The sequence below is a fragment of the Neovison vison genome, chromosome 2 (assembly GCF_020171115.1).
Source record: "Neovison vison isolate M4711 chromosome 2, ASM_NN_V1, whole genome shotgun sequence".
NCBI lineage: Eukaryota > Metazoa > Chordata > Mammalia > Carnivora > Mustelidae > Neogale > Neogale vison.
The window spans coordinates 184,918,270-185,059,486 of NC_058092.1; the positions used below are offsets into that span (position 1 = coordinate 184,918,270).

At 50.5% G+C, this 141,217-nt stretch overlaps 2 protein-coding genes across 4 annotated transcripts; one reads left to right on the forward strand and one right to left on the reverse strand.

Annotated features, from left to right (window-relative positions):
- Positions 1-4,686: 4,686 nt before the first annotated feature.
- SGPL1 (sphingosine-1-phosphate lyase 1) lies at positions 4,687-59,108 on the forward strand. Of its 3 annotated transcripts, none has more exons than XM_044239705.1 (15): positions 4,687-4,704; positions 7,139-7,200; positions 27,537-27,702; positions 33,405-33,472; positions 36,502-36,649; positions 39,189-39,265; positions 40,658-40,786; positions 48,398-48,486; positions 50,070-50,175; positions 51,583-51,681; positions 52,224-52,373; positions 53,592-53,830; positions 54,935-55,081; positions 56,016-56,136; positions 56,620-59,108. In XM_044239705.1, exons 2-15 carry the CDS (start codon positions 7,174-7,176, stop codon positions 56,758-56,760), a joined length of 1,707 nt encoding a protein of 568 aa, XP_044095640.1. In that variant the 5' UTR covers positions 4,687-4,704; positions 7,139-7,173; the 3' UTR covers positions 56,761-59,108. The 3 variants fall into 3 exon arrangements, with proteins under 3 accessions (XP_044095640.1, XP_044095639.1, XP_044095641.1); XM_044239704.1 differs by lacking the exon at positions 4,687-4,704 and adding an exon at positions 6,306-6,371; XM_044239706.1 differs by lacking the exon at positions 4,687-4,704 and adding an exon at positions 6,551-6,557.
- A 2,165-nt stretch (positions 59,109-61,273) lies between these two features.
- On the reverse strand, positions 61,274-65,451 carry PCBD1 (pterin-4 alpha-carbinolamine dehydratase 1). The gene is made up of 4 exons (XM_044239707.1): positions 65,340-65,451; positions 62,652-62,783; positions 62,357-62,437; positions 61,274-61,809 (listed from the first exon to the last, which is right to left on the reverse strand). The coding sequence occupies exons 1-4, from the start codon at positions 65,340-65,342 to the stop codon at positions 61,711-61,713; spliced, it is 315 nt and encodes a 104-aa protein (XP_044095642.1). The 5' UTR covers positions 65,343-65,451; the 3' UTR covers positions 61,274-61,710.
- Positions 65,452-141,217: the final 75,766 nt, after the last annotated feature.

Genomic DNA, 141,217 nt, shown 5'->3' on the forward strand with positions numbered 1-141,217 from the left:
AGGTGAGGAAATTGAGACCCAGAGAGGGTCAATGGTTCACCCAAGGCAACACAGTACGTGAATCCCAAAGCCGGCATAAGAACCCACAGTTTTCACTACAGTTCCTGAGTCTGGGTTTCTGGAGCTGGAATGTTAAGAATTCTTGGTTTTGTCTCCACTAGCTGTGGGACCAAGGCATAGAAACTGATGAGAATGGATAGAATTTAGTAGCTCTTACCTGGGTGTGCCCAAAATACAGGTGTCTGGGGCCCATTCCTCATCCACTGGGTCTGCAGGAAAGCCCTGACATGCGGATTTTGAAAGGGTTCTTGGAGATTCTGAAACGCCATGATACCTGGGAAGTCTGGGCCTGGCCAATGCTCAAGTCCCTTCCAGCTTGACAGATACTCAGCTGCAGATACTAAAGTGAGGCTCATGCTCAAGTACATTTCTGTTATCAATCCATGGTGACAGGTCTCAGTGGGATGGCTCCGAGCCCAAGGAGGCAACCTGAAAATTTAAAAATTGTGGTTGTCACGTGATGAGGTTGGTTCCCTGGCATTCGGTGATCTTGCCCTGCAGACTGTGAGGACAGCTCCTCACAGTAAAGAATTGCCCCCGAGTCCTGCATATCTTTTTTTTTTTTTTTTAAATTAGTTAATTAATTTATTTGACAAAGAGAGAAAGAGATCACAAGTAGGCAAGGATGCAGGCAGAGAGAGGGGGAAGCAGGCTCCCTGCTGAGCAGAGAGCCCAATGCAGGGGTTCGATCCCAGGACCCTGGGATCATGACCTGAGCTGAAGGCAGAGGCTTAACCCACTGAGCTACCCAGGCACCCCCTGCACACCTTTTTAATAACATCTTATCAGAATACTCATATAGGTAAAAAACCAGATCATAGTCACATGAGCCAAAAATTTGACTTTCTTAAAAAAAAAAAAGACATTTATTTTAGAGGGGGGAAGGGGGAACAGAGAGAGGGGAGGGGTGGGGCAGAGGGAGAGACAGTCTGAGGCAGACTCCACAGAGAGCATGGAGCCTGCTGTGCGGGGCTGGATCTCACGACGCTGAGATCCCGACCTGAGCCGAATCCAAGAGTCGGATGCTTAACCAACCATGCCACCCAGGTGTCCCCTGATTTGACTTTCATGCAAAAAGTGCATTTCTTTAAAAACATGGTTTTACCATATGCACTGTCTGGAGGGCAATTACCACATGGAGAGTTGCATGTAAGTTGCCTCATCTTGTTTGAAACTTGGCAACTCTTAATCTAACAACCTTTCAGAAAAATCACATCACCTAGGACGACTCGGCTTATACAGCCAATGAGTCACCAGATGATACCTCCATACTGGTCTGCAGCTGTAGCTTTCCAGTTCGTAACGATTGTACATCATTATAGCAAGATCCAAATTTAGCCTCTTTTCAAATGTCAATTATAAAGGACAAAGGGACAACCATATTCAAATAATTATTGTTTTCTCTTAAAAACATAGTCCACCCAGAGGTGCCTGGGTGGCTCAGTGGGTTAAAGCCTCTGCCTTCAGCTCAGGTCATGATCCCAGGGTCCTGGGATCGAGCCCTGCATCAGGCTCTCTGCTGAGCAGGGAGCCTGCTTCCCCCCCTCTCTCTGCCTGCCTCTCTGTTTATAATAGATTTTGTAACTCACATAAATGGGGTGTTGGGTCTGGTTGGTCTGAAATGTACCGATCGATAAACAAAACCTGTAGGAAGACCATAGAGAGATCTGAGGCTCTAGGACAAGCTTTGAAAAGGCCTTGGGTTCCCTCTGCAGCCAAAGTCAGGTTAGAAAGACTGACCGACTGTCAGGATCAGGTCCTGATCGGGAATGAAGCCAGTCCTGGAAGTCTGGTCAAGGTCAGGGGGCGGGGCTTGGTTTAGCCAGTCCCAGAGTGCAGCCTAGAATCCTACCTGAACTCCTAGACACGCGTGGAGTGGATCTGACTAATGCTCTGGAGGGTTCCTGGCTCATGGCTGGGTACACGCGTCTGTCTCCCGAGGTGTTGCCACCGCCCTCGAGTAGAGACTATTAACCTTTGTTCTACAACTGGGGAAGCCCAGGCTCAGACCATAAGTCCCACTTGTTTGAGGCCAATGCAGCGATCAGGGAGAGGCCAATGTGCCTGCCTTCAAAGCAGTTCTGTCACCACAGGCCCCAGCTGGTTTCCTTCTGCCCAAGGAAGGGTATATTTATTTGGCTTCTGATAAGCAGTCACTCGGGGTGTGAGGCTTTGCTAAAAGTGATCCCACAGCCCAGACAGCAATGGGTGGCTTCCTCAGGAAAAGCCGGCTTCCTTGGGAAATGATTTGTTTCTTGGGGGTTTTGGCCATTCTGACTTTTGGCTGAACTGGTACCTGGGACATGGAGCTCAGTGACCCAGTGGAACCTTCCTGTCTATCCCAGGATGGCACACTCTGGGCACCTGCTCCCCATGTCAGTTGCCCCCACTGTGTCTGGCCGGCCCTTAGCTTACCTTCTCAAGGCCGGTCTTGTGTCATCCAACCTGCTGCTGGTGGCTGGTTTCCTGCCTCTCCATGGGGAGGGCATTTCAGGCTCCATGATCAGAGGTCCTGCATGGGGGCTTTCCTGCAGGCCATTCCTTTCCAGGAGGGGTTCAGAAGCTGCAAGAACATCTGCCCATAGCTCTATCTTGAGGTGAGCTTCCACAGAAGGCCCCCAGTTGGGTGGGGAGGTGTCAGGGAAAAGAATGGAGGTGTGGGTAGTATGTTCCTGCTTTTTAGAGTGGGGCGTGTGTGCTCTTGGATGGGGGGAGGGGTGTCACTAACTTGGCCATGGAGAGCTGCCATTTTAAGCAGAGCCCTATTTGCTGGCATGAATTGTTTTAAAAGAAGCCATGTAGGCGGGGCCGGGGCACCTTGGCGGCTCAGTGGGTTAAGCCTCTGCCTTCGGCTCAGGTCATGGTCCCAGGGTCCTGGGATGGAGCCACGCATCCGGCTGTCTGCTCAGCAGGGACCCTGCTTCTTCCTCTCTTTCTCTGCCTCTCTTCCTGCTTGTGATCTCTGTCTGTTAAATAAAAATAAAATCTTTTAAAAAAATAAAAAAAAAATAAAAAAGACGATGCTGCCATGTAGGGTAAAAAAAACAAAAACAACCCAGACTATATTTCTTCTCATTGTGGCCCCTGCCACCCCAAGCCCTCCATCATCAGCACAAATTCCAGTCCCTTGCTGGTTCCCCATGGGTATTTCCAATTGCTCCCAGTATTTTTGTTATCCGGGAAGGCACCATGATGCCACCAAAGGCCAGCTTGGGAGCATTAGTTCCCCTTGCCCCCCAAATATTCATTGATCTCCCTACACCATCCCAAACAAACACTGTACTTTCTCTGCAAGCAGGGTATCTAGGAAGTGCCTGTCAGACTTTAGGGTGCCTATTACCTGGGTGGGCATGTTGAAATGTAGATTCGGATTCATCATCTGGAGTGGGGCTCCAAGAACCTGCATTTCTAGCAAGTGTCCCAGTGATGTCAGTGATGCTCCTGGGGAAACCACACTCTGGGTTCGGAAGCTCCAGGAACCCTACCTCTGCCTCCCACCAACCAGCTCAACCCGTCTTTCTGAAGCCCCCACTGTGAGAGAGTATGGTGGGGGGAGAGGGGAAGGAGATTTGCTTGTGTCCTCTCCTTAGCCACTGCTTCTTGCTTTGTCATATCCCTTTTCCCTCTTCCCTCTGCACTGCATTATAATTCTCTCTTTTCTATCTCCTTTGTTCTCCTCTCTCTAGCTTTCTCCCAAGGGCCCACCGATATAGCTAGGACACATAAGACCAAGAGGCTGTGGGGATTTTGTTCTGTTTTAGTATAATGTGATTCCCCCGTGAAGGCTGAAATTATCTCCCTTAATCCCCATGCGGCTTTTATCCCTGGCCACTGTCTACTTGATGCTTCTAGTGTAATCCCTGATGTTATCCTGTGGTTAGGGGGAGAGGGAGCGTGGGGCAGAGGAGCCGGGGGCCTTGAGTGTCTGTCTGTCTCTGTCTCTGAATTTGTCTCTGTCTCTCTGTCTCTCTCTCTCTCTCACACACACACACACACACATACACACACAACCTCTGGGCTCTGCCAGCAACAGCCAAGAGTCATGTTCCTTTCTGGGCATTGGTTTCCTCACGCATATGCAATGGGGTTGAGCTGGCCAAGAGTGGAAGTCTCCTCTATCCCAAATCTTTGAATTTAATAAATCAACCAGCATATTTTAGGCTCTGCCTCCAAAATCTAAAGCCTTAACTTTCTATCCAAAAACTCTATCCCCTTCTTCTGTGTGTCTTCGGCGTGATCATTCACCTTCTCTGGGCCTTGGTGTCCTGATCTGCAAATTGGGAGGTAATGAGAGTCAGCTGATCTGGGCAAGTTAGGACCTAAAGAGAGTCCTGGTTGTAAAGGTACCTAGTTTAGTTCTTGGCAAATTTAGTTTCTTAGTCAGCTCGGGCTGTCACAATAAAATATAAGATAAAGGTGTTGCCAGGTTTGGGTTTTGGTGAGGCTCCTCTTTCTTGCAAAGGGCCACCTCATTACGCGTGCTCACATGACTTCCTTTTTGTGCCTGACTGGAGAGAGAGCGCCACAGAGGGCTACGGCCTCTTCCTTTTCTCATACAGACACTAATCCTATTATGGGAGCTCTGCTCTTAGGATCTCATCAAAACCCAATGACTTTCCAGAGACCCCACCACCACATTGAGGGGTAAGGCTTCAACAGATGAATTCTGGGTGGGGGGGGAGGGAGGGGCCGGAAGGGGTGGAGACAAACTTTTAGTCCACCACAATAAGGATTAGTCAATAGCGTTGAATTGGTTAGTTCATCCAGGAAGAATGACAGGATGGCCAGCTACATTTTAAGGAACTGCGAAATTGTACTGCAGAAGTGTAGGGAGGGACCAGAGATGGACCCTGGTCCGTGAGTCAGCTGGCATAGAGATTTTAGATGAAAGGATGGGAGGTAGCAGCTAAGAAGGAGATGAGGGAGAGCAGATCCTAGGGTGGAAGAAGAAATAAAGAAGAGGGGTAGAAGTGGGAAGTGGGGAGTGGGAAGATCACGCCTGGAATCTCACAGTGACTCTTGATGATTTGACATTGGCTGAAGGGCCCAGAACATTTCCTGGCCCTTCCACACTGAGAATGGATGTCTGCTGGGAGATAGCAGCAAGGGGGTAAGGGTTTGGGAGCATCAGTGACTGATTCAGGAGCTTTCAATACCAGAGATGTCTGGGATTTCCGATGGGGTGGGGCTGACGGTGAGGAAGCTGAGACCTGCTTGACCCTTTCAGAGTTTTCACCACTCTGGCGGCCAGGCTGGGAAGTGACAGCCCCTCAGGGTGTGCAGAGGAGGACAGCCATTCTAACAAGGGATTCCATCCCGAGAGCCCTGGTTGAGGGGTACCAGGGGCAGCAATGACACTCTGGGTTAGTGTCCTGACAACATTTACAAGGGGTTGGAATTGGGTACCCTCTTTCGTGTCATTTTTGTTAAGATTTCAAGATTCCATCTAGGTGTCATTTTAAAATCTGTTGAAAAAAAATACCGCATGCTGATCACTGGTCAGTTACCTGAGACTACCCTATCTTTGCTCCTGCTGAGTTAGTGTCCTAGGCAAGTCATGAAAAACATATTTGAGATTGAGCTATTTCATTGGGAAATGAAGGCTGACGTTTGTGGTCCCGGTGGGCACTTTCACTTCAGTATTAGACGCTTCCTGACATTGCTCATGAAAATAAAGTAATATTGGTAACGTTTTTTGCCCAGTACCTGGTCTCTGTTCTTCATGTTTGTAGGGGGAGGGGAGAAGGGGGAGGATAATTCCCCATCCCTTTTAGGAGTTTTCATGTAGCTTTTCTTCAGGCATTATTGACCTCAAAGAAATCTGGAAAGAAAAGGTGCAAACCTCTGAGACACCTATTAAAATCCCAAAAGTCTTTCTAGGGACCCATTTTGAGTGGTTGCTTTGGGTTAGTTGGTGCAGTGCTCGGCAAGCTGACTCTCTCAAGGGCTCCAAGTGACCAAATGTGACCAGTGAGTTGGTTTTTACAAAAGGTGGCCTGAAGGAGAAGCTGGTGATGGTCTGTCGCCAGGTTCCTCGTCCCTCTGGGTCCATCGAGATGCTGGTCCCTGTCTGGCCAGCAGGCGGCGCGCACGCGCCGTCAGGCCGGGAGGAGCGGCGGGCCTCGCCCCCCCACCCCCAGTCTCTAGGCCGGAACGTGCGCGCGCCCGATGCCAGGGTCGCGCACGCCGGGACTGGGGAGCCATTTCCGGGCGGGGAGGGGCGGGTCCGCCGGCGGTCGGCCCTCCAATCTCGGCGGCGGCGGTGGCTGCAGGGGGAGCCCGCGCTCTGCTGCCGGCTAGTCGGTCGCGTGGTGAGGAGGAGCAGGGCTGGCGAGAGGGAGAGGCTGAGGGAAGGAGCGGGGCGGCGGACTCGGGGCAGGGGAGTGCAGGGGGCCGCTGCGGCTCCGGAAAAGGGAGGGTCGGGCTGGCGCGGACGGCTCCAGGGTGGGCAGGGCAGGGGCGTGAAGAGGAAGAAGGAGGGCCCGGCGGACCGAGGGGTGCGGGCTGAGTGTGGGCGTGCCGAGCCCCTAGTTCTGAGGGAGCTGGGAGTGGGGGTGGGCCCGAGAGGGAGCCCCTGTCCCGCGGAGGTGGGAGCGGACGGGGGCCGCCGGGATCTGCAGATCCTTCCTTAGAGAGGAAGGGCTCCGGGCTGGGAGCGATGGAGTCGGCGGCGAGGCCAGCGGGGCTCGGGAGGCTGGACGCTGGGCTGGGCTGAGCTGAGCCGAGCTGCCGGCGGCGTCCGACCCTCCTCCCTGCTGCGCTGGTGGGCTGGGCTCCCGGGCCCCCGGGGCCGGGTCGGGGGCGGGCTGGGCGTTTCCCCGGGTGTCTACCTGGGGGGCGCGCTGGGTGGGAGGCTGGGTCTGGATTCGTTCGGTCAGCTGTGGGAGGGAAGCACAGTGCCAGGAGGGTTGTGATTCGCTGGCTTGGGTGCGGAGGGGGTGGAGTGTCCTAGCTGCGAGTGAAATCGGAGCTCTCAAAGGAGGGAGAGAACCATTTCTTGACCGCTCCTGCGGCTCTCGGCGGGCCGAGGCGACAGTTTAAAGCTCGAGAAGTAAACAAACCTGGTTCCCTTTTGCAGAGGGGAGGCGCCGAGAGGAGGGCTGGGGGAGGAAGATGCCGAGTACGGACCTTCTGATGTTGGTGAGTCTTTCCCAAACATCCTCCTTGTTATAAGGCACTTGTCCCTTAAGCTTTATTTTTAGTAGAAAGGATCTGAGTGTGTGGATCTCGCTCCTGGTGCTTGCTTTTGGTAGCTGAGCGTTTCTGCTCCCCTTTTAGTTCGGGTGTGCTGGTTGGGATGGATAAATGCTGATTTACATATACGAAAACGCTTGTATTTAATGAATACGAAGAATCTTTTACAGAATTCTTGTGGTTGATTTTAATCTCTCCCTTTCTCCCAGAACGGTTTTAAAACTTGTATTCAGTTTTGCCTGCATCTGCCCTGTACTCGTTGATAAGCGTTTGTCTCTCAGACTAGACTTAAGATTCCTCAGAAAACAGATAATCATGTCTTACATGTTTAAAGATGGATAAACAGCTGTCATAGCCCTCTGTCTATAGTAAGTGCTTAACACATGTTTGTCGAGTTAAACTAATTTGAATTTAAGTTTTTCTGTTGGGCTGAGGAATATTCCCTGCTTTGGTAGAGTCTGTTTTTTTCCTCTAGAGATTTCTGTGCCTATTTCTCCCCACCCCACCCCCAGCCCTCCCCAGCAGGGAGAATAGCATTGCAAAATGAGTGTTTCCCAAAATGAGCTTTTATTCTTGGGACATTTATGAGTCCATAGAGGGACTTTTTTGGGGGTATTGTGGGGAGCCCGTGGCTTTTTAATAGCTATCTCGAAAAACAGCATTTTGTTTTTAATAAGCTACTTCTCTGAGTCTGATGTGTCTTTGTGCAAAAACACTGATTTCAGAACAATTCATCTCCCTCTCTTTATCTCACTTTCCCAGAGAGCTGGTAGCTGTCACTGGGAAATGGGAAAAAAAAACTAGTAGTGAGTTTTTTTTGTTTTTGTTTTTTAAATACCCAGTGCTGACTTTCTGTAGTGGCAAAACCTGTAAGGTCTGTGGGAGGAATAAAGAAGGAAATCAAGTGCTGATTAGTGCTGGTTTGAGGCAGAGACCAAGGATGGTTTTAGAGACCGAGGTAAATACTTGGCTTATTCAAAGATCCTGATAAAGAGTTCACTTAAAGTAGCTTTTTGCTTCAAATTTCATGGATTGCCAGTAGATAATCCTTATTTATTATGCAATTTTAAATTCTTATTGCAGGAGCCATGTATTAGAAAAATTGGAAGCTATATATAAGCAAAAGGAAGCAACCCCCCCAATGATTACACTATTCAGAAATAAACACCTTTGAGGGTTAATGTAGAATGATTTGTAACGATTCGCAGTTTGTTTTTGCCCTTACAGACAGATCAGTATGTTGATAGAAATTAAGATTTCCTTGTGTAAGTAGGCTACACCTTCATGGCCAGAGATGAGCTTGTGACTTCTTGGGCCCGTGTGCTCTCTTGAAAGGTGTGGCCAGTCAGGGCTTTTTTATTCAGGATGTTAACTTGGGCATCCGTTTTGTTTTGAAGCATTTCTCTGGCCACCACCATTAGTTTTCATTTCCTCATTTGATAAGCTAGAGTATTAGGGGTGTTCATTTGCTTATTGGTATAAGGAATACATTCACATGGACAGTGACTGGCTCTCGAGAATCCTAACTCTCTGAGGATACTGTACATGTTCCTTGAGGTGCTTTCTCTGGGAAAGCTGTCATTCCTTCTTTGCCTGTGCTGTGTTTTTGAGGCCAAATGGTAAAGCACCAGTGGCCAGGGCCGGGTTCTTGATGAGGGCAGTAAACGGTCATTATCTGCATTCTTTAGCTACTTTGTGTGAAGTGGAAGATGTTCTGGGCCCTCTAACGGGGAAGAAAGGACCTCAGGTAATTAAAAAAAAAAAAAAAAATAGCCTCCATGCCAGGCAGTGTGTTGTAGAGCCGCAGAAGTAGAAGCAATCTTGGAGGCCGTGTGATGCAACTTCTCACTTAGATTGTATATGAATCCTTTTTAGAGCATATCTGATGAATGGATAGCCCGTCATCCATCCTTTCTGCTGGCGGAATAAGATGGGCATAAGCTGGTTCACAATCCAGGGTGGACCCAGGAATAACAACATACAGCTGGTAGCTAACATTTATTGAACATGTCTTACATATTAGGTGCGGAAACAGATACTCTCCATGTTCATTGAATTTTCACAAAAACCCTTTGAAAAAATATGCCGGAATCCCCCTCTTGTAGGTGAAAAACCAGGCTCAGGGAGGGTACTGCTGCCGTGAGCTGGTAGAGCCTCATTTGAACTCCAGCTAGTCTGACGTCAAATCCTTCTTTCCGCTTTTTTTTTTTTTTTTTAAAGATTTTATTTATTTATTTGATAGAAGACACAGCAAGAGAGGGAACACAAGCAGGGGGAGCGGGAGAGGGATAAGCTGGCTTCCCGCTGAGCAGGGAGCTCGATGTGGGGCTCAATCCCAGGACCCTGGGATCATGACCTGAGCCAAAGGCAGACACCTAACCACTGAGCCACCCAGGCGCCCCCCTTTTCTGCTTTGTGATGCTGCCTTGGACCACACTGTGCATAGCGACAGAGGTTGCTGAGCTCTTTGAGTGACGGGACAGGGGTTCGTGTGGGGCAGGGGGGGCAGCATAGCTCTGTCCCCTGAGGGGGGCACTTTGGAAACCCATGTGGGGGTGCTTTTGTTTTCTAGTATGGTCCTGTCTGAAAATACATGCTACGTGAGACAGATCTTCTGATTTATTTTCTCCTACCTTGGCAGTTAGGGCATTATGCCGAGATTTTTAAAAGTTATGTTCGCACAGGTAGTCTTTGAATTCCGTTTCAGAACCATAAAAGGGGCATACGAAATATTTGTTCTAATAAGAGGGCGGCAAATTTGATAGTGTTGGAAACTGCTTATGTGGACAGTATCCTGTGGCACGAAAGCGTGAAGATGAACCAGAGTCCAGAGTTGATAAGCCTTATCCTACTCCATACTGCAGGGCTACAGCCAACCGTCTCCCGTGCCTTCCTGCCCTACACTTTGCCCTCGTTTGATAAGGATGGTTTGCCTGAGTTTTTCCATTTGCTCACTTATGTCATGAACTGTAGTACTTTCCATCTGTGTCTCGAAGAGAATGAAAGGGGTGAGGGTATTCATCTGAGACCCACGATGCTTTCAGAAGGATTTCAAATCCAGATTTTTTTTTTTTTTTTTTTAGCAGTTTCTCTCCACTTTGCCCACATTCTTTTCACCCATGTTCTCCTCCTCCCTGGTGCTAGGGTATGGTGTCACTTTGTAAGCTGTCAAATACTTAGAGCTTTTAAGAAAAGAGTAAGTCTGCTCCTTTGGGTGGCTTTTCTCTTTTCTCCTCTGGTGACTCATTCACGCCATGGCAGTGCTGGGTGGAGGTGGAGTGCTCGTTTATCTGGGGCCAAGGTTCTCAGCTGTGATTTTGCTCCCCAGGAACATTCGGCAATGTCTGGAGGCACTTTTGGTTGTCCTACTGAGTGCTAGAGGTCAGAATGCAACTACAGGCCCTATTGTGCATACAGCACTCCACCACCAAGAACTATGCGGCCTAAAATGTCGGTAACGCTTAGGTTGAGAAACCCTGGTCCAAGGTTCCTTAACACAGGTAATAGCGTCTGTGTAGCTCTGGCATTCATGTGGGTGAAAGATGGGTCCTTTTCTTAGAGTTCGGTGGGTCTGTTCTGGTGCTCCTTCGGGTTATTTTGTCCATGGACCAAGTCCTGCTTTGGAATGTCTGTATTGGACTGTATACAGCACAGTCTTCTGTAATACAGTAAAATCTTGAGAAATGCTTTCCTTCACAACATCTCTGAAGCATTCTTGATTTGGAAACAGTAAGCCTTTCTTGGTTTTGGTTTTTGGGTTCAAAATGGAGTCTTTCCAGATCTCAAAGCTTTTATCTTTTGAGCCTTGAATCTCTCTTAGGCATGCTTTCTTTCTGAATGTCAGGTCGGATTTGAGCCATAAGCCAAAAGATCGACTTTGAATCTGGTATCTTGTTTGTAGGATTGTCTAGGGAAAAAAGGGAAAATTCATTAGGGCTGGTAGGACCTTTAAAATTTTGGTGACCATTTGAACGGCCTTTGTAAGATGGCACCATGTTTGGCCTTGTCCAGTCTTACTGGTAAAGCAAAACTACAATAACAAGTTCGATAATTCCTCCAGCCATGGGTCTAAAGGAAGGAGGGGTGATAAATAATAGATAAATGCCAAATCCCAGTATTTGGCTTGGCTTTGCAGTCTGTGTGTCAGGAATTTTTAGTGTTGTTTGCTTTCTTAATTAGGCTCTTCCCAAACATACAATTTGTACACATTGGTGGCAAACGTGGGAATCATTTTGGGATTAAGAATTTTCCATAGGGAATTGATTTAGAGTGACTCAGTCCGTATGTGGAAATGTATAGAGCACAACTACTGAGAGGAAAACCATGCTGGGGTAAGAAGAAACAGGCACCTGGGAAGATGGAATGGTGCAGGCTGAAGAGGGGGTTGGATATATCTGCAGTCTCCTGGCACCCTCCGGTAGTGTGATTGAGGAGAAGAAAGGACTGTTTACAAAGCTGGGCAGAGTTAAGGAGACCCGTAGAGGTTGGTGAAACGCCTCAGGGTTAAGAGTCATCATCATTCTTAGGCCTGAGTGGGCAAAGAGAGAGTAGCTTCTGGAACCTTGAAAGTTTAGCTGGAGGAGAGGGTAACCTGTAGGAATGCTGCCACTGCCAACTGGTACCGTAGCAGGAAGGGAATCGGGGAGTACATACCTCACACCCTTCCTTTTCCCACCCTCTGATCTCACGATGGAGCCTTTCCTCAGCCAAACCCAGCTGGAAACGAGAGGATAAGGAAAGGAGCCTGGGAGGTTTAATTCATAGAGGGCGGTCCTGTGAGGCACAGGGGGGTGGAGAAGGTTGGCTAGAGGATCTGGAGGAGCCAGGGGAGGATAGCCAGCATGTTCAAGTTGAGGTCAAGTTCATTCTGAGAGGCACAAGCGAGAAGACAGCTTGTTAGCAGAGTCTTGAAGAAAGGATAGAACACAGAATGTTACAGAAAAGGAATGTTCTCACTGATGAGAAGGATAGATTCAGAGGCAAAATCTTGCCACAGCTTTGGCAAGGCGGGAGCTGCTTTTTTCCAGGAGTAGCCTTAGAATCTTAATTGCCTGAAGGGCATTGAGAAATCCTGCAGTCCAGCTTCCCTTGCTGTGTGGAAATCCTTTCCATGGTGCCCTGCCAGGGGTGCGTGAAGAGTGCTTTCTCATGGAGTTCTTTCCATTGTTGTACAGCTTTAATTGTAGAAAGCGTTCCTTTTGTCCAGATCACTGACATATCCGGGAGGGTTAGGTTTGGCTGCCTATAAAAGAAAAACTGAAGTAATAGAGATTTTTAAAGGTAAAAATGAATTTCTCTAAAGTAAGAGAAAGCCAGAGTAGACACTTCTTGGCTGCTTTGGCTGTTCCTAGGTCTTTGAGGAGGTTCTACCAAACACAGTGTGTCCCCTTCTGGTCCAGGATAGCTGCCCTGAGCTTGAGCTGTTACATTCATGTTTTATTTGGTAGGAACAGCAAAGGCAAGGAGAAGGGCTTGCCCTCCTTTTTAATTAAAAATGTTTTCATATGAAATTTGTTATACATATAGAGAGCTATATAAAGCACTTATCTGTATTTTAAAGGATCAGGGTAAAACAGTCATACAGCTATCCCCAGGTTAAGAAATAAAGAGTATTTACTCCCAGTCCCATGTGCCTCACCCTGATTATATCTCCTTTCCTCCCCTCTAGGGATAACTATCCTGATTTTTGTAATAATTAATCTCTTGCTGTGTTACCAAAAAAAAAGTCACCTCTTACATATATGTCCCTAAGTTTAGTTTTGCTCATTTTTTAACTTGCTGTAAATCTGTGTATATGTATCTTTTGGTGATTTCCTTATGTTGCTCAGTATTTGTGAGACTCATCTATGTTGTTACATGTAGTTATTGGAGTTTCCAGTTCATTCATTTTCATTGTTGCCCAGGGCCTCACTGTATGACTACCACAGTTTATCCAGTGCATAATGGTGGGTACTTAGGTGGTTTCCAGTTTGGGGCTCTTTTGAACATTACCGTAGTGAACTTCCTTGTATATGACAAAGTTTTTCTGGGATTTCCTCCTGGTAATAGAATGGCTGCATTGTACCTTCACTTGATAACGCCAAACTTTGCAGAAGTGGATGCAGTTTATACTCCTAGCAACAGTGTATGAGAGTTTTTGTTTCTGTGCAGTTTGACAGACTTGGTACTTAAAAGCTTTTTATACTGTTTGGCATTCTGGGAGGGTAAAATCTAATTGATTCCCATATGCATTTCCCTGATTCCTCCTGAGGGTAAGTGTCCTTCTCTTTGTATATGGAGTGTTTTGTGGGGTGCCTCTTCCCATCTTAAACACTTTCTCAATTATTTATTTCTCCTTGTAGTTGTAGTAGATTTTGTTGTATGTATTTTGAGATTTTGTTACTAGGTGCATGCGGATTTAAAATGATCACATCTTACCTAGTAAATTGTGCTTTTAACCTAACAGTGCGTTTTGACTTGATATAATACAGCTGCATGAGCTTTTTGTTCTGAAATGGGGAAACTGTAAATGCTTGATGAAATCGAATGAGTGTCTTGCCGGTTGTATAGGCAAGAACTGCAGAACAGTCTTTATCCTGGTTCGTTTTTCTGGCATACTGCTGTTTATATGGCCTGTTATCACTGACTGTGGATAAATCACTTTTGAATTTAAGAAAAAAAAAAGGTAGTTTTCTTTTTTGAGAAGGAACTTGCATACAGTAGAGGCAGGAATCTTAATTATACAGCTCAGTAACATTTGCATGTGGTTACCCTGTGCTCACTGCCCAGATACTAAGAATGTCCAGCCTCCCAGCAAGTTCTTCCTTCCCTCCCATTTGGACCCACCCAGGGTTATCCTTCTCACTTCGGCTTTGTTTTGCTGATTTTTGAACCTCATAAATGGAGACATACAGTATGTTTTATTTCCAGTGTCCTTTTTGCCGAATCTGCGAGATGCAGCCGTGCTCTTATGTAGCAATAGTTTTAAAAATCAGAGCTGTGTGGTTTTACACGTATAAAATGCCGCAGTTTAAAAAAAAATGCCGCAGTTTATTCCTTCTATAGTTGGTGAACATTTGTGTTTCTAGTTGTTGGCTGTTTTCAGTGACACTGCTACATTCTTGAATATGTCTTTGGGTAAACATAGCATTGCCAGGTCATGAGGCCTGCTGCCAGATGGGTTTCCCAAGTGGTTGTACCAATTTATACTCCCACAGGATTTTCTTAATGTGTAACTTGTGCTTTTAGCTTTTGGGCAGCGAATCTTAGATTTCTGTTACCTGCACATTAGATGTAGGAAGACAGCATTGAGAACTCTGTCCTGAAGTAGGGTAGGCACTTTTAAAGTGTGAAATGTCCTTCCTTTTCTGTAATTTCCCCGGAGAGTAAAAGCCTACTGTGTTCTTATTTATCTCGTCTCTAACTATTAATAAACATTTGATGGAAGGAGAGCAACCCGGGTTCTCTGTTGAGAAGCAGCTGTTGTAATATATTTACACTTTGTGCTCCATCCTGGGGAGACTTTTTTTTTTTTTTTTTTTCTGGAGGCTTTTCTGAAAGCATTTAAATGTATTCCTTTGAAATGCATTTTGGCAGAGAGGACTGATGTATTCTCTTTTAAAACCACCGTGAGTTCTAGTCTTACTGGTGCTGAAACAATTGAGGCAAATAGAAAATTCTGTTTTCATACTCTAGTAGGAAGGACTCTAGAGACCAAAAACAAGAATGCCTCCAGGGACCTGCTCCCTGTCTAGCCGCATTGCAGCCAGGGTGGATGAGGGCCTAGGAGTAAGCTACCCACCCCTTTTTGATAAACTTGTGATTTCAAGTGCTTTCCCAAGAGTCATAGCAGTAGTAATCAAACAGCAATCTATCCCCATGCCTGAAATCAGGCTTGTGATCTGTAAACAGGAGTAGGTAACCAATATAATCCTGTTTTGTAGGTGAGAGGGCGCTTGCAACCTTCTGATTGAGTTAGATAGTTGGAGGCTGAGAGTGGACTTACCTCTGTCTTATTAAACATCGGCATCTGTAAGATAGTACTTAAGCTAGTACGACGTAGGCAGGGGAAGCAAACCACTTAGAGCCTCTCCCAGCTCTGCCTGTGGGACTTCGCTTGGGACATGGCAGAGCTCACTTTGCCTTGCTGCTCACTGAGCAGGAAAGGAAAACGTTTATCATCAGAGATTCAGGTTCATCAAATATTTAGTAAGTGTTCATTATCTGCAGTCAGTCTCTTAGCCCCTGACTGCACTGAACAGTCACAGCCACCCTGTGAGTAGCTACATGAGGTGTCTGTCTTGTGAACTTTTTGTTGAATGACAACAATGGCATCTGTTTTTGCAGATCAGCAAAATCCAGCTGCATAGAGGCTCAGTCATATGCCAGAGGTCGCACAGAGCTCACATTAGTAGAGTAGAAGCCTCTGCTCACTAGTGCAGACTTTCCAGGGCACCGCAGCTGTCTGTAGGACACGATTAACAGACGTTCAGTGAGTCTCCAGGTGTGGTGATGAGTGTCGGCTCAGAACAGCACCCAGAACCGGCTGTCCTTTCTTCATATCCTTGGTAGTGGCTGGAGCATTGGTTTATGAGCTGCCAGGGGAGAAAGTGGTTTTGTTTGTTTGTTTGTTTGTTTTTTTATTTCATTCTTTTAGCAGTTAGTAGTTCTGTTTATGGACTCTTAAAAAATACATACCTTTAGGCAATAATGACCTGCTTTGTCTAGTTTATACATAATTGCTCTACAGATTTCTGAGTTATCTTCAGATACTCAGGATTGCTTTCATTTGGAGTCCAAAGCTTTGCTCTCTGTTTCTGGAACTGCAGAGTTTCTGCTGTTTTTGGCCCATACCACAACTTTTTTTTTTTTTTTTTTTGCTTTGTTTTGTTTTTTAAAGAAAGCCTGTGAATCTTAGGTGGTTGGTCTTAGCTGAGAGAACAGTGGTGAGAGTATATGGAACTTCTGGGTCATAATGCCTTTTTTTGTTTCTTTTTTTAAAGCACCCAGTTCATTGCTTTTCACTGTGTTCACAAAGTTGTGCAACTATTACCACAATTTCAGAACATTTTCAGAGGAGACCCCTTACCTCTGCAGTCACTTTCTTATGTCCTCCTAGTCCCCCAGCCCTAGGTGACCCCCAAACTGCTTTTTGTCTGTAGAATTTCTTATTCAGAACACTTTATATAAATGGAATCCTGTAGTGTCTGGTCTTTTGTGATTAGTTTTGTTCACTTAGCATGATGTTTTGAAGGTTTATCCATATTGTGTAGCTTAGATCAGAATTTCATTCCATTTTGTTATAATCATAAGGCTTTTCCCAATTTTCAGTAATGGATAATAGTTCTCACCTCCAGGCAACATAGGGGAGTTGGGTTTACTCTATGTATAATAGGATACTTTGTCATATAAAAGCTATTGCTGTGATTCATTTTGAAGAGGGGTTTATTATAGATCCCAATGAATGGCCTTCAGGATGTTCTGAACACTTTGTAATTAATTACAGGTTTCATGTTTCCAGATATTTTTTGGTGGGGGGTGTTTGGGGACCTATGGGTTTTAGCCTTTGTTGAAAGATAATTTTCAAAAAAAGGTAAAATCATGACACTGATACAAATATAAAACAAACACACATTAAAATTTTTATTTTGCTTATAATGAGGAAACCTGGAAGATGTTATAATTGTTTCAAGGAAAGGTCTAAAGAACAAACACATTTATAGGTCACGGATATTAAAATGAATATGTAAACAGCACCCAAACTGGTTTCTTCCCTAGTGAAGAGGGAAGTCACGTGAACCATTACCAGACCTGGCAGATTTTACATGTTTATAGATAAAGAATAGTTTAAATTGCTGTAATTACATACAACTTAAAGGGTTGTACAATAACTTCCTTACAGTCAAAATCAGGTAACCTAAGGGAGGTCCTAGATAATGTATAATTTTCCATTGGAAGCACACATCTTCTTCTGCACTTTCAACAGGTTATCAGAAAGGTCAGAAACTTTTCCCAGTGTTACTATTAAACTTGGTCCTTTATTCACTTTTTAAAAAGTAGCTCCTTTGTGACTAGGTTTTGAAAGCAGATTTTCCAGTGGGTGTTTATATTCCCTGATGGCTGGTTAGAGACCCAGGGACAGGTCTTTGATTTGTGCTTTTGAATAAGGTTACACGTTAGGAATCTCCAGAGAAGGAGCCTCTGTGGCTTAACTTAGGTTAAGCTTCCCAGCACAGATTCAGTGTTTCTTGTCTCTCATAGCAGCATGACGGTGGAAATGGAGATTTCTGAACTATAATATGGAAAGGGTAGGCATCTGAGCTCAGTGACAAAGGTAGAAATCCTATCAGTAAATAAGGATGGTAAGGGAGAGGCCATGTGACTCCTTCCCCAGCTGGGATATTTGTAGGGAAGTCAAGACTTCCCCTTAATGTGTGAAGAATACGGGATTATTTCTGCTGCTCCTTATTTGTAATCCAAGGAGTTCCCATTAATTGACCAGAGGATAGTGAACTCCTTTTGTACTTTGAAAGCTAGCTTATATGTATGTGCACAGTCATTCAGCTACTACCGTAAAAGGCTCTGGGAGTTCATAGCTGTCAAGTTTGAACAGACCTCCCCCCACTGCCACCATCTTCCCTCCTTGGTTTGGGTGAGAATGTATTCAGCAAGGCTCTTACCTCAGCATCCCTCAGCCTGTGCCCCAGCTTACTGAACTTGGTTTCCTGCATGTTAGCTTTCTCCTGGTTGAAGCTTGCAGGGTGCCTTTCCTGATGCATCACAGAAGAGAAGGGCTCCAAGTCTTCAGTGACAGAATTTGCATCAGTCTTCACTCAGTGTCTTTACCCCCAACACAAGTAAATAAATGCAGAATTTACACACTCGTTTGGCAGCGTTTAGGGCTGTCATCAGCATTTATGAGCTCAGAAGCTTTGGTCTTCCATGAGTACACTTCTAGCGCTGCACGTCTGTCCCCTTTCTGAGGCCAGGATTATGTCTCAGTGATGGTCAGGGGCATGTCTGAATTATCCAGTGCTAAGTGAAGAGCAGTTAGACGTGGTAAGTGTTATGGAGCAGTATAGCTGTACCTCTGACTCTTGAGGCGTGGCTGGCAGGGCAAACGTGGACCGTTAAGCTCGTTGCGATGACCTCCACACATGTGGTAGAATTTTGGAAGAAGTATATGGTTTGTTCTTTACCACCTAAGAAATGATGATTCAGTCCCTTCAAAAAGTTCTGTAATGCAGTCAGATGACTGTTTGGTTTTTGTTGCTCAGTTCTTACTTCTTTAATGACCCAAGGGAGTTTTTCCTTTGGGCTTGTGATCTGGTTTTGCTGATAAACTTTAATGCCTTTTAAGGTTCCAAAAACAATAGTGTTTTCTTACCTGTTTACTTTGCACTTTGAAGTTCTGTGGAATATGATATGAAAGGGAACCAGATTTAATTTGCTTTGTTTTCTGTGTTTTTAGGGCAGAAGTGTATAAGAATGACTACATTAACTCTTTGGTGTCTTCTGTGTCTTAGCTCTACTCCTTGACCTGAGTCCCAGGCTTTAAATACCCTCTGATCTTGAGACATTAAGGCAGTGGGTGAACTCGGTAAGACAGGTCTTCTTTTCCTCAGCAGCCCATTCCTGCTTTAAAGCTCGGATTTCTGGCTCTTCGGGAAAAATTATAGAGTGGTGAGGTGTGTAGTTGTATCGGGTATAAAGAAAGTGGAGGGAAAAAGAAAACCAGTGCTTTTTGTCTGCAGCGTTGCAGGGTGGGAGATTTTGATTCCCATTAGTATTTGGCTTAAGGATAAAAGCAAGGAGCAGTGTGTGGTCTTGTGCACGATGTGGCCGGGCCCTCACTGACACTTCCAGGAACACTTGGCGATGTTAAACAGTCATCTGAAAGACGGATAGCCACAAAGTGTGGCGACTGAGTCTCAGTCATTTTTCTTTTACCACAGCAGGGGATGGGGAAGTCATGTGAGCTTCGGCCTCAGTGTGTTCATCTCAGAGGGGTGGAGAAGGGCCCTGTGCTAGTCTTGAAACTCCCTGCTGCCTCCGGCGGCCAATGACGTGAGGTGCGTTGTGAGTTCATCTGAATGGTGCTGGTGTGTGCTGGCTGGTTACAGATACCTGCCCTTGTCCTCCTCGGGTTTGAGCCCCTGCCACCAGGAGAGGCGTGGGAGAGGCGAGACAGGATCTTCCTAGGACCGTACAGAGCAGTCCTAGTGGATGCAGTATTACAATGATTTCACTTTAGTTGAACCAATAGATCTCGTGTTTCCGCCTTGTTGAAGGTGTTACAGGAGATATAAAAATTATGCCTTCTCTGTTGTTTGTATTCTTATCAGCACTTGGTGCCATAGAGAGGTCAGGTCTGGAAACAGTTAATTGGTTGTTCTCCCCCACTAGGGCTGACAGCTCTGACTCTGGGACGCGTTAACTCACAGTGCAATAGGCAAATGCCGCTTGGCGCTGATTGACTCTTGAGAAATAACCCGAGCTGAGGCACACAGAAATGCAGAGCAGTCACCGTGCTGGGATGGGGAGGTGAAGCTTTTGTAGCAAAGCAGCTTTCCCAGAATCCCAGTTTCAGAGTGACCCTGCAGTGATATTGATAGGAATCACTGTTCTGAATTTTCCCTCCTGCAAGTGACAGACTTACACTCGAACCCGGGTCTTCATCATGGCCAGCAGCCCTCATTTGGACGAGCAAGCATTTGGAGGGGCCCAAGCTGTGACGGGAACCGAAGAAAACTAGGGAAACTAGTTCGTGGGCACTTTAGCTTTGACCCAAAAAACCTTCGCAGACTTTGTGCTGGGTAATAATCAACTGAGCAAAATTGCTACATTTTCTTTGGCGAAGAATCCATGTCTCTGTCAGAAATTATTAGTAGAGTCAATCATTCTGACAGTGGGAATGTTTTTCTCTGATGTTTAGCCTGATTTTCTTTGATGTGGGAGGATCAGGAAGCAGAACATACGTTGGAATAACTTGCTGGTTCCTCTGCTTAGCCTCACAGCGTTTTGGTTTCCTTGAGTTCTCTTCTTTCAGGTCCGATTCCTCCAGTTAATGTTTAGTTACATATGGTGTCATGGAGCCCTGGGTGAGGGTTCAGGGCGTCTCGGAAATCAACTCTAAGTGTGTGAAGTCCTGTGTTTTAGTCCTCACTTTGCTCCTTATTACTTGCTATAGAGCAAACTTACCTATCTTGATTTCACTTTTTGCCACCTATGAAGTGAAACCGTTCATTCTTTTTTTTCTCAAATCATTTATTCTTATTTATTTATTTATTAGAGAGTGAGAGAGTACAAGAGCGTACAAGTTGTGGGGGGGCTGAGGGAGAAGCAGATTTCCAGCTGAGCAGGGAGCCTAATGGGGGGCTCGATCACAGGACCCTGGGATCATGACCCATGCCGAAGACAGATGCCTAACTGACTGAGCCACCCTGGCACCTGTGAAACAGTCATTCTTTTTTTTTTTTTTTTTAAAGACTTTATTTCTTTATTTGAGAGAGAGAGTATGAGAAGGGAGAGGGTCAGAGGGAAAAGCAGACTTCCTGCCAAGCAGGGAGCCCGATGTAGGACTCGATCCCGGGACTCCAGGATCACGACCTCAGCCGAAGGCAGTCGCTTAACCAACTGAGCTACCCGGGTGCCCTGAAATATTCATTCTTAATCTGAGAACCTCATGAGGCTATAAAGTACACATAAAGTAATGTGAAACCTGGTTAAAAATTTAAGTTATATAAACATCACTGGGTATTCTTTACAAATGAGTTAATGCTTTTAAGTGCTTCACCTTTTCCTGTGCGTGTTATCATGGCCCCTGGGGCCTTCCCCATCTTCATTCTAGTCCCTCTGTGATCAGGGGGGTCATCTAGTCTTGGAGTTTTGGAGGGAAGAGAAAGTTACAAGTGAAAACAAACTGGTGATCTCTGATCCCTATAAGATAACGCTGTGGGGATAGTAGGTGCTCAGACAGTAACTGTCCTGTGGCGGAAAACGTGGAGAGCAGTAGGCATATGTGTAGCGCAGGCAGCGTAGCCCTGAGAACTGCTCGTAAAGTGTGGGAGGCAGCGCAGAGAGCCGCCTGAGCTGAGATGCCCAAGCTCTTGAACAAAGCCAGTACAGATGGCTCGCCCTGCAAGACGATGGAGAGAGGATTGTTGTTATTTGTATTAGCTCCGAGGAAGGAAGCGCCGTCTGCCAGATGGATTTTCTCTTTCAGTCCTATCCATTCTTAGAGTGTTTCTTCTAGTATGCATTGGTCAAAATCGCTGGGGAAGAAATATCACTGCATAATTGGCTGTTGGCCAAGTGCAGTTCTAGTTCTCAAAGAGGGTTTTTTGGGGGAAGGGTGTGGGTAGTGCCACTGAGGGAAGTTTGCCTGTGGAGTCTTCTCTCCTGGAGGGATGTGGGAACTGAAAGAGTTAGCGGTCGCTGGGAGTAGCTGTGGGCTGGGACCAGTAGGGGAGGAACCTGTGATGGAAGGATTCAGCATCTCTTCGACTGACCGTTAGTTCATGACGTCATAATGCTGGACTCACAGACATGTGAAGAGAATAAATCTTAAGAGCAAAAACCACTGAGAATGTGGAGAGTGTAACATACCTCCAGTTAACTCCCACTTCTGCGTTACACAAGTGTATTCTCTGTTCAGAGAAGCCAGGAGTAGACTCACAGTAAGGCCCTGCTTTTAAACCTGAAGGCTGTGATCCATTCAGAGGGATGCAGAATCAAGTTAGTGGTTTGAACATTTAAAAAGAGAAAGAAGAGAAAAAAATGTACCTGCAGCACAAGTAACAGGTGTTAAGTTTTATTTTGGAAACCTTTGTTTTGGTTTCCTACTGTTCTGTTGCTGTGTGCTAGGTGGTTGTAAAATACACTTTGCAGGTCTGGAATGGAAAAGTGTGGATCTAGTGGTACCTGGGAAGCTCAGTCAGCTAAGCCTCTGCTTTTAGCTCAGGATGGAGCCCCGCATCGGACTCCCTGCTCAGCAGGGAGTCTGCTCTCCCTCTCCCTCTGCCCCTCCCCCTGCTCGTGCCCCCCCCATAAATAAATAAAATCTTAAAAAAAAAAAAAAAGGAAAAGTATGAAGTCCTGTGGTCTAAAAATTAACATGCAGGGGCACCTGGGTGGCTCAGTCGATTAAGCATCTTGATTTTGGCTCTAGTCATGATCTCAGGATCATGGGATCGAGGCCCACGTTGGGCTCCAAGCTTGGCGTGGAGCCTGCTCGAGAGTCTCTCTCTCTCTCCCCCTCTGCCCCTTCCCATCTCCTCCTTTCTCAAAAAAATAAAAATAAAAAAAATAAAAAGGCACATGTCCCAAATTTACAGAATTTGTAGACTTTCACTATTGTGTTATTCTTATATGAAAGTGTCTTGCTCCTTTGAAGTGATTCGGGGGTTGGAGGAGTGCAGTACGATTGGGACTAAGAGGGCCACTAAGTTCCCATAAATCCTAGCTGCCGCCTTTTGTCTGATAATGATTAGGATTATTGAGTACTATTTTGGTGGTTTGTAGGCATCAGCTAAAACTTAATCATTAGATGGGAAATTGGAAAGAATTAAGAAGAGAAGGGCAGTTAGTTTATTCATCTTTGACAGTAGCTCCTTAAAGTAGTTACTTTTTTGAATCTTTATATTTTCTCTTTCTATTTTAATATTGTATTTTAAAAAAGATTTACGGTATTCTTTGTCATCATTTTAAATATGCTAGTGAGCAAAGTTTTATTTTGGTTTTCTCCAGGGGAATACATTCCCAATCTGATAACAAACTGCAGAGGAAGGAATGCTTTCATTGTAGAAATTTTACCAAAATTGCTCTGTTCAGGGTTGGAGGTACATGCCCACATGTACCCCCCCGCGCACACAGATGCACATCTACACAGACACAATTTCTTTCTTGTGTGACTGTTATCCTATGTCCCTTCCTCTAGGTGAAGGGCGGAGGCACATATTGGTGAAATACTTACTTGGAGGGCACGACAAGCCAGTGGCCTTCACAGATGTCCACTTGTGGTTCTTGTATTTCCAGAGACAAATGTGTGGATTAGGTTGAAATAAAAGCCCAAATATTGACTATTAACACATATGCAGGTGTATATTGACCCCCAAAAATGTATTTCTGTAAACAGGAAGACATGGTGGGAAATAGTAATTGTAATGATACTATGTTCTTGTGCTATTTCTAAGTGTGTTTATATCTGTAGTCATGACCTACTTCTGCCATTTTAGTTTGTTCTGAACTGTACATATATCCAGGGTAGGTTCTGCCATAAACACAACTTGTGAGAAGGAAGTTCTTGGGATGGCACTGGATGGTAACGTGTTAAGTGACCTTCTGCTTATGGACACTTAGAATGAAGAACAGGAAAGAACCCTGATCCCTGAGCCGGCAGCCCGGGCTTGGACACAGCCTCTGTGGCTAGGCTTAGCATGGCTGTCTCACCGCGGGGCCTCTGTTTGTGCACTGCAAATGTGGCCTTGATCTCTAGGGTTCCCTTCAGCATTGGGATTGTATGCTTCTCTAGGGCTGCCGTGTTGCATCAGGCCCCGGCCTGGGGCTTGTGCCACATGCAAGGCCCCAAGGAGCTGCCTCATCCTTTTTTCCAAGGAGATGGTGTGCATTAGCCCCAGAGCTCTATAAAGCCATGAGCTCTTAGTGCCAGGAGGTGTTTATTCACTGGGGATGGAACCTAGGTTGTTTGTGGTAACCAGAAGGACCTTGGGCTGAGGCTAGGACTTGATTTCTGTGACCATCTAGTTGTCTACCAGACAGCTTACTAGGACCTTTCCAAGGCCAGCAGCATTCTGTCTTTGGAGAAGGAGAATATAGAAACATCTCTTTCTAAGGAGATATATTTAAGGACTTGGAATTTAAGGACTCCCATTATCCTCTTAGAGCAATTACCAAGAAAATACGTTCTCACTGAAATGTAATTTTATAATTGTTAGAAAGGAATCCGTTCATATCTTAATAGGCTTTGTAAAACTTAACACAGATTACATTTGCTGATTCTTTGCTCTCTCCGTGATACTAGTTATATTACTTTTTGTTATGTGCTGTGAAAAATTGGTATCTACAGGTACCTTTTGACCTAGGTAAGCTCTATTTTCTGGGTAAATTAGGAACTAGGATCACAGGAGGAGAAGATGATCTGCATGATTATTTCTTCTGTCATTCCATTTGTATACATTATTCATTTCATGTATTTATTATTATTTAAAGTAGTCTCCATGCCCAGTGTGGGGTTTGAACTCATGACCCTGAGATCAGAGTCGCATGCTCTGCTGACTGAGCCAAACAGATACCCCATATATACTATTTAACCATTTGGTTTCGTCCTAGCCTTAACACTAGAAGATTTCTTCATAATGATGGAAATAAGGACACACCTCTGATGATGGGTAGGCTCTTCTGGTCTTCCCCAGGTCCTGACCGACACTGTCACCGCTGGGCAGGATTGAGGCTGTTGATAGCAACAGTGGACTCTGGGGAGTGGCCAAGAAGTATGAGGGGGGTTGCAGATCAGCTGGGTTTCCATGGCTGGCCCACTAGGGAACCTAGCACTTGCCCGATGTTAATGACCTTACACTGCAGCCTAATTGCTAAGGATAGAAATGTTTTCAGTAAACATTTGTTGAGTACCTGTCCTCCTCGGCTTTCATGCTCCTACTAGAACACTGCAGGTAGATATCCAACAGGAACATAACTCAAACCAGTATCATTATCTTTATCGCAAAATCTCCTTTACCTTCTTCAGTTTCCCTTTCTCTTCTAGTCTGCTGGGCTTAGTGCTGACACCACTCACCTGCTCTCTCAGACTTAAATTTGAACATTTGGAATTACGTGTACTCTTCCCACTCCATACTTCCTGTATCTGAAGTTAGCAAACCCTGTTTGTGCCACCTCCAAAAGGGGTTTTTAATCTGTGCTGCTTTTCAGCCCCAGTGTCATACTGCTTAAGGTCAAACCTAGTTTGTTTCTCCCCTGAACTGTTCCAGCAGTCCTCTTAACTGGGATTTGTGTTTCTGACCTCTGTCCTCTCCTTCATCTCCCATCAAGTTATCTTTAAAAAAAAAAAAAAAAAGTACTCTCCTGATTAACAACCTTTTGTTTGCTTTTGTGGTTCTGCAATATTTTTTTTTTACACTCAACATTATGTTCTAGAAATTTTTCTATGTAGTTCATTTAGATTTTTCTTTTAAATGCTGCATAGTATGAATACATTAGGTATGTATTATAGATTGTTTCGCATGGACATTTGTGGTATTTATATTTCACTGTTACAGAGAAGCCTGAAATGACTGTCCTTGAACCTGTCTCTGTGCACAATGAAAAGCAAGTAGATAACCAAAAAGTGGAATATCTGGGTCAAAATGAATGTACATTGAAAACATCAATAGATACTAACAAATTGCTTTATAAAAAGTACCTATCAAATTATATTCCCACTATCCATGTTTTTTTTTAAGACCATTTTTAATCTGGACCTAGTTTACTTCTGCCAGCCTCTCTTCTCTGACTGACGTGTTGACACGCATCCTGGGTCGCCGCCAGCCACCCTCCAAATGTTTGTGGAGCACTTGCTGTGTGCTGGGGGCCTAGTACTGATGACACACGTATCTCCCTGTCCTCAATGCTGCTCGCACTATGCAGAAATTTTTTGCTGTTCTTAGACTTTCTTTATGCATTTGCAGTTCCTCTTCTCTTCCTGGTTATGACTTTTTTTTTCTTTTAACTTTTCTGCCAAGAGAATTTTCCTTGGTAGTTCTTTTACCCTTCTAATAATATCTTCCTTGTCTCCTGTTAGGTAGAGTTGGACAGGCCTTTTTTCTTAGTGGTCTCTTTTAGCACTTTACTTCAATACTTTAAAAAAAATACTTCTTTTCTTTAGGGGAGAGAGAGAGAGAGTGCGCGCCAGCGAGCATGGGGGGGAGGAGCAGGCAGAGGGAGAGGGAGAAACATGATCTCCTCTGAGCAAGGGACCTGGATATGGGGCTTGATCCCAGGACCCTGGGATCATGACCTGAGCTGAAGGCAGATGCTTAACTGACTAAGCCACCCAGGCGCCCCCTTAAATACTTTTTATCCTGAAGAGTTTATATGTATATGTCTGCCAGTGTATGTTTTCATGTGTATGCCAGTGTGGGCACACACACACACACACCCCCCCCTTTCCCATTAGACTGTAAGCTCAGTGAGGGCAAAAACTTGGGGTGTTTATCTTAAGGCTCCAGCACTGGGGATGCTTAGTAAACATGGAATAAGCCAGTGAGGAACAAACTGTCAGATGAACCAGTTTTGGGGCTTGGGGAGATGACACATATATCTGATGGGCGTTGAAGGACTCAGGCCTCAGGCACGGTGAGGAAGATAAAAACAGAGGAGTAGGCCAAGTGCAGGCCACCTGGAGCTAGGCTCTGTGGGGCGGCACAAGGGGAGACTTGAGGAGAGTTGAGCGGGAGAGATTTCATTCTCGTCAGGGTCTGGTGGCTGATCAGGGCAGAGGACTTTATTCCTGCTCATGCTGGCTATTGCGAGGGACACGTAGCGGTTAGCTTCTGTCTCTGCTCTAAGAGTGTGTTAGCTAAGCTGGATGTGAGAATGGAGATTGGAAGCATCTGCTGCCTCTTTCTGTACAGCCCAAGAGCTAAGCATGATATTTTACATTGTGAAAATGGTTTTTATAAAAAGAGTATTTGGTGATACGGGCAATTCTGTGGAATGCAGATTTGAGCATCTGTAATGAACTTGTTGGAACACGGCCATGGTCATTGGCTTCCTGTTGTCTGGGGTGCTATCGGGGCTGCTTCCACAGCAGCAGAGCCGAGTCCTTGTGACAGAGACCAGCCAGCCTGGGATGCCTGAGACCTTTCCTCTCTGGCCTTTTCAGAAACAATCTGCTGACCCCTGGGTTAGAGGATGGGAAAGATCCAAATAAAGCAGAGCAGGAGGGGAAGATGGGCTCGGGGGAGCTAGGAGAGTGGGACGATGGATACTGTAGTCACAGTGAAGCTTCAAGACAGAGATGATGATCCCGCAGAATCTTCTGTTTTATAGACCAGGCAGAGGATCAAATACCTTGTCAAAGTCCACCTGACTCGTGAGGGGCAGTGTACCCTGGAGCGCCTGGAGCAGAAGCCTGGAGGACGGTGGAGGAAGATAAGATTATTACTGGGGTGGGGCCAGATCCTGAATGGCCTTGCCCTTGAAAAATGAGAGCTGAGGAACAGATGAAGAGCAGACTTTCTCTTTCTGAATGTCATGTTTCTTTTTTTTTCTTCTTCTTGTATTTCTAGAAGGCTTTTGAGCCCTACTTTGAGATTTTGGAAGTCTATTGCACAAAGGCCAAGAATTATGTAAACGGACATTGCACCAAGTATGAGCCCTGGCAGCTCATTGCCTGGAGTGTCCTGTGCACCCTGCTCGTAGTCTGGGCCTACGATTTTGTCTTCCAGCCAGAGAGTAAGTACACCGCCCCCTCTCCTGGAAAGGTACAGTGGAGTCTCACCAGCCTTAGAACTCATGGCTGATGGATTGGATGAATTTCTTGCCTTCTGATTTGGTTCTGATTTCTTAAATCTGTTTAAATGGGAGGTGGGACATCATCTTCTGACCATGAAGTTATAGTAGGACTCCATACGTAAAGTTATAATAGCTACTCTCATGTGTCTGTTACTGCTCTTGTTGATCCTTCTGGATTTGCAGCTTGCACAAAAACTCCTGAGAAAGTAGTTACTGTAAGGATCCGCAGGTATCTCAGAGCATGGCTTAAATTAACTTTCTCATTTTTAGTTTCTTGCCTAGAACATAATTGCATACCCTGGAGTTCCCCAAGCAGGAATTTATTGTGTTCATTTTAGGCCATCTTTTCAGTATAGATTATGGGAAATTGAAACAGCACTCCTGCAGTGACCCTACGAGTATGCGCTGTGTGCCAGGCACTGTACTGGGCTCTGGGGTTGTCTGCACAAGTCGTACAGGGTCCCTGTCCTCTTGGAGTTAAACACGGATGTTAGGGGACAGTGTACTTCGAACTTCCAGGCAGCAGGGTAGTGCAGTACTACTCAGGGAGCCAAACTGACATGGGGAAGAGGAGGCCACTTCTCAGGGAGTGCAGAGGAAGATGAGAAGTCTATTAGTTATGGGTTTGTAAGTCCTCCATCCTTCCCAGCCTGGTTGCCTGTTCCCTTCTTGTGAATCGTTTCCTCCTGCAGATTGTGCTTAACAAGTAAAATTGGAGTGGTGCTGGATATTTTAGACCTCTCCTCTGCACCCCTTCCCCATCCTTAGTAGAGTGCCTGAGTTAATTTCCTTGGGATGAAAAACCAACACCACTGAAGAGAATTGCGTGTCAGATCTCATTTGTTTAAAATGTCCATGACTGTTTGCTTCCCTAATAACATCTGTTTGAAGGGGCTCTTAAACTGTACTTTTCCTGCTTTTCTTCTCTCCCCCAGGAAGGTTAACTTAGAAGCCAGTTTCTTTTTTACCTGTTTACCCTGCAGATAGCCACTGAGCCATTCTAGTAACCGTTGCTGTTAAGGTGCAGTAAACATTGCGCTTAATGAAGGTGGAAATGAGACCTGCTTGCCCTGTCTACATTTTAGTCCATTCCGGCTGTAAAAACCCTGTCCTCAGTTTCTGCTCCATCTTGTCCTTCCAGGTGAAGTAACTTATTCCAGAGGACTCGAAGGAGTAGCAATAAATAGACTTTTCTTCCTTTCTTTTTTATTGTGATAAAATATTTGTATATAACATTTATTCTTTTATCCATTTTTAATTACATTCTCATTTTTGCACAGCCATCCCTACTGTCCATCTCTAGAACTTTCTCAGCATCCCACACTGACACCCTGTACCCACTATATGATAACTCCCTGTGACCCTCTCCCCCCAGCTCCTGCTGGCCATCAGTCTGTGTACCTTTCCTTTTAAGGTGGTGCATTTATTAAAACCAACGTAAGGTTACAGATCTTGAGTTGATATTTCTTCACTATGATTAGTGTTTGCTTTAGGTATTGACTTCTGTTTTTAGTTCTGCAGGCCACGGTGCCTGTGTGCATTTTGCCCACAGCCACCTTAAACCCTGGTACTTACATACCTGCCTTGTTCCAAACAGAATATACTGGGCTCCATCCCTTCCGTGAGAAAATTACCTGTAGCAGTGTATTGATGGTATGTGCCATGGAAATCTTTGTAAGCCCAACTCCGAGCTATTTAAGTCCTTTTAAATACATTTTTTTCTTTTTATAAAAAGTAGTACAGGTTCATCACGGAAAATTAGGCAATGCCAATAATCCATAAGAACTAAATAAAAATCTTGCTACCTAGAGCCAACTACTGTGTACACACAGGTATCTTTTCTCTGTATTTGAATCCAGTTGAACCAGACATAAAAAATGTTGTTTCTATAGGTCAGCATTTTTTTTTTTTTTGTTATTTATTTATTTGACAGAGAGAGTTCACAAGCAGGCAGAGAGAGAGAGAGGAAGGGAAGCAGGCTCCCTGCCAAGCAGAGAGCCCGATGCGGGGCTCGATCCCAGGACCCTGGGATCATGACCCAAGCCAAAGGCAGAGGCTTAACCCACTGAGCCACCCAGGCACCCCAGGTCAGCATTTTTGAATATCAGCAATTTCCTATAGTTTAACACATATACACACCCTACACTTTTTATTTTTTAACTTCTAACTTGAATTTTAGACACTAATCAAAATGTCTTCCCTCTAGAGATTGGAGATAACATTGGCGGCATTGCCATTTTTTCAGTACCTTGCTCGTGGAGAGGCATTGTCCTTATCACTGAATAATTGAGTTATTTTCAGCCCATTGCCCCAGAGGAGTCTTAAAGTCTAGACTAGTGATAAATTTTGCTGATTTTCAAACTCTGAATACGCGTCTGAGAGGAGAGGATAATTCTGGAACATAGGATGGACACTGGGGCAGATAAGAACTAGAAGTGTTAAGAGGATGGGAGTGAGAGCGTTGGCAGGGGTCAGCTGCTCTCAGGCGTGTTATCTCGTCCCTAATTCTGCTCTGCGATATCAGCGCATATCATTATTCTTTGACGTTGATTTAACTGTGGGATTGTCCATAGTTCATGAATAGAAATCAGAGTTATGTGGCAGGAGGAGGTGATACACTCTGCTCGTTTCTGACCGTGGCGCCTTGAGCAACGCCCTTAAGCTCTCTTAGCCTGTTTCCTCATAGTAAAATGGGCCCAGGTGTCACCCGCCTTACTTACTCAGAGGGTAATGTGGGTATTGAGGAGGCCTCATTTGTGTGAAAGGAATTTGTCACCTGTAAAGAGCCATGCTTTGGTGTCCTTACACTGCATTTCCTATTTTATTACCTTAAAACACTACAATAAACACTATAATTACTTTTCTTTCCGTACTTCTGGGGACTTCTGAGATCTTTTTATGTTATGATCACATGATCTCTTCATTTCTAATTTCTCTGTCTCTGATCTTGTATTCTCTTCTTTTTACCTGTCCTGTTTAATCTCACAGCTTGCACACACTCAGTCTATTCTCGCCTCCTTCACCTAGCCACATGACTACTACTAGACAAGTGACTCCCATTTACTGAGTTTTTGACCTCTTTCTTCCTCATTAGTTAATTACCTCATCTACTAAATAAGGAAGTTGTTACGAATCTTTACAACTTCAACATTGTTAGAAATGGTCAGATAATAAGCATCTTAGATATCCAATGCTAAGTTATACTCATTTGATGGCCTATTATGGTAATATTTTAAAAACTCTGTTTAGGAAGAATCTTTAATGTAGAAAAGGCTGTGACAAGAGGACACGGGGTTGTACATTCCGTAAGATCGCAGCTGTATATAGAACATAGGCCCGAGAGGAAATACTCCAAAATTTAAACAAAAAAGTAACCTACAAACAAGTGATTTCAGTCCCTTTGTCTTCTTATTCATTCTCGGTCTCAGTTTCCTGATTTTGTTCCAGATGTTATGGAGTGTTGACACTGGTGTTGGGCACTTTGGGCAAGGGGGAAAGGCAGGGTTACAGCGCACATAAAAACAAGCAGTAAAGATGCAAGGCGTCATGTAATCAGTACCAAGGAGGCACAGACAGTCCATGCTTGTTGGAGAGTGCTCCACTGGCTAGGGAAGTTAGAGTGTCTCCATCTCCTAGAAATGTAGTAAAAGGTCACATTCATTTCCTGCCTGCACAGAAGCTAGGTCTAGATTCCTCATGGACTCATTCGGGATAACTGAGAATTTCTGTTCTGTGTTTGAAGCAGCATAGAGTCCTGGGGTTCTAGGGGTAGGAAAATTAATACTTCAGTTAAATGCCTGCTGCGTCACTGTTGTGACCTGTGGCCTTAAGCAAATTATTAATACTTGATCCTTAGGTGCCTCCTATATTGAATGTGAATTTATTAAAAGTTACGATGTTCTCTTTGGATGCCATGTATTTATAATTCTTGCAGTGGATAGAATCAGAATTCCATATTTGTCCTGTGTACTGCCTGACAGAAGGGAGTCTGATTGGTGTCCGTGATACTGAAGGCCTGTTTAAGTCTGTTAGTGTTGAAAAGTTGTCAGGGGGTATGTTGAAGAGAGACTAGAGCATAGATCCTGAAAAAAAGCATGGCTTGGTCATTTGTGTTCATGGAGGGAAGAGAGGTGTTGGGTGTCTGGAACTTTGGGAAGGTCAGCAGCTCTGCAATACGTATGTCATTTGACCTAGTGTTCTGTTCCTGGGAATTCGTGCTGTAGGCATGCTGTCAGGTGTGTAGTACCTGCTGCAAGGTTATTGTTCCACTGTTGTTGATAATAGGAAGTACTAGAAATAACCTAAGTGTCCATCAGGAAGGGGCTGGTTAAATTAGTTATGATACATCCATATCATGGATTACTTTAGAGCTAAAAAGGTGAATGCTAGGGTGCCTGGGTGGCTCATTCGGTTAAATGTCTGTTCTGGTCAGGTCATGATCACGGGGTCCTGGAATCGAGCCCTGTGTCCGGCTTCCTGCTCAGCGGCAAGTCTGTTTCTCTCTCTCCCCTTCTGTCCTTACCCCTCTTGTGCTCTCTCTGTCTCTCAAATAAATAAAATCTTTTTTTTTTAAGATTTTATTTTTTTGACAGAGATCTCAAGTAGGTGGAAAGGCAGGCAGAGAGAGAGAGGAGGAAGCAGGCTCCCCCCTGAGCAGAGAGCCCGATGCAGGGCTCGGTCCCAGGACCCTGGGATCATGACCTGAGCCAAAGGCAGAGGCTTTAACCCACTGAGCCACCCAGGCGCCCCTCAAATACATAAAATCTTAAAAAAAAAAAAAATACAGATGAATGAGGAAGCATTGAGCTTTAAGAGAGTATGCCTAAATAGAATATCAAGGTCTAGTATAGTGCTATCGAATGCTACCTTTTGTTTAAAAGGTGGGGCAAATAAGATTTTATCTTTATTATTGCTTGTATAAGCATAAAGAAATTCTAGATGGCTATTCTAGAAGTCAAGAGTAGTAGTGTTTACCTGAGGGTAGGATGAAAATCTGGGGAATCAATGAGAGAAAAACTTTTTTTTTTTTTAAGATTGTATTTATTTATTTGATAGAGACACAGCAAGAGAAGGAATGTGGGAGAGACACAGGCTTTCTGTTGAGTAGAGAGCCCGATGTGGGGCTTGATCCCAGGACCCTGGGATCATGACCTGAGCCAAAGGCAGCTGCTAAATGATGGAGCCAGCCAAGTGCCCAAGAGAGAAACTCTGTGTGTATTTATTTAAAAAAATTTTTTAAAGACTTTATTTATTACATATTTGAGAGAGAAAAAAAGAGAAGGAGACTGCACATGTACACATGAGTAGGGGGAGAAGCAGAGGAGGAGGGGGAGAGAATCTGAAGCAGACGCTGTGCTCAGTGTGGAGTCCAACTCCGGACTTGATCCCAGGAGCTTAAGATGGTGACTGGAGCCGAAACCAGGTGTCAGATGCTTAATTTGACTGGGCCACCCAGGTACCCCAATTTTTAAAAAATTTGAACCATGTAAATACATTACTTTTAGCAGTTTAAATTTAACGGTTTTTTAAAACAGGATACCTTTACGATCAGTAGGTGGGTGAGGTTGCAGGAGGCCCATTGAGGAGTTCATACCTTATCCATGGGAATTTATTTGGGTAACGGAACCCTCTGTTTCTTTTAGGTTTGTGGTCAAGGTTCAAAAAGAGATGTTTTAAGCTTGTCAGGAAGATGCCTATTATCGGTCGCAAGGTAAGTGGAATCTGTGTAGATCTCTCTGCCCTCCCACCACCCCCATGATCATGCTGTCTTCTTTCTGTTTACTGAACCTAGTGTGAATTCCCCAGGGTGAGGGGTGATTTTTGTCCCCCTACCCACCAGGGAACATCTGACAATGTTTGAGGATGCCTTTGGTTGTCACAACTGGAGTGGGATGCTGTTGGCTCTCAGTGGAACACAGCCAGGGGTGCTGCTAAAATCCTGTGGGGCCCAGCAGACAATTACCTGGCTCAGTATGTCGGAAGTGCCAAGATTAAGAAACCCAGCTGAACCCTCTCTCCAATCTATTTGACCAAAGGAGACAGGTGACACCTGTTGAGACAGAATTTACAATTAGGAAAGCTGACCAAAGTGGCATGATGCTTTTGAGCAGTGTTCGGCTGTGCTAACTTGAGATGTGTGTCTGGGTCAGGTACTTCCATGGCTGGGCAGGGTTGACAGACTTTCTCCATGAAGGACCAGATAGGAAACATTCTAGGCTTTGCAGGCCATACCATATCTGTCAGAACTGTTCACGTCTGCCCCTGGAGCAGGAAAGCAGCACAGGGCCATGGGTAGGTAAAGGGATGAGCCTGGCTGTGTTTCCCTGAATAGCCAGGGGCCGGATCCCAGCTGTGGTCTGTGGGTCCCAGGTCTTGAACTTAGAGAGCTCTGTTCTCTTGCTCTTTGTACCTGTCTGTAGCACAGTATGTTCTCTTCTCTGTGTCCTCTGTCCCCTCACCCATGCTGAGGATGAGACCGTTACCTCTGTACCCTTCCCACCGGCTCTTTATCACAGAAGATAAATAGGGCAGGCCCCATGTGAGCCCTAAGGAAGGCACATGGCCTCTGATGTCTTCGTCTCCCTACGTGCCCTGCCTGTCCCTCTTTCACTTTCGGCTTTCAGTTCCCTTTCCCTTTTCCCCTTTCCTGGCCAAATCAGAAGAGATGTCAGTCACCTTTAGCCTTTCTACCAAAATCCATTCAGACCCCTGCGCTAACTAACTCTCCAGTAACTGTGTATTTATTTTCAGGTTCACTTCCTGATAGGGAAGCGGAAATAGTCATTGGGGTAGAAAAGGGGAATGGGAATAGATGGGCTTTTATTTGACCCTAAATCATCTTAAGCCCTAAAATGAAATTGTCTTGAGTCGTTTTAGAGTTAAAGGATAGAGAGAGGGCGACCGTAGAGAGTGGACTGGATTTCAAAGGATACTAACATTTCCCCTTTCCATTCCCCGTATTTTTTTGCTTTTTCTTCACACATTTCTCCTTCAGTTTCAGATTTTGGGACAAATAAATGCTAGGGTTCCAAAACCCGTTCTTAAATTTATAAAATAACAGAATTGGAAGGCACTTAGAAACTAAGCAGACACCTTTCATTTTTTAGAAGCAGATTTTGAGGCTCAGAGATAGTTCTTTGTTTTGAGCGAGTGTGCATGATACGTCCCTGTCTCGTTCATTTCGCTACATTCACTTACTCAGATGATGGTTTGCGGGCCTGTGCTCAGCATCGGGTACTGCTCTGGGTGCTGGGGACTAAGTCCCCAATCTGTGCAATTTTCCTGGGAAAAGCAGAAAATAGATACATGAACAAATACACAAGAATTTCATTTTGAAATAAATGCAGTGAGGAAATTAGAATATGATTGAGGCTCTGAGGCAGGCACTGGGGGAAAGGTATATGCTATGCTTTCTAATATGATCATCATCGTTTTGTGTCTCTTCTGTTTTGTTACAGCAGCAGTCTAGGTGTGGAAGCTTGGCTCCCATGGCTTGGTCCTGCTGCGCGCTTGCCATTTAGGCAGTACAGTCCACGTACAACTTTAAAAATGCTTTCATGCCCATCACATGTCTCCCCGCTACCCTGGGCGTGGCCTCCATTGCCTGCTGCTGCCTGCCCAGGCTCGACTTTCCCTGCAGTTTCGCTGGGGGCCGCATCTAGGAGGCGCCTCTCCTATTCTAATCCTCTACAGCTAGAGATAGGAAAGTTGCAACATTTGGGGTCAGAACTTGGGCCTCAGATATTCACAAACAGGTTGCTGAAATGGTCTTGCTGTAATGCTCACAGATCGTGGCCTGCAGCCGCTCTTTCAGGCCTGACCCTCAGTGGTCCCCTAGTGCACAGGGATAGCAGCCCCTGATGGCTTGGTGTGTTTTTAAAACTCTGCTCTGCCTCCCCCAGCACTTTCTACCACCTGACTTTCACTCTCTGTGTCTGCTGCTACAGGGAAGCGCCGTGAGAACAGAAGTTGTTCTCACTTGTACTGCCTAGTTAGTGTGTTCTGGTCACTGTGTCTCCCGGGCCCACAGGGCTTGTTGGGCAACGGGGAAGGGAAAGCACGGGCTGTTGCGGTGAGGATGAGGGCCAAGGAGAAACCACACGGAAAGGACCGCGACTCCCCTAGCACCGAAGCCTCAGGGAGTACAGGCAGCAGACAGCCCGAGGAGATGGAGTGCGCTCACCCCTTGTCCCCGGCGGTCTTGTCACGCATGTGGGGAGTTGCACAGGGCCTCCGCGTTCTGGGTGTGCTCCGTGTGTGTCTGGTGACGGAGCCCATCACTGGCACAGGCACCAGCATCCCTTCTGCACGTGGCCTGTTTTCTGGCTGCCGTTCGTGGTTCCACCTTTGTTTCTTCAGCACACACGCTGGCTGCTGCCAGGACCGGATATGGTCCAGATCCCATGCTCACAGGTGCCGGCACTGGCTCGAGCAAACCCAGTAAAGCAGGGCTGATGTCGGGCATTCCAGAGGAAGGGGTGGGGGAGGGAAACAATGCATTTTTGACATTCAGAAAGAAAGTTGACTTTTCAGACTCCTAAGAGCCTGTCTCACATGCTAGCAAAGAGCTGAGCAGCCAGCACCTCCCCGTATCTATTGAAAAAAAATACCATCCCTGTTCTGTCGCACCCGTGTGGCGCCCAGCCCGGAGTGGTTGACTCGGAGTCATAACTGGTTCTTCTGCTCCCTGGCCTGTATTTTTCCATATCCTTTTTAACTTTGCCTTTCTTCCCTTTGGAGATCCAAGAGAAGGTGAACAAGACCAAGGATGATATAAGCAAGAACATGTCATTCCTGAAAGTGGACAAAGAGTATGTAAGAGCTCTGCCCTCGCAAGGTCTGAGCGCGGCTGCGGTCCTGGAGAAGCTCAAGGAGTACAGCTCTATGGGTATGATTCTGGTCAAACGCACGCTGCTTGCTTTCCCAGTGTGGCCGGTTTGGTCCTTGTTTAATGTCGTAGGTGAAGAATGCTTCATCCCTGGAACCTACATGTTCATTGTGTCTCAAGAGGCTGAATTTCTTATTATAAAAATTATGCTTAAATTCATCCTTCATCCATAAAGCAAACAAATCTTAGAGACAGTGGAACTGGAACTTGGTCTCATTTCCTTTTTTGAGCCTGAATAAAACATAGTTCATTTCGAAAGAGAGAATATATATGTAATAAAAATAAAATGCAGATTCATTACAGAAATTGTGAAATCTGCACAAAGGCACAAAAGAAAATCCCATCATCACAAGATAAACACAGATGAGATACACACACACACACACACACACCCCTACACACGTGTGTGCGTATATATATATGTGTATATATATGAATTTTAATAGTGTTTTTGTGTAATAAACATACACACACAGATAGATGCATATATACGCATGCATGTAAGGGAAGGATAAATATACCAAGTAGCTTAATGTTCTTAATGTTTAAGAGTGTAGCCCTGGCTGGCTTAGTTGGGGGAGCATGTGACTCTTGATCTCAGGGTTGTGAATTCAAACCCCACCTTGGATATGGAGATTACTTTAAAAAAATGCAAAGGTCTTTTAAAACAGAGTGTCGCCCGTGGAATCAGCCTGGATTCACATCATGGTTGGGCAACTTAAGGTGTGACTTTGGGTGAATTACTTAACCTATGTCATGGTCTCTGTCTTTCTACGATGGGGATTATTTGAAAAGATGGTTACAAAGATTAAATAAAGTCATACATATAAATGTATAATACCTGGCATGTAGTAAGTGCTCAATAAATGTTGACTCTTTTTTTAAAAAATTTTATTTGAGAGAGAGAGAGAGATAAAGCACTAGCAGCTGGGAGAGGAAGAAGCAGACTCCCCACTGAGCAGGGAGCCAGAGGCAGAGCATAATCCCAGGACCCTGAGATCATGATCTGAGCCAAAGACTGATTCTTAACTGGCTGAGCCACCCACGTGCCCCAAAATGTTGACTATTAACACAAATGCAGGTTTGTTACAAAGTAAGATCGTATTGTAAGTACTTTTAGAAAACAGGCTTTTTAGCTTGTCATAATTTTAGATTTGCAGAGAATTTGCAAATTCATACATACAGAGGTTTCCTATACACCTGGCTTCTCCTGAAGTTAACATCTAAAGTGACCGTGATTCATTTGTCAAAATAGTAGTTGACTAAACTGCAAATTCTGTTCCTATTTTGCCAGTTTTTCCACCAATGTCCTTTTTAATGTTCTAGGCTCCAATCTAGGATACCACATTGCATTTTAGCAAATACACTGAAAAATTTCTAATTGCCATGTGTTGAGATTTTGACATTGGATAGTATAAAATTAGCTGCAGTCCAGGATTTATAGGTGATATAAAGCGGGGATCAGCCAGCTGAGACCTGGATATTAAAGATTTCATTGATCTTCAGGGCACATTCCTATCACCATATTGCCTTGCCTTCCCTTTTCTGAGTCATTGACAGTAGTAAATTAGTTAGTAGTAGTAGTCATTGACACCGGTAAAATAACAGGAAACAAAACCACATATTCTGTTTTTGAAGGGCTGGTGGCCTCTGGTCTGAAGACATGCATGGGACAGTCCAGTGTCCTCTAAGGAAAGAGGGAAAGTCCTATGGAATCAAGCCAGAGCTGGCTGAAAATGAGGGGTCTGTCTGGATGTTCGCTACTCACTCTTTTGCTCTCTTGCTGGAGCTGAAGAGTGTGGCTTTGTGAGGCCCGTGGAGACAGTTTTCAGTTAGTGTGTCTCTGGTAGCTTTGTCACTGCCCACTCTCAGTAGGGCACAACTGTATTGTATCAGAGGTACCTGCTACCCACATCAGCAGAATCACTGATACAACGTAGACTGTCTTTGGAGAAGCACCTTAGACTGGAGGTGGAATTGTGGGTGGTTTTGGGGCTTGTGCAAGGCCAGGGCCGCTGAGACCAGGGTGCTGCTGGTGTGTTCATCATCGTGGTTTGTCTGGTCAGGGATTCAGTTCCCTGGTTACACCTTTGATGATAGTGTACAGAAATTTCGCACTTCGCCTTGCATTTCCTGCCAACTCTGCTCATCGTAGTTCTCACACTTCCTTTGACTAGATAGGAAGGGGAGAAAAAAGTCAAGTTAGCCATACAGAGACCAGAAAATGAGTATAGATAAAGGAACAATTTGGTACTGGTAGAAGGCCGCTGGGGATGATGACAGCATCATTATTGGACTGTATTATACCTGGATGCTCCTACTGTCTTTTTCACACTATTATTGGTAGTTTCACACTTTCATCTTTATTTTGCTATGATAATAAGTCTTTATTGGAATTCTTTTTCTTGATTTAACATAAGAACACCTTTGGGTTTCTACTCAAAAGTTTTTTTTTTCTTCTTTTGTACCCAGAGGTGTTTCTTTGTATTTTGGGGAGGTTCCTGTTTATTGACCCAGTGGTCTTAACCTTTCTCTACAGACATCTTCTGGCAGGAAGGGAAAGCCTCCGGAGCGGTGTACAGTGGGGCTGAGGAGCTCACCGAACTCCTGGTGAAGGTGAATGCTGGCACCCCAAGGGAGTGTGTGTGGTCTGTGGCCTTCATACTACCTCAGTTTTTCTCCTTCCTTTTGTAGTAAGAAAACAAAAATACTTAAGGATAGTTGAAAAGTTTCTCTTAACCCATACATAGGTGAATATGGGTAATATTGTCAGAGACATCTTCAGTCCATAAAAAAGGACAATATTACTTATGTTTCCATGCTTTATCGGTGCCCCATGTAGAAGGCAGATTACTGGGGAAGGTGTCTGTTTCCCCATCACTTGAAGTTATTAATGACAAGACATACTTTGATGAGAAGAGAGGAGGAACAGACACTTGTCCCTCATTCCCTGTACCACCTGAGTCTCAGATCTCATAATTGAAATAATTCTCATTTTTTGGTTGACTTTAGGGTTGCCTGTAGCTTCTTCCTCTCCTAATCCAGTTTATTTCCTAAACCCCACTTCGGCATTGGCATTGGACTCAACAGTGTTTAAGGTCTTTGTTTGATTATGGTAACTATGAAACCGCTCCTACCTTACTAAATACTATAAGTTTGGCTCGGCTATACCCTGACATAATGCTCTGAGCTTACTTCTTAGCTTAAAAATCTTTCCACTGAAAGATTTCCACTGAAAGATAGCTTCCCGCTATCTATGGGATAAAACCCAAGCTGCTTACATAGCAGAAAATGCAACCCTAGCCTCAGCCGGCTCCCACCTGTGTTTTTCAACTACCTCTGTTACTTTCCCATGTAAATATGAACTTCCGCCTTTCCTCTTCACCGAGTGTACCTTGCTCTTATCATGTTTTCCTCCCCTCCTTCATTCCACCTGTTCAAAATGACGAATTCCTATTGATCTGTCAAGGTTCTGCCTGTACAGACACCTCGGACCCCTCAGGCTGTTTGTTATTCCCTCCTTAGGGCTCCTTTCATCACTTGCATACTTCTGCTATCACACACCTGACTGCTTTTTGCCAGATGCTCTCCTAAGGGCTTTGCATACTTAATGTTACTTACTTAGCTAGAACCCTCTCAAGTAGGGACCATGATTGTCTCCTTGAGCACATGAGGGCACTGAACCTCAGAGAGGTGTTTTGACCTCACATGACACAGCAAGAAATAATAGGCAAAGCTAAGATTGCAAACTGGGTCTGTTTGGTGTTTCAGTATGTGCTTTGAGCCACTTCCACATCTCCTCTCTAACCACATTGTAAAATAACTCATTCGCAAGTCTGTCTCCTCCACTGTATTTTGAGCTTCTTTGGAGGGCAGCACATATCTTCCCGTTTTTCCAGTTTCTAGGGTTGTGCCTGGCATCTAGAAACCTTTGTCTAGTGCATGATTTCCTGTCCCATACCGTGTATTTATCCCTCCTGCTTCATATCTGTGTGCATCGGTTTGCAGGCTTATGGAGATTTTGCATGGAGTAATCCACTGCATCCAGACATCTTCCCGGGACTGCGCAAGATCGAGGCCGAGATTGTGAGGATAGCTTGTTCCCTGTTCAATGGGGGGCCGGATTCCTGTGGATGTGTGAGTATATGCAGGTGGCCTCCAATAACCTTATGTTTTTATCCTAAAATAGAAGAGTTTGTTGGAAACATTTTGTTACACAAGTAATGTGACTATTGATAGGAAGATCAGATTAACAGCAATGTAAAAATGCTAACTTTTGGAATTTTTAGAGCATCAGCATTTTATTGTATATTTTTAAAGATTTTTTTTTCCCCTTCAGTTTTATATTTTGAAAAATTTTAAATCTGAGGTTACTAGAAAGACAGCACTGTGGATTCCGTTACTGTAAATATTTTGCACATCTGCTGTGTCTGCTCCTATCTTTTTCCCCCTCCCTCTTCGACCCATCCAGTATACTCCCAGCAGGTAGGCCTTCTCCTGTGCCATCGACTCTCTGAACTCTGAAGAGACCATCAGTTAAGCAAGCCTGAAACAGTTTGGCCTCATCTGAAGAAGTGGAAGAAACATGTATCTCACGACCCTGAAATTTCACTACTTAGGGTACATACCCCCGGAAAACTGGCACGTGTGTGTCAGGATAGATGGATATTCCTAGCAGCATTGTCCGTGATGTTGGAAACTGGAAGTAATTCAAATGTCTGTCAGCAGTGGGGGAAATTACAGACTGCTCCCTGTGTTTCAGTCCATCGGAGCTGCTGCTCTGAGTGATGCTCAGATTAGCCCATTTTGACCAGTGGGAGCCTCTTATTTTTGGCCTCTGGGTCCTTTGTTGCATGACTCAAGTGGTCTTTGAAAGCTTCCTTTCTTTCCTTCTTTTTTTGACAAAATACTTTTATTTGCTGAAATGTTCCAGGGTTGCTTTATGCATTTCCAGACACCAAGCCAGCCATTTGTCTGAAGAGCCCTGTTTCATTCAGAATGGTGTAAAATACTTACATGGCTCCTAACCCAATTTATAGAATAAGACTTATACAAAATTAGCTGGAAAAACATCCAGAGGGACAAACAGCACAAAGGAGTTTGGCGAGACATGAGGGCTGGAGCAAGAAGGGCTGCCACGCACCTGGTTGGGGTGTAATCAGTGTTGAAAGAGCAGGTGTTCTCAGCCACAGCGGCGGGGGCGTTTGCAGGTGGAGGAAAGACAGGCTGTGAGGTGCTGCTTGTTGGAGCTGGGAGATGAGTACAGGGGTTTCATGGATTCCCTCTTCAGCCATGTGTCCTCTGCATTTGAGTTCTCCTACTGAGTTTTTTTTTTTTTTTTAAGATTTTATTTATTTATTTGACAGGCAGAGATCACTAGTAGGCAGAGAGACAGGCAGAGAGAGAGAGGGGGAAGCAGGTTCCCTGGTGAGCAGAGAGCCCGATGTGGGGCTCGATCCCAGGACCCTGAGATCATGACCTGAGCCGAAGGCAGAGGCTTAACCCACTGAGCCACGCAAGCGCCCTTGTTTATTTATTTATTTTTTTAACCTCATTTACTGTATGCTTAATTTTTGAGAATTTTGTCTTAATCTACCTGGGGATTCTTTTGTTTTTAGACTAGGTTTTTGCTCATTTTATTTATTTATTTATTTATTTATTTCTGTATTATTTAAGTGTTATGCCTTATGTGGGGCTCGAGCTCACAACACTGAGGTCAAGTGTTGCAACCTCTGCTGACTGAGCCAGCCAGGTGTCCCTGCATGGTGGTTCTTTATCGTTTCTTTCCTTGGCTTATGTTTTGTTCATTTAAATATGTTACGTGTAAGTATTTTATATTCTGCGTCTGATAGAATTATCAGACAGGATTGTTACTCATGAGTCTTAACTCTCCGTTTCTGCTGGTTTCACTCATAATCCTCTTGTATCCTTATATTTGTGACTTTTTTTTTTTTTTACATCTTTCTGGGAACTTCAGTCTCCAGATTGAAGTGAAGTTCTCGCAGGGAACATGTGTAGTTACTTCTGGCAGTTGCTGGGGACGTGCTGGGAGGTGCTGTCACATGGGAACCCATTTGAGTCTGATGCTCAGGGTGCAGTCTCATCCTCCAGAGGGCGCGTGAGTTCACGCTGCAGACCCACGTGAGAGCTGTCTCGTGAGTCATTCTTGAGAGAGAGCCTTATTTTTCTTTACCAGAGCATCAATGCTGCTTTACCAGAGCATCGGGTCAGGGAGAAAGCAGTTTTTCGAGCTGTCATCTTCTGCACCAGTGGGGCTTTAATTTCTTGTTCCCTCGAGATGTGGGTGTAAGTCCCAGGTTCTCCAGCTATCTCCGGTTAGACTCTCGACCTTGGACAGGTCCGCAGTTTACCTCCTGTTCGTTTGTCACGGTGGGGGTCGGGGGTCTCAGAGGGTGGTAGAAGCCCTCAGAGTTAAAACCAGCTTTGGCACTCACTTATCTGCTAGGATTCTTGATTTTGCTCTGCTCGAGTTCAGTATATTCCTTTCTGTTATAAGCTCAGTGGTGGATGTAAAATAAATTTTAATGTTTTATGAGGCTTTTTAGTTGTTTCCCTTGGGGCTGCCCAAGATGGCTGATCTATAGTGCTGGAAATAGGATTTCCATGATTGTTTTTTCCCTCCGTGTGATCTTTGTACACTTTACAGCCTTCTCCTTCTGGATCTGCTCTTCTCCACTTTCTTCCTAGGCTACTCAGTTATTCTTAGAGAATACAGTTTGACAGATTGGCGACCATGCCCGTGTTTCTTCTCCAAACACCTTTTGGTTATGTGTGTCCAGCCAGAGGGATATAAGTGTGGAGAGGCAGTGATCTTTCAGTCTCTGTCTTTTTTTTTTTTTTTTTTTTTTAATATGGGTTCACTAAACTTGCCTTAAACTTGCCTAAACCTTTCCTCCAAGCTCTGATCTTTATTCTCGGCAGTGTTTATTCTATTCTCATGTCCTTACTACTCCTGTATCGGGGTCGTTTGGTACTCTGTTTTAGGTCTGTGGTCTTATTCTCTTGGTTGGGTGTCCAGTCCTTCAGCTCTTACTTTCTTGAATTTTTCGTCTTGTCATGTTGTCCTATAGTGAGAAACAGTGGTGAGGAATTCCCTTCTCCTCCTCAGACTGTTATCTTTTGATAACATGCCATTTTCTTTCACTGTGGCTCATGCTGATCAGAATATTCTATTTTGTTCTGACACATGCTGGCTGATTTCTCATCGGAGAGCATTAGGTTGAGGGCCTCTTGTATTAGAATATCAGGCCACACCTGTGCTAGAATAACTGGGTCTCTTCTGAGATTTTGTTAAAAGTTACCTGTTAGAGTTCACTCTGCCTAGTTGGAAGAAAGTAATACCCTTTGGGTTTTGATTATTTCTTTAACCCATTCTATATCCCTGAAGCCATGACTTTGAGGGGTTGGTCCCAGTGTTCTCTTTCCCCATTTTGTCCGTTTCTCCCTAGCTGCCTTGTCTACCACTCACAGAGCAGAAGATAAGGAACCCCCATCCACTTGCTTCTCTGAAGATTTGGAGGGGTATTAATGAGAATCCTGAGGATTTTGCTGGCTCGCTGGACAATTTGAAGGGCTTGGAAGAGGGATTGGGAACTGTGTTTTGCTCTCTGCTGTGCTTTAGTAACTTGTCTGTCTTTTTCATTGCCAGTATTTGAAGTTTATTGCATTGTATTCTCTCTCTTTTCTTTGGTGGTTGCGATTATAGCTTTCTGCAGCTTTTTTCCCCCTACTTTTAGGTACCAGGGGAGAGGAAGTAGCTGTGAGGTGGGTTCAGTGTTTCATCTTAATGCCCAAGTCCAACCCCAGGGGCATTTTTGCATTGCTGTGGTATCGGGGGCTCTGGAGAAGGATCGAGTCTGAGATCCCTTAGTCGTTTCTAATACTTAGACTTTTATAAGAGAACTAATTACCTCTGGGGAACTTTGAGTTTCTCTGTTTCTTTCACTCTTCTCAGTATCTGTCTCTATCTCTTTGTCTCTCTCTTGATGAGTTGCTTTCAGTGAAAAAAGTTCGGAGGTGGGAACCAAGACAGAGCCGCATGGCCAAGCTCTGAAGCTCTTAAGCTCTTTTCAGGTTCTTTGTTCTTCAGTGTAAACCATCTTTCCTGTTACTAACTTCATTTGGCTCTGTTAGTAATGGATGAGAAGTGATTTCATATACCGAAAGAACTTCTGTTGCCCTGGGGAACAGTCTTGGCTTGTGCAAAGGCCTCTGGGTCCAAACAGCATCTGAAAGAAAATTCTCTCAACAGGCCGTGTTCTCCTCTTATTCTCTGACATACTTCTCTTATATTATAGCAAGAGTTTTTCTAAATGTCGGAAGAAGCTGACTAACATTAGTAGTTATTGAAGCTTTCATCTTCTGTTTACACAATTTCCAATTTTCTTTGGGCACAGAGGGTCGAAGGCAATGGGAGGTTAATAGCATGTTTAGACACAGAATTTGGGGATTAGAAAAAAATTAGAAGTAGAATTTAGGTATTCCTGCATTTACAGTCAGAAGTACACTGCTGTTTGCCCAACAAATAATGATGTTGATCTGATTAGTTATTGGACTAAAAATAGGGCATGTGTGTTGGGTAACTAGGGGTTTGGAAATCCTTTTGCGTAGGTCATTACTGAACCTTAGTAAGGGGCTGACACACTGGAGACTTGGACATTGCCGGTCCTTTCCTGACTTGCTTCACAGCTCATTTGGGTCCTCATGTGACAGTCTGAGGTTTTGTGCTAGACCACAGGGCGAGCTGCTGATTTGCAGAGCTGACCTCCGCTATAAGCATTTTCATCTCCTCTGGCAGAAAAGTGCAAAGGCTATAAACAGGCGGGCGTCCTGTGCCCAAGTTCAGTGGCATTACTTAGTGGGTGACGGGCATGTGTTTGGTGAAAACTTCCTGAATCACAGTATGACTAACTTCTCTCAGCTAATCTTCCATGTAACTCCTGACCGCTGGGATTTTGTAGCCAATGGTGTTTTTGTCCTCTGTGGGGGTATTATATGAAATTCCAGAGATCCCCGTCTCTTATTCTCCCCCTCATGTTAAGCTTCACCAAATGAACAAATGTAGAAAGTTTTCTTTTTAAAAAAAAAATTTAAATTCAAATATTTAACATAAAATGTATTATTTGTTTCAGGGATACAGATCTGTGATTCATCAATCTTAACACAATTCACAGCACTCCCCATAGCACATACCCTCCCCAGTGACCGTCACCCAACTACCCCATCCCCACCAACTCCAGCAGCCCTCCGTTTGTTTCCTGAGATTAAGAGTCTCTTATGGTTTGTTTCCCTCTCTGGTTTTATCTTGTTTCATTTTTCCTTCCCTTCTTCTATGATCCTCGGTCTTTCTCAGATTCCTCATATCAGAGAGATCGGATGATAATTACCTTTGTCTGATTGACTTATTTTGCTTAGCATAATACCCTCTAGTTCCATCCATGTCTTTGCAAATGACAAGATTTGAGAGTTTTGATGACTACATAGTATTCCAATGTATATGTGTGTGTGTGTGTGTGTGTATGTATCTATCTCACATCATCTTTACCCATTCGTCTATTGATGGACATCTGGGCTCTTTCCATAGTTTGGTTATTGTGGACATTGCTGCTATAAACATTGGGGTGTGTGTGCCCCTTTGGATCACTACATTTGTATCTTTAGGGTAAATACCCAGTAGTGCAGTTGCTGGGTTATAGGGTAGCTCTATTTTCAACTTTCTGAGGAACCTCCATGCTGTTTCTTCAAAGTAGTTGCACCAGCTTGCATTCCCACCAATAGCGTAGGAGGGTTCCCCTTTCTCTGCATCCTCACCAGCATCTGTCATTTCCTGACTTGTTAATTTTAGCCATTCTCACTGGTGTGAGGTGGTAGGTATCTCACTGTGGTTTTGATTTGTACTTCCCTGATGCCGAGTGATGTGGAGATTTTTCATGTGTCTGTTGGCCATCTGGATGTCTTCTTTTTTTTTTTTTTTTTTTTTTTAAAGATTTTATTTATTTATTTGACAGAGAGAGATCACAAGCAGGCAGAGAGGCAGGCAGACAGAGAGAGAGGAGGAAGCAGGCTCCCTGCTGAGCAGAGAGCCCGATGTGGGGCTCGATCCCAGGACCCTGAGATCATGACCCGAGCCGAAGGCAGCGGCTCAACCCACTGAGCCACCCAGGCGCCCCCATCTGGATGTCTTCTTTGCAGAAATGTCTGTTCATGTCCTCTGCCCATTTCTTGATTGAATTATTTGTTCTTCGGGTGTTGATAAGTTCTTTATAGATTTTGGATACTAGATGTCATTGGCAAATATCTTCTCCCATTCTGTGAGTTGTCTTTCAGTTTTATTGACTGTTTCCTTTGGTGTGCAAAGTTTTTTTATCTTGATGAGGTCCCAATAGTTCATTTTTGCCCTTGGTTCCCTTGCCTTTAAGACATGTCTAGCAAGAAGGTGCTGCAGCAAAGTTTTACTTTTTATCAACTGATGCTAATAGATGGCATTGGGTGGATTATTTTAGTCTTCTTAGGGCTCAGTTTTCTCACCCGTACAATGAAAAAGTTATCTAACCTTGTATGAATTTTTGGAGATGAGAAATCTAAGAAAATAGCCACCTAGCTCAGTGCTGTGGCTTTTTTTGTTTTTGGGGTTTTTTTTTTTTAAGTGATTCTTTTTTTTTTTTTTTTTTAAAGATTTAGTTATTCATTTGAGAGAGAAAGAAGAGGTCGGGGAGGGGGCAGAGGGCGAGAGAGGGAGACCTCCAACTGAGCTCAGAGCCTGATGTGGGGCTTGATCTCACAACCCTGAGATCCTGATCTGAGGTGAAATCAAGAGTTGGATGCTTAATCAACTGAACCACCCTGACTCCCCTGAAATGATTCATTCTTAGATGTCATCAAAAGCTAACCTGATGGGTATGATGTGCCTTGTTGGTCATGGTTTACTGAGTGTCAGATCAGGCATTGAGAAAGTTAGGTGAGGTTCTGTTAGGTGTCAGCCTTTAGGCTAGGTGCTTGGAATATTGTCACAAGCGGATTGGTCCCCACCTTCATGAGTTTATGGTCTCGTGAGGGAAATTGGACACACGACATGACCTTTGAATATTTACGTTTCAACCCTGATAAAGCAATTCACCAAAAACAGAGGGCTAGGCCTAGCTTGAGGAAAACATTTTACTTTGTTTAAAAACACTAGGATTTTTGTTTCAATTTCAGGTAAGTGAGATAACCAACTTCTAAGTAGAGGCTTCTGCTTTTCTTTTTCAAAGAGAAACCACAGTTCACTTCAGAATATCTAAACTTTTCTTCTTGATCTGCTGAGATATCACGTAGTTTAGTGGACTTTGTGACTGCAGTGTATTCTGCAGTGGGCACTGGGAATTTAGATCAAAGTCTGTAATCCTGACACTTTTGAGTGGTGTAAAACGCACTGTCCTGACCGCAGCCGGATGAGTACTAGAAGTGTAAACAGCCCATGTGCTGCCGACATCTGGGGAGCTGGTACATTTTTCCATACAGTGCAGAGATTCTTATTTCATAGTTTTTTACTCTTCTGGACCAAGATTGGGCTTAGCTGATAAAGCCACATTTCCTTCCGGAAGACACAGCAATGTCCGCTCTGCAGAGTGCATGCCAGACCTGACCTGACCTGCTCCTGCATGAGACACCACCAAGATAGGGTGGGACATGCATGCCAATAGCTGTCCTTCACTGCGCTCCCACGATGACATCTCTTCTTTATTACAGGTGACCTCTGGGGGGACAGAAAGCATACTGATGGCCTGCAAAGCTTATAGGGACCTGGCCTTTGAGAACGGGATCAAAACTCCAGAAATGTATGTATGCGTGGCTTTGGGATTTCTCTGTTTGGAGTACTGCAGTTGGAAACAACCTGACCATCTGTTTTCTCCTTCTCTTCCTTCTTCCTCTGGCAGTTCCAGTCCTCTTTCATCCTGTCCTGCACCCTCAACCCTTATCCCCTCACATTCCACAGAATCCTACATGGATCAGCCAGTGAATTTTAAAGGTCATTCATTTCCCAACCCCCAAGTTTATACATGTTAAATACTGAAAGCAAGAATGAAATTCTTAAAAAAAAAAAGAATGAAATCCTTTTTCTAAAAGTGATCGAGTAACAGGACTACATCTTTGAATTCTGTGATATTTATTATAAATAATCTGAAGCCTAAGGAAAAACTCTCTAATTCCCTTAAGTTCAGTGCTAGTTACTTAAATATGATAGGCTGTCTCAGGGTGCTTCCTAAGAAAATCAGCCTGCAGGCTATTTTCTGGGAGGAGAACTTTTAAAAATCTTTTTGAGATGTATCCATAATGCCACCCCATGGGCATAACTTTGATATTTGGCTGCATTTTTTTCTCTAGACACTCTCTTTTTTTTTTTTTTCCAAGATTTTTATTTATTTATTTGATAGAGAGAGATCACAAGTAGGCAGAGAGGCAGGCAGAGAGAGAGGGGGAAGCAGGCTCCCCGCTGAGCAGAGAGCCCGATGTGGGGCTCGATCCCAGGACCCTGAGATCATGACCTGAGCTGAAGGCAGAGGCTTAAACCACTGAGCCACCCAGGCGCCCTCTAGACACTCTCTTTGCCCAGAGTGTTTATGCTACATCCTCTGGGTTTCCGTTTCCCCACAAGTATCAGTGACCCAAGGGTTGCACGTGGTCTCATGCTGTGCTTCGTCCTCGGCCTGAGAGAATCCATCAGGCTGCCATCAGTCTCTGTATATAAATCTTGGTGCTTGGTACTCAGTAATAGAGTCTTTCCTTCTGTAAAGGGAACGATTGATTTTGAGAGTGCAATAATTGAGAGAAGTCTGAAAGCAAATACTTAACCATGACTCAGTCCCCTTTTCAATGCGATTTGTCCACGCTCTGTGCCCAGTGTGGGCCTTGTACTCAGGACCCCAAGATCAAGAGTCGCAGGCTCTACTGATCGAGCCGACAGGCACCCCCATTTCAGTACTGTGAAAGTGCTGCTTCCAAGTGTGTAGGAACAACGGGAATTATAGTTTCTCACAGGCTAGTGGGCTCTCAGAGCTGGAAGGAACCACTGACCTCATAGAAGCAGTCTTGGGTTCTTCCTTGGTTGTGACCCCGCCACCCCCCACGGCTTCCTGGCTTTGGATGGCTGACGCAAGAAGGCTCTGCCGGATGCTGATCTGCTCTAAATTCCCAGGCCCTCATCTTCTCCCTGTCAGCCCTAATTTATGCTTTGGATTTCCTAAACCATAGGAAGAAGATATCTGTAGAAAATCAGTTGACCTCTTTTTCTTTGTGCTTGAAAGGGTAAAACAGTATAAACACTTGTAAAAATGTGAGGAAGAATAACCAGCTGCTAACTTGGCTCTCTCTTGAGCCCTGTTTCTATCTGAATTTCATTACTCTTTTCCCTCTCATTCAGTGTGGCCCCCCAAAGTGCCCATGCCGCATTTGACAAAGCAGCCAATTATTTTGGGATGAAGATTATACGGGTTCCGCTGAACAAAATGATGGAGGTGGATGTTCGGGTGAGTTCCCCGGAAGGGCCCGTGTTGTGCCATGGACCGTGAGGAGCAGGGACACAACTGACTGACAGACGTTCTCCAGCATTATGTGCAGAGAGGCTCCAGTGGCCTCTGACTGTGGGCAACGGGGCTGCCAAGCTGCCGCCGGCTGTGGGGATGGAGTGAGGCTCGGGGTTTGCATAAAGTCGTGAGCTCTGAGGAAGCAGGATGGTCCAGTCCCTGGGTTGAGACTTGGCAGACCTGGGCTTCACTTCTGCAACTTCACTTTCTCCTCTCTCTAAGATGAGCACGGACTGACTTGGCCCAGGACTCTTCGTGTGGTTTTCAGGAGCCCGAATCCATATCCTTGCCAATAAAATAGGAACTGTATCTTTTCAGAACTAAACTGCCCAGTTTCGTAGCACTAGCATTATTTCTGCCTTCCATCTTTATTGATATGTTGACTAATAATTAATTAATTGACAGATAAAAATTGTGCATATCTAAGGTGCTGGCTGGATGTTCTGCTGACGCATGTCCACACAGCCAGCTCCTCACTACAGCCGCACTGTGGAGCGTATCCCATCTCACATAGTTACCATCATCCTTCTTCTCCCTTGTTTCTGGGTTAGAATACATGGGGCTGCTCTCTGGACCGCTAGCTGGTTTCAGGCACACAGTGCAGTATTGTGCAGCCTGGCCACATGGCCACCTGCAAGCGGTCCAGAACGTCCAGACAGGCAACACTGAAACTTGGTGCCCCTCATCCTCCAGCCCCTGGCAGCCGCCATCCTGCTTTCTGCTTCCGAGTTTGCCTGTCACGGGCACCATGTATGTGAGGTCACACAGCCTTTGTCTCTCTGTCCCTGGCTTACTTCACTCAGCAGAGTGTCCTCCAGGTTCATCCATGTCGTCACAGGTGGCAGACTTGCTTTTTTAAAGACCCTGTAGTAGTCCTTTAGTCACTGTTTCTATGTCGTGCCGTGTGGAGAACCCAGTGCCTGGGTGCTGTAAGAATTGCATCTTGAGTCTTGTGACAGCCCGGGCGGGGGGCGGGGGGTGGCTATAGAAACTGTCTGTCCTTGCACAGGGCACAGGTGAGGAAACAGTTTGTATGGAGTTAAGTCATTTGCCCCAGGGTTCCACACTAGTGAGCAGGGCTGGGACTCACACAGGCTTCTCTGCCTCTTAGCCCAATGCCCTTTTTCCTGCCAACTTGTGGCCTCAGACTTTTCCCCAGATGGAGCCCTCTGGCCGCGTTTGCGTGCTGCCTCTGTGGCGGGGGGCTGTCCTCTCCTGGGTTGGAGAGGCAGAGGAGGCGGGCTAGACGAGTGCAGACCCTGAGCTGGTGGCCTGGAGTGCTCTTGGCAGCAGCACAGAAGAGGGATTCTGACGTGGCTTCTCATTTTCCTTTCAACTTTAAACCCCTAGGCAATGAAGAGAGCCATCTCCAGGAACACGGCCATGCTTGTCTGTTCTACACCCCAGTTTCCTCATGGTATCATTGATCCTGTCCCTGAAGTGGCCAAGGTACGTGGGAGAAATGGGCCGCCAGGCACTCAGGCTGAGATTTGAGAGTAGAATGTAATGGTGTAATACTCGGCAGGGAGAAGCAAGTCTCAACTTGGACACGTGCACACATTTCCTGAGCCCCGTAGGAACCCCTGCTGCTCTGTTTGGAGCCTCAGAAAGTTACTGGCTTCTGCTGTGGGAAGAAGACTTGAAACTGGATATTCTGGGAGAGTACTGGCTTTTCGATTCAGCCGGGAAAATGAGCTGCATTTGGAGTCTGCTGCCTGAGGGTGGCGTCCAGCAGCGGCCCCGCCTGTCGCCCTTCCTCCCCACTGGCAGTTACTACAGCAGGACCTTGTGCCCAGCATCAGAGGGCTGCTCCTGTCCTGCTTGATTTTAGAGTGAGGTTGAGACCCTGTGTATTAAAATATTCTTTAAAGCCTGAAAGACACGGTATATAGTGGCCTGTGGTCACAGCACACCTTTCCACCTGCATCTTGCAAATTTTTGTTATATGGCTATAATGAAATTCTCTTGTGGTCTTTGTCTTTTGGGAATAGCTGGCTGTCAGATACAAAATACCTCTTCATGTAGACGCTTGTCTGGGGGGCTTCCTCATCGTCTTCATGGAGAAGGCAGGATACCCGCTGGAGCAGCCTTTTGATTTTCGGGTGAAAGGTGTGACCAGCATTTCAGCGGATACCCACAAGGTGAGATGGGAAGCGACCAAATGCTAATCAAAGTAGGCGGTTGATTATCTCCACTACTGTCAACAAAATAAATTGGTTAAAGCATTAACTTCCACTCAAAATGTAAAATTAAACCTGGCTCTTTGATCTCCCTCGCGTAGCTGGTTCAGGTGACAAAGTATGGTGATAGAGGTGACCGGTAATCGTGAAAAGGGACCTGTTACCTTTGTGGCATATGGCTAAGAGAAGTTCTGCATCCATACTGGCCATATGTAGCTGGGACATGCCAGGACAGGGGCCCGTAGAACAATGTTCCTGACGCACTGAGATTCCGTGGGGTGGAGGCTAGTGATGAAGCTGATAGTGGAATTCCTGAGAGGGTGGACGTTGGTGCTGTAGCTCCCACGCAGCCCGGGCTACTGGAGGGACAGGAGCCTGCTCAGGGAAGCCCTTTGGCAAAAAGGAAGAACTGCGTGCTCGAGAAGGTTTGGACGCCGCCCCGGGTGGCCTAGAACAACGTCTAAGTTGGTCAGGAATGCTCTGAAGCTACACGCAGTTGTGGGGGAGTCAGAGCAGCCTCAGGAATGTGTGCTCACTCGTGGAGCTTGTTTTCATCCCAAGTACAGAGGAGACTGTGTTTCAAACCCTGCGTGATGCACATGGATCTCCCGTTGGGACCTGATTTGGGGTGGCCTCAGCCCCGAGGCCACCCCTTGTGCCCTTGTCCTCACCCGTCTCTCGCTGTGTAGGTCCGGGAGCCAAGCCACATCTGTGCTTGCTGCGGCAGGAGTTCACTAGGAGGGCAGGTTGCTGTAAAGAAACTAAGGAGTAGGTTGTTTTTTTAAAGGGGATTCAGTAGCTTCAAGATTCTAAACCCCCTGATGTTCCTAAAAAGGAAGTATAACACTGAGCGAGAGGGATGGGAAGGAGTCAGCAGGGATTTTAGTTGCTTCTTGTGAATTCCACCCTTTTCCCCAGTTTCCAGAGGGAGCTTATCTTTGCTTCCATCCTGACGCCCTGCCCTGGGGTCCTGTTTACAGAAGAGAAGCCACGTGCTGGGTTGGCGGGGGTGGGCTCGGCCTCTCAGCAGCACAGGCCCTGTGTGCCCTCCACCCTTCACATCTGAGTGTGAATTCTCTGAATTCCCCGTGCAGGTGGACCCTCGAGAAGGGGCGCAGGAGGAGAAGTGCGGGAGGAGCTCATTGGGTGGGCACTCACCTTTTTGCTTCTCCCCCTCAGTATGGCTACGCCCCCAAAGGCTCTTCTGTGCTGCTCTACAGTGACAAGAAGTACAGGAGCCATCAGTTCTTCGTGGCAACAGACTGGCAGGGCGGCATCTACGCGTCGCCAACCATCGCAGGCTCCCGGCCCGGAGGCATTAGCGCGGCCTGTTGGGCTGCCTTGATGCACTTCGGTGAGAGCGGCTATGTTGAGGCCACCAAACAGATCATCAAAACTACTCGCTTCCTCAAGTCAGAGTATGTGTGTTAGATTGGGCTTCTGCCTCGTCTCTTGCTTTGTCTGCTCCTAGGCTCGAGGCATGTGCTGGGCCCAGCATCTGTGCCCCCAGCCCAGTCATCATCTTTTAGTGGCCAGGGGTTTAGGACAGCAGCTTAGGGGTGTGGTCCTGGCCTGGGAGGAGGAGAAGCCCCCTGACACTGCTGGGACTTGGAGGGTCCGATCCAGGCTTCATGTGTAGGCCCTTGTGTCTCAGAGGACGTCTTCATGACTGGCCGCTCTTACCCACTGCCCAGACGCTGTGCTCCGTGAATGCTGCAGACCACGGTTCTCACACGTGACCGTGTGTCATCATCATCGGGAGGGCCAGTCACGATACACGTTACTGGGCCCCCCCAGGCTTCTCATCCCGTCCATTTGGAATGGGAGTCTGCCGACCGGCATTTCTAGGATGCGGAAGCTGCGGGACTAGAGTCGCTGGTAGATGAGGCAGAGGGAGTGGGGGAAGGGCGGGCCGGGAAACCCAGGGTGAGGATGAAGCTAGAACGAGGCAGCGTATTTGTCTGACACACCTGTTCACGTATATCCACACACCGCCCCCCCACCTTCTCTGTGGCTCACCCGCCCCGGGGAGGCTTTTTCAGAATCTGGAGGGTGAGTGAAAGCAGCCAGGAGGCATGTCTCATTTGAACAAAGCCTACATATACGCAGCCAATACACCCATCTGTTTGCGAACTGCTCTGCCATTTCTTGCTTTAGGAATTACATACATGACTTTTTAAATTGCAGACACGGAGGGGTTCTTTTCCAGGATTATTTTTTTAAGTGTGTCTTTTATGCCTCATACGCCCCTGGGCACATCATAATTTGGGAGTTGGGCAGACAGGGTAGGAGCCAGTGACTCTGACTCATCCGAGCTCAGTGGAGTTTGGGCCTTCGAAAGTTTGTAATGTTTGGGAACCACTGATCTCAGTCTTGCCACCTGATTTTGGAAGGTGAGCAAGCTGAAGCCCTAAAAGAGGAGACTGTGTTATAGGGGAGATGTTGCATGATGAAAGAGATGATGGCCCAAGCAGTATATGTGGCTGAAATTTTCTTTCTGTTCCTTTTTTTGTTTGTTTAAGACTGGAAAATGTCAAAGGCATCTTTGTTTTTGGGAATCCCCAGTTGTCAGTCATTGCTCTGGGCTCCCGAGATTTTGACATCTACCGGCTGTTCAACCTGATGACTGCTAAGGGCTGGAACCTGAACCAGCTGCAGTTCCCGCCCAGGTAAGTCCCGGAGAGCTTCCTGCCCTCGATGTGCTCTGTGACTTCCCAGCAGCATGAGTAGCGGGGTCACCCGAAGCCTAGAGACTGACGGCTAGGCCAGCACCCTGGGGCCGAAGGACTATCTGTGTGATTTCATCTCTCCACCTGGCATTACTCAAACTCTGGGGACCATTGGTTGGTCAGGAACCCCTTTACAGCAGACCCTGTCCTCTTCCTGGGCTGTGTACTCTGCGCCCCATCTCGTAACCACCTTCAGATTGTCCTTGGACGCACTCATGACCTGAGTTATACTTAGCTCAGAACCTTCCACAGGCTTATCATCATTCAGGCCCACTGCCCTGATCTATAATATGCTTCTGTCATCTCATCCCCCGTGATGCCTGTAAATAAACATGGCTCCCCAAGGGCAGAACCCCACCCCACCCCCAGGTGTCCTCGGGGCACCCTGATCCTTTCACGTGGTGGTGCCCTTGCCAGTCCCACCTGGACTCAGCTTCTTCCTCTTCATGATCCCTCTGTGCCTCAGTCTCCCTCCAGGGAGTGTGAGCATTTCTTCTGTGCTTTGAAGTCCTTCAAGACCCCTGTGGCCCTGAGCATGTGGGGGGTTATCATGTGAGGAGAGCATCCCCTTGGTGGCCCCGTGGCTCAAGGCATAGCAGTTGGCAGTTTCTGAGGGGAGAGGTGGGACAGAACAGGCAGCCTGTACTCCCTTTTGTTGGGATGTTGCTGCTCACGTGGAAGTGTGACACCCTCGTGCCGGGCCAGGCTTGACAGCCCGTGTATTTGAGAGCCCCGAGTTCCAGGACTGGGAACACTTCTCACAAGTAACATGAAGAAGCGAGTGATAAATTCCAGTCTGTGGGGCTCCTTTGTTTTAGAACTTGGTTTTCTTTCCCCAAGGTTCATCTCCGCCTGTCTCTCTGTTCTCCCACAGTATTCATTTCTGCATCACGCTAGTACACACCCGGAAGCGCGTAGCCGTACAGTTCCTAAGGGACATCCGGGAGTCTGTCACTCAAATCATGAAGAATCCTAAAGCAAAGACCACAGGAATGGTAGGGACGCTGGGGACTTTCATCTTCCAATGGAAGTTTAGGTGTCGTGGGGGGTTTGGAAGAACCAGGTGACCTCAAGTCTCTTCCTGCCTCTGTTCTATCTCTGCAAACCTTATTCCTGGGAGCTCATGACCTCTGCCTCACCCGTTTCCAGGCTCTTTGGTCTCAAGTGAGGCATGCTGTAGATAACGTACATTATATATTTGAACATGTCCTACAGAGGCAGGTGGTGGTCGTGTCCCTTTGAATGGAAAATTTTGACACAGGAAAGACAATAAGCGTGTTTTCTCTGGAACTTTCTTTGGCAAATCCCATTCCTTTGGGCAGAAAGGCAGACCAGCAAGTACCTGTGAAGAGCTGCCTGGGTGGGTGTGGAGAGGACGTGGAAAGCGGGGATTGTGGGCGGGTGGGGGAGAATCAGAGCCGCAGCTTCGTCTCCACCCCCATACGCTGTCGCCACTAACACTCTGACTGGATTTGTAGGGTGCGATCTACGGCATGGCCCAGACGACCGTTGACAGGAACCTGGTTGCAGAATTGTCCTCAGTCTTCTTGGACAGCCTTTTCAGCACTGACACTGTAACTCAGAGCAGCCAGATGAATGGTTCTCCGAAGCCGCGCTGAGCCTGGACCCTCTGGCCCCAAAGGGATCCTGACCTCCAGACGGTGCTCGGGGTGCAGAACCGGCCGTGTGCAGGGTCAGCATCTGGTCTTGCTCCACGGAGCACGACAAGACAGACCGTGAGACAGCTTGATCCTCGGGATTCTTGTTCCTCCTCTCGTCGTCCTCCTGTGGTCTTTATGTGGAGACCTGAAGGAGCCTATTACATAATTATTTTGCCCTTGTTCTCAGATGTTGCCCTAGGAATTGTTTCAGTCATTTCCCTCTCTAACCTTCTAGCTTTCAACTTCACTTGATCATTGTGCAGCGGCTCTGACCTGAGTCCTTACAGAGGCTGGGGGGGTTTACGTGATAAAGAAGCTTCTCTGTTCTCTCGGGGAGACTGGCGAGGCAGATTGGAAGATGTTTTCCCAGGTGGGAGTTAGGTGCCCTCTAAAGGTGAGGCCTTCTCCGCCTCCTGTCTGGGTAGTGAGTTGTCTGTCTCGGAGAGTCACTGGTAGTGCGGCTCAGTTTCTTTTTCCATTTGATACTTGGTGGTCCCATCGGTGGAGATCTGTGCTTGAAATTGGGCTCCCATTGGTTTGTTGTTGCTGCCCTGGATTAGGAAGAGATTGCGGTTTCCAGAGAGCCCAGGCCTTTCTGGCCCTGGCGCTGCCCGTCTGTACAGGCAGTGTTCAGAGCACAGCTGGACCCTCTCCTGGGCTGCTAAGGATCAGAAACCAGAGCCTTTTCTCAGGTTCTCTGTCACATTCAAATTCATGTCCCAGAGTTGGTGGTGGCCCTCCCCTCCCCCACTGCTATAAGCCCTCTCGTCTGTGAGTATGTTTGCTTGAAGGAACAGCTCAGAGCACCTTCACAAATTGCCTTGACCTACCCTAGATGGGTGCAAGGGGGCATGAGAGAGCCTCCAAGGCAAGGAAACTTCTCTGCATTCGTGTATCCCTCCTCCCTCTTTCTGTCTCTTTGGCTCCCCAGGTACTCTGGCAGTTTAGCCTCAGGTACTGGACACTTCTCAGCCCTGGCTAACTCTGGGCTAGGGAAGCATGATGGCAACTGTCAGTTGGGGCCTGGGGCCTGGGATTCCTTCTTAAGACTAGTTTCTCAGGGTGGTGCAGGGACAGAACCAAACCCTGCGCCCATTCTCTGCCCTCTTCACCCCTACACAGGGCCCTGACCTAGGTGGAGCCACAGTCTTCCTCTGAAGACGACCTACCGTGTGCCTTTTTCCTCAGCACTGAGCGGCGAGGGGCTACTCCTGACCCAGGCCGTAGGGGAAATGGGTCAGTCTTCGAGCTTTTATTTGGGTGGGGGAGGACTTTAGGATAAAGTCATGAGAAAATGTCCTCTGTTCATTCCCCTTCTCAGGGACCCCTAAACCATTCAGCCTCTGCAGGCTGCTGTCCTCCTGCATGCCCTCACTGGGAATGCTGGCGGGGAGAGCCAGGACGACCAGGCCTTCCCCGGGGCTCCATAGCACATGTGTCTGAAGTGGCCTTTGGCATTGTGCTTCCACCACAATAACTGTGACTAGCTGGCCGTGTCATTGCCGGGCTGGAGTGTGTGTTCCTCCTGTGCCTTGTGGGTTCCAGGAGTGGGGGTGGGTGGGGTGTGCGTGTGTGTGCGTGTGTGTGTGTGTGTGTGTGTCCGCGCATGCTCATTAGAGGGAGATGCTAAGATCTTTTGGACATGGTAGCCGAGTTCCTTCCCGTCGCTGAACTGGGGGGCACCTCCCGAGAGTTACTGTGGCCGGAGCTGTGCACCAGTGCTTCTGGGTCTCTGGTGCGATCCTGGTGTCGGAGGAGTACCCGGGACCCAGAACCACCCCGGCACCACTCTGGTTTGTTGGCAGCGAAAATGGAGAAGCCTGTGCCGGATAGAGCGATGGGCATGCTGTTGCTTCCGGTGTCTGCGGGCCCTTCCTCTGCTGTGACGGCACTGCTGCCCCGGAGGCAGTGGTGTTTTTTCAAAGGGACCTGCAGTAGCCACTTTATATCATGAGCCTTAGTTTGACTGACACTTGCGGGCTTTCCATTCTATGCATACCTGCTCCCTAGAACACCTAGTCTGGCAGAGGCAGGCAGGATGTCTTCAGATGTTGTGTTGCTAGCAGATGTCACATTGGCCTCTGCAGAAACGGTAGTGTCTGGGTTCTATATGGAGGGAGTAGCCGCCAGACTATATACTGCCATGTCACTTTTAATATTACTGGTTTTATACTTGCAAAATGGTACTTGCCTCTTTTAAATCTTTTCTGTGTTTAACCTCCTTCTTCCCAGCTCAGTGCTCCCTTCCTGTTTGCAGCAATAATATCTTAAAGAACAATTCAGTAATTAAATGACCGAAATCGTCACCAATGTGGTTGCATTCATTTGCTTCTGGAGGGGTAGGCGGGAGATCCCTGGAGGGGTGGTGGCCACGGGAGACCTGGCTGCTGGTGGGAGCTCGCCCCCTTGTGGTGAAATGGTTGTGTGTGGCCACATAGATTCAGGGTGGTGGCTTCACCAGAAGGTCTGGAACTCAGGCCTTTAGTTCCCCAGGGCCCAGGTCTGCCTTGTGTTTTCTGTCCTCTTCACCACCATCTTCTGCCTATACCTTAATGATGGATGGAGCCCCCAACGTGGGCTCCAGCCAGCTGGGCACTGGCTTCAAGCCCTGCATTTGGTTTGGGAGCCGATGGAACCCCTCAGAATATCTCTCTGCACATGTAACCACTGGGCATCTTGTTCCATTACAAGTAGGAAGTGAGAATTCCTTCCACATGTCCTGGGGCCTGTCACTCGGTAACCAGCATTTCAGCCCATTTGGACTTTGTCAGAGTCAAGTCAAGGAATGCCTGTCTTTGCTAGTTTTCTGCTAAATGACGTAGTTTCTTGAGCACCTGCTTGCTTTGGGGTTAATCCTAGAGGATGAGGCCTGTGCTCCGCGCCCCCCCCCCGCCCCACCAATCCAAGAATTGGTGTTTGGATGCTTATACCTGCTATTTAGTGCTGTGAACCCCTTTGCCTTCTCTGAGGGTTCTTGGTAGCAGCGAGCCACCTGTAGCCAGACCCAGTAGTAGAGACGTCATTACGTCTCCTCAGAGGCCTGACTTGACAGCTGCCAACTACAGCCTGGGTCCAAGCCTTTTCTCAAGTTGGGAGTCTTAATTGGCATTCTTTTTCTTGGGCTTTTTTTTTTTTTTCCATAATCTCTCCTTAACATCTTCCCCTATAACTTCAGTTATTTGCACGAATTGTAGAATAAACATTTGTTTTTGAAAAAGTATCGTTAATGTCTTTGTCCCATAGCAAAGTCTATCACAGAACTGTAGTTTCTTCTAGGTTGGCATCTTTCAGCTCCTGATCCCTCGGTGAGCAGAGGCAGGAAGGTGACATAACATGTGCTCCATACCTCTGTGTCTGGTGGCTTCTGTCCCCTAAGCCAGTCATCAGATCGAAGCACACTTAGGAAAAGGGAAGTTAGAAGTGGAGCGGATGGGGGCCACCATCAGAATAAGTTTTCTGAGAACCTCCCGTTGACGTAGGTGTTATCAATCCTCAGATCCTGCCGGTACCTCTCACAACAACATGCTTCTTTCTCAGACACCAACCTCTGCCTCTCTTCTGGCCCCGGTTATGTGACCAGCTCATCCTGGGTGGTGATATTGCTGAATGTCTGCTCCAAGGAACCCTGGCATTTGCAAGTCAGCTTAGAATGCAGAAGCTGCCTGCATCCAGCTAGGGGATCTCAGATGAGAACCCATCAGGAGAAGGGCCTCCCACAGTCCTGCGTCATGGCACACGTGGACTGCTATGTGCATCGCGTACACTGGGGGGAGAGGAGACTGAGCTCTGTGCCTCACCCCCTCTCCCAGTCACATCGCATTAGTGGGAACAGTATCCTGGAGTCACTAGGTTGGAGGACTTCTCTGTAGGAATCCAGTCCCTAACTGCTTGGATGGAAAGTAGCCCAGCACCTCCTAAGCTAGAATTTCTGCCCTTTCCCTCACACGGTAAAAGCGTACAAGCCTCAAAGCGCACAAGCCCCGAGACGGGCTAAGTCTCTAAGAAACTGCAAGACCCTACCGGGATTAGCAGTCTCCCCACCCTGGGACCCTGTAGGCCGGGATGCAACAACAGCTGCAGACTGCCTTCCTCATCCCAGATGCCACCACGCGCAAGTACATAGTACTTGCATACCTTTACCTGTTAGTCATGGTACCCCTTTGGCCACCCCTGCGTCAAGAATCCCTTTCAGGTTTTCAAGGCACAAGTCAGTGAAGCCTTCAGACTCACCCTTGTCAATCACTTCATGTTCCCTTAACTCATTTCTTTACCCTTGCCTCCAGTGTTGACTTCATCCATCCTGCCTCGTGGTAATGAACTGCTTCCTGCTTAATTCCGCTATATGAAGACAGAATGGTCTGGTCCTCTGACCCCGGGGCCTTGAACAGGGCTTCCCACAGAGTGCTTATTTAAATGCCTGTTGACTCCAATTTGGATTGACCTGTGGAAAGGAAGTTTCTAGAGCCTGAGACCGAGTGAAACACTAGTTTTATTTAAGACATAAAAGCACAGGTGTTTGTGTTACATATGGTAAGGTTGACTTTAGGGTCCTGGTTTCTGAGATTAAGACTTGGTACCTCTTTGTCACAGCTTCCTGGGGAATGAATTAAAAGGGAGCAGGATGCAGCCTGGCAAAAAGACCAATACTGTTGCCGGGAAGTCTTCCAGAGAGAGATCAGACTCAATTAGTGTACATATAACAGAGCGCCAAGGATGAAGAGGGGTTTGGGGAAAGGTTGGCGTTGATGCCGGCATCTCGTTCCACAGCAAGGACTCTCCCCTAGCTGGTGGCAGCATAGTCCACTTGGCCCTTCTAGCTGCAGCAACATCTTGGCTCCCTGGATGCCCCCCACAGATTCCTGATTCAGTCACTCCCATCCCCTGGAATTCGCAGAGGAAGGGCAGGGCCTAGGTCATGGACACTGCTACTTGTTCGATGAAGCTGGCCAGGTTTATGTCCCGTTCCGAAAGGCCGGCACACTCATGGGTGCTCAAGGTGATGTGGACCTGGAACAAAACCAGAGGTTCGGGCCCAGAGCGGGAGAGGGTCAGGGCTGTGCGGGTCGGCGACACGGAGCGCTCCAGGCCAGGGTGGTAGCTGGTCACCACGCTCTTGCCCGGGGACAGCCTTCCTGACTGTCTCCAGCAACACTGCCAACCCTCCCGCCGTGGCCTGTGGCAGGGGTCGCATGACCGCCCTCCGATGGCCTGCGGTCCGACCTGTCTGCTGTGCGTGTGTGTTCTCTGCTCCGTGACTACTTTTTCATCCCTCCACACCACACCTCCAGGAGGATTTGGGCCACAGAGCTATGAGCCATGAATACGGCCAGTGCCTGTGGCCTAGCCTTCTGTGGTTCGGCTTTCCTAATGCCGACTGTCCGCCTTAACTGCATGTTCACTCACGAGTGTTTTAATTTGCACTTTTCTAGTCTGTAGCAAGCCTGACTACCACAGGGGTGACGGTGCTGATTCTAGGTGGGGAGGCTCCTAGGGAAGGCCAGGGAAGGGCCTTCAGAGCTCGGCCGGCCCGGCACAGCAGGCACGCCTTGCTCACCTTGTTGTACACGTTAAACCATTCAGGGTGGTGGTCCAGTTTCTCGGCCTGCAGGGCCACTCTCGTCATGAAGCCAAAAGCCTGCAAAGTGAAGGGAGACCCGGGTGAGCGCTGTGAGAGAGGGCTGCTTGAAGAGTTCCAGGTGTGGAGACCCCAAGACCCATGCCCCCCACTCCCATCCCCAAGGATACTCCAGCTCGACGAGGATAGTGGCCGAGGGGCTTAGGTGGCAAGACCGTCAAGGGAGAGAACAAGTTCTGGAGTGTCAGAAACTCTGTCCCACCCGGCGACATACCCGATTGAAATCTTTGAAATGGAACTGCTTGAAGATGGCGTCTCGGCCTTCCAGCTCATTCCACCCCACAGCCCTCAGGTTTGGCAGCAGCTGGTCCCGCTCCTCGGCACTCAGCCTGTGCGCTTTGCCGGCCTAAGACAGGAAATCAGCAGAGGCCCACAGGCATTTCTCCCTCCAGGACCCAGGAGAGGGCCCCATTCATGAGGGGATGTTGGCTGACCTCCATGGGGTCTCTGGTGGCATGGTCTAAAGCAATGGACAGGGAGCCGTTCAGGCGGACACCCTGCCCTGGGGGTGGGGCCCTGGCTCACGCACTGATAGGTTCTTAGATTCTGACACTTTGCTCAGAGAACAGAAAATACTGAGCCCTGACGCAAGTCACTGGGACTGAGCAACACTCCCCCCCAACCCCGTCCCCAAAGCCTGACAGAGCCCCCCCCCACCATAGGTCTCTTATATTAATGAGGGAGTAAAAGCAAAATCAAACCCAGATGCGAATGTGTTACTGCACAACTTTTCAGAAAAAGACTACCCATGACTGTCCAACCTTCCTTTTTCTGTTACAGATTGTATCCAGTTCACCCCCACACCCGCACAAAGAAACAGGCCTAGAAAGAGAACATGACCATGGTTCTCCTCCCCACCCCACGTCCCCCTCCGTCCTCAGAGCACAGACATTGTTCTCACAGGGGTCTGAATCTGCATCCTGGGCCCAAAGAAAAGGAGCAAGTGCTTACAACACCTTCCAGGCGATTCTACCAGAACTGATCCCCAATGGTACTACCTCCCACTGGGTATTCATCCTGCCACCACGAAGCCCCTGAGTACCAGCTGCTAGGCCTGGGGGTTTCAGATTCCCACCTTCTTGTCTACTCCATCAGCCTGGGAAGTCTGAGCCACAGAGCTCATGCCAAAGTGGAAGTAACTTGGCCAAGGCCAACTGGCAAACCTAGCCCCTTGGCCTATTTGCCTATTGTGCAAAGTGCCTTCCAGGCAGCCAGAGCTGGCACAGTTCAGGGGCTGAGTGGAACCTTCAGAGACAGACGGAAGCAAAGGCCAGTTCCATTCTCTGGGGGGATGGATCCAGGCCTAGGCACAGAAGGGATCCCAGAACTGTGATTTCTCCAACAGAAACTGTAAGAGTGTTGAAGGAAAAATGAACCCGTAAGGTCTGGGGAGAGAATGTGAGGGAGGCTAATTCAGCTTCACGAGGCAGCCCGCAGCCTGGCAGTCATGGGGGTGTTGGCAGGGCTGGGTCAAGTCCCAGTTCTGGCATTGTCCAGCAGGATGGTTACCTCCCTTGGCTTGAAAGGTAGAAGGGGCCCAGAACTTCCATTTCAGATGAGTGAGAGGAGCCTATGGGACCTATGAGTAAGTCCATCCTTATTAAGGGCCTGCCATCTGGATTTGTAAAGGGCTTGTTAGGTCCTGCAGGTGTGGGGTCGGGTGTGGGGGTCGCACTAGAAAAGCAGTACAGTCTCCTCTAAGTCAATCTTTCCCTCCCTTCTGAAAACACTTGGACTGATCTGGCGTGGTCCGGTTCCTCAGCTCTGAGAGTTCTGCATCCTGCCCCCAAACCCTGCTCCATTCCAGAGCCAGCCCTTTCTCTGGGGCTGATAAGCCTGGTCATGTATCCAGGCAACTGGATGAATGATGTCAGCCCAGGGATCAGAAGCCACTGCTTCGCTCTCTGGCCCAGAAAGAAGTAGGGGGATATAGGGAGCTCCTAGGAGGCACCCTGTGCCCCTTAGTGTCTTCTGGGATTTCATAGCCTGGGGCCGAGAGGACAAGCCCCCCTGAGAGCTGGGGTCAGACTGGGGAAGGGGTACTGTTTGCTTAGCAAATCACAGGCCAGGCCTGGCCGAGCCTTCTGGGGGAGTGTGTGCTCCGGTTACTGATTACCAGCCCTGCCCCGAACCGCAGTCTCTACTGCTCCTCAGGCTTTGGGATCTGAAAGGGGCTGTTTAGTAATGCTCCCGGGTCTACACCCTTCTCCCCAGTCAGGGCTCCACTTCACTGCCAGAGAGAGGGTGGAGGTGATGAAGCAGGACTGACCACAGGGCCCAGGCCCTCCTGGGGGAACACCCCCCTGGAGGAGGGCTGATCCTGAGCAGTCGGTCCCCACTGCTGGGCGCAGCCAAAAGCGAGACACCAGGGCCTGGCTATGAGGCCAAGGGGGCAGCGCCGGGTGCACAGAGGGCCTGGCCAGACCCTGCCGGAAGTGCAAGCCAGAAGGGCGGTAAACAGACTCCTAGCCTCCCTCCTACTCACGTTCTGACACACGGACGCCCCCCGCCCCATATGGACGAGAACCCGCCACTGAGAGGGGGTGATATCTACAGGCTCACCAGCTGCCTCCCCCACCCCCACCCTGGGCCAACCGCCCACGCGCCGCTTGCGAGGTGCCCCGCGGACAAGGGCCTGGGGGCAGGGACAGGCCTTGGCCGCGCCACCGCCCCTCTCCGGCCTCAGCTCGCCTTGCGCGCCACAGGGGGTGCGGGTGGCAGCAGGGCGGAGACCCCGGCTCTCCAAGCCTAGCCCTGGCTCTCCAAGCCTAGCAAGCGGCCGGCGGGCGGGGGTCTCGTAAGGACCGTCCCCCACCCTCGCCGCCGCCGCGATCGGCCCCTTCCTCTCCTCAGCCCTCCCGCGCGCCCGGGCCCCGCGGGCGGCGGCGAGCGACCCCCTCACCATGGCGGGCGCTGCGCAGGTGCGGGCGCGGCGCAGGTGCTGACGGGGCGCAGGTGCGGACTCGGGCGCAGGTGCGGACGCGAGCGAGCAGCAGGTGGCGGCGGCTCCGCGGACGGCGCGGGGCGTTCGGGGACGCGGGCGGGGAGGGGCCGAGAGGACCCGCCCACCGGTAATCTCGGCCGCGACCCGCGCACTCGGCCTCTGCCCCCTTCCAGCCCCTTCCGGTCTGCTGTTACCCGGAGCTCAAGGGCTGGGAAGGACAGGCTCCAGGTGCAGCCTTCTGCGTTTGAATCACTCTCTGCCGCTTACCAGCCGTGTCACCCTGGACGCGAGATTACGCTTTTCTTTTTTAAAGGCAACAGATGGAGGTATTGGCCTAGAAGAAACCGCACAGAACTAAAATGTACTGTATGATGCCTTTTGACGTCTGTTAGCTCTCCTGCGAGCATCACTACAGTCACGCTCATAAACATAGCTGGCGTCCCTACAAGTGTCCTTCTTTCTCTGACAACCACTCATCCGCTTCCGGGCACAATATGTTAGGTTGTATTTCCTAGAATTTTATGTAAATGCAGAGCATGCAGTGTACGCTCTTGTGCCTGGCTTCTTAGAACTCAGCGTTGTCACTTTGCGGTTTGCCCCTGTGGCTGCGTGTGTCAATAGTGTCTTCCTTTCTATGCCTAAGTAAAATTTATTTTATAGTGTTTCATTGTTTGACTATACCACAATTTGTTGATCTGTTCACTTGTTGATAGGCATTTAGATTGTTTGCAGTTTTTCACTATTACAAATAAAGATGCTGTGTGCTTTCCCATCAAGTCAACTTAGATATCTGCTTTCATTTCTCTTGGGTAAAGGTCTAGGAGTGGGATGGCTACCTCATGCGGCACATGTGTGTTTATAACTTGTTAGGAAACTGCCAGACGCTTCCCAAAGTGGTTGTACTATTTTAGGTGCCCGCCAGCAATGTGTGAGAGTTCCAGTTTCCCTACATCCTCAAAGATGCACCAATATTTGCTACGGTCAATCTTTTTCATTTCAGTCATTCTCACTGGTGTGTAGCGGTATCTCATTGTGGTTTTCCTTTGAGTTTCCTTAATGGCTAATGATATTGAACACTTTTTCAGGTGTTCATTTTCACTGGTAAATCTGATAATCGCCTTCGAATTTCCTGCCTCTACTCCCACCCCCCCAACCCCCCACCCTGCTTTTGAGTTGGGTTCTTACTGGCTTTTGAGTTCTTTATTCTTATGGGCACTTTACCAGAGACATGGTTTGCCAGTTACTTCTTTGTGTTTCACACTGTCTTTCAAAGAGCAGACACCCTCAATTTTGATGAAATCCAATTTATCTGATGTTACTTTTATTGATTAGTGTTTTGGTGTTGCAGCTAAAAGAGTCTCTCCCTATCCTACTGTCATGAAGATTTTTCTGTTATGTTTCCTTTTGTGATGTTTTTTCCCAGTGTTTTATAGTTATTGGTTTTCCATTTAGGTCTATGACCCATTTTGAGTTAATTTTTCCTATGCACTGCATTATGGATCCAAATTCACTTTTTTGCATATGAATATCCAGTTCTTCCTTTCTCCCCTGAAATGCTTTTACACCTTTGTAAAAATTCAGTTGAAGGTATATGTGTGGTTTCCTTATAATTGGACATATATGTGTGGACTCTAGCCTGCTCATTGACCTGTTTGTCCCTCTTGAAGCTAATGCTATACATCTTGATTCCTGGAGCCATGTAAGTCTTGGAGTCAGGTAATACAAGTCCTCTAACGGTCAAAAACGTTTTTCCTTCCCATTAACCTTCATCCCTATAGTCCACTTTTACTTCTCTCCTCCCAGTGCATTATTCTGCAAAATCTAACGTGTTGATATGTAGTTTTGTTTGTATCTGTTTTGCAACAGGTGCTGTTGTCTCATCTCTGTGCCATTTATTTTTTGTAAATAGATCTGTGTGCTGTGTCTCACTCTGTTTCTTTCACCTATTTTTGCCATTTTTGTATATACGCTTCGTGCGTAGCTTCTAACTGCTGCTCCATGGGGAGCACCCAGCATAAGTTCCCATTCCGTCAGTGGTGGATGTTCGGCTCGCTTCCGACAACCTGCCTCCACCACCACCCCCCAGCCTGTGAGTGTGCAACACACGCAGAACAGATCAACAAAGATGCTGCTCCAGTGAACATCTCTTCCAACTCAGTAGCTCTCCAGCCTGTGGATGGGTTTTTATGCAGCTTAAATATAAATATATAAATATATGAATATGTAAATATAAATATACACATAGATAAATATAAATATATATATATATATATATATATCTCCTATAAATCCAGCAATTCCCTCATGGGTGTGTATCCCAAAATAGTTTCAGACGCTGTGGGTAGGGGCTGCTCTGGTCCTCACATCATGTGCATCGTGTAGGGGTGGGTTTCTATTCCCCTGTATTGCTCGCACATAATACTTACCTTTGGCATTATCTTGCTTTTTAATTTTTAACACGTTAATAGGTATAAAATGGTATAAAATGATAGTGCACTGTTTTTACTTTATTTTTCTGATGACTAATGGTTCTGAGCACCTCTTCATCTGCTTGTTAGCACCTGGGGCTTATTGCTTGTAAATTGCCTTTTAATAGTCTTCCCATTTTTTTTTTTAAAGTATACAGTGTTCTGTTTTTTTTAAGTTGATTTGAAGGAGTTTATATCTAGACATTAATAGCTTGTCCATTTTCAGTACTGCAAATATCTCCTCCCATGGGTATATTAACTTCTTCCATAGTGTCCTTTGTTGGTAGAAATTTTAAATTTTTTTTTTTAAAGATTTTATTTATTTATTTGACAGACAGAGATTACAAGTAGGCAGAGAGGCAGGCAGAGAGAGGAGGAAGCAGGCTCTCTGTTGAGCAGAGAGCCCGATGTGGAGCTCAATCCCAGGACCCTGGGATCATGACCTGAGCCGAAGGCAGAGGCTTTAACCCACTGAGCCACCCAGGCGCCCCTGTTGGTAGAAATTTTATATGTTGGTGTATGGGACTTACCTCTTTTTTTTCTTGGCCTTATAACATTGTGCTTTTCAGGATTTATCTGATGATTTTCCTGCCACAATAATAATCTTCCTTTTCTCCTGTTAACTTTATGGTTAGATAAACAGAAGACTTAAATGTGAAAGGTCCCCTTTTATATGTAGCGTTCTTAGTGTTCTCCAGTGGACCTTGACTGTCCATCTTCTTGCCTGTGGCTTCCGCTAATCATCCTCCAGCGTGGGATGGGGGCTCCTTGGTTGTCCAGACTGTCAGATGACTTCAGCCCCAGCAGTCCCATGTGAGACCTCAGCAGAGACCAGTCAACCCACGGAACCATGAGAACTAGTAGCACGTTTTAATAGTAAGCCACCAGATTTGGTGGGGGGTGGCTTGTCACACAGCAGTGGAGAACAGGATTCCCGAACAAAACTCGGTAGCTGGAAGTGAACTGCTGAAACAAACTGCCTGGGAGCGGTGGTGGGAAGAAGGTGGAAGGAAGGCTGCAAAGACGGGAAGCTTTGCTTCCACCCCAGATGTAGAAAGCTGCAGAGTGTTGCTCCCACACTAATATGGGGAAGCCTGGATATACTACAAAATCAGCAGTTTTCTTCTATTCACCAGGATGCTGAGCTCACAGGGCAACCAAAGAGCCTGAATTCCAAGGGAGGTGCACAGACAGACTCATCTGTGCTGGCCCTTGGGGAGGGAGGGGGACACACACAGCCTCCATATATGTGGAGAGGAAGAAATCAGTGAAATCTTTTTTTTTTTTTTTAAGATTTTATTTATTTATTTGAGAGAGAGAAAGCAAGCACAAGAGCAGGGATGAGGAAGGGATAGAGGGAGAAGGCAAAGCAGACTCCCCACTAAGCAGACATCCTGACCCTGGCTCGATCCCAAGACCCCGAGATCATAACCTGAGCTGAAGGCAGACACCTAACTGACTGAGCCACCCAGGGGCCTCAGAAATCAGCTCAAGTCTTATCAAATAGTTGGGAGCCAGGTGTGTGCTGGCATGCCAGCCTGAAGAGCTGGGGCTGCAGACACCGGGATAGTTTGCATGACAGTTGGCAGGAGCCGGGTGGAAGATGGGAGGAAGATCCAACCAGGAGCAGGGTGGAGGGGACTGGCAGCTGCTGTGGGGAAAGGGCCAACCCCTCCCTCCTCTTACAGACCCTTGTTGCAAAGGAGCAAAAGCCTAAGTCACTAGGAGAGGGGCCACATATCAAGCACGCCCAGGGCCCTCGTAAAGACCCACTATGGCTTCATTTCCAGCAGGAGGAACAACCCGGGTTGCCGCAGCTCACATGGCACTGCTGGAAATACAAAATAAGTCAGCCACTCGGGAAAATGCTTTGGCAGTTCTTTATGAAGTTAAACACCCCTTACCTTATAAATCACCAATCCTACTCCAAGAGAAGTGAAAACATGTCCATGCAAACACCTCCATGCAAATGTGTGCAGCAGCTGTATTTGGAAATAATCCAAGTGCCCATCAGCAGGTGAATGAATAAACACAGGTGGTCCATCCAGACAGTGGAATAGTACTCAGCAGGGGAAAGGAGTGGACTGTGGACCCGGTCAGTGTAGTGGGTGAGTCCCAAACACGTTATGCTAAGGGACAGCATTTCAGATGTCTACATACCATATTATATGACATATTACATTATTCCATGCATATAACCTTCTGAAAGCCACACTACTATCGGCAAACATTCCTGATTGACTACAAGGGGCTGGTAGGGGGACCTGAGTACCGAGGGGCACAAGGGAATTTGGGGGGTAATTATAATATTTTATTATATTATGATTGTGGTGTCCCATGACTAGATGTTTCTGCCAAGAAGTATGAATATATAAATTATATCTCAATAAACTTGAATTAGAAAAATGAGCCTGGAGTGTGAAATCTCAGGACAATCATTTCCCAGTGATAGTTAATATTGGAGAGATTGTGAGTGGGCTTCTGGTAATGTTTTGTTCCTGAATCTTTGTGTGGAATATGTGGGTATGTCAGTTAGTGAAAATTCTGTAAGCTGTACCTCTATGAGTTATGAACTGTTTTATATGTATATGTCAATAATTTTTTTAAAAGGCACAGTGAATAAATTTTTGGAAAAAAGAGGACTCAGGAACAATTACGAAGACTATCTAAGTTACCTGGAAGGGAGAGGGGTTATCTAATAAACTTGTGCTGAGCTTTCTAGCTGCCTGTGATAACACCAAGAAAAGTGGGAATGGTGAGCTGATTGGTGGGTTTTTTTTTTTTTTAAGTAATCTCTATGCCCACTGTGGGCCTTGAAATCACAACCTCAAGATCAAGAGTGGCATGCTCTATAGACTCAGCCAGCCAGGAACCCTGACCTGTTTTTTTTTTTTTTTTTTAAGCAGAACTTATAGGAAACAGAGAGGTCCCAGGACAGTCTTTCCGGGTTGCAGAAGATTCTCAAACTAAAAAATGACTTCACAGTAAAGGTCAAGTCAGGGGTGCAGTTGTAAGACTCTTTGTTTTGACCTTAGAGAGATTTAAGGCTGTGTGTCATACTTTCAGGTAGACAACAGGTCTTCTAGAATAATCTTTAAGATGTGATTCTTAGACCAACTTTGTCAGACAGGAGGGCTGTTAAAAATCCCAAGGACAGGATCCTGCCCTGCCCTGACTCATAGCCCAAGGCAGAGAGGGGCCTCTCTTGAGATTTGTGGCTAGAATTTTTGTCTAATAGAATAAACCTCCATAAGGTTCATAGGAACCTCACCAAATTTTTAAGAGAATTGTATTGGTAATAGCACTAACAACTTGGATTGAAAAAGACAGAGACAATTGAAAAGGCAAAGAGTCCAGTGTACTTCCTGCCTTCTAGGAGTAGAATTCAGACAGAATTCAGACTGCACTTCAAACAGGAGCATTTCTTATCAAGAAGAAAAAGTAAGCCCCATTTCAGAGGCAAGAACTCAGTGCTCTAAGACGAGAGCTATGAAGATTCACTCTCAGGGGCAGGACTGGGCTATGACCCAGGATCTTATGAGGAGCATGGCCTGCTGGATTTCAGACTTGCTAAGGCCCACTGACTGCCATGTACCTCTTTCTCCTTCCCCTTTTTGAGCAGGAGTGTTTATCCACCCACCCTATCCCTGCTATTGCATGTTTGGGGAAAGTTTGAAGTAGGGCAATGTTCTGGTGAAAAAGCCTCGTCATCCTCCTGTAGGAAGGGTCATGTCCCTTCTAGCCCCTTCTGCCCCAGCGGGGTATGTGTTGATTCATGAGCCATGTTCTCGGAGGATGGAATGTGAACAGATGAATGAAGAAGCAGTCTGGGGCCTCATGCTGGTCTGAGCAGCCTTGCTTCTCCATTTCATGCCTCTGCCAGGATGGGGTGGGTTATGCTGCAGTAACAAATAGCCCCCCAACTCCTTGTGGCTTAACAGAGCCAAAGCTCCCTCCTCTCACAATGTGCCCAGTGCAGGGTGACAGGTGGATTCTACCCATTGTAGTCACATGTAGACCTAGGCCAATGGAGGTCTCTTGTGTTCCTTATTTCCACAATCACTAACCACTACAAGGGTGGGATGGGGTTAGGATGGGTTAGCTCTGACCCCTCAGTTTCAGCTCACATGGCTGTGCCTAGCTTCAGAGGGAGTGGGGAAATGCAATTCTACTGTATGCCTGGGAAGTGATGCTGGAAGTATTGATGACTTACATGAAGGACCAGAGTCTACTATCCCCATGATGGAGCACCTAGAGAGGGTGGATGCTGTTCTAGGTGGAAAGGGAGGCTGTCCTTTAGGCTCCATAGCATGGGACCATGGGTCAGGCATGTTTGAGGCTCCAGGGGCATGGTCTGGCCCCGGGAAACTTCTGAGGCTCCCTAGTTGAGGCCAGAGGTTCATAATGTCTGGATTTGTTTGGGCCATCTTCTGATCTTCCCATTCTACGTAGCCCCAGAATTTCATCCCTCCATGAAAATGACTTAATAAGGGCACCTGGAAGGCTTAGTTGATTAAGCATCTACCTTTGGCTCAGGTCACAGTCCCAGAGTCCTAGGACTGGCCCGGTATTGGGCTTCCTGCTCAGTGGAGAGTCTGCTTCTCCCTCTGCCCCTTCCTCTGCTAGTGCTCTCTCTCTCTCTCTCTCAAATAAATAAGTAAAAATTTAAAAATAAATAAAATGACTTATTAATGACCTCTTCCAAGAAGTAGAGGCAGATCCAGAATTTTTGTATAACTTTAATGTATATGCAATTGGGGAGGCCTTCTTTAAGCAAAATAACACAAATTACAGGAAAAAAAATCTCTCCACACAAATTTAGGCTCAAATGTGAATATTTATTTAGAAGGAGAAAGGCAGTCACAACAAATTGCAAATTGAAAAGAACTGCCATAAACATCACAGAGTTCATAGAGATAATAGAATATTTTAATTAGGTGGCTGACATGCACCTATAATAGTTTTTATTTCCTACAATTTCTTCTACATTTTGATTGCTTCATATGATGATAGTTCCATTAGCATTTTTAGAGAGAGAATAGGAAGATAAATTTTGATCATTATGCTAGAAGAAAGACTAATTATTTTGTTCATAATTTAGGTGCACAAACTGACCTCACACATATGCAGACTTGGATCTGACCAACAATGAAATTCTGATACATTCTATCTGTGCAATACACAAAGAAAAAAATAACTATTTATAATTGAATATGTTACATTATTGAGAATTTTGCTAACAAGGGAGAAGATGTCTTTTTTTTTTTTTTTAAGATTTATTTATTTAGTAGAAAGAGAGGAGGGGCAGAGGGAGAGAGAGACTATCAAGCAGACTCCATGCCTGGTGTGGGGCTCGATCTCAGGACCTGGAGATCATGATCTGAGCCAAAATCAAGAGTCAGATGCTTAACCGACTGAGCCACCCAGGTTCCCTGAGATGTCTTTCTTTTTTTTTAACCAGGTGTTGACCAAAATGAAGATGCCTACTTACAAATATTACCCAACTGACTACTGGAAGAATGTTCTAGAGGTTAGATGCTGGCTCTGTACATAAAGAGACTTTTCTCTCCTGCATTACCCATGTGCCCTTTGCCAGGGTCCAAGGGATGCATTCATGTCACTTACAGTGTCTTGCCCTACACCTTTTTGTCACTTACCTGAGGATTCAGCATAGCAGGAGGCGGGAATATTTCTGGAAGACATTCCTACAACCAGAATGGCCAGCAGTAGCTCATCTAGACATGGAAATGACTGAGAATCACATCCATGTACCCTTCCTTCTGAAGGCAAATTAAGCATATCCCCAACTCAGCTTGCCCTTAGCCAGATCCCCAAACCCAACCAGCATCTGGCTGAACACAACCCAGCCTGAGGTGAGCAACCTCAGGACGGTGTTGGGGAGACAGAAGACAAGGGGCTCAGCCCTTTGTATTTAAAATATCAAAATATCTTTCTTTTGCCAATTTCACCAAAGGATATGAGCAGGTTGCTTCCTGGCTGGGTCCCATTCAGGTGCAGGGCTCTGAGGCTCAGAATCTGTTTGCTCCAGTAAATCCACCCCTGCCCCGGGCCTTTCCCATGGGCCCCTCCCACTTCCTGACCATGCTTTATTGCATCTGTGTCCTCAGTACATTTCCTTTCCTCCCCTTGCTCTGCAGGATGCAGGCTGGCATCTCTGAATTACCCACGGTGTCTGGCACTTCAACAAATGCTTCCCAAATCCACATTCATGTCTGTTTGCTGGTTGGAATGGCTACCGAGCGACATACCAACCGTATTCAAGAAGTAGGATCTACAAGGGACACCACTCAGACTCATTTGCCTACCTTTAATTTTTTTTTTTTTTTTTTGCCAGATCCTAGGCTAAGGATCTAAAAAGTTAAAGCAAAAAACACAAAACAAAAAATACACAACCTTGAGGAAAAAATGTTTTAATTCTACTGTATAAAGAAGTATAACTGACATCCAACGATAACTTAGTTTCAGGTTTACACAGTGTGATCGGATAAGTCACACAAATTTTTTTTTTAATTATGGAAGGAACACATGCTTATAGTAAAAAAAAAAAACAAAACACACACACACAACAAAAATTAACAAGAAGAGTGTTGACGATATGGCTGGGCATAATAAGGAGAAAGGTTAAAAATCACCTTTCCATGCCGCCTTGTGCCCACTGAGGGTCACCACGTGGAGGCCACCGCAGGAACTGGAGTGACATTTGCTCTGAGGTCACGCTCCTCCACTGGCCTAAGGGTGGGATCTTAGACAAGTTACTGAACATTTTGGAGCCTCAGTTTACTGAACTGTACAATGGGAGTAATAATAATAATGATGATGATAATAGCTGCCTTGTAGGGTTTTTTGCAATGACTAAATGAGATAGTCTGTGGCAAGTGCCCAGCACCATGCCTGTGCCCTCGCAACCCCAGGTGAAGGTCACATGCATGGTCTGTCTGCGCGTTGCTGCTCTCTGCTTCCCTCCACCTGAGGACATTCTCCACCCCTAGAACAAGCTGTCTAGACATTTAGAGTGGGAGGGTAATGCCCCACTCTCCACCAGTGAGTACCAGGGCTTTGTGGATCAAATCCTCTCCCTTGCTCCTTGGGGGAACAATCCTCATGTGTTCTACATGGTCCCTCAGGGGTCCCTAGCAGGTTCAGCCCTTTGCCTGCTCTTCAAAGCCCATGCGCTGGATTTCCTCCCCACCCCCCACCCACCAACCCACCGGCCTGAAGTCTTTGTTTTTCATATTTCCAGATGGTCCTTTTCTTGTTGATTTGTAGGATAATAGTCCCTTATTTATTACAGATGTTGTAAATATTTCTCTGAATCTCGTTTGCTTTTTAGCTTAGTGACACAGCAAAATGTTAAATTTTGGAGGGAGGTGCTAAGGAGGGGGCTAGGGGAGGAGAAGAATCTTCAGCAGACTCCATGCCCAGCACAGACCCTGACGCAGGGCTCAATCTCACAATCCCGAGACCATGACCTGAGGGGAAGTCAAGGGTCAGATGCTTCACAGACTGAGCCATCCAGGCACCCTGAAATGTTAAATTTTTAGACAGGCAGATCTATCTGACTTTTCCTTTGTGACTTCTGGATTTCAGGTCTAGCCTAGAAAGGACTTCCTCATACTGAGAATGAACAAATATTGGACAGCTGGTAAAAAGTGCTCAGATTATTAATCTTTCTGGAATTTTCTTTTGGGCATCATGTCAGATATACTAATACTAACAACAACAACAACAACAACAAAAACCGGAGAACAATACTTACTGTTCTGTTTCCAAGTGGATAAGGGAAAATCCCACACTATTTGTCCATATCTCAACTGGCCCATCTTGCCCCACCCCAATCTGAATTCTGCTCTCACATTTTGCCCAGTTCCCATGATCCCTGTAGCGTGGCTTCTGAGTCTTTGTTCTGTTCCTTTGATGCATCAACTCCTCTCTGTTGTAATTACTCTGGCTTTACAACGTGTTTTCGTATCTGGTAGGTCAACTCTCATCTCATTTTTCTTCTTTTTTCAAAAGGTTCTTGGTGATGCTTACTTGTTTACTCTCTCAGATGAGCTTAAAAACCAGCCTGTGAAGTTCTTATAAAAATCCCTTTCAGGTTCTGATTGAAAATGCATTGAATTTATAGATTTAATTTGGGAAGAATTGACATCTTCATATTGTCGAGTCTTCCCATCTGGAGCATATAATATATCTCTCCATTTATTCAGCCTTCTTTATGTCTTCAGTAAAGTTTTATTGTGTTCCTTGTGTAGGACTTGGACATTTCTCATTAACTTTACTCTTAGATATTTTATAGTCTCGATTGGCCATTGTGCATGGGATATTTTTCCCATTACATTTCTAATTGGCTATTGTTGGGTGGGCAGATGGGGTGTGAATTTTTGATGGTACCTTGTCTGCAGTCACACCGCTGCTCTATGGAGTTCTAATGTTTTCCTGTGGGTTAGCCGAACTCTAAACCAGTCGTGCCTGTCCCATAGGCTTCCTCCCTCAAGAGCAGAGGGCTCTGTTGTACCTGGCTGGCAGCAGCTAAATGCTGACCCAGTTAGGGCTGCTGTAGGGACAGCTGCATGGGACAGAGCTCTCCACCTCCCGCCCTAGATCCCTTCCAGTTGTGAGCTTCCCTGAGTTCGTGATTCTGGTCATCGTGTCTGTTTTCAGCCAACTTCCTGAGCACAGGATCATCAAGGGCGAGGTCCCTCCCCTCCCGTCTTTCTTTCCTTCTTCTTCTGTTATTATTGGATTTCTACATGCTGAGCTCTGCAACAAGGGGCAGGAGGGAGGGGAAAGGGATATTGAGATGATAGTTGAAGGTATAAATGCTTCCCACCCTTGGGATGCAAGTAGTGTCCCTTAAAATATTCTTCAGTTAGTGCATGGTAGAGACCCACACCTCCCAATGGCTCGAAGTGCAATGTCTATTCCGGGAGCTCCTCCTCCACCGCATGTCCCTAGGCATGTCCCTAGCCCCAGGCACGAACCCCAGGAAAGCTTCCTCCCAAAGGAAAGCTTCTATTTTCGGGGAGCAGTCTTGCTTTTCCAGGTTGCTTGCCTCTACGTTTGCCACAGAGGGCGCTGCTGTCCAGCCCTGGGCCCCTGCTCTGCTGCTGATCCATGCTTCTGTTCCAGCAACCAGCCTTCTCCGAGGCAAAAGTGTGGGTGTCCTTGCCCCCAGCAGCCTAGGCTGCTCCTCAGGGACCCTCTCAGCAGTTCCTAAAGGGCGCACAGCCTCAGAACGGGGTGGGGGGCAAGGACCGCAGGCAGAGCCTGGCGGATATCCTGAAACCTGCTGCCTTTGCCCTCCTTCCTGGGCCCACGGAGATCCCAGCAACGGGGCTGCTCCCTCCCCCACCCCTAACACAGATGACTCTTTCCCATCCAACTCTCATAGGGACCATGCTTACCTACCAGAGGGGTCTGGGACAATGGTTCTCAATCAGGGTGGTGGCAATGGTGATGATTTTGTCCCCCAGAGATCATGTGGCCCCTCCCCATCATATTGCTGGTGCTCAGCTTAGCGAATAGCTCAGACAAGCCCTCACTAAATGTTGTTGGGTGAAATGAGATCTGAAAGACAGCTTTGGAGCGGCCCAAGAGTCCTGAGCACCCTTGGAGGTGGCCACTAGTTTTTAGAATGAGGCGTCCCCACGGTGCCCTGAATGCCCCCGGTTTGGGGGCGCTCACTCCCTTAATGATACTCTCCGTTCTGGGGTGGCTCCCGCCATCTGGGCAGAAGTACTTGCGGATGAGGGAAAGGTAGGTCAGCTACCTTCGGAGAGCCACAGGTGACTGGGGGCTGTCATTCGGGACAGGACTGTTCTAGTCATTAGAAATAGAAAGTCTTCATTTCTTCCCCAGGGAGACAAAAACTGCCACTTGCTCCTGTCTCATGACTCAGCCTTCCTTCCCAAGGACAGTGGGGAGCTCTGGCAGGAGTGGTAGAAACCAGACCCACGAGTTTGGTTCTTAGTGGGTCTCTGCCATGCTGAGACCAAGTGGTCTCTTTCAAGGACCCTCTGGTCTGGGCAAGGAGTCAGGTACCCCAGTAATACAGGCAACAAGTGCTATCCTTGAGGGCTGTAGTGGGGCTGTCATAGAGGGACACAAGTAACTCTACATGTGGGGGGCAATGAAGTGCCCACCTGCAGGGTGTACACCATGAAGATGCACCAGGAGCGGGCCAGGCAGAGACAAGGTATGTATGTGTTGGGGAGCTCCTGGCCAGAATCAGGTGGCAAGGGAGGGTGTGGCCTGTCCCTAAAGACAGGCTTTAGTGGGCCGACATGGGAGCCCCAAGGAGTGGGAGGGGGCTGATGGAGATGGACTCTGCATGCCTCTGTGGCCTGCTTTCCCCTTCTCCGCTGAGCCACAGCTATGGGCTCTGAGGATGCTAGGAATCCCGTGATGTGTCCACCCATCCCTGCAAAGCTGCTTTCCACCAACAGGGGGCAGGGCGACCTCAGGAAATGATCCTGGTTTCTCTGGGATTTGGGCAACCTGAGGATGTCCAGTGTTTCATGAGGCCTCAGGATACTCAGGGGACAATGACTGAGCTTCAGGCTTGGTGCTAGGCTCTGGACGCATGAAGACAAAGACACACCCTGCCCCCTGCAGCCCATGTCCCTGGCCACAGGAGTCATAGGGGCTGCAAGGAAGTAGCAATCACTTCCACCAGGGTGGAGGCCAGAGGAAGCATCAGATCTGCTCCCTAGAGAAGGCCATTTGGGGGCTCAACCGAGACCTTTTGGCAGATGGAGTTTCGAGATGTGCACCGAAGGGACAGGGCAAGGTGCGTGGGGGCGGACACAGACAGGAATGTCTGGAGACTGAGCATGGTCCTGGATTCCAGCACATGAGGTGTAGGCAAGTGCGGGGGTGGGGGGTGGCGCAGGAGGCTGGGACAGTGACAAGGGGGCTGGGGTTGTGAGTGCAGCTCCTGGAGGACCTGTGCTCCATCCTGGGGCAGCAAGGAGGAGCAGACAGACTTGCCTTTAGCAACACAACATCAGAACAAATTTTCATCGTGAAAACGTACAAATACACACCAAAGTATGTAGTATAATGACTTCCCTGTGCCTGCCAATGATGATCACATTCTCCCACGTTCTCATCCATTGTCGCTCCATGTCTGAAAAACGTATTATAGGGAATTTCAAACACGCACCAAAGCAGGGAGCTGGTATAATGAACCTCACAGACCGACTGCCCGCCTAGCTCAGCGATGAACAGCCTGCCAGGCTCATTTCCACTGTACCCAACCCTTAGATTAGTTTGAGGCAAATCACATATCATTTCATATATAAATTATTTTTGGATCTCTAAAACTTAGGGGCTCTTTAAAAGCAAAACACAACTGCACTACCGTGAGCACACCTGAACAAAGTTAACAGGCGTTCTTCAACTTCATCCCATAGCCAGGACTGACAGATTTTTAAGCCCAGAAATGGCGGGAGTTGGGTTAGCATTTCCAGAAGCTCGCCGAGGCTGGATATGTATGAGAGATGGGTGGGGGGTGGGGTGGGCAAGGGGCTGGCGTCCGGGCATCAGCCTTCTGAGAGGCGGAGGTGAGGCAGTGAGGACATGAACTTGGCTAAGGCCGTGAAGGGAGGGGGTGGTGGAGAGCCATCCGGGTGCCAGACACTGCACGTGTTGTCTTAATCTCACAAAGCCCGCGAGGGAGTTCTTGTTACGTCTCATTCAAGGTCAGGAGACCACAGCTTGGAGGCACTGAACTGCACCATTCCCCAAGCCCTGCCTCGCTGCAGCTTTCCCTGTAGCTGAGTGCCGGGGGTGGGGGTGGTGGGGCGGGTTGAGCTCAGGTGCAGGGGTGTAGGGGGAGCCTCTGGCAAGTGAGTTATGGGGGAGGGAGCTATCCCTTTCCCAATTTCCTAAGTCAAGCTCATGCCCATCCTGGGAGATGTGGCAAGAGTCTCCAGCCTTTTCTGGGCTTCAGTTTCTCCGGCTATGAAATAAGGTGGGAGGACTTGTCTCCAGGCCACTCCAGGGAGATTGTCCCGGCAAATCCTGACCAACGGAAGCGCTGTGCCTGGTTGATGAGGGGGTCACGGCTAGCGTTGTTCCCCCATTGCTTCTGGACCTGTGGGCTGAGATCAAACCTGCTGTTGCTTCCCTCCCCAGAGTCAGAAGGGCACAGGGGATGGGGCTGCACCTACCCCGAGAGCCTAGAAAGCAGGAAACCCGTGGGCCCCTGGGGCAGTTTCTCGGGAGGAGGCCCGGGGACTCTCCCCCTCCTCATCTTAGCTCATTAGGAATCACTTCTCCCCTCTAGCCCCTGCCCATCTGACCGCTCCCCCAGCCCCAGCCCTGGCTCACTTCCTACCTCCCCTGCAGCCCAGAGGAGCCCATCTGTCTTTGGTAACCAGGGACTTGGGCCCCTACTGCTATTCAGAATTGGCCGCCCTGGGCCAGAGCTCTGGGGACTGTGGCTTTGAAGGAAGATGAGCAGGGCCTCCTTGGTGTCTCTCTGTAGCCTTTGGTGGCCCTGGGGAAGCTGTGTGACCGGTGTTTATCCATGTCTGAATTAGACTCCGGCATCCCAAAACCAGCCAATTGTGTCTGCTCCCCCTAGGAGTCTCAGAGGCCAGAAGGGACCTCGTGGTAGTTCCTTACTGGATAGATGAGGAGACAGATGCCCGGAGGGTCAGGGACCTGCTCAAGGTCACTGTCTGCTGTGATACAAGGCCAGGCCTCCTGCCTTACTGGCTGGGTTCTCACCTCTGCTATAGGCCCTCCAGACAGGTTGGGGCCGCAGGCCTTTCCCCACCTCCACCTCAACAGGCTAGGGGGGCTCTGGTGGGCTGGACTTGGGGTTCAGACCTTTGGCTCTCTGAGACCTCAGTGGCCTCCAAACCAGAAGGAACAAAAGGGTTTACCTTGCCCGGCCCCTTCCTCATATGGCAGCTATGGAAATGGAGGCACAAACAGAGGAGCTTGCCACTTCAGTCAGCCACTCTGGGTCTCCTCTCCATCTGCGCTACCTTCCCTCCTCTCATTTTCCTCCCTCAGGACCAACTGTGAGCCAAGGAAGGGAGATGGCCAAGGGCTGCCCCCGCTCGGCCCCCTCCCCCGCACCCTGTGGGAAAGACTAACAGGGCAAGGTCTTCCTCCCCTGTCATTGTTGTAGAACGCACCTCCCTGCTCCCCTGAGCCTCCCCAGCTCAGCTGCTGGCTTGAGCACTGGAGGGGGAGTCCAGAGACCTGCCCACTGCTGTGGGATCTTTAGTAAGTCACTTCACTTCTCTGAGCCTCACCTGTGCAATGGTAACAATGATTCCACTAGCCCTGCCCTGATCACCGGGGATCGCTTCTGATAGAAAACCCCAGACAAGTGTGAGGGGTGGGCTTGTCCTGACACAACTAGAAAGAGACTGAGAGAATCCATGAGTCTGCAGAGGAGGTTCTTCCCAGGCTCCAGAAGACCGTGACCACCAACTCCAGCTCTGTCACGGATTTGCCGTGTGGCTTTGGGCAAGAGGCCTAACCTCTCTGTGCCTTTTATGAGGCAGATCTGGGCTTCTTCGTGCTGTGGTATTGACCTGCTGGCAACATGGGAAGCTAAATGTGGAAGAGCTCTAAGATCCTTGGAAGAAAGGCTGTTTATAAACCTAAGAGATTATTAACAACATCCAATAATCACACTGTCTGCTAACAAAAGTAATGACGCCCTAAAGTTGGGCAGAGAAACTAGCCCCGTCAGCACGGCAGCTCCTAGCCGGCCTCCCTCTCAGGCTCCAAGGGCTAATAACTCTCTGTGCTCATGTGGGGCTTTGCCTCTGCAAACTAACCACTAATTAGCTCCTCCACAGGCGTGCCCAGGAGGTAGGCAGGAAGGGCATGGGGTTATGAGGGAGCTCAAGCTCCCGGAAGGGGGGTGTCTAACCCGGCCACCCAGCTGCTTAGGGGCAGGGCCAGGCTGGGAACAGAAAGCTCTCCTGGTTCTCAGCGCCTACTTCTGCCACCGTGGTGATCACCAGGGCGAATGGCTCACCCTCTCTGGGCCTCTGTTCTCCCCCAGAGATGCCAACACAGAAAGGCGGTGGGGCATCATGGCACGGGTGACCAGATCTCCTGGGACTTCGCCCCTCAAACTTTCCTCTCTGTCATCCTTGATGCTTGGTGCTAGCCCAGAGAGAGCACTTGGAGGTGGGCTGGCGGGTGGTGGCGGGCTGCATCTTTCATTCTGAGCCCAGGGAATCCCACTGGGTGTCCGTCCTCTCTGTGGCCCAGTCCTTGTGGCGGTACCCAGGAGTCAGGCCTGTCATGTGGCTTTTGGAGCCTCAGTGTCTCCATCTGTACAGTGGGGTTGTAATGGCTACCCTGCCTGGTCTGGGTGCCCAGAGCCTGGCTCTGAGCCCACCGAACGCTGCACGGGTGGGTTATTTCTGGGTGGAAGGATGTCTTCAGCCTTTGGCTGGGGCCGGGGCCTGAGAGGGAGACACAGCTGCTGGCTTGTCCCGGCGGCGGGGGCCTGCAGGGACACGCCTCCTCATCTGGCCCCGTACCTCTTGCTTCAGATGCCTGCTCTCATTCTGTCTCTCTTTCACCACACAACCTATTTTTAACTTTCGGCGTTGGGGGAGGGGAGGAAGGGCTCTGTGGCAGCGGTTTTTCCTGTCTCCTTCCCTTTGTCTTTTCCTCCTGGGTCCTCCCTGCTCTGCCCTCCCCACCCCTCACCCCCCTGCTCCCCCATCCCGTCATCTTTCCTTCCCTCCTGCTCTTCCCCCAGGGTCCCTCATCTCCCACTCCCTGCTGCCTCTTCCCGCCCCACCCCTGTCCGGGGGGATGGTGCCCCAGGTGACAGCCATTTGAGTAACGCCCAATCTTGCCCCCATCTCTTGTGACTGCTGGCGGCCAATCTAGTGGACACTTTGTGGCCCCTGCGGCCATGGTGACCATGCCCTCCCTCTTCTCCTTCTGGGAACCTGATCTTTTCTTGGTGTCTGAGACACTGACCTTTCCTGGTCTCCTCACCTTGCTGGACAAGCCTGTGGGCACCACTTGCTCCCTGCCTTTGGCTGCTGGCGTCGGCTGGGAAATCTGGCAGCTGCGGGGAGGACGTCCCAGTGCCCTCCGCCCTTTTGGCTTCCAACGTGGGGATGCCCCTTCCTCCTCCTCACCCACCTGCCTCATCCCTGTCCCTGTTCTGCTTGTGGTCCCCATCTGGCTTCAGACCATGCGTGTGATCAGGCCTGGCCCGTGGATGCCCATCCTAAGTCTTTGCTGGATTGGGAAGGAGGATCTTTCCCCTTGATGGGATGTCAACCTGGAGCTTCGGGGACGTGTGGCCCACTGCACGGAACACCTGCCTGAGAGAGAGGTTCGCAGGGAGAACAGAACCCTAGAATAGAAGGAGAGGGATTTCCAAGCCCTCGGGACCTAGATCCAACTAGGAGTGTTTCTCAGTGCCTGTCCCCACACCCCACAGCTGGCTGCCCCCCAGGTGGGAGGCCGTCTCAGATGTACCACAAGAAACCACACCTGCGGGAGGGGAGGATGGCCAGAGACCACAGCCCACCTTGTGGTATGCTGCGATGAGGGTCTGGGACTCTGGTATGTTGGGGACTCCTGCTAGGGCCCGTGGAAACACCCGCCTGAAGCATGCGGCAGGCCTAGGAAGGTGGGGTCCTGCTCTGGGGCAGTTGGGGAGGGCAGTGCAATAACCCCAGACTCTTCTGTACGACACCACTGCCCCCCCACCCCAGCCCAGTCCCAGCCGGCACTACCTGGCCCTCCTGCGCTCCCCTCCAGCCTTTCCTCACCACATTCCTCCTGCCTGCAGAGCTCCAGCCCCCCACCACCTGGCTGTGCCTCCTGACCTCCCTGAGGACTCAGCCTCGACTTCCTGGGGCCTGGGACAGCATGGCCCCCAGCAGCAGGCCCCGAGGTACCTGACCTCTCCGTGAGCATCTCTGGGCTCAGAGCTAGTCTCTGTGTGCCTGGAGGGCTGGAGGTTCAAATCCTGGCTGTCCCACGAGCCCAGCTGTCTGGGCTCCTGGATGTGGATATAAGAAAGCCCCTGGGCTTTAGAGTCGGGCAGATCTGGGTTTGAACCGCAGCTTGGCTGGGTGGTCTCCTTATGTCTCTGTGTTTCTGTGTCCTTTGACATAAAACCCACCTTGGATATTTGAGGGAAGTGCCTGGGCCAGCATATGGCTGCCTCTCCCCTCCCCTGCCTGCCTTCTGGCCTGGCACAGGGTTGGGCACCCAGGAGATGGTGTGGGGAGGGCAAGGAGGAGGGCACAGGGGCAGGGGGTGGGCTGTGCTGGGGAGAAGGGAGAGTTACCCTTAGCTCGCAGGGGCTCAGAAACACTGGTCAGCAGTGGCTTCAGCATGCAGCCCTGCAGGGCTGGGGCGGGCACAGAGAGGGGGAGGGCGGGAGGCTTGGGGTTGGGGGGAATGAGGGGCAGAAGGCACAGAGACAAAGAGGGATAGAGATGGAGAGGCAATGGGACACACAGAAGAACCCGAGGGGAGGGAAAGGCTGGCAGAGTGGAGAGCCATGCGCAGTGGAGGGCAGTAGAGGGAGAAGAGCTGAAGGCCAGGTCTCCCCCCAATGCCCGCCCTGCCTGGGTGAGTCCCCACAGGCACATGGGAGATTGCCTGTGAGCCAGGGCCTTTGGGGGCTGTCGTTTCCCCTGGCTCCTCGTGCCCCCATGAGTGCCGACGAGCAGTCCTGCAGCCCGGGGCCAGCAACTAAGGAGTGGGCTATGGCCTGGTTGGTGGGGGCTCTGGGGGCCCTGGAACTCCATGACAAGGGGGCTACCAGCTCCTGTGAAGGGTCACCCCGGCACTGGCCACTCAGAGAACTCCCTCGAATGCCAGGGCTCTGGTAGCACGGCAGAGGAAGGGCAGGGAGGACGTTCGTGGACTTGCATGCAGACTGGCAGAACTGGGAGGCTCATGCAGGAGGAGGGGAAGCGGGGAGTGGCCATGTGTCTGAGTCCCTCTGGGATGAAAGAGTCCCCTTGTCATTCCACTGCCTCAGCTTGGATGCCTCCAGGGTCGGGCAGCTCCCCACCCCTGAGAAAGCCTGCTCTGACACTGAGAAGGTCTTTGCTTGGCTGATGCTTTCACTCTGGCCTTGGCTGTGGGATGTGTGCTCCTGTGTGTGTGTGTGTGTGTGTGTGTGTGTGGTGTGCGGGAGCGTGTGCTGGGACAAGCTATAAACCAGTGTATGAGACCATAGGGCTGCCCCTGGGCAGAGAATTCTAGGCACTTCTGTCTGCTCCCCAGAGGAAGAAGGGGTCTTTCTCTTTGGATCCTTTATTTGATCCCGGGTCCCTGTTGCCCCAGGGAAGGACTTCTGACAAATTCATTTATACTGTGATGCTAGGACATGACTTTGTTAACTTCCTCTATAAAGAGGGCAGTGTTTAACCCAAAGCGACAGTTTACTTACGGAGGAATGACAGGCAGTGGGGAGATGTGAGGGAGGGCACAGCACACTCTCTGGCTCCTGTTCCCCGCTAGAATCTCTTCCTCTTGTCTTGATTGTGGACTCTTGGCAGGTGGGGGCGACCCCCCCCCTTGTCCCAGGGGACTCCCTATGAGTGGCAGTGATGAGACAATTAGCACAGCTTCCGTGCCCATGAGTCACATCACCAAGATCTCAGCTTATGTACAAGTCCTGGCTGTGGGTGGCTTGCTGTGCAGCCTCGGGCAAGTCATTGCCCTCTCTGGACCTCCATGGCCCATCTGGGAAAGGCAGAGCTTGGACCATAGGGTCTTTGAAGGCCCCTCCAACTGTGGCAGTCCAAGGTCCTGGGCTTTTGAACCTCTTAGGTTGCTGGTCAACGCCCAGGCTAGGCTCTGAGGAGAGCAGGACAAGGTGTCTGGACTCCAGATGATCCTGTAGCCCTAGGCCAGCCTGGCAACTGGCCTCCTCCGGACAGAAACGATGCTCTGGAGAGCTATTGCTGGAGGCCTGGGGGCTCTCTTGTCTGACTCCCTTGGTGACAGATGGAGAAACTGAGTCCCAGATAGAGATGGCTTGCCCGAATCCCTTAGCACGTTAGGATTGGGTTGGACCTATAAACAGGTTTCCTGCCATTCTGTGCAGTTGGGTCGGTCTTGCAGCTGAATCCTGGTGGGCTCCCTGTTAGAGGTGAAAAGTAAGAGAGGTTCTAAAGAAAAGTGTGGGTGGAGAATTGTCTTCTAAGGAGGGGTTGCATTGTATACCTGTCCTTGGCCAGTGTGCCCCTTTCTTGCATCTTTGAGCCCCAGAAGCTCTGGTGTCTGAGTCGGCCGTTCTGCACTTGGCCCCTGGTGTGCAGTGATGGAGGACACCTCTCCCTGGGGTGTGCGCTGTCCCCAGACCAGTGACCAGACTGGGCGGTTGTGACTGTAAATCAGCCATGGAGTGGAGCTGGAGGAGAAGGTTTATGCATCTCAAGCTCCTACTCTGCAACTCCGAATGGGCGGTGACATGTCACTCTAACGAGGTTGTAAATTCCCTTGTCACCCAGCACCACCTTCTCACCGCAGGCCCCTCCAGGGCCTCTCTCCAGGCTAGGGAGTGTGTACAGAAGGCAATGGGCCTTCAGGTTCAATCAACCAGACTGGAGAGGGCTGGGACTGGCCTGACTTTGCGCACCCCAGCCCACTCCCACTTTGTCTCCCTCTGCTTTCCCGGGCATCTCTCCCCTCTGGCCCCCGATCTCACTGTCCTTGAATCTGCCCTGCAGATTTTTCCCTCCAGATCTCCACTGACACTGCTACACACCCTAGAACAGCTCTCTGTTCCCATCAACTGTCCAGATTCTTTCAAGGCTAAGGTGAAGACTCGTCCCCCCAGGAAGTCTCCTGTAGCCGGCTTAGCTATAATCTTAGACCTCTGGGGACAGGGGAGCCCTATTTTGCCAGCTGACTCCAGTGATCAGGCCGGGGGCTGCCTGAGAGGACCCTAACAGAAAGACTAGGGAGGCTGGATCTGGGCCCAGTTGGAAAGAGCTGTGGGGATTAGAAGACCGCAGGGCCTTAGGCTTGCTTTCTGCGCTGAGGCATCTGGGCCACGTGGCTATATTCTAACATTTCACACATAGTGACATTCAGCCTCTCTCATTGCTTTACCCTCTGTCTACCCAGGGGAGACACAGCCTCTTATGGCTGGCACTTTCCCATGTATCCCCCGTGTCCTTCGTAGTGGTAGATGTGTGAAGACTTGGCAAACCCCAGCCAGAGAGGGGGGCATGAGGAAAATGCAGCCACTTTCCCTAGAGCTGGGAACCTGGGTCAGAGGGCTTCAGAACCACCTATAGAGGAGGGCTGTAGGGGACATGACGTGCGGAAGCTTTTCCTCGAGGTCCCAGAGGAAGTGAATGCTGGGAAAAATCTTTCTAGTAGGCTGGAGGTTTCTGAATTGCTGGTGCTTCTTGGACCAGTGAGGCAGGGCCCAGGGTCCTGGCCTCAGGAGCCCCTAGGTCCCCAGGCAGACTCCTTTTTTCTCTTCTGAGGCTCTGAAAGCATTCATTAGTGCATATCTTCCCACATGTGGATCCTATTTTATAGACGGAGAGATGAAGGGTGCTTGGGATTCGTGTTTGAACCCCCACGGCCCATCCAGCAGTCTGGTAGTGGCTGGAATGGCTCTGGCTCTGAACATAAGTTCTCTGTTCAGGCCAGACCCCACTCTTGTCGAAGAAGTTGTCCCTTTATGGACCCTGATGAAGAGTGTCTGAGCTACAGCCACTTACAGATGGTTAATTCTGAGTCCCTTGTGATCAAACAGAGAAAATGAGGCCCAGAAAGGATCAGGGCTGGCCCCAGGCCACACAGCCTCTCCTAATGGACAGGCTTCCTGACAGCCAGGCCCCCTGAGAATCCAGAATAGAGGGTGAACAGGGCTGCTTGCCTGGGCCTTTGCCAGGGTCCCACACTGCCCAGACCCAAAGACACTGAAGAAAGGATCCCTTCAGGACTCCTGCTGTGGTAGCCGTCCTTGGCCAGCACTGGTCTATACCTTTACTTTCCACCAAGTTAGACACTGACTGACTCTCCACCCAAGCAAGACCTTGGTATGGGACGGTTGTGCGGTATGAAGACAGTGGTAGAGGCCTAGTGCTCTGAAGTTTTCAGATTGGCCACTGATGCCTGGGGACATTTAGCCCTCCTAGCCTCAGCAGCCTCATCCCCCCAGTGATGTGGGATCAGGGCATCCCTGCAGTCTTGGCCAGCTTCAAATTCTTACTATAATGTCAATGACTGATAGAGGACTTTTCTTGAAGCCATGTTGGCAGGAAGTGGGAGGAAGAGGCTGAAGGCGAGAATGGGACCCCAGGGGATGCTGGTGCTGCAGATATGGGTCATGATGTGGTCCAGAGAGGAGATCTGGGGCCCAGGACCTTCAGCCTGCTTCTGAGCTCCCTCCCTGGCTGGCCTTTCTCTTCCTTCTTTTCCTTTTCTGTGTCCCCCCTCTTCTTCTTTTTCTCCTGCTGCAATGGTTCGTGGAGTCCTCCCCTCAGCATGGAGCGCTGTGAAGAGCTGGCCCTTGGCCCGATTTGCATTGGTGGTTTATTGATTAAATTAATAAGGGGCTGTAGAGTGTACCCCATCTCCATGTGAGGTTGGGCAGGGGCTGGGCTGAGCATTTGCAGGGCAGCTGACTGCCATTAAAGACCCAAGGAGGCCACTCACATCAAGTGCAGCCTTTTTCAGGGATCTGTGGTTCCTGTCCCCTTTGTCCCCTTTGGACTCTATTTGAAGTGACACTGCAAGCAATAGTCCCCGGTTCATCAAGCCTGGAGCTTCTGCCAGGGAAAGGGAGAGCCCAGCGGATAGCAGGCAGACGGAGCGCGGCCCCAGTAGCCTGGATCCCACCCTGGCCACGCCTGTTCGGGCAGGTGCCCCACTCAGGGCCCGGGGAATGCGGTTCTCTCACCCTCAACAACAGAGCGGTGCTCCAGAGGCCAGTGGTGTGCTTTCCCGTGCCCAAGCTCGCCCAGCATCCCCAGATGCCATCATGGGGCAGACATTTGTTTATGTCTGCAGAAGAGGCAGGAATGACTTCAGGTGACCAGGGAGCACTGGCCTGGAAGCCAGAAACTTGGGCTCCGTGCCATCTGAGCCGTAAGGGCTGTGTGGCCTGCTTTCCAGATGCCCTCTGTGGGTGCACGGGAGGCCTGGAGTCAGCGAAGTTGGAAGTCCTCCTTAGCTCCAGGGTTGTCTTTTCTCTCATGCCTGAGAACTGTCCTTACAGCACGGATTGCGGGGCACTGGATGGGTGTCCCCCACCGCTGCGGGGTTGGCCAGTTCTCATTCCAGGTCTGCCAAGTGGGTGAGCTCATCAGCACCTTATCGATGTGCAACTCAGAGAGGTTGAGTTATCTGCCTCAGATCACACAGCTGTTAGGTGGCAAAGCTTGGTTTGAGCCCAAGCAATTCTGGGGGTTGGATGGTGGTGGCAATGGGGTTGATGGAGTCCCCCTGGCCTCCTCCCCACCCTACTGTCACATTGGCCCCTTGGCTCAGCTCTAAGGCCCCTCCCGCCCTGCACAGCATGCTGCAAGGGCCTGCCTGGGGGGCATGGGGAGGACAGAGATGCTCTAGGCAGTCTTTGGCCTCAACTTTTGTTTTTTGTTTTTGCGTTTTTTAAACATGCAACATTCAAGACTTTGCATGTCATCCCTGCGGGAGGGGCCACGCTCCTCTTCCCCTCCCCATTTCAGTGTTGGGGTATGTGTGGCCGAAGCGAGCACACTCCATCCTTCAAAGAGGAGGCTGGAGTGACCGAGCCGAGTGGGCTACAATTGCTGTAGGGAGCCAGGAGCCTGGGTGAGGGGACTGAGGGTTGTCAGGGGTCCTCTTGGCAGGAGTGTGGCTCTGAGCCTGACAGTGCCGGCAGGGTCTTTGAGGCCCATTGCCCAGATGGGAACACTGAGGCCCAGGGCACACAGTCTGGGTCGGGGGCTCCCTGGGAGAGTCCGGCCTGGCCTTCTGCTGATCCTCCCCAAACTTGCACCCCTCGCCACCTGGACCAGGGTGGCGGCTGTGCGGGTGCAGGGGACAGGCAGGAGTGGAGACCGGCACCACAAGCTGGTGTCAGCAGCATCTGCCTCGTGAGTTCACAGCTGCTGGGAACATCTGCTCCGTCTCCCACCTCGGTACCAGCTGCTTCCCTGCCCCGCCCGCCCTGTCTGCGGCTTTTCTCAGTTCTTGGGGGTCTCTATTCTTCCTCCCTCTTCTCATTCTCTGGGTACCTCAGAATTGGTCATCTCTGCCCCATCCACTGGGCAGTGCCAGCCCCCAGGATCCAGGGGGAGGTGTGACAGGCTAGCATGGCAGGCTGGGCAGGGGGACCGCACGGCGGGTGGGTTTCTGGGCTAACTGCTCTGGGCTTCCAACTCCTCATCTGTAAGGTGGGGGTAACAGCACACGCCTCAGAGGGCCACCGTGAAGGCAGATGTCCAAGGACAGTGCCTGGTGACTTTCTCAGCCCCCTCTGCTCCTTGCCCAGGCTCAGAATTACTGTCATTGTCACGCATCCCTATCCATTCCCAGACCTGGTCATGCCCAAGACTCCTGGGCAGTCCGAGGAGCTGCAGATCCCAGGCCTTTTCCCCTACCTTGCTCCTGCCCGGCTGCCCCACTGATGCGGCAACCCTGCCAGGCTCTCCCTGCCAGAGGGCCATCCACCTCTGGTGTGTTGCCATCATTACCAAGGAGGGCTAACCGATGCGGGTTCTGGTGCCTCTGCTCAGTGCTCTGAGTCTCAGTGTGCCCATCTGTGAAATAGGAAGGATAAGGCCTCCTTCCTGGGCTTGATGAGAATGTTCCCATGAAGCTCTCACCGCAGGGCCCCACCGACGTCAGAAGGGCCCAGCACATGGAGCTGACTATACCTGTTGAGCCTGCCAATGTTGGGGGGCTCACCCCTCCAACTTGGGTAGCAGGGGTGCCTGTTCTAAATGACGCCTGGGCGTGTTGACCAGGAGTTCTTGCCTCTGCCTGCTGGTCGAGCCCCTCCTTCTCCTTCCAGAAGCCTCCCCTAGCTGCCCACACTGCTGACATCTTCCTCAAGCCTCCTGCAGCATGACCAGCTGAGCCCACGCCTGGCACCTGTGTCCTGCTGGCTCGCTCATTCTCTCACACCTGGGGTGTTGCAAAAGCCTCCCCAGCGCTCGTCCTGCCCTCCCTCACCCTCTCCACCTGACTCTTGAACTTTTATCTAAGGGACATAGAAAAACCACTTTATTGGGGATATTTCTTAGTATAAAACTCTCAAATCTTGAGAGTGCATGGTTCGATGGATTTCTACATGTGTAGACTCAGTGTAAATGCCTCATTGATCAAGATACAGCAAGTACCAACAGCCCAGGAGTGTTCCCCCAGGCCCCTTTCCAGTCTGTAATCTCCCAGAGGTAACTGCTCTTCAGACCTTAAGCCCCCAAGTTGTTGCCTCTACCCCCGGGGTTATTCAGATGGACCCACACAGTGCCTGGGCCCTTCTGTCTGCCTTCTTCCATTCCGTGTCACAGCTGTGAGGGCCGACCTACACTGACCTGCCTTGCAATTAGCTTTTTCATCGCTGTGTAGTATTCCACGGACTGGCTGGGCCCTTGCTCTGTATCCGCCCCACAGTCTGTAGGCCGGAGAGTGGTTTTCATTCTTGGCTCTCGCAGCAGAAAGCCGCGATGCCCGTTTTTGTTCACATCCTTGGGCGCTCATCTACTTTCATTTCTCTTGGGCAAATACTTGCAAGGGGCATTGCCAGATCGTAACCGAGGCATGTGTTTAGTTTCCGTAAATCCTGCCAGGCCGTTGCCCAAGCAGTTAATTAACACTCCCACCAGCGGCATGTGAGAATTCTGGGAGGCCCACGTTCCTGCCGACTCAGGGAGCTAGCATTCCTTTTTAATTTTAGCCACTGAGGTGGGAGTATAATGGGATCCCATTGTAGCTTTAATCTGCATTTCCCCCGCGAGTGATGGCATTGGGGAGTTTTCACGTGCTCCCTGGACAGCTGGACACGTGCTCACAGAGCTGGGCCCGTTCCAGGACTTGGCCAGTGCTGTTTTTAATTGGGCTGGGTTCTTTTCTTAATTTGGAGTTTTTTTCTTTTTTCTTCTTCTTCTTTCCTTTTTTTTTTTTTTTAACATATTCTGGATTTGATTCATCTATGGATGTAGCTAGGTGATGTGCTTCTCTGTCTTCATCCATCACTTTCCCAACCTCTCACACACCTCACTCTGCCTCCCTGGGCGGTGCAGGTTCCCACCACTGAGCACTGGAATGTGGAAGGCCCTCTGCCAGGTGAGATCACCCTCCTCTCCGCCTCGCCGGGCTTGCTGTCCAAAACCTAAATCAAATCGCTTCCTCTAGAATATCAGTCCATTCCTGTCGGATGCCAGCCGGCTGAGGACAGGTGTTTGGGGGTGGAGGGACAGTGACCCAGTGCCTGGGGCTCTGTCGGGGCGGGGTGCTAAGGGGGCAGAGACAGGAAGTGACAAAGGCAAGCTCACCTGACTTCCAGAGGCCAGAATGGGGCCCCACGGCCCTCATTTGTACAGATGGGGAGCCTGAGATGCAGAGGCCAGAGAGGACTTGGTCAAAGTCATGTGGGCAATTCAGGGTATCCCCACTGACTTCACATTCCCCTTGCTCCACACTTGCCAGGGATCGGGATACATTTTTCTGGCTTCCTTTCAGGCTCTGAAAGCCTGGAACTGCCTTGTAACCCCCAGATTTAGGCCAACCTCTGTGTCTCAGACCTGGGCTCCTCTGCATCGAGAGCTGCCAAGTCCCAGGGTATGGGCAGAGGAGCCCTCCAGGCACCTTGAAAGATTACTCTTCTGGACCAACTTATTTGTCATCTCTCCTGGGTATGCCAAGAAAACCTATGTGTCAGGGACTAACCTGGCCTGACTTGTGTGCTCTGAACTGACCTCTGAGTCCCGGGCTATCCCGGGAGAACAGGTGCTCCAAACCAACCCAAGTGTTCTAGGATATCATGTGTCTCTGGATTCATGTATGGGACTGGGCTGACCTAGGAGCTAGTTCTAGGCTAGCCTGGGGCTAAGCGACATGTTCAGAGATAAGTTGTAGACTCTGGGTACCCTCGGTACCTGTTCAAAGCTAATCTTCAAGACCTGTGATGGGGGAGGGGGGGTTCTCCCTCTTCCTCTCCTGGAGACAAGAACCAGGAACAGAGCTTGAGTCGGAGTGCCTTCTTAAATCGTCAACGATGGGAAAGCTGTCCTCAGTTTTCCTTCTCCTGAGCCCAACCAGTGCCCAAGAGCTTGGAGTTCCTTCAGCAGCGAGCCCCTAGGATGGCCTTAGGAGTCCAAAGCCAGGTTCCTCCTGAGCTTGTGGGGGCAGAGGAAGACACAACCCGCTCTTGCCCAGGTGAGGCAGGGCTGGGCTGGGCAGGTGAGGGACAGTAGGGTCACTGTGCATTCTGGGGAGGAGGCCAGACCGTAGGAGGGCTCCTTGTCCTTCCTGATTCTTCCTGTTGAAGAAAGGCAGGCACATCAAGGAATTCTTGGCTTTACCTCCGGCCTCCTCAAGACCCCCCCGCAAGAAAGTCTGGCATGCATGTATACTTCTGCATCTGCCAGTGTCACCCCCTACCCACCATGGCTTGGTGGAAAGAGGATCAACTATCTGGGTGGTGGGTGGGGCCACTGAGGGTCACAGGATCTCTTGTGCCCAGCTCTGACGCCAGTGCGTCGTTCCCCTCCACCTCCCTGCCCTCCCTTCTCTTCATCCACGAAACACAGACCCGTCTTTGAGAACACAGATTTAATGCTCAGGAAAACCTTTTCTGTGCCTCAGTCCACATGGGTTCTGCCTGCTCTTTGCCTTGTGACCCACCCCCCCACTTCTGCTTTGTAGCAGTGATCTTGATCGCAATGAAGTAATAGCTGTATCTCATTGGCTTTTTACTCTGCCTCCTGAACCACCTTCCTATCCCCTGCCCACACCCTCTGGAAGCTTCATGATGGTGGGGGCCTTGCCCATCCTTGAGTAATGAATGAATGGGAGCTGAGACTGCAGGGAACAGTGGGTGAGGAAGTGAGGAGGCCAGCCAGGGGGTCTCTGTGGTGGTCCAGGTGGGCCCAGGAGGCTGTCCTTGGCCGTGTGCCTCTGCATGGTGTGTGAGCATGGCTGGCCTCCTTGGGTGGAGGTGGGTGAGAAGTGTCAGATTTCAGACTGATATTGGAAGCAGCACCAACAGGCATGGTGGACAGAGTGGACGCGGGGTATATGCAAAAGAAATCTGGTCTAATTGGAGAAGAGGAGGCACCACTGGGATGGGAAAGGCTAAGGCTGAGTGGGTTTCAGAGGGAGGCCTGAGATTGTGACAGTTTCAGTGGGAGTAGCCTGCTGGGTTCCTAGGGGAGGTCTCCCAGGAGGTAGACGGTACACACTGTGAGGCTGGAGTTCAAGGGGAGAGACATTTTGGAGTTGTCAGTGGATGGAACTTGAAGGTGTGGAATTAGATGGGCTTATTAAGGGCATGAGGGGCCCATGGCTTTAGGAGGTGAGGGCCAATGTGGAGATGGGGAACAGCCTCAGGGTGGACGAAGGGGAGGGGGCACAGCAGCCTGACAGGTGACGGGCCAAGAGAGAAGGGAGGGGAGGGCTGGGGAAGTTTCTAAGTGGCAAAACACAGGAGGATTTAGAAGGCAGAGGAAATGTCAGGGATAGGAGATTTGGACGGGTTGAAGAGGCTCTGAACATCGGCAAGGAGAGGCCTTGCTTTATTGTGTCAAAAACAAGGAGCTTCTGATGAAGGCTGGTGAGCAGGAGGTGCCAGTGATGGGGGTGGCCCTGGGGACCCACTCAGTGGCTGTGATTAGAAAGGGTGATCTGGAGACCAGTCTACATCCATGCTAGAGTCTGGATATAAGTTTACATTTTGGATGACCTTAGACTTCAGTATCATTCTCTGTCAAGTGCATAATAATCTTAACCTTGCATAAGGAGACTGTTTTGTGGGGGTGGTTAGCCTCCCGTCTTCCCTGAGGCAATGCAGACTGCTGTTCTGATACTGGCCGCTAGGTGGCAGTCAGTCCCCAGCAGCCCCACCTGTAGCCAAGATAGGCCCGAAGGACTTTCCAGGGGAGGGTGCCGGGCTTGGCACTGCCACCCCTCAGCCTGCTGTTTCTTGTTTCTCGGTGGAATCTTCTCTCCTTACTCACTCACCAGCCAGAGGCTTCTGGGGCCTGGGGGGCAAGGGGGAGGTCATGGCTGAGAAATTCATCATGCACACCCCCCCCATGGGGGCCTCTCTAGGACACACTTTGTCAGGCATGGGGCCCAGGGGACATTCTGTGTAGGGTTGTCCTATGGAGCAACTAGACACAGTATTTGGGACAAAATCTTGCTGAAAATTATTCTTAATTCATCTAAAATCTAGATTTATCTGACAACCCCGATCCCATGGCATTGGCCATCATGGGTGACAGGGCCCGGGGCCACCCATGCATCTGCACCAATCATAGGGCACTGGCCCCGGCTGCCAGGGCTTTGAGCTTCAGAGAGGGAGTTGGCACCAGGGGACCAAACCCAGCTTCAGCTGTCAGTCCCCTCCCCTGCATGCTTTTCATCTGTGTGTCCATCTGTCTGTCCAGCCATTCGCTCCTCCGTCCACCTACCTGTCTCTCCACCCATCCATCCATCCGTGCGCGCACCCAGCCACCCAGCCAGCTGCCGTTTTCACTCCCTGTGGACCGACTGGTCTCGAAGGATGGACAGACCACTGGCCGCTGTCGTCACATTCTCCTGGGCTCTATTTCTGTCCTTCCAGGTCCAGCCCACTTGACTTCTCCCTGGAGCCTTGGCAGAGCCTGGTGGTGGAGTGGGAAAGAGTGCCCGGGCTCCTGCCTGCTTGGAAGGCCCTGCTTTCCATGGTGCCTTTGGGCTGGACACATACAGCCACTCGCCCCCTCCCTGAACCAGAAGTATATCCCCAAGAGGGCTGGCAATTGTACTTTTGCCAGGTAGTTGTGTGTGTGAGTGGGGCACAGAAGGGCAGGGAAGGGGGAGCAGTGGCTGGGGGAGGCTGGCACTGGGGGCAGGATCCTGAGAGAAAGGCCTTCCCAGTGGGACACCACCCATTACTCCTCACCTCTAGGAGTGGGGGGGGGGCGGTGTCGGGTGAGGGGACACGTGGTGGGACTTAGGACCCTGAAGGCCAGCTCGGGGATGCCTCTCAAAGACCAGCTGGGCCCATCTCTTCCTCCCTGGATGTTAGATTAGAAACTGAGTCCCAGAGAGGGCCAGCGAGTGACCTAAAGATACACAGTGACCCCACTCCCTGTCTGAGTGGATTATCCTGCCTCCTCCAGGCTCTGATCTACTTCAGCTCCTGGGCTGCGTGAGCTTCCTTCTATCCCTGGGGGTCTCCGCCCTGGGTCCCCATAACATGGCTCCTTCATCTGTCCCCTCCATCGGGAAGAAAATTCACGAGGCAGGTGAGTTAGTTTAAAGTAACCTGCGGTCTTTTTATCACCTTGATGGCTACAATGGATTTTGTTTCAGGGAGTATCCATAAGACTTTAATTAAATCAGGAACTCAGGCCCCGCCAGCTTCCCTGCTGCTTATCAGCTTCTTAAGGCCGTGATTCATTACCCAGGATTATTTTTTTTTCATCCCTGAAATAATCTTTAAAGGCCTTCTATCAGGGAGATTAAAGCCATAAGTCATACATGCCCACGTGGCCGCTTTGTTTGCTCTGCACATGGGTGGTGTCAAGTCACCCAGGGGCCTGGCCCCGGCCGGGAGGAGGGTGGCTGGGCCTGTGGGTGCTGGGGTAGCTGGGTGGCTCGGGAGGGATGGGCCGGAAGCTCGGCGCTGGGCTTCCCTTTCACTATTGACACCTGATGTCCTGAGGAGAAGGGCCGGGCCTGCTGCACTTTGAGCCTCTGCCCTTAGCAAAAATGTACAAACGTAACAGGATAGAGGCACCCAACAACTCTCTCAGCCTGCTACTGCTCCTTGCCTTTTCCTCTCAGTCTGCTATCTTTGCTTTCTGATCTTTCTCCTTCCTTCATTTAACAAACATTCATAGCCCCCTGCTCTGGGTCTCTCTGTGCGGGGAGCCGGGCCGTGCAAGACAGACGGGATGCCCATTAGGGGATACAGAGTGTAAGTAGTGAGCAACGATGCCACGTTTATCTCTCTCCCTGCTTCCGTGTCTCTTTATCTCTTTGTCCCCACTGCCACCCCACTCCCTGTCTTTCTCTGGCTCTGTCTCTCAAACAGAGAAGCAAGAGGCTGGACCGCTCCCCAGAGGTAATGGCCTTCGGGCTCATTTTGAAATTGTTCAGTGTGAATCTCCCCTGGGCCAGTTTCCTAGGGAGCAGGGTGGGGACCCCTCGGTCCAGGCCCCCAGACCCTTGAGGATTAGTGAAGTTCATGGCTCAGCCTTGAATGGGGACAAAGGCGACCAGGGACGTGGAGGGAGGAGGTCAGCCTGTCTGGAGGAGGCGGTGATGGAGACTCTGGTCGGGCTGCAGAGAGCGTGGGCCTGGAGCCCAGCCGGCCCTGCTCTGGTTTCAGAAGGACCTGGGGTGGACTGGAAGTCACAGGCCTCCAGGACCTTCCTCGTCTCTTTGTTGGGGTGAAATAGGAGGTACCAACGTTCAGCGCCTGATGCCTTCCCCCAACCTAGTCCTTGTCTACGGCCAAGTTCGGTAAGTTGCTAGTGAGCCAAGTGTCCGTGGCTTTGGAGATGTCAGTGTGTTCATGCCGTGTTGCTTTGAGTCCTAGGTGCTGGCTCCTGACCGCGGCTGCTCTGTGTCCTGGAGACAGGCAGCGGCGGTAGCCAGGACACTCTCCAGGTAAGTCTACACAGGGACTCCAAGTCCCAGTGCACCTGCTGGATGGTGAGGCCAAGAGCAGCAGCAGGCACCAGTAACTTGATTTGCATAAATTGATCAGCAAGGGGATGCATCTGGGGTTGTGGGTGGTCAGAGATGGGGCTAGGGGATCTGGGAGCTGGAAACCTGGGATGGGATTCAGCCCCTGCCCCCAGCACAGGGCCTGCAGCCTGCTCTGCAACCCAGCACATGACTTCCTTTCCTTTTCTTGAATGTGTCTTATTCTCTTCCATGTCCTGGCCACTACCTGCCTCTGTCCACCTCCCTGTCACCTGGACTCCTCTGTCTCAGCTATGCCATGCCGCCCGATGAGGCCACATCCCTGTTTGATGCCCTTCTAGTACCAGGAGTCCATAGGGGTGGTGACGAGTCCCCACAGGGCAGGACGGCCAGCATGGCTGGGCCCCCTCTCTCTGGCACAGAGCAGGTGGTGAGCCACAGCGAAAGGAGTCTGGGTACATGGAGCTCCCACAGGGAGTATGGCCCAGACCTGGAGAGAGAAATGCATCCCCAAGCCCACTTCTGCCCAGAACACAGAGGGTCTCCATGGTGCAGCAGGCCAGCCTGGGGGTCCCAGGAAGGGATCAGAGTGGTCCTCCCCCACCCCAGCTCCTTTCTCATGAGGCCACAGAAGGCAACTGGGCCAGAGCGTATGGGAGAGCCCCTCCCCTTCCCCAGCGTCCCAGATCTTCCTGGGGTGGGACAGTGGCTGACACCACCGTCACCTCCTTCACACCGTGGGCTGCCCAGCTCAGCGGACACTGATGCTTGTATCGATCTGTGTCACACACGATGACTTCATCTTCTGAGACAAAACTCAGAAATATACGCTGAGCCTTTCAAATCCAGGCCACCTTGATTTTCTATAACATCTGCTCCCGATGTGCGTGGGTCTGGGGAGCTTGGGGTGGGGTGGGGCACGTGGTGGCTACACTGAAGCCTGAAGCCCTGGGCTTCAGCCGAGGTGACTGAGTTTCAGGGGCTCTGGGCCGACCTGTGGTTCCTCCGGGAGGAGGGGGTGAAGGCCGACGAGGGGAAGGCGATTAGCTTGTGATCATTGAGAGGGTCAAGGTCTTTCCTTAAAATAACAGCTTCTGTTTATGGAGTGCTCAGCGTGGCCTCTGTGGGGAGTGCTTGGACGGGGCTCGCGAGCCTTCCAACAGCCTTTCGCGGGGGCGGTGGTACCGTCTCATCTTCCCGATGAGAGAGCAGAGGGCCAGGCGCTGCGTTCCTTCCCTCGGTCATTCATTCACTGGGTCCCATGCTTATCCGCGCCCTGTGCTCGCTCAGCAGTAAGGACGACGAAAGGATGCTGCTGCTTACCTGTGTCAGGCTCGTGTTCCTACCCGCGACCTGATTTCACTCAGTGACCCCAGACGGGACATGTTTGAGCCTCACCCCCTTCTGGCTGCTGACGGTCTCTGCCCCACGAGTTCCTGGACCAGGATGGGGCCCCGGCAGAAGCTTCCTTGGCTTGAGACGGGCAGCAGGACGGCGGAAGACAACAGGCTTGTAGCCGAGAGAGCACAGTGTTTCTTCTTTTGGATGCATGGACTGCGGCAGCCACGGCGTGCCATCATCCTGTGGGGCCCTGCTGGCTTCTCCGCCCGCCCAACGCCAGACGGGCTTCGGAGTCGCCATGTTGGCCTTGACACCGCAACTGCTCTGAGCCTCAGTCTCCTCATCTGCGTGATGGGGCTGATGAGAGCTCCCTCTGCAGGTGGACTTTGTGAAAATTAGAGATGGTGCGTGTCAAGCCCGCGACACAGGGCCTTCACAGGTAAGAGGGATGGGGAGGAGGAGGAAGAATAGGAGGACGGGATGCCCTTCCTCCAGAAGATAAGCTAAGCAGCACGGGAACACACCCCTGAGGCTGTGGCCCCACAAGTTAGGGGTGTATGTCACATCGCCTCCCTGAGCCTCACTTCCTCCTCGATGAGACCCGACAGGCCGAGCCCCGCTCTCCACGTTGCAGGGTCTCTCCGCAGCTCCAGCAACATCACGGATGTGGAAGCTCCCCACTGAGTTCCCGGCGTCGCTCCAGCTGGAGGATGATCGGCTTTTCCAGCACTCCTACTAATTTACTCTGTTTTACCGCTCAAGTGATAAATAAGAAAGTCCGGTCAGGGGAAGCTTCCCGTCTGCCATGATCCACGATTCATCCCCTCTCTGGGAGCTCCCTGCGGCCTCCGGCGGCGCCATTCCATCTGGACACCACGCATCTGGCCCCCTCTGCTCTGAGGACTGGGTCTTTGGCTGTCCTGTGTTCTTTGAGACCCCAGCATCCAGTGCGAGGGCTCCCAGCAGGCACGACTCTGCCCTCTGGCTGAGTGACTTCTCTAACCTCAGAGCTCTGTCAAATGGTCGGGGTTGTTGGAGGGTCTGATGGGACAGGGTCTGGACGTGGGCTGGCATGTAACACGCAGTGGCGCTTAGGGAATATCACGCCCCTTCTTCATTCTGCAAGGCCCTTCTTGAATATCCGCTGCCTCATCTGCAGGACAAGGGCGTCGGAACTTGAAAGGATGGCAAAGCATGGGACTGTACCTGGAGCCCAATCATGCTGTCCAAGGCCAAGGGCATACATCACTCATCGGCAGGAAGCAGCCTCAGAATCCTTCTTAACTCAGGGATCCTCAACCAATCAAGCTCACAGATTGCTTGAACTTCTAAGATGAACTTCTAAGGACTAGAATAATCTTGATGTGGGGAGGCTTGAAGAGTCCATATGGAGAGAAGATCTAAGGTTTGATCTAAGGTTCTTCTATGAGAAGAAGAGGAAGAGGAGGAGGAGAATTTCTCTACATGTGTAAGCCTGGTAGTTTCTAGTGCACCCTCACCCAGAGAGGGCCCTGTGATGCAGGAGGGCCTGCCTGGCAAAGAGATGCCAGTCAGGGGCTAGCCACCCCAGAGCTTGGGTTCTGCCCCCATCGCCTTTCCCCAACCCTTGGCCTCAGGCAGGCTTCAATACACACCATCACCCCTGTCCTTTACTAGGGGCCTTCTCTGTGCCAGCCCCCAAACCGGGCACATGCATCTATGACTTGACTGAGCCTCACGGCCACCTACATCCCCATCCTAGAGACAAGGAGCCAGAGGCTGAGACACCATGACTCCGTGGCCAGGGTTGGATGGCCAGACAAGAGCCGAGCTGGGAGGGGCCCCGTCGGCTTCTGCTGGATTTACCCAGGCCATTAGCCAGGTCCCTGACATCAAATGAATTCTATAATTTGTAAACGCAGCCAAGTGCCTTCTTACAGAGGAATGTCAGGAAGCGATAGAAACTAGCTTCGATAGATTTACGGAGCAGCTGAATGCCAGCCTCTGCCCCCTCCTGCTTTCTCCAGGAGCCACACACGACCAGAGAGAAGGCCTGAGAAGGCTTTTGTGGCTGACGGCCAGGTCTTTCATCGGCTTTTACAAGACAAGTTTACGGTGTGGAGGAGATGGGGATGCAGGGCAGGAGGGAGAGGGATGACTCCGTCTAGATCTCAGGCAGGAGTGTGACAGACTAGCAGGTGAAGCTAGGGGAGGACAGCCCTGTCCCCTCCCCTAGGGGCGGCATGCCTACCCTGCCTATGCCTGGGCTTCCAGGGTAGGGGGCCTATGAAGGCAGAGCTGGATGGGTGAGAGCACCCGTTCCCGTATCCTTCCTCTATCCTTGCCTCCCAATATTGTCTGTTTTCCATACGGTAGCCAGAACGAGCATTTTCCCAGAGACCAGGTCCCACTGCTCACAAAGGCTCCCGTTGCCCTTAGGGTGCCCTCCCCACCCAACCCTGCTCTCTAAGCTATGCATCTCCCTCTCTCTTTGGAGCCCTCTTTCCTCCCTTCACCTGGTTCAGGATGACATGGAACCCTGACACAGCTCAGGGACCCATCCCTGGGGGCCCACCTCGGCCCCCCAGACCTGCCCTTATATCCTAACCCCCAGTTCGTAGGGTTGTGTTCTGTGTGCAGGAGACCGGTAGCCCTGGTGAGGTCAGGAATGGTATTTGTCCCATTCGATGGCCTATCTCTAGCACCCTGGACAGGGTTGGCATGCAGTAGGTGCTCAATTAATGTGTGAGATTACATGGGGGAGCAGTTGGAGCCCGGTGGGATATGCCGATAGAAGAGAGGCCCCAGGAAGGCATGAAGCTGGGGCGGGTCATGAGGACAGCATGGTGGGAGTCGGGTGAGGGGGTGGGCCCCAGTGGCTGCTGTCTGTTCATCTTCAACACATCAAGGCTGGATGAAGCAAGGGGGCCTGGAACTCACTCACTGGAGAAGACGTGCCCGAGATACCCCAGGGGGTGTGATCACAGCTTTTGAGTGTCTGAAGGGCGAGGACCTGGAAGAAGGCATGTGTCTTCTGGATGTTCTCAGGAGCGGGAAGAAGGCAGGGGAAGGGGAGGGGGAGAAGTCACAGGAAGGCAGCTGTCAGCCTGCTGGAAGAAGAACTTTCTGGCACTTGGAGAGGCTCCATAAACAAATGAAGGTGCCTACCGTGGTGGTGAGCCCCTGGGATCTGGGGGCATTCAAGCAGAGGTGGGTAAGGATGGGCTGAGAGGCAGGCTGGTGAAGCTGATGGCTTCTATGACTCTCCCCCACTGTCTGTGACTCCGGTCCAGCCCCACAATACAGGGACGCACTGAGAGATGTCCCCTGTTGGTTAGATAGAATAGGGGGACCAACTCTCCCAGTTTGCCTGGGACTATAGAGTTTCCAGGGATGTGGAACTTGCAGTGCTAAAACCTGGGGAATCCTGGGCACTCTGGGAAGGGAGTGTCTTGGGGGGTTCCCCCCTCCCAAGCTAGCATGGCTCTGGTCCGCTCGATGAACACCGAAGCTGGCAGAAATGGTCTGGACCACCTCCTTCCCTGATGTAAGCCCGACTAGTTAGGAAGGGCGGACAGGAATTGTCCATGATGATCGGCGAGACCAGCTAGAGGCCCTGCCCGCTTGCTTCCCTCCTCTAGGCCTCTCTTTCTCTTTAAGTAAAATGGGGAGGGGTGTGGATGGGCGGCTGAAGACATCACAGCCCTTGTTATCCACTGTCCCCTAACATTCAAACATCAGCCTCTGCTTTGTCCTCCTGGCCAGACTTTCAGCTGCCTTCTTGCTGCACATGGGGACAGTAGGGTTGGGGGTGACACACAGAGAGGGCTGAGATGAGAGCCTTGACTCCATTCCTTGGGTCCTGGCTTCATGCCTTGGAAGGAGGAGGTGGAGAGGCCTGTGAGTGGGGAGGCCCAGGTCAGAGCCTCTGTCTGAACAAATCCACTCTGCACAGTGAGAGGCAGCCTAAGCGTGAAGCCCTGGGCGGCCCTTCCAGGCATCAGTCTTCAGTGGGGCAGGGCCGGGGCCCCCAGGCTCACTGTAGCTGGGCCCAGGGTGCTGCGTGCCGCTCAGCAGGGCTGGGGGACGGGGAGCAGATGGTCTGAGGAAGGGGCCCCGCCAACCTGGGAGCCAGGCAGCTCAGGCCCCGTGGTGACCTCAACGTGGACCTCTCAGAGCCTTGGTGTCCTCCCCGGCGCTCTTCCTTCCTGTCTTCTGCTGTGAGGCTCGGACGCCTGGGATGGACGTGGTGGTCCATTTTTCAGGAGCTGAATCCCCGGTTTGCTCTTTGTGGGGTGCGGCCTGACAACAGACACATTCCCTCGCGGTTTCCACACAAAAGTGAGCACACCAGCACCCGTTCTCACCATCACGCACACACACTTACAGCCCCGCCCCCGGACTAGGATGGAGCAACAGAGACGATGGGCCCAGACAAACAGTTGCTGGAGAGCCCCAGGGGGGCCCGAGACCCTGGGAAGCAGGGGGCCAGGGAGGCCTCCGCCGGGCACACATGCCCTGTAGGTGAGGAGTCTGAGCGGACTCCTCCGGCCCAGGCCCCTGGCGCCATCTTGTCCGAGGGGCCCTGCAGGGGTGCAGGGGGTGTTGGCTCTGGAAGGTCATGGGGCCTAGTCCCCCGAGTACAGCCTGGCTCCAGGCAGCAGCTAGGCACTCCAACTCCACATCCTGACACGGAGCTTCAGGTCTCTTTAAGATGCAGGAGGAAACGGGTGGGGGGAGTGGAGGTGACTGGCCCAAGGTCGTACAGAAACCAGGAAGGAAACCAGATCTCCCCAGAGAGGCTGTGAGATGTGCTCAAAACATCAAGCCTCTATTGGGAGCCAGAGTGTGTGCCTGCCCTGCCTGGCCTTCTCCATCCCTGGTCTTAACCACTCTCCCTGGGACTTAGTTTCCTCCTTAACCCACCATGGAGGCCGGTCAGGACATGCTTCTCAGTCTTTTTCCTGCCTTGACACCCCCAAGACAGCCTCAGCCTCACCCCAGCTGTGATGGGCGCCCCGTTGCTAGGACTCCTATATGGTACTTGGTGTGGGGTGGGAGGAGCTCCTGGGGACAGGGAGCCTGAATTCAGTGTCACAGCAGGTAATCCTGATGGGTCCTCCAAGAGGGCACGTGACCTTATAACTCCTTGTGGTCGGTCCCTTCTGTGCCCCTGTCTGGTGTTTTCAGGTGGTCTGTCTCTTTGGCTCTCTTTCCCCACAAAGGGGCCCTGGGGCTGCTCAGACGGCCCTCTGTGAGTGGAAGGAATCAGCTCTCTGGCAGCTCAGGAGCCCTGAGCCTCCCTGTGTTAAGGTCCCTGACACAAAAAGGTTGCCTAGGAGCCTGCAGGGCAAAGGGCTTCCATCTGCCGGGGCAGCAGAACATTGTCATGAAGGCCAGAAGTTCATCCAAGGGGTTCCCTGGCCAGAAAGTGAGGGGGACCCGGGGACCAGAAGCTCTGGGGTGCTTCTCTCAGTGGTCTCTCTGCCCTCCTCCCCTCCCCTATTTCCTGGGACCACCTCTCCCTCTGCTTGCCTGCTCATCCTCCTTGTTCTGGACCCTTGCTCCAGTTTGCCAGATCCTCAGCCTAAACCCCAAGGAGCCCTGTGAGATGGTCTCCACCCCACTGAGCCGAGGTCCGTGCGCCAGGTCATACGATTTGCTCCAGGCTGCCCGCAAGGGCCACGTTTTCACCCTGTCCAATCAGTGCCATCTGGAAGTGGGCAGGATCCCGCTTTTTCGAAGCAGGCAGGATCCTCTGGGCACGATCACTGTAGCTAGAAGGGGACATGGGTATGGCAGGGACCCTAAGTAACATGGGGACATCGCACAATGCTTTCTGGAAGACACGAGTCAGGGCTTGATCTTGAAGGAGAAGTAGAGCTTCAGAAAGCGGAGAAAGCCCTGTTCACAGCTCCATGGGTGCCACGAGGTAGATTGGGAACAGCCCGCCCGGAGGGTCTTTGCAAGCAGGCAGGAGTCAGAGCCAGTGCAGGGTAAGGAGGGGGGAGCTGAGGGTGCAAATCCACTGACGGTCTGCACTGCAGGGGTGGAGTGGGAGGCTGAGCACCTGACTGGGACAAGAGTCCCTCAAGAGCTGGAGGACTGGAACAGGGCAGGGCATCATAAAAGCAGAGAGGTGGCCGGCAGCATCAGCCGCTGTACAGGGCCCAAGGTAAGAGTCGGGAGGCTGAAGATCTTCATAGAGCAGGTGTATGTGGGCAAGGCCTGATATTAGGGATGAGGAGGGAGAGAAAAGTCAGGTACGGAGATGCCAGGCATAGACCTCTTGGTGGTTCACGGGTGAGAAGGGGCCCTGTCCCTGCATGCATTGTCCACCTGAGATGCAGAGTGGGTGAAGTTGTTCTGAGCCTGGCTCTCCTGGGGAGCCAGCAGCCGGAGCCAGCGGGGAGAGGCTGCAGGGCAAGCTCCTGCAGCTGTGACAGGTGACATCTGCCAGCTCTGCTCAGACCACGGCCAGAGGGACCACACCCACGGACCGACAGTGGTAAACTGCGGAGGAGCGTAAGTGCCTGGGCCACATGACCCAGGCCAGAGGTAGGATGACTGAAGGAATTCTGGCATTGAACTTGGAAAGGAGGTGATGGTTGTTCTTAAACACCTGAAGGTCTGCCCCACCAAAGAGGCATTCTGCTTGCTCTGGGGGACTCCTGAAGGCAGAGTTAGCTCCAGAAATGGGGTGGAGCAAGAGGTGATTTTTGGCTGAAATGGGGAAGATGTTTCTAGGTTAGCACTGACCCCAGTGGCTGCTGGAGGCACAGGGACAGGAGCGAGGGCCCCATCCCTGGCAGGACTGCAAGCAAAGGACATGTCCTGCATACTCAAGGTACCTAAAAAATGTGTGGTCCGAGGGATGCCCAAGACATGCATGCCATGAGCCCTGCTCTTGGAGGCTAATGGGAGCATGTGGGGAACTTGATGCAGACAGAACACACAGAGGAAACCAGGGCAAGGAGTCACCCCCAGGTGGGTTCCACCTTTCTGGAAGCAACCGGGCCCGGGGAAGGCTGTCCTGCAGCGGTGAGGCTGTCTTGTGGACAGTACTCAGCCTGTCCTTGGAGGAATGCAGCTGGGACAGGATAACCTTGGGCAGGGATGCTGGAAAAGGGATTCCAGTTTCGGGCATGGGGAGGGGGTTGGAGGTGAACAGATGACCTCTGCGGTCCCTTCGAGTCCAGAGCTCTCTGGCAGGGAAAAACAGCCGCAGAACTCTGAACGGCACACAAGGTTACTGAGGACGGAACAGAGATCCCAATATAGCTGGCGGGAGGAAGGCGGCAGCGGGCGAGGGGAAAGTAGGTCCCCCGAACAAATGAGGTGGGGCACGAAATTAACGAGGCTGGAAAGGGCTGAGCTCAGGGACTCATTTTTAAAAACTGTCTCTTAGCAAGAAAAATGAGGGAAAGAAATGTGGGCAATGGAGATGTAATGGGGGTTGAGACTGCTTCTATCGACTGCCAGCCAACTGGCCCGAGAGGGGGGCCTCCTGGACAACAGAAGAGATGCACATCAGAGGGTCTGGGGTCACCCTGCATGTGTGCAGGCCAGAGAGGAGCTGGTGATGGAATGTGGGTGATAACAAAGGGGGTGACCCCATCCTACGCACTCTCTGCCAGTCTCCCTGCACGCCAGCTCTTTAGCTGGGCCATTCTGCCCCCCGTTCTGTCCTCAGGCACTGTACTCTGACTTACTTATCGAACTCCTCGTCACCTCCACTCACACAATTCGCTCGGCATAATGCTTTTTCTCCTGTCCGATGGGGACGGGAGATGGCTGATTGTTCTTCTTCTCAGCTACTCTATAACCCCTTGAGTGGTGGATATTAGGGATGCCTGAGTCACTCCCCGGTGACTGGTTGGCTTTATCCTTGTCTCTTTGGGAAGAATAGTTTGCTGGGTACCTGGGTGCCTTGGGGCCTTGCCCACCCAGCTTTGCCCCAAGGCAGTTGGCCTGGAGTTTCCTGGATACAGAGGTTTTTGGATTCCTTTTTGGTCTGCCTGGCCCCTGGTCGGACACTAGAGGCAGAGGGCCTGCTGGATGGTTGGATGGGTGGATGGGTGGATGGGTGGATGGGTGGATGGGTGGATGGATGCATGGATGGATGGATGGATGGATGGATTCATAGATGGATGGATAGATGGATGGATTCACAGATGGATGGGTGGATGGATGTTGAATGCATTGATGGGAGAGTAGATGGATGGATGGATGGATGAATGCATGGATGGATGGATGGATGGATGGGTGGATGAGTGGGTAGGTGGATGGGTGGATGGATGGATGGATGTGTAAAATGCGCGTAGGTGAGTAGATGGATCTCTTCTCTCTGGCCACCTGTGTGCCATCTGACAAAGGCTATAGTTAACTACGTTAGAATGATTCTATCTTTCATTGGGTGGGGAGGGAGGACAGAGAGGATGAAGAGGATACAGGGAAGATATAAGGAACAAGAGAGGAGGAATGAGATACTTCTGGCCCACACCTAAGCTACTAGGTCCTTAAAGAAGAAGAAGACACCCTTCCCGAGTCCTCCCAGAGCAAGAACCCCTTGGCTCTCACCATTGGCCTCTGCCAGGAGGTGACTGAGCTCTGGAAGTAGGGGTCAGGAGGCGGAATCAGCAGGGGAGGCTCTCAGCCAGAACTTCCTCAGATCATGTGTGGGGGCGTGTTTCGGGGAGTCCATCTGGGGTCAGGAGAGGCAGTGGGGGCCTGTGATTGGATTTCTGGGCTCTTGAGCTCCTGATTAAGGGTGGGGACTGCTGCCACCAGACCTAAGGAGAGGCCCATGAAGTTCCTGGGAAATAGGATATTCTCAAGGCCCAACTACCCGGCTCTGGAGGCTCCAGCAGCCTCCAAATTCGCAAAGCTCCATTGCTGCCCACTGTGGTGGCCCTGGGTGCTGGTGCGCAGCAGCCCAGGGTCGAGCTGAGCCCTTCCAGATACTAGCCTCCCACCCCAACCCAGGCTCAGGAGGGAGGGGAGAGAGCAGGTGTCCAGGATCTGGGGTGCAAGAACTCAAATGAATCCTGACCTACAGGGACCCCGCTGCAACCAGCCTACTTGCTCTGGGGGTCTCTGAGGTGCTGAGTTTGGTAAGGCCCCCTGCTTGCTGCCCACTGTGGAAAACCCTAGGGTCGTGGTCCAAGCCCTGAGAGCCCACCTCCCCCCGACAGATCCTCTGGTCCCACCCTCCTGGTATAAGTGGGGCCTGGAGGCTCAGAGAGGGGAGGGGAATCATCCAAGTTCACACAGCACAGGAGAGGGGCAGAAAGGGAAAACAGAGCCCCCAATATCCTGAGATTTTCCAAGGCAGTGCTGTGGATCTCCCAGGACAGCCCCTACTTCTCTGGAACCCCATCCCTCCCCCATTTTAGGCAATCTTGACAAGCCACTTTTTTCTCCAGGTGTGGGAGGGCTGGAGAGGGAGTTGGTTAGGGGGATGCTGAGCCAAATTGTTTCAACTGTTAGCAGCCCCCAGTCTTGGTCAGGTGGGCAGGTAGAGAATGTAGGACAGACATCTCTCTGCTCCCCCTGCACTGGCCTTCCGGAAATTCAGTCCCCGGAAACCCCTGCTCTGCTCTGCTCTCCTCCCTACCTAGGATGTGGACGGGGAGGTGGTGGGGCTGGAAAGGGTCCCTAGCGGCTGCCTGGATCTGACCAGGGTGATCCCGGGAGCCCAGGCTGCCCCAACCTCTGTGTTGTGGGCCTGGCGGGGGCGGGGGGCTCCCTCTCCTCCCAGCCCACCCTATGGCCCTGCACAGGTGACATCATCCTGAAAGAAGTCCAGCCAGCGGGACTCCTCAGCAGCTGTCACCAGGAGGCTAGGAGTAGAGGCACCAGCAGGAGCAGCAGAGCCCCTCCTTCAGAAAAGGGGAGAAACCTGGGGGTGGGGGATGGGAGAGCCTGGAATCCAGCAGCCATTTCACACCTGGCCTATTAATTGCCAGATTGATTTCAGATCCCGGTCTCCAAGAGGCCCCAAAATCAATGCCCTCCTGTCCTCACTTCTGTGGGCTCAGAAGTTATTCTTAAAGCCACAGCTGTCCCAGCTGCTTTGGCTGAGCCCTCCTGCTGAAGGGTAGGCTTCAGGCTCCAAAGCACGCCCAGGCTCTGTGTAGGAAAAATCTTACCTGGAAGGGAAGTATGGCAGCCCATTGGGTTACCAGCCAATGACTGGAGGGGCACTAAGGAGGCTCTCAATGGGGCGTCTGGGTGGCTCAGTTGGTTAAGCATCTGACTCTTGGTTTCAGCTCAGGTCATGATCTCAGGGTCGTGAGATCAAGCCCCGCATCAGGCTCTGGGCTCGCTGTGGAGTCTGCTTGAGATGCTCACCTCCCTCTGATGCTGCCCCCACTCAGGCTCTCTCTCTAAAACAAAACAAATAAATAAAATCTTTTAAAAAAAGGAGAAGAAGAAGAAGGCTCTTATCTGCAAATCTCCCTCCTACCAACATGCCCTGACATTCATAAATCCACCATTAGGAAGTCATTCCTTTGGGTGAATGAGGTCAACAGTCCCAGCTTCCAAAATGGAGTCACAGGAGAAGGAACACTTGTTAAAGCAGTAATGCCCCAGTTCCATGTGACTGGAGGCACTGGAGACCCTGCGGTATCAGGAGAGCTCAGTGTGATGACTGGGGACCAGGGGGAATGATATCAGGGTGAAGGGAAGGGGAGTGACACTCTGGCTTGTCTTGGTCCTCGGGTTGACTTTGTCCAAGGAGCACTGATTGAAAGACCAGAGAAGCTGAATTCAGGCATGGACTCTGGTGATGGCCCAAGTGCAGGGCTCAACGGGAGTGGGGCAGGTACAGGCTACTGGGGACCTGTGGGTGTTCCAAAGGGTCACATTCCAACTTAGTAGGAGAACCCTCCCTCTCATTGAGCTCCCTCCCAATGTCTGCCCTGCAGTGAGTGCTGCGTCCCTTGGGGCATACAAGCTGACGCCAAGAGCCACCTGAAGGGAGGCTGTGGAAGGACTTTGGGCAAAGGGACATTAGGCACCCTGAGGGCCCTTCCCTCTTTGGGGTTGGTCCCTGGGGCCCTGGGGCTGGAAGGCCAGCTTCGTGGCAGGCAAAGGGTGGAAAGATGGGGTGACTCCCAATGGCTAGGCACTCACTGTGTTCCCAGCCCTGAGTCAAGAGCAGTGTCCCCTCTAATGCCACAGCCTTGCAAGGAGAGCACTAGTAGCCCAGTTTCTTAGATGGGGGACACCGAAGTACATGAACACTGACACTGCTGTCACACAGCTGGTCACATGCAGCCGGGACTCCTGCTGGGCTCTGCTCCTTCCCAGACAGAAGGGTTTGGGCTCTGATCACTTCAGGCTCATGGAGACTCCTGGGAAGTCAGGGGAACTGGAGTCGGGGGAACTCTCCATGAGGCCAAGAAGCCCAGGCAGTCCGATTCTGCCATCCACAAGGCAGACCTGTCCAGCCCTGGGCTCTGGCCTCGGCCTCTCTGATTCTGCCTGGCTCAGAAGGCCACGCATGGGAGAGGCCGGTGGCTGTTCTTCTGCTGTCCTGGCCCAGCTTCTGCTCCCGGCTTCTCCTCCTCTGCGCCAGGTCACTGAGTGTCAGCCCTGGGCCTGGAGACATGATGACATAGTTGCTTGTTACCTCCCCACCTGGGGTCAATTACTAACACAGCACTCTGTGTCCCCACAGCCACCAACGAGGGCCACTGTCCCGGTGCATCAGTGATGGGCAGAGATCCTGCCATCTCCCTCCGACCCTTGTGCCCAGTGCAGTGGCTGGAGGCCGTCCTGAGGTCAGCTTCCCCGTCACGCTTCTCTGAAGGTGTGTCCTCACTTCCTCCACCTAGGGGTGTGTGTGTGTGTGTGAGTGTTTGTGTGTGTTGGAAGCAAGTGAAGTAGCAATTGTGAAATATTTGGTTTGGTTTCCTGGGAACAGGTCTTATCTTTGCCCTGCCTGTGAGCTGCAGGAAAGCAGGTGCTTGCCTGGACCACCCCACCCCCTGCCCTGTGTGCCTGGCCAGTAGAGGATACTCAGTAAACGTTTGAATGAATGAATGAATGAATGAATGAATTGGAATTCCTGCTCTCCAGGTTCAGGGAAGTGAGGATCGTGAACTCTGCCTCCTTCTCAGAGGCAGACAGGGAAATCTCTAGGTGACTCTCGGTCCTTGCTCTGCCCAGTGATGCTGTCTGGTCCTTGGTGATTTGCCTTCTGTCTCTGTGCTCAGATCCCTGCAAATAGCACTACCTGTGGAGAGTAGCTAATGACAGGCAAGTGTTGGAGGGATAGAATGGGCAGGAGGGGAGAAGGTGCCAGCAGTGGCAACCACAGGGGAAGAGGGGCTTCTCGGTCTCCCCCAGGGTGAGGCTGACATGGGTTAGAGCACAGTATGGTCCTGAGGACTGGGTGGACAGTGTCCTGGGCCTGGCACCCAGCCAGGGCACAGACTGGCCCTGGGACGGAGGGGCATCAGCGTGGGCCGGATGGGGGCTTGGCCAGGGGTTGCAAGTCAGGGCCCGCCTCCAGCCGGGACCTCGTGCTGGATCCCAGATGAAGACTGGTCAAGGGCTAGGGCAGAGCGAGGGCTGAGTTCTCCAGGTCCGGTTTGAAGTCAGAGGCTGGGGCTGATTCCTGGTCTTTGACCTGGGGCTGGATGAGAGGTTCCTGTAGATGGGGGCAGGGTCAGCCAGGGGGCATGGGGAGATCTTTCTGATGTAGGCCAGGGGGGTAAGCACCGCCGTCCTGGTTGCATCGGCTCTAAGCGCTCAGCTGAGTTGGGGGACACCGGAGGCTTTCTGAGAGTGTTGTTCTTGGAGATGTCCTCCTTGTCCTAGGGTGTCCTCAGGGAGGCTCGGGCCTGCCGAGGGAACATTTCTTCCTGCGTGTGGGTACAGTGAGGGAAGTGCAGGAGAATGACCCCACTAGCCCTAGCTCTCCAGCGGTGGAAGGCGTGCTATCATTTCTCACACGTGCACAGCCCTTTACAGTTTATAAAACCCTTCTCTCCAGCACCTTTTAGTCTTCTCCATGGTCCCAAGAAAGAGACCTGACAAGAGATGATGCCCATTTCAGATGAGGAGCAGAGAGGCCCAGAGAAGCTAAGCAGCTTGCCGAGGCTGCTCGGGAGGAGGGAGAGCTGGGAAGTTCTCTGTCTTCTCATTGGCTTCACTGCCACTGACTCCCCTGGCCGCCACCCAGGCCCGGGTCCCCTGCCCTGATGCCAGGCCCTCAGCCCATGGTCTTGCTGCCCTCCAAGGCCTGCAGAGGTTAACACGCCGCTCCTGCCCTACAGCTCTTGCAGAGTCTCTCCAAGTCGCCTCTGTCATCAGCAAGTCACATCGCTGACATCATGACCGCATAAAATTAATTTATTTAGTTAAGGAAGGTGTTAATTAAGAGTTCTCATTTATTGTGTCTTTGCAGACAGCTCTCGGGGGCTTCTGAGTTGTCAGTGCTGGTGACAGCAAAAGCTAATGGTATCACAAGTTATTAATAGGACTCTTGGAGAGGGGGAGGGGCAGGAGCTGGGGTTGCAGGGGAGGGGATGGGGGAGAAGGGTGAAGAGAAGGAGGGAAGGAGAAGGCTAGGGGAGGCGAGTGGACAGTGCCCCCAGCTTCCTTCTCTAGAAGTGGGCCCCTCTCTGCAAGTTGGTCCCATTGCAGACATTCCCTGGGGGACCCAGAGTTTGTTGCTAGGCCCTTCGGATCTGTTTGTGGGGTTGTGACACCCAGACAGACAGTGGGCTGTGAGCCCCGGAGGGGGTCACACTGCTGCTGCCTGCACTTCCGTGTGTCTGGAGTTCGCCTTGAGGGGTGTTTGCTCTTAGGCAAGCAGGTCCTTCTTTGCCTGCTGGCTCTCTGCCCTGACCCTGAGCATCATGGAGTGTAGACAGTGACTAGGTTAGCTCTGGGTCCCCCCAAAGCCTTGCACAGAGTCTAGGGTATCCTGGGAGGTCGTCAGACATTTGCAGAGTGAATATGGTGTCCCCCTGACCCCCAGCTGGTCTCATGTCTGGACTTCTTGCTGTAAGAGCTTGCAATCTGAGAGATAATCATGGGAAAGAGGCTCCCCGGCCCCCCGGCTCCTTGCCTCCAGCCCCTTCAGCCCCCTCTGCCTTGCAGTCCTGAGTTCCACACCTGGCAGACGATAACTCTTTGCTGGTGAAGGTGGGGACATGTGACCAGGTGTGGGCAGCCAGGTGTCGGGGAGACTTGCCAGGGCTGGGGGAGTAGATGAGGGGTGTCTGGTAAACTCTGCACTGGGACCCACTGTGGGGACAGCTGGGAAAGAAGACATTTTAAACTATTTTAGCTCAACAAGGATGGTTGCAAAGAAGCCATCTTCTTTCTGGGCTCTGAAGGAAAGAGCCCAGCCAAGGAGCTTAGAGCTCCAGTTCTATCCCTGATAGGCTCTGTGACCTTGTTGGTGGGGGTTGGGGGGATGACCGTTCTATGGACCTTCATTTGCCTATCTATGAAATGGAGTGACTTGGCTAAACTTGGCAAAAGTCTCCCATATCCTGTGCAGTCGCTTATGGAGAGCACTTTTCCATTCCAGGAGACACGCTGGACCCTTTTGTGGTTCTTGTCTTGAATGCTTATGTGGCCCCCGGAAGGGGGATGGTTGTATTATTCCCCGTGTTACAGTTGGGGAAACTGAGGCTCAGATCTGTTAAACAGAAATCAAGTAACTTGCTGAAGGTTCCAGGTGGGCTTAAATCCAAGTCGGTGCTCTTTTCAGAGTATCAGGCCCTCTCCATGGATCAGTGGGATGCAGTGGGTACAGAAACCCCAGTTTAGAAGTTGGTTGACAGAGCAGGGCAGGCAAGGGCTAGCGGGAAGGGGGACAGAGCCACAGGGCCATGGGACTAACTGGGCCCAGCTGTGAGGCTGCTGGAGCAGGGACAGTCGGCCTCATACACAGATATGTCCCTTGATGGATCACGGAGGCTGGGATAGAGGCAGGCTCAGGTCTGCTGGGGGCTCCCTGGCAGAAGGGATCACTTTTCTGGGGCCCAAGTGACTAGAGGAAGCGACGTTTGAGCTGAGTCTTGATAGATGAGCAGGTGTTCAGCAGGTGAGAAGGGGGGCTCGGAGAAGGCCAGCTCCGGGTGGGGCAGGGGGGCGGGGAGAGCTGTGTGGGCGGAGCCACGCAGGTGTGAAAATAAATTAGGGCTGAAGCCTCTTGGGAAGACGGGTATCCAAAGGTGAGGTGGGTGGAAGGCCCGACCATGCCAGTTTAGAGACTCTGGACCCCAGCTGGAGGGTACTAGGGAACCATCAGGGGATTTGGGAAGAAGAATGGTACCTACACATTAATCAGATCCTCCCCCTCCTCCACCGCTTTCCTGCTCTAGGTGCTGAGGACACTGCTGAGAGTGGGGAGGAAGGGGGTCAGTTTGGATTCCTCTAGAAGCCCTCCCTGAGACACCTGTTTCATTGTTGGGACACCAGCAGGGAAAGAAAGATAGTAGGCCATTATCGAGCCCATTACCATGGTGGGTGAATGGGGCCCTGTCCTGCTGGGGAGCTCTGAGACCTGGAACGGACCATGCCCCACTGTTGGACCACCCAAGGAGCAAGGGAGCTGGGCTGTGCATGAGCCAGCGCCCATCTGTCATCGGTTGAAGTCTGTTCTTGGGGCTGTTAACTCCGACATTTCTGGTCTTCCCTACACAGTCAGTAATCAGAGAAAATCCTTAGACATAGAAAAGAAGAGGATGTCATCTGGCCATTGGGCCAGTGAGCTCTGAAATGGTAAGGGGGGGGGAGTGCATATGGGGAGAGCACCCACAGAATCAGCTTCAGGGACCAAGCAGAGAGAACCTCTCTCTCTCTCTTTTTAAAGATTTTATTTATTTATTTGACGAGAGAGAGAGAGAGAACACAAGCAGCAGAGGGAGAGGGAGAAACAGGCTTCTTGCCGAGCAGGAAGCCAGATGCGGAGCTCAATCCCAGGATCTTGGGATCATGGCCTGAGCCAAAGGCAGAAGCTTAACCAGATGGAGACTCCTGGAGGAGCCAGAGGTCAGTTTGCACCGAGACTCAGTCATAGACCACTTGGTTGAACAGACTCTGGGGGCAGCTGCCACTTGGTTGAACAGACCCCAGGGGCAGCTGCCAAGGGGAGAATCAGCTCCCTGGGGACCTTCACTCCGGCCTCAGCCTGGGGGCTGGACCTCAAGACAGGAGGGAGGGAAAAATTTGGTCCTAAGCTCCAGCTCTGGAGAAATGCAGATCTGAGTTCGAGGGCTGGTTGCCATTTACAGGGCTGTGTCCTCGGACAAATTACTTAACCTCCCTGAATATCAGTCTCCTCTTTTGGAAAGGGGAGATAACAGTACCTCGACTGTGAGGTCATTGTCATTAATGCGTGGGACGTATTTAGCCCACTGCCTTGAATATACAATGTGCCTGGTAAATGTTTATTATCATCATTATTTTATCATTATCCCACTGATACCAATAAAAGAGGGGGCAAGAGAAAGGCTTGCAGAACACACTGCCAACTTACCAGGCTAGAGTGATTTTCAGTGGCTCACGGTGCTCTTGGGAGTTCAAGAACACAATCCCAGAGCATTCCTGGACTCTGTGAGCTCCAGCAGAGCCACTGGCCAATGACTTTATGAGTCTGTTCACATAGATCCTGGCTGCGACAATCACTTCTCAGTCTATGACACCCATCTCCCCAAGAATTCAGAGATCAACTTCAGATGTCATCTGTTATCACATAATCATCCTTGGACTGTCCCTGAAGATGCAGAGTTGAGGAAGGACCCCGGGGCAAGGAGCGTGGATTCTAATTCAGGCTTCAGAGTGAATGACGGACTCCTTATCTGCATGTAGACGCAGATGATCTTGGCCGGCGCCTAGAGGGTAGGCGGAAGGCAGAGGAGGTTGGGGATGACAGTTAGTAAACCAGGAGGTGGGGTGGTCACCTGGGAAGTGTTGTGACCGATTGGGATGGGTTTCCTCATTTCCTTACAGATGCAGGGACATCTCCCAGGGAAGCTGGCTCTGGTGTTGCCAGTGGTCTGCTGGAGGCAATGTGGCTTCCCTTTCTCCCTGACCATGGATGGGCTGCAATCTAGTCCTTGGTCTCAGCCAGGGTAAACCCAACCCTCGTGCCCATGTCAGTGGTCAGTCTCGGTGTTCTGCAACGTGAGACCATCCTGGGTTGGAGAGGTTGCGGGGTTGGAGGCCCGGGGGGGAGGGATCTCTGCTCACACCAGCAGCTCAGGACCCATTTCCAGAGAACCACTCAGGGAACTCTTTTCACTGTGGCTCAGAGAAGGAAAGTCACGGCCCTAGGGAGGCAGACAGAGAAAAGTGCATGCCCCAGCTTGGGATGTCTGAGCAGGATGTGATCTCTAGAAGATGCCAACAATTTCACATGATGCCAGTGGTGGAGAACACCAGGTTGAGGCATCGTCACCTCTCTGAGCTCCCTGGGTCCCATCTACAATGGACAAATTCCCCCCCATCCTTCCTGGACACCCCTTGTCCGCATGGCCCTGGTGCGGGCTGGTTTCCACCCTGGGGGCATTTTTCTGTGAGTCCTTGATTGGAGAGATCCAAGATCTAGAAGGAGGACTCTCGGTGCTATTTAGAACCCCTTGGCCACCATAGAAGGTCCTGTCCTAGGCCCCCCAGGTCTCAGACATGATTGGCTCATGGCTGGGGGTAGGGGGATACAGGAGGAAGAAGTTTTGACTTAGGTTCAGGCTTTAGTTTCAATTTTAATCTATTATTCAGGGACCTAGTCAAACTGATTCCCTGGGATCTCATTTTATCTTTCAAAGCAGAAACCCTCTAAAAGTTTGGTTGACTCTATTGTTTAAGTAAAAACCTTTGAATCTGTGACTTTTACAGTTTTCCTTCTATGGCTTACAGTCTCTCCCCACTCTGAATCCAGAACTGGCTTTGTGAGTCCGGATCACAAAGGAAGCCAGTGGAGAAAGACCAGGGTCATAGTAACAGGGGAGGGAGAGCTGGAAGGGGAGATTCAGGATCATAGTGGGGGAGGCAGAGAGTGACAGGCCAGGGGCACTGTCCAGTGCACTGGGGCAGGGCGGGGCGACAGGTGAAGGACAGACAGAGACAAGCGTGCAGTAAGATGGACGTGAGGACGAAACCAGAGGGGGAAGAGACAGAGGGACTAGGAGAAGGTGAGGGAGGTGGAAGGAAAGTGGTGGCAGGGTGGGGGTGGGCTCAGGGGGCCCCAGATTCTGGAGCCTTCTCCTCCTCCATCTGCCTGGCAGATAAATACAGTACAGCTGGGCTTTTTTTTCTTAATTGACATCTTTGAATCCGTCCCTGCTTGACAAATCAGGCCATTTATTATTAGTGATGACAGGGATAAATATCACAGGCATTCATTTTACATCTGGGCCCCCTGATAATAGCCCCTCCCCCTACTGCCCCTGCCCCTGCCCCCAAGCAGGGACACTGGGTGTCCGGGGCACGGATCTCTTCCTCCTAGTGGGAAGCTGGGGGGTAGGGACTGGCCACGACCAGCCCTAGAGGGGACAGACATCCCAGGGTTGGAGTGGCTGGCGTGGTCCTCCTCTGCATGGAACAAAGTTACCTCCTGCACGAGAAGTACAGCGCTGGCCCTGGTTCTAAAGACGGGGTTCACTTTGTGCCAGGTCCCCTGCCTCCCAGGCTTCCCACCTGTTACAGGGAGGCTGAGTTAGATGTCCTCTGGGGTCCTCCCCACTCTGGCCCTTCCTGTCACCAAAAGCTTTTAATAGATTCCCTCTGCTTATAGGATCAAGTTTGAAACCCCTTGCCCAGGCCCGGAGGACCCTCTCTGATCCCCATCCTTTCCTCATGTTCCCCTCACTCCTTCTTTCTGGTCCCGGACACACTCTCCTTTTCACCCCTGAGCCTCTGCCGTCCCTGGGGCCTGACCCCGCAGACATCTGAGACAGCCGGCTCTCCGGGCCCCTCACGGGGCAGCTGCTGCCTTCCTGGGAGCAGGCCTCCCATGCTCTGCGGGGCCGGATGGGGCTCGGAGCCACCCTTTGGTGGCTCATCAGAGCTGTTCACGGCTGTGAACAGACGTGTATGCATACTGGGGGTATTTTCACGAAACTGCTACTGCTCTTCCAAGATTATGGGGGAGGGACGAGTCCCTCTGAGGAGAGACAGCTGAGGCTTGTGGCCCCTTGCTGAGACAGAGTCCTCCTGGGGCTCCCAGTGCACATCGGACTCAGTAGGCAAAGTCGCCGTCACAGAGACACAGGGCTCTGCCTCCTGTCCCCCTGGAAGGCCAAGCCATGCTAGGTCACAGACTCGGGCTTCCATCTCCCTATTTGCTCACCACCTTTGGGAGTTGACCTGTTGGGGTGGCTCTCACTACTCGGGCGTCATGGCCTCAGCTTCAGTGTTAGGGACGTTGTAGGGAGCTTCCCACCCAGCTGCCCTGCTAGAGCCCCGACTGCTCTGTGGGGCGGTTCTCTCTGTGGAGCTCTACATTGGAGGGTCCAGTGTCATTCTTCGAATGGACGTGGAGGAGTTTCCCTGCATGCTCTTACAGTACAGGGGAGCTGGTGCTCCATCCTCTCTCTGAAAACTGGGGCAGGGGGGGTCCTCCTTTGGGGTGAGCAAGCAGGTGGCAGGAGGGACGCTCTTCTCTCCACTGAGTCTGTGGGGAACTCAATGGTCCAGAGGTGGGCATTATGGACTCCTTCCATCACGAGGTGGGGCAGAATCATTGCCTGGAGTCTAGCAGAACCTTGGGAGGAAACCACTCTCCTTCCTGGGCCTGTTATCAAGCCAGATGCTAACACAAGACTTAACTTCCACTCTGCCCACCACCCCTGAGCCCATGGCTGCTAACCGGAAGTTCCAAAATGGTGGCCCTTTTTCAAGAAGTGGCTTAGAGGGTGAGGGCCATGTTCGTTAGCCGATGTGGCTACTCTTCAGAAAGGGAGCCGTGTGCTTGGTGGTTTCCGTTCCTACAGAGGGAGTGGGCTCCCGAGTGCATCCTTCCCCCACATGCTCTGAGGCCCAGAGACCCCCATGGAACCTCATAATATCAAAGGGCTTGAAGATGCTCTAGGTTCTAGATTAAGTTGGTGAAGCTGAGACCCAGAGGGGAGACCAGTTGCCTGGGGCCTATAGCAGAGGGGCATGCCTTGAACTCTGGGCTCCACACCCATGCCTGACCTTTCATGCCAGGGTGTCCACCTTGTGGAGACAGAAGGGCCTCTGGGGCCTCTGCTGGCAGGGCCCTGAGCATGGGCTCAGGTGGTGAGGGAGTGGCTGGGGACTCCTCGTCTTGCCTCATGAGAAGGCCTATGACCTCAGCTGGGAGAACTGCACTGGGAGCCGAGAAGGCCGGGCGGCCCTTTAGAAACTGCCCTGAGGGCTTGCAGCCCTCCCAGGCTGAAGAGGGTGGGAGGGCATCATTTGTCTCTGCTCCAGGGGACGGATGGCTCAGGAGGAGCTAATGAAGCTGTCTTCCTCCCGCCACACAGAGACAGTGACAGATGACGGCGGGGAACAGGCAGGTGTTGGCACACGGCCCATTGGGCAGGGTAGTGAATAGCACGTCCCTCAATGTCACTATGGGTCGCAGTGACTGCTGGGCCTCCAGAGAGGGGGCATGTGGACCCTGGGGTGCAGTGACAGGGATCCCAAGGAAAGCCAGGGTCTTGTGTATCCCCCTTTGTGTGATTGGCAGACAGAAGTCAGTTAAAGGGAACATAGCATCCCCATAGTCCAGCCTGCTCATTATCCTAGTAGAGAAGCATAGGCCCAGAGAGGGATAGTAATTAATCAAGGTCACACAGCAAGCTAGTGGCAGAGTTTCCTGAAGAGGTCCTAGGTGGCCCAAGGGAGGGAGAAGAGAAAGGCCTTGGAATATATCACTTTCCCCACTGTGGGGGTCGGGGGGGAGTGGGGATGGGCAGAGGGTGTGGTCCCAATTTCTTGCCGAACATTCAAGGCCGTGATGATGTCTGTACCTTCTCTTCCTTCTCACTCTGTAGCCCAAGTTATCTGCCTGCCTTCCCCAGCCTCCGAGCCTTCACCCATGCCCCGAGTGCGGGCAGGCTTTCAAGCCCCTCCTGTCTCTGTCTGATAATCTATGGGAAGCATTAGCCCAGATGCCTTTTGCAGGTGCATGTTTACCTGGCATTTTGAACTACTCTCTGCATGAGGCCCACACCTGATCACAGAACTGATGCTCCCTTCCATTATTATTCACGAGGCACTTTCCCCAGAAGCTTTCTCTTCCACAACAGTCATCCCTGGGGTTGTCAGAAGGACCAGGGCTAGGGATCCTGGTGTGTGAAGAACAAGTCAGGCCCACACCGGAGAGAGGGATTTGCAGGAGAAAAGGGCCAGTGAGTCCTCGGCCTCCCCAAGCCGAGGGCTGGGTCACCTCAGTCCTGGCCCCTGAATACTTCATCTTCACCTTCCACTGCTCCAGGAAATCTGTCTGGCCTGGGATGGGCCTGAGGGATTCAGCAAGGAAGCAGGAGAGAGAGAGAGCAGGCCCTGGAGGGGGTGGTCCCCTTTGGCTCTGGGGATCCTCACCATTCAGGGGGTCTGTGGTCGTCAGCTCACCTGACAGGTGCCATCACAGGCCTGCCACTGAGCTGGGGACCATTTGCTCCAGATGAATACATGAAATCAAGCTGGGAAAAAGAGTAGATAAGTGGGTTCATGGCACTTGCTCACTTACTCATGTCAGTGAATACTTTTTTGAGCACCTACTAGGGCCAGGCACTGTGCTAGGTGCTGAGAATGGTCCCTGTCTTCAAGGGCCTTTTGGAGAACCCAGCTTCCTGCTCTGCTGGCTCTCCAGCCTCTAGAGGGACAGGCCGTGACAGGAGTACTGTCTCCAGAGGCTGCCTTTGAAACTCAGGGTCTAGATTTGTGCCTCAAAGCTCTTCCTCCTGCCCCTGGGGTTTTCTTCCAGAATCATCTCCAGCGTCCTCGAGGACACCACCCCCTTCAACTCTCTGCAGTGTCCAATGACCTTTCCTGTGCCCTGTTTCCAGCTCCCCACCCGCCATGCCCACCATGCCTCCTCCCCGACCCATCATTCACCCTCAGCAGGCAATGAAATGGAAGAAGGAAGAGGAAGACCTTGACCCCCATAGCCTCTTGGATGGGGGATGGGAAGTAACGATGCCTCTTCCTCCTCCAGTTCCTGCTGCCTGGGGCTGATCCACGCAGACATTTGGCCAAGATAAGGTCAACGCCTCCAAGGGTTTGAGAAATGAAGGGGTCCTCGTCTGGATACCACCACAGCCTCCTCCCTCCCTCCCCCACTTTGTGCCCCTCATTCGGCCCACCAAGGCCAGATTTGTCTTGCAAAGTGGCATCATTATAAATGCATCAGCCTCCTTTGGACGTCCGCACCCGCTCCCGCCAGCCCATCCAGGCTCGATTACATCTGAGGCTGTCTGAGGTAATTAAGTGACATTAGGACGCATCCCCTGCTGTAATGCAGTGTTCAAAGCTCTGGGCTCTGGCATCCCGGGAGCCGCCGCACCAAGGCCTTGTCTGCCTAATGCTCCGCGCCGTGATTGCGGCTAATTACTCCAAAGACAGGCCTCATTAGTGGCGGGTTTGGGCTGGAAGGTGGGAGCAGGCTGTCTCCCCCATTTCCCCCAGCCCACCAGGTCACAGCCTGGTCTCGCCTCTCCCTCCACAATCCAGCTTGTCCTGCACTGCTCTTCTGGAGGGATTAGAACAGGGCAAGGGCAGTCCCAAAAGGGCCCTCTTTTGACAGAACAAGGCCGTAGACGGAATTTCAGGGCTTTCGAGAACTTTCTGACTGCTTTATTCAACTAGTGGGAACCAAGGCCCAGAGACTTGCTCAAGGTCACACAGCACAAGTGAAATAAATGTACTGTCTTTCCTAACCTGCCAGGCTTGGAGAAGTGGGGCTGGACTGAGTGGACCCACCTGGATCCAGAGCTCGAGGGAGAAAGGGCTCAGGAGCTCCTGGGGAAGAACGGGACGGCAGCCTTACCCCCAGAGGCACCATGTCCTTCCTCAGCGCTAGACCTTTGTACTCTTTGCTTGGAGCCCCCCTATGTCCTCCACCTGCCACCTTGCATGTGGCTGAATTCTTTCACCCCTCTGGTCCTCACTTCCTCCAGGGAGTCCCCCAACTCCTGAGGCTGAAGTCAGTGCCCCTCATCTTGGCTCCTGGGATGCTCTGTACGACCCCCTCTCAGCACACATCCCTCAGAATTGTCACGCCCGGAAGCTTGTCTAGAACCCCCGGGACGGTGACGTCCACCAAGGGCAAGAGTTGAGACTTTCTTGTTTGTGCTGATCGTCCCGGTGCTGGGCCTGGGGTCTCTGACACAAATCAGTGGCATGAAAGGTCAATAATTGATGCTTTGTGCCCCTTGTAGGGTGTGGACTTCTCAGGGAATATGATGAAAGCTTCTCCCCAGAAAAAAATGCATGTGTCTATGTAAATATAGCATTTTCCACAAAATTTTTGGGCACCCTGAATCCCATCATGCCCCCAGAGGGGTACATGGAATCCCGGTTAATCACCTCTGAACCAAAGTTGTTGGTTCCCCCTACAGTTGGAATTGTCCAGCATGGACCAGGAGCCCTGCCTCTCCTCCCCCTGCCTCTGGCCCAGCTTCCTCGCCGAACCCCCTGATAGTATCTTTCTGTCCAGCATGCCATGACAGTCCTGTCTCTGTGTGTTTGCTTCTGTTGCACCTCCTGCCAGGGATGCCCCACCCTCTGTCTCCCTCCAGATCCTGCTGCCTTACAGAGCCCAGGCAATGCCTCACCTTCTCTAGGAAGGTGTCTGCGGCGACAAGACACCAAAGGTGTCCCCCAAGATTTCTGCTCTTGGCTATTCAACACAAATCCAGTTACCTATGTGAAGGGACTTGGCAGACAGAGTTAAGGTCATTATCCAGCTGACCTGAAAATAGGGGGATTCTCCTGGATCACGTGGGTGTGCGCAGTGTAATCCCGGAAACCTTGCAAGCAGAAGAGTCCATCAGAGACATGACGGGGAAGAGGACAGCAGCAGCAGGTGAAGCGGAAGGGGGAGCAGAGAGATTGCAGCAGGAGAAGGACTTGGCCCTTTGTTGTTGGCCCTCCACAGAGAGAAGGGGGGCTGTGGGCCAAGGAGTGTAGACAGCCTCCGGAGGGTGAAAAGAGCTGGCAAGAAAACCGGAACCTCAATCCTACCACCACGTGGACCTCAATTCTACCCGCAACCTGAATGAGCTTCGAAGCAGGTTCTTCTTGAGGACCTGGAAGAAGGAGCACCACCTCGACAACATCTACATTGGGTTCCGTGAATCTCAGAGCAGAGAACCCGCGGAGTTCCGCCTGGTGAACTTCCAGCCTTCAAAATCGTGAGGTAAGGAGTGGCTGTGAGGGGCTCCTGGGTGGCTCAGTCGGTTAGGGGTCTGCCTTTGGCTTGGGTCATGATCTCAGGGTCCTGGGATTGAGTCCCACATTGGGCTCTCTGCTCAGCTGGGACCCTGCTTCTCCCTCTCCCTCTGCCTGCCACTTGTGCTCTCTCTCTCTCTGTCTGAAATAAATAAATAAAATCTTTTTTAAAAAGTGCTTGTGACTTTAAGCCACTAAATTTGTGGGACGGCATTACAGCAGCCACATAAAACTTACACATTCTCTGTGGCAGGGAAAACCAAGCTACGAAGCCTTTGCTCCTCTGCCTACTGAGCGGTGGGTACACTCCCTGTCCCTTGGCCGGCCGGTGACCACTTTGATGAAGGTGGATAGCCGATGGGACATGTGCCAGATCCAGGCCCGGGCTTGCAAGGCTCTGGTGGCTCCCACTTTGGTTTCTTGGGGCCATGAGCTGCCCTGTAAGAAGCGTTGATGGTGCTGAGATGGCCATGTTGTGAGGAAGCCCAAGCTAGCCACACAGAGAGAGCATAAGCAGATAAAACGATGCCCAGCCAGTTCCGGCTCTCAGCCATCTGGGTCATCCCAGCTGAGGCCACAGACATCACGGAGCAAAGAGTAGTCATCCCCCCTCTCTGGACCGTGTCCGAATCGCTGACCCCCAGCAGAGTGCGATATCACAGTACGAAATTGTTCTGAAGTCTTGAGCATTGGGGTAGTTGATGACGTAAGAGTGGGTAACTGGACCCCTTTCCCTGACAGTTCCCAGTCCCAGGGGTGTGTGTGTGTGGGGTCCCTCTGTTCCTCCAACACATGGAGTGCCAGCCCTCTTCATACTGGCTTCCAGAACCTGACGTTGGTATGACTGTGGCATGAAGAGTCAGTGTCACGTTGCCATGTGTCCCCTGCCCTAAGGCCCCCGCCCCCGGGGTTGGCAGGTCTCACCTGGAAGCCCCAGGAGACAGGGGCCCACGAAGATCTGCAAGGTTAATCCAATGTCCCCACACCTGCACCTGCGAGTCAGCAGCAGTTAAACCAGTAAAGCCTGTCCTGGGCTGGGCCGGCTGGCCCAGAGCCCTTGCGCTAATCATGCAGAGAGACGTCTCTCTGCAGAGCCCTGGTGTCACTGGAAGGGAAGCCGCCCCTGGCAAGGGGCACTTCAGCTGTAGGGAAGCCTCTCGTGTCTCTGGAGGCACCCAAGGACTGTTTTCCTCACATCTGCGTGCACTGACCGGGCCTTCTCTTCTCCAACCTCTTCCCCCCACTCCCCGGGGTCACCCCACCTGCTCCAGAGAACAGAGGAAACCTTTCCCCATCAGCTGTGCCCCGCTGCCCTGAGGCCGGCCGGCGCCTCTCCTAGTCATGGCTTGGGGTGCTCCCAGGACACCCACAGGCACCTGATGCAAACTGAGGGATGGATTTATCCAGACTCAGAGATGTGGTTCTGTCTGCTTCAGGGGACTGAGGGCACCAACCATGCTTGGAGCCCTCTATGTCCCCGTGGTACCAAGGTGAGGCACCAGCAACCTCATGAAGGTTCACTAGGGAAAGTCAGTCAGCATCTCAGAAATGAAACTGTGAGCCCAGACGTCAGAGTGAGGAGGGCCTTTTCCATCCCATGTTCTGGGGATTTCAGACGTTTTGCTGCTGGAGCCCGTTGTTCGGATGAGATCTTATTCGATGCTGTGCAGACACCATCCTTGGATTTGGGGCAGGATCCAGAGTGCTGTTCCTGTTGCCTTTCTGCCACCCCGCGGCCCCCCTGAGGCAGCTCATGGCCGTGAGCTGGGGTCCCCAGAGCACCGTCTGAAAGCTGTGCGTTCATCTTCTTGATGACGTTACACAGAGGAACTGAGGCTCAGAGATGGTCTGGGGCTTACCAAAGGTCACACAGCTAATAAAATGTTGGGACTAGAGGCCCGTGTCTGAGCTCCTGGCATGTTCTTCCCCACCCCACTTCCCCAGAATCACAAAATGCTGATGTGGAAAGGGCCGGAAACTCTCTAGGACAGTACCTTTGGGGTGCAGGAATCCTTTCCCTAGACCCTCTGACAAGTAGGAGAGCATCTGCTTACATACCTCTAGAGATGGATCGCTCACTACTTCCAAAGCAGCTCCCTCAGTGGTGAGGCCTTTCAAATTCTTAGAATGTGATATCTTACGTGGAATCCAAACACACCTTCTTCTAACCTTTTGCCCCACATTTCCAGGATTACCATTTATGATGTGTACAAGAGGGCAGGAATCCCATACCCTGGCCCAAAGTCCTGGGAAGCTGGTAGGGTCTTTTGGGGGTTATGTGTGTGTATGTGCGTGTGTGCAGTGTTTCCTCTCCCACATTCAGCTGTGAAGGGGAAACTGGTTCTTCCTTGATAAGCCAAGCCAATTTCCTTGGCTCCATTTCTAGGCTGGGTCATAACTGGGTCACTAGGCTGCCAGGGTGGAGTGGGGGGCTGCTGATGCCAGGGCAGGGCCCAAGGAGGGAGGCCAGGCTGCTCTCTAGGCGGAGTCAGCCACCAGGTAGGTACCTGGGAGGAGGGAGGGAGGCAGAGGAAGAGAGGGCTCCCCAGCTCACTTGGGGACCATTGTTTCTGATCTCCCTTCCATTTATAGCTCCCCTCCTCCCTGAGAGCACAGTGAGGCAGACCTCAGGCTTGAGGAGGTAGAGGCATTGATGAAGGGGGAGGGGGGCCAGTGCCATGGATTGGAGAAGAGAGAGAGCTTGGGCAGCCTCCAGGGGCAGAGCTCAGCATCACTCATCAATTGGTATTTCCCAAGCCCTGGAGTGGCTGAATGGACAGAGCCAGTTAAATCAAAGAATTCATTAGTAAAGACATAACTCTCTTGGCAAGATAATCCCAGCAGGATGCAGCACCATGTCGTCAAAGGAATGTGGTCATGAAAAGGTAAACACTTTGGCACAAATCTTATTGCTGTGTGTCCTTGGGCAATCTATTCAACCTCTCTGAGCCTCCGCTTCCACATTCATAAATTGGACTTCCTAATAGCCACCTGACTGCTGCGGACACAAGGTGGCCAACCAGGTAGTTCCTGCTAAGGGTCCCTTGAAACTGGCTTTCATCAAGAGGAAGTGAGGAATTTCCTTCCCTTGGTGACTAGTCAGGAACCAAAAGCCCCTGAATTCTTAAAATGTCTCCCCCCCCCCGCCCCGCCCCATCCCCAGACTGTCATGCAGACAGAGATCCCCACAGAGCTCCTATGGGAGTTAGGGCGTCGTGTCCAGAAGTCCCCTATAAAAAGGCAGCCTCTTCATCAGAAGGGCCGCAGGGAGGGGCCCTTAGCAGGAACCACCTGCTTGGATTACATAGACTCCCCCAAGGTTCCGAAAGCTTGGGCCCAGGACACACACATTCTCCGGAGCGCGGGAGGGAGAATGCCTCCTCTTCAAGCAGCGGTCTTCACTGACCTAGCTTCAGCTCCTCTCACCCGGCCCTAAGGCCTGCGCTAGTCCCTGGGGTAACTCGGACCCTGAGCTGCCAGGTTGCGATCATCATTTAAGGGAGCGCCTTATTGAGTAGTGGGAGGCTTCGGGCAGGAGAGAGGAGCCACGACTGAGTAATTGGAAGGGGCCGACCAGGAGGATTTCTGAGAGCCTTCCCAAGGCGGTTGGATCAACACACATTTAATCACTTTATACTGTCCCTGGAGCTGAGCCCTGTTCTGTGGAAAGCGCTAAGTCAGGAATAGGCAACCAGATGCAAGAGTTCCCCGGGGCTGCTGCGGCTCCACAAACCTAAACTGAACCCCCCAAGATTTTTCCCAGGGCAAGTTGCCATACCAGGTCAGCCCAAAGCTAGCCTCAGGCCTCCACGCTGAACTTCCCCTGTTTCTGTTCCTTGTCACTTAACTCCATCCTTCACACTCAAACCACCCCCTTCTGCCCAAACCAACTGAGCCTAAGTCAACCGAATGGGATGTCATGACTTCTACCCAGTCGACACAGAGTGTACAGAGAACCAGGCTGTGCCCTGCATGAACGTCTTGGCCAGGAGCCTTGGTGGGTTTTGGTCTGTAGGTCTTTAGGGAGGGACCACTAAACCCTTATCGACCGTGTGCCGGTGTAGTTCTGCCCCTAAGGGGGGAGGGAGGGGCACAAGGGGTTTAGCAACCCTTCCATATGCACCCACCCAGGGATACGGCACACCTCCCTCTCCTTCCACTCTGTCTCAGTGGGGGTGGGCGGACGGTTAGGGGTCCGGGGCTGTGAGTCACTTTCTCTCAGCTCTACCTGGCTGAATGGTGGGCAGAGGACGTGAGCAGCCCCGTTGGAAGACCCACACTCTTCCACGTCCAGCCCAGGGAGAAGGTCTAAGAACCACAGAGAAGGAGAGAGCTGGAGGAACAAGGAGTGTTGGAGAAAGAACCACAGCGTCATAGAGAGACACAGAGACCGAGAGAGACAAGGAGACAGAAAGCATGACAGGGCAGAGAGAGGAGGTGGGGAGAAATAGAAAGGAAACTGAAGGAGGGGAGGAGAGGAAGGGGCGGTGGAGGAGGAGGGGACCCCAGGAGATCTAGCGTCTCCCTGTTGACTGGGTGTTGCAGTGTGGCCTGGGCCAGGTCATGGGGACTCTTGGGTTCTCTGGTCCCCGTCCTGGCCAGGAGCAGAGCTTCTCTGGTCCTCCCCAGCCAGCCAGGGATGGTGCTGTTGTGGGATGGTTGGATGGTTCTGAGGTGTGGCTGTCCCACCAGGGCAGGGTCCCCTCCAGGCCACCAAGGATGCCGCAGGGAGTAGGATAGGGGACAAGGCAGAGGGATCTGCCCTCCCTCTCCCAGGATCTTTCACCTGACCCTTCCTGAGTCCTCTGATGAGGGGACAAGGGCTCACTTGCCCAAAGCCCCTCAGGGTTCTGGGCAGAGCTGGGACCAGGACTCAATCCTCCCACTCCAACACTGGGGCAGACTGCCTGCTCCCTTCCCTTGTCTATACAGAGAGCCGCTGAGAGTGCCCATTGACGTGGATTGTAATTAGTATTTGTCTTGGGTGAGAGTGGCTGTGGGCAGTTGGCGTCGCCCGGGAAACCGAGCTGAATGTCCTCCTCTTCTTGGTCCCTTCTCACATCTTCTTTGCGGCTCCCCTGCATCCCCTGTGCTGGGGCCCTATGCCAAGCAGTACCTCTGAGCCCAGCCCCTTCCCTCCTGGGGACTTGGTTTCCTCATCTGGGAATGGGGTGGCGCTGAAGGCCAAGCAGAGTGACAGAGGTGACATGGCAGGTGCGTAGCAGGTGCTCAGTAAATGCCGGTTTCTTAGAAGAGCTCAAGGCTCTTCCGCCCACACAGGGTCAAGAGTGGGAAGGCGGAGCTGCTCCTGCATTATGAAGCTGTTTTCCGTGCTTCTCCCAAGACCCACGAAACACCGAGGATAACACTTCCAGTCCTGCTCTGTCCTAGCCGGCTCACTACTTGCTGCTTCCACCTTCTGACCCCCTTCCTCACGACATCCTCTGGCCTCCCGGGGGTCGTCCGGCTCACAGTCCAGCTTCTAGGAAGCCCCACCCCTGCGTCAGCAAGGACAGAGGGGTGAGGAGCTCGGGGGCGTGAAAGCCAACAGGGAATAATTTACCTCTTAGGGTGATCTTGGTGAACCCTTTCCTCTGGGACTCAGACGAGGCTAAGGCTGTCCCTTCTAACTCCCAGATCCCGGTGTCCCAGCCGCTCTTCTGGAAGGCCACCAGACAAATAGATCGTTCTGCACAGAGAGTGGATTCTTTGGCTTTTCCCTTCGGGGGTGGGGCTGGGCTGCGCTGACCCCCTGCGCGGTGGGGTGAGTGCCACCTCCCGCACCCTGCGCCAGCCTGCATCGTGCGGCTGTAGATCTCTGAGCCTCATTTCCTTGTCTGTCAGATGGCAATATTGACGGGCACTCTGCCCAAGCCTTGTAAGGAGAGCCAGGCTTGCTGGAGACCGAGGAGAATCAGCGAGTGGGAGACCATCGGCCGGCACGGCGTGGAGAGTGGGAGACGGAGGGTGACAGCTGGAGCTCAGAACCGGGATTCCAGGGTGGCTTTTCTCTCCTGGCTGGGTGCTCTAGCCAAATGCTATTCATACAACATACACTTATTGAGTGCCTACTGCATGCCAGGCCCTGTCGCCTGCACTAATGGCGTGGGGGTGAACAAGCCAGAACCAGGCTTCTTGGAGCTGCCCTTCTAGCTCTCAGAGTTGGCACTGGAGCCGAAGTGGGAACGAGGGGTGAGGAACCAGGGATGCTTCACTGATGGTGCAAAGCCCTGGGGTCCCCACCCTAGAGAAGCAGGAAATGCAGGCAGTCAGAGACCCTCTCCCCAGGGGGCTTTCCTCAATGCTCTTCCAAGCCCTGGGGACCCTAAGTGTAAGAGGGAGGGGCTGAGCAGAGGGGCTCTGCCTGCCCCCACCCCACTTTCCTGCCCCAGCCTGCGTGTTGGAGGCTGGGCCCTGCTTGCTGTTGTGTTGAATGAACTCAGCAACTACAGGAGGATCCAGAAGTTCTGCTGAAGTCCAGCCCTCCTCGGCGTGCAGCCTGGAAAACCGACACCCAGAGGACGTGCCCGAAGGCACCCAGGGGTGCTGGCCAGGTGCCATTCTTGCAGCATCCAGGCCTGCGCCCTCCAGCCCCGGGTCAGCCCGAGCACCCGAACCCTAACGGTCACCTCTCCCCACCAGCCCCATGCTGCCCATTGATTAATAACGACATATTTGAGATAGTAGCACAAATGAATTTCTGAATTGCGCCATTAGTGAGTAATTAATTTCTTTGCTCTGGGAAACGAAGATATCCCTGACAGGCATGTTATCTAAATCTATAAAAGAGGAGAAACGCCGAACGGGCAACTCCATTAATGCAGACATTGATTTTTTTTTTTTCCCTCCATCTTCCTCTCTTTTGTGAGGACTTTGCTCCCTTACCATCCCTTCACCTTTTTTTTTTTTGGCAGCCTCTATTTTTCTAAGGAGGGGTGGGGCCCTTGGGGAGGAGAAGCCTGCCCCACAGTATCTTCAGCGGTAATCAAAAGATCATGTGTGCTCACCACAGCCAGATAATGTCCTTATTGGATGCTGGTAAGGATACAGTTGCTGTGGAAACCCAGGATCTCGGCCCCCCAGGTTTGGATGCCGAACCTGGAAGCTGTATTTTTCTGCTTGGAGGTTTGGGAGAGCTGGGAGGAGAGAGGTGGCTGGCTGGGAGGTCATGCTGTGGACTGCCTCTCCAGCCCTTCCTCTAGGAAGTCCCCCAGGATTCATGCTTCTCTGTGTGTCTCCTGCTCCTCCCCTGTCTCTGCCCCACCCCGCAGCCAGATTAGGCGGGTGGGCTGCTCCAGCCTCCTTTGCACACTTCCTGGACTGTCGGGGCTAGTCTCTGCTCTAGCATCCCTAGCTGGGTGACGCTAGATAAATTACTCAGCCTTTCTGTGCCCCATGTCCGCATCTTTACAAGGGGATACTAGTGGTCCCATTCTTAAGGTTGACAGATTATTTAAAGAGCTAAAGGATGTAAGGCGCTGAGCACAGTGCCTGGCCCAGGGTGAGCGCTGATCAAGAGACTGTTCCCACCCAAGTGAGCTCTAAGGGTCTGCAGCGGCAGGAGCAAACAGGTCAGCTGTGCTTTGGATCTGTGGTCTGCCTCTGGCTGGCTGTGTTCCTGGGCAAGTCACCACCTCTCTGACCTTCAGTTTGTCTTTGAAATGGGGCTAATGCTGACAGCATAAGCAGGACGAGCATGCGAGACTGACCTATGGGGCAGTCCCCATCGCACCTGTTGTCCTCACATGGCAGGGGACACTTATGCTGGGCTCACGAGGTGGGGGTGTGTGGCCAGGCCACCTGTCTCCTGCTCCTGATGTCGTGGCTGCCCCAGCTGCTCCAGGTTAGGCTCAAAGCCACCTCATTAGCTCAGATTCCAGGCCCCCATGGACAGCCTGGTGCAGGTTTCTGCTCTGATGCCAGACACAAAGGCTGCTTGGCTCCTGCCTGGCTCCAAACACTAGCGCTAGTGGGGTACAGTGGGTCCTGTGACCCCGCTCAGCCCCCATTAGTGTGCTGGGAGAGAGGTTCCCTGCAGGTTCTACCCCATTCAGGTCCTGGCATCGGCTCTGAGTGGGAAGACCCTGCTGGGCCCAAGTCCCCACCTTTCCCCCAGCTCATTAGTGCCTTCTGGACCAAGGGCATGGGACGTCTGGGGCAGTAACAGTTTATCATCTGGCCGCCTGCAAACATGCTTCCTGTTAGGGCTGTGCACAGGCTTGATGATCAGAGGACCACATGCCACTCAGGCTCCTCATCTATAAAATGGGTAAAATAATCCCTACGTGGCTCACTCTCGGATCCCATTTAACGAGGCTCGAGAAAGGGCTTGCTAGACTCTGGAGTGACGAGTGCCCTGGAAGAGGTGGGTCCTACGGAGGGACCCCCCAAAGCAGATGTCTGTGAAGCTAAACTCGACTCTGGGCTGGTTTCTTTCTAAACCCCTGGCCTCCGTAATGATGGTCAGGTTTCCATGGGAACAACAAAACTGCCCATGCACGTGTGTAGGGGAGAGACATTACTCTCAGGATTGGGGGAAGCCTAGGTTGTTGTCTGGGTGCTGGAAGACTTCAGGCCAGGTGCCTCAGTTTCCCCGTCTGGTGGAAGGCATGCTGATGCCAACTCTGCCTCCCCCGTGGTCCCTGTGAGTAGCTGGACAAAGGAGGAGGTTGGTGTGTGCATGGCCAAGAGGGGCAAGGAGCGCAGGCAAGGATGCCCAGGCTTCAAGGCCAGCTTTGCTCTTTCCTGGTTCTAGGAGAAGGTTAAACCACTATCCAGCTGAGGGGCTTTGTTTTATGCAACAGCCATGCCCCTCTGGGCTCCTTGAGGTTTGGTGCCCTGGATCAGAAACACAGAACTTCTGGGTCCCAACATTGGCCCTGCGTCATCATGTCCTGTCAGCTGAGGCGGGAAGGAGCTGGGACTCAAAATGATGAGACCATGGGGACAGGAGCTTGTGGCTGGCCCTTGGCCTGCATGTTCCCTTCTCCCCACCCAAGAATAGCTTTCCCCAGGGAACTGGCCCCAGATTCAGGAGTAAAGAGCTAAAAGCTGGGTGGGTCCACCACCCCCTGTTAATGATTATTTTCTTTGTTATTAGCAGCTGGAACCAAGTTTCAGTTTCTGGGAGCAGTGGTTTTTCCAGGGATTCTTGAGGTCCTGGGAAATTTCCCAGGGGATGCCTCCACCTTTCAGCTGGGAGCTCTGATAATTTTCATGTCCTCGCAAGTCTTGCCCGGGGGAAGGGAGGTGCTCGGGTGGGATGAGAAGAGGTCTGGACCAGAATTTGGCCTGTGACCTGCGATCTGCCCGAGGTGTGAGTGCAGGCTCCAGAACTAACCAAGTTGGTCACAGCAGATTAGAGCAGGGCAGGGATCTTTGGGGCTCAGGGCTGCTGGGCTGGTGAAGGTTGAGACGGGCCCACAGAGCCAGAGAATCTCAATGACCATTCCTCCTTGTCTCCAAGCTCCTCTCCCTGGGAGAGCAAAGCTGGGGAGCTATGGAAGCTACTAGCAGGCTAAGGGAAAAGGGCCCTAGGGGAACCAGGCATCCAGGACTCCAGATGGAGTAGCCCTGGCCAGGAGGCAGTGGGTGAGCCAGCCTGGTGTGAAAGGAGACCCGGGATCAGAATCCTCGCACTTCTTAGAAAGTATCTCCCTCCTGAGCTGGGAGACCTTGGGCAAGAATTCAACTTCTCTGCATCTCAGTTTCCACATCTGTAAAATGGGGCTCATAGGCACTATATCATAGGACTCTGGCCATGTGTGTAACATGTGGGTAAAAGGCCCAGCATGGTGCCCTAGTGCAGAGAAACTGCTAACTGAATGACTGAATGCTAGACAGCAGCTTTAATCCCTGGAGAGCTGGTGTGAAGTTTTAAAATGATGATTCTTGTAAGAGCATCCAGGTCAATGTGTGACACAAAAGGGTCAAAACCTGTTAGTTTTCAAAAGATGAACTAGGCTTGAGGTCCCAAGGAGACTTAGGTAGGAAGGACGAAGGAGGACAGAAGTTGGAGAGGGGGGCTGCTGGAGGGGACAGGGCTTCCCTGGCCATTTCCCAGTCATGCAGAACCTTCCCCACCCCAGCATGCTTGGGCTTTGGGAAAAGAAGGTGTCTTCTGCTAGCAGAAAGGTGGCAGATGGAAGAGACGATGACAAGGGAAGGGAACCTCCTCTTCCAGCCTACACTGGACAGTAGGCAGCTCCTGACCATGATTCTTGAGAAAAGGGAAACAAAATGGTGGATCCCACGGTCACTCCAGCTTTCAGCCTAGAGGCTCTGTTCAGACTGCAGTGTAGGGAGGGGAGCCCAAGGAGAGCCTGGTGGGCTCTCTCAGCGGAGGCAAGGGGTTGACATCCAAGCAGGTCAAGGCAGCTGGAATTTGTGGGGCAGAGAACTGGAGGTAGGAGGCTACGCTGAGAAAGAGCTTTGGAAATCTCCATAAGAAACCTCTGGATTATGTGGCTAAATCCTGGTGTTCAGATTTAGGATGGAACTCCACAAGGCGAGCAAAGAGTGACCCAGGAGCTGGAATTTGAACGATTCCCAAAGCTTACCACAGGTTGGAAGATAGCAAAGTTCTGACTCGTCAGAGTGGAGAATCCCTCAGAAGGTTCATACGTTAGTATGAGTAAGCTCAGCGTAAAGGGCACTCAAAAAAGACCTTAAGGATCAAAATAATATGCAAATAACCTAACTGTATACCAAGACAAAGGCCAGAATTTTTTAAAGGACTACAGCAAGACTAAATCCTTGCAACATAAAACTTACAACGTCCAGCAACAATAAAAAATTACTTGACAGTCCCCCTCTCTCTGCCTGCCTACTTGTAATCTCTCTCTGTGATATAAAAAACAAAACAAAACAAAACAAAAACCCAAAAAACCTTAAAAAGGAAATTAACTTGACAGGAATGGGGAACATTTCCAATTCATTTTGTGATGATGTACTATCCTGATACCCAAACAGATATATGCATTAAAACATAAGAAAAACTCAGACCAATATCCCCCATGAGCACAAGATGCAAAAAGCCTTAACAAAATTTTAGCAAGTCAATTTTTAAAATATATTAAACAGTTATAGCATGACCAAGTGAAGTTTATCCCAGAAATGGAAGGTTGGTTCAACATCTGATAATCAATCAATGTAATTTATTGGATCAAGAGACTAAACTAGGAGAACCATGTGGTATCTCAATAGATACAGAAAAAGCATTTAATAGAATTTAATATTCAGCCATGACAAAAATTCTTAGCAACATAGAAATAGAAGAGAACTTCCTCAACCAAAGAAAGGGCTACTAGTGTAATTAATGGTGAGAGACAAAAACATCTCTCCATAAGGTCAGGACAAGGCAAGAATGTTCACGCATACCATTTCTATTCAACATTATATTGGAAGTCTAGACAATGCAATAAGGCAAGAAAAAGAAATAAAAGTTTGGAAAGGAAAAAAAATGTCTTTGTTTGCAAAGACTACAAAGCCTAAAAAGCCTAATAGCCTACATACAAAATTGTAACAGAATATACCAAAAAGCTATAAGAACTAGCATATAAATTTAGCAGGATTGCAACACAAAAAGTTGATTAAAAAAAGTCCATTGTATTTCTATATACTGGTAATACAAAACTGGAAAACATAATTTAAAAGATCCATTTATAATAATATAAATAAAATACTTGGCAATTAATCTAACAAGATATATGCAAGATTTATATGCCAAATACTAAAAATCTGATGATCAAAGGAGAGCTCAATAAATAAATATAGCATTTTCATGGATCAGAAGACTCAATATTATTAAGAAGTTACTTTTTCGGGGCACCTGGGTGGCTCAGTGGGTTAAGCCTCTGCCTTCGGCTCAGGTCATGATCCCAGGGTCCTGGGATTGAGCCCCGCATTGGGCTCTCTGCTCAGCGGGGAGCCTGCTTCCTACTCTCTCTCTGCCTGCCTCTCTGCCTACTTGTGATCTCTCTCTATCAAATAAATAAGTAAAATCTTTTTTTAAAAATTTACTTTTCCTCGAACCATCTATAGATTTAATGCAATCCTAAAACAAGCTGCATTGTACTTTTCCATTAATATTGAGACGCTGATTCCAGAATGTATATGGAAATACAAAGAACATAGAATAGCCAAAACTATTTTGAAAAAGAAGAACAAGTTTGGATGGCTCACACTACCATTTTCAAGAATTACCAAATAGCTGTCATAACCACAACATAGATAAAGGAAACAAAATAGAACAAACCGAATTAGATGCACACACAGGTGGCCAATGGATTTTTAGAAATAGAGTCTTTGAAAAAGAGTTGTTTTAGGTTACAGCAAAATTCAGGTAAAGGTGCAAAGATTTCCCATATACCTCCTGCCTCACGCATTATCAACATCTCCCACCAGGCTGGTGCGTTTGTTAAAATTGACGAACATACACGGACACGGAATGATCACCCAGTGGCCACAGTTCACATTAGGGCTCACTCTTGATGTACATTTTATGGGTCTGGCGAAACTTATAACGACATGTATCCACCATTATAGTATAATGACATGTGAGATGATACAGACCCATAATTACAGTATCACACAGAGTAGTTTCATTGCCCTAAAATTCCTCTGTGCTCCACCTACTCCTCCCTTCCTTTCCCTTAACCCTTGGCAATCACTGATCTTTTTACTGTCGTTACAGCTTTGCCTTTCCCTGAATGTCATCTACTTGGAATCATACAGTACACAACCTTTTCCGATGGGCTTCTTTCACTCTGTAATATGCATTTATGGTTCCTCCATGTCTTTTCATGACTTCATAGCTTTTTTTTTTTTACACTTAATACCATACCAGTTTATCCATTCACCTACTAAAAGACATCTTGGCTGCTTCCAAGTTTTGGCAATTATGAATGGAGCTGCTATAAACATCCATGTGCAGGCTTTTGTGTCTGTTTTCCATTCCTTTCCGTAAATACCAGGGAGTGCAACTATTGGATCACATGACAGGAATATGTTTAGTTTTCTAAGAGACTGCTGAAGTGTCTTCCAAGGAGGCTGTGCCATTCTGCATCCCACCAGCAATGAATGAGAGTTCCGGTTGCTTCACGCCCACTGCACTGGGTGTTGTCAGTGTTCTGGATTTTGGCCATTGCAATAGGTATGTATATTATTGGTTTAGTTTGTGCTTCCTTGAGGGTATATGATGTGGAGCCTGTTTTCATATGTTTATTTTCTATCTGTGTATTTCTTTGGTGAGATGTCTATGCAGATCTTTTGCCCATTTTTAAATCAGGTTGTTTGTTTTCTTATTGTTGAGTTTAAGGGTCTTTTGGATATTTGGATAATGGTCCTTTGCCAGATGTGCTTTTTGCAAATATTTTCTCCTGGTCTGAGGTTTTTCTTTTCATTCTCTTGACAGTGTCTTTCACAGAGGGGAAGCTTTAAATTTTAATCAAATCCAGCTTATCAATTCTTTCTTTCACGGATTGTGCCATTTTATTTTTGACAAAGGTGCCAGGTAATTCATTGGGGAAAAAAAAATCTTTGGATGGGTGTCAGGAAAGCAGAGCATCAGTTTTTTTCTGTGGAACCTGGGAGCCTGTGCTATCCCTTCCAGGAATTAGTGTCCCCATTTTAAAATGGTGTTCTGCATCCTGGGTCTCTAATTTAACTTGGGCACTGATTTACTGTCCATCTTTTCCCTTCCCTAGTGATCCCTCTCCCACCTTATTCACTGCTGAGTTGGAGGCAAAAGAGGAGGAATATGGAGAAGGGAATCATCCCTCCTGTTCTGAGCCAGCCTGTGTTTCTCAGTTTCTGGGGTACAAGCCCGAGGCTGACAGTAAGAGGCAGTGAGAGGACCTGGCCCAGGGCACTGATGGGTGACTGATTGAGTCATTAAATCATGGCTATAGAGGACTGGGGCTGGATGCTTTTTTGCAAGGCTGGCACAAGAGGAGGGGCTTTCAAGGGGGTAGAGACTATAGATATCTTCCTACTGAGGTCCTGACCAATGCTGAAGTCTCTGCACAGGCTGTACAGGCAAAGGTGTGAGTTTGAAGAAAAGTCTTTTCCTCTGGCTAGAGAGGTGGGACTGAGTCTGGCCAGGTGGTTCCTGGTCAGGGTCTGACCACTGAGCGCTGAGTCCTGGAGCACAAGCCCAGGAGTTCGGATTTCTGTTCTTAGGGTCCGAGGAAACCTAAGACCTTCGGCAATGTCAGATAACCCTCTACTTGATTACCTCTATTGATGGGGAACTCATTCTCTCCTGAAGCAGCCTGTTCCAGGCTGCTTTATCCAATCTAATGCATAAATGGGTTTTCCTTGGGGTATCTCTCAGGGTCCCGGCAAGAAACAGCCCTTGAGGAGGGGTTAATAAAAGAAGTATTGGAAAGATGTATCAGGGTGTGCATAAACTCAAGAGAGAAGGAACGTCTGAGCTAGTACATTGGGAATGGCAGACTGAGAGGTTATGGTTTTCACATACACTGGGCAGCTGTGAGAGCTGTGAGAGGTGTCCAAAAGAGGAAGTGTTACAATTAAATTTGTGCTTTATAAAGATTACTGTCGACTCTACAAAGGAGAGCCCTTCGGGTGCAGGATAGGGAGGAGAGAGGAAGTGAGGCTGGCGACAAAGAAGCCATGAGGAGGCTGTCTTAGTAGTTCAGGGGAGAGCTGCTGAGGGTGGGGCTCTGGCGGCCAGGGTGGATGAGCAGGAAGAGGAGGGTTGGAGAGCTTCAGGGCAGGGCGTGGGTGAGGGGTGTGTGATTTGGTGAGAGAGTCTGGGGGCAATTTTGGAGACTGGTGGGCCCATGCCCTGTTCAACCATGTCATGCTGGGAACTTGACCTCCACTGTGGTGGGCTGTTTACACCATGGAAACCAGCAAACCCTGTAAATCAGGGTGTTTCCGCTGCTCCCTCCGGTTAAACATAAGTATAACACCCACCCCAGAGCACAGGAGCAGCTGGGCGGCATCTCCAGCCACCGGGACATTTGCCAGGCAAATGTGCGCCCATCTCTGGCCGGACAGAGCTGCCCCAGCCTCCTACCTGGAAAAATTTCAAGGCAGACTGGTCTGTATGTTGGGGGCCCTCTCAGGTCCGGGGAGAGGTGGAGGTTTTCCAGGGACCCGGCAGGCTTTGGGATGCTCCCTCCCCTAGCCCCAGGGCATTCTCACGTAGGCCCTGGATAGCTGGAGGGAGCTGGGAGTGGGCATTATATCCCCTTAGAGTTTGGAAAAATGAGAGCCTCAGAGAGGTCAGGTGCTTTGCTTGACCTGGTTCAGTGCTTGAGAACCACCACCCGGGTGAAGAAATTGTGCCTGGCCAGCACCCCAAACCTTCCCCTCCTGCTTCCTTCCTGATGTCTCCCTCCCCACCAAGTAAGTGACTGTTCTGACTCTGTGGCTTTAGAGCCGCGCAGTCTGGTGTTGACTTTGTATAATTGGAACCATCTAGCACGTTCTTGTCTGGGTTCTGCTTCTCCAGCGTGGCTGTGACCATGAGCCTTGAGCATGCGGAGTGGAGTCCCAGTTCCTGGGGGTTCACGGCTGTGCAGTAGGTGCCTGTTCACACACACGTGACTCGTTTCCAGTTTTTGGCTGTTGCATTCTGTCGCACAGAACCTACTAGGACATAGGTTTTGGAGACCGTATGCGTGCATTTCTGCTGGGTGTATGCCTAGGGGTTTGGAGACGGTTTAATGCTAAGTCTGATGCAACAGATGGTCCTTTGGGTGGGCAAGTTCCTGAATGAGACTCCCTGGGCTGGACACAACATCTCTCTCAGGAGCTCCCAGCCTAGGGGAGGGTGTTGGGGGGCAGAGGGTGGAGGAGACACAGTGGGCAAAAAATAATTGAAAATGGAGGTGCCGTGGAGAAGGGAGAACAAGAGCTCTTGAGGGGGTTCACAGGGCAGTGTCTGTGTAGGGATCTGTGTGGGGAGATGGGGAATCTGGAGGAAGGGTTTGGGAAGGATCTGCATGTGCAGAAATGGAAGGCGGGGTTTCCAGGCAGGGGGCTGCACAGGCAAAGGTGTGAGTTTGAAGAAAAGTCTTTCCCTCTGGCTGGAGAGCTGGGACTGAGTCTGGCCAGGTGGTTCCTGGTCAGGGTCTGACCACTGAGCACTGGGTCCTGGAGCACAAGCCCAGGAGTTCGGATTTCTATTCTTAGGGTCTGAGGAAACCTAAGGCCTTCGACAAGAGCAGCTGGTGGGGCAGGATTGTATGGGGACATGTTTGTGGGCAGTGCTGGGTTCAGGGTGGGGCAGGAAGTTCTCTCACTCGGGAACAAAGTGAGAAGAGGGGGCAGAAGCAGTGCTCCTAAGGGGCCCCACGGAGCTTGGGCCTCATGGGAAGGGTGCACTAGAGAGAAACCTTTGCAGAAGACACTGGAGCCTGTAGGACTGAGTGGTTCCAGGAGGCCAGACCCTGGGCAGAGTAGCTGGACCTATTCAGGCTGCCCTCCCTTCCATGACCAGCAGTGTCTACGGGGGCAGGACGGGGAAGGGGTGGTGGGCAGCATTCAGCTTCCTTCTGGTTCAACCTTCAGTCTGAGATTCCTTAGACTGTCTTTCCTTCCCTGAGGGAGCAAGGTCTCTCTGGGCCCATTGCAGAGGGGGGTAAACTGAGGCAGAAACCATGAGATAAGGGTCTAAGGAATTTGTCTGAAATCAGGAGGCTGAGTCTCCATTCCTCTTACCCTCCTGCCAGGCTCAGGGCCTCTTCCAGATGGAAAAGGAGAAGCAAGTGGGAAAAATAGAGGTGGGCCCCCTCCTCCAGACTCTGTTGGTCCTCCACCTGCGGCTCTGCCCTGGGGCCCGAAATCTCACTGCAGGCAGCACAGTCTCTGTCCCCGGGAGAACCCGGGCTGGAGGTGCTGGTTCTTCTGGATGAATGAGGCATAGGGGTAGGGGTGCGGCTGGCATTCAGAATCAGGAGACTTGGCCCAAGTTCCAGCCCCTGTTCCCCCTTTCTGGGTGGGTCCTGCCTCCCTGGGCTGTGGGTCCATATTTATTCCCAAGGGCAGCACCACTGTCCCTGAGGCCTGGCCTCCGGTTGCTCCTGGGTGGGCCACCCTCAAGGGGCAGGCCATGGGATGATTAAAAGGGTGATGGATGGGACAAAGTTTGGGGTACCCCAAGCGCCACACAGGTGAGCGGGAAAACTAGTAGTCACCCCTCCACTTAGCATGTGGGCCGGTGGCCTTATGATTTACAGCAAACATTATTATTATTATTATTATTTTAATATTTTATTTATTTATTTGACAGACAGAGATCACAAGTAGGCAGGGAGGCAGGCAGAGAGAGGAGGAAGCAGGCTTTCCGCGGAGCAGAGAGCCCAACACGGGGCTCGATCCCAGGACCCTGGGATCATGACCTGAGCCGAAGGCAGAGGCTTTAAACCACTGAGCCCAGGCACCGCAAGCATTATTATTAATGACATTAAAAACCATGCCGATCCGGGTGCCTGGGTGGCTCAGTGGGTTAAAGCCTCTGCCTTCGGCTCAGGTCATGATCTCAGGGTCCTGGGATCGAGCCCCGTGTCTCTGCTCAGCAGGGAGCCTGCTTCCCTTCCTCTCTCTCTACCTGCCTCTGCCTGCTTGTGATCTCTGTCTGTCAAATGAATAAATAAAATCTCTTAAAAAAAAAAAAAAACACAACCATGTCAGTAACACTGGTGCTGCTTTTTACCAGGCTTTTGTTTTCCAAAGGTGCCAATCTCTGCTTACCAGCTCCCAAAGACAGGAGTTTTCCTTGTGCTGCGTCTGCTTTGGTTCACGATGTCGAGATGTCCC

What these genes read in the sequence shown, in the direction of transcription:
- SGPL1 (XM_044239705.1), top strand. Translation starts at nt 7,174, where the DNA reads ATGCCGAGTACGGACCTTCTGATGTTG. An exon ending in TCACCGAACTCCTGGTGAAG is followed by an intron (nt 39,266 to 40,657) that starts GTGAATGCTGGC and finishes ATCGGTTTGCAG; the next exon opens with GCTTATGGAGATTTTGCATG. An exon ending in GGGATCAAAACTCCAGAAAT is followed by an intron (nt 48,487 to 50,069) that starts GTATGTATGCGT and finishes CCTCTCATTCAG; the next exon opens with TGTGGCCCCCCAAAGTGCCC.
- PCBD1 (XM_044239707.1), bottom strand. An exon ending in ATTTCAAAGATTTCAATCGG is followed by an intron (nt 62,438 to 62,651) that starts GTATGTCGCCGG and finishes TTCACTTTGCAG; the next exon opens with GCTTTTGGCTTCATGACGAG. An exon ending in GGTTTAACGTGTACAACAAG is followed by an intron (nt 61,810 to 62,356) that starts GTGAGCAAGGCG and finishes GTTTTGTTCCAG; the next exon opens with GTCCACATCACCTTGAGCAC.